The sequence below is a fragment of the Motacilla alba genome, chromosome 9, assembly GCF_015832195.1.
Source record: "Motacilla alba alba isolate MOTALB_02 chromosome 9, Motacilla_alba_V1.0_pri, whole genome shotgun sequence".
NCBI lineage: Eukaryota > Metazoa > Chordata > Aves > Passeriformes > Motacillidae > Motacilla > Motacilla alba.
The window spans coordinates 5,515,721-5,637,616 of record NC_052024.1 but is presented as its reverse complement, the minus strand read 5'-3'; the positions used below and the strand labels follow the sequence as shown (position 1 = coordinate 5,637,616).

Sequence of the window (121,896 nt, the reverse complement as noted above, 5' to 3'; positions counted from 1 at the left end):
TAATGAGAAATCACTTTGACAATGTGAAAAATCTGAGCATTATTGAGAAGTTAAATCAGTCTCCAGCTGGATTAATTCACTGCTGGTAGCTGTAAAAATTAATAAAGTGAAGATCTGTATCAACCTCAGTGACTTTCTGTAAAGCTGTAAAGTATGAACATTATCCATGGCAAACTGCTAGAACAGCAGCTCAGGCTCGGACCAGTGAGAGGTTTTGTGTGCTGGGTTGCTGCAGCCCTGCAGCCTGCTGAGAAGGAGCTGGGAGGGATGTTCTGGCTTCCAGCCCCTCTGCCAAGGCTGGCAGGATGTTCAGCTGGGTCCCCCATAGCCAGCCAGGGTGTCCCTGCACTTGTGCCAGTAAAGTGGAGAGGCACCATGGGTGTGCCTTGCTCCTGTCGTTCCTTATATCTTGTCCTGAGCATGAAGCTGGACATTTAAATCCCCAACATCCTAAATACCAGCTTCAGGATGAGGCTTTCAGAAAATAAAGCCCGATGATTGAGCTCTGACTTCAGGACTGCAGTGAACACAATGGAAATCTCTTAGACACCCTGCAAGGGAATAATTTCCCAGCTTGTACTGGAAAGAGTTGAAGAGATGAAGTCTGAATTTGGGCTAGAGGTATAAAAAATGCACAGGTTAAGCTGGCTTTTTGTGCGTGGCAAGAGATGAGTATCTGAAAGTTAAACTGGCCTTGGCTAGTGTTGAGTGGGGTTATCTGTGCTGGCCATAAATTGAAGCGGGATGGCTTAATTGCTACTTCGCAGTAAATAAAGCTCTAACTGAGATGTCTGCTCCATAACACAGAGGGGCTCTCCCGGGCTATGGAGGATGATAGATGGCCAGAGAAATCCATTTGGAAGCTCTTTGGGATCAATAAGCAGTTAAGGGAGCGGCGGGAGGATGACATTGCCTGTCTTTGTGTGCGGGCACCGCAGACAGGCCGGGCTGTAAAACACGCCGAGGGCAGGGCTCGGGCTCAGAGCCATTGGTGGTTCCAGGTGTGATTTTGGACACCTGATGTTTGAATACAGAGAGATAAGAGCAGCCCATACACCGGTGCAAAATACTCCTGGTGCCAGGGTGGCGGGCTGAGCCACAGGTTTATTAATACTGTGAGGGCTCCGTGGCTCAGAGGGCTCCCAGGGCCAGCCCAGCTTGCAGGTAACCAGCCCTGGGGCTGCCCTGTTTGGGCTGGAGCAAATCCACTGCCACAGTGGAGGGAGCTCAGAGGCTCAGAGCTGGTCACAGCTGAAGGCTCTGAAGAGGTGCTTTGGTGGGGTAGAGTTCAATCCAGCTCTGTTGGAGAATTCCTTCCACTCACTCACTGCTGGTGGAATGGTGTGTGTTCTTGGAGTTTTCCTGTGCTGTTTCTCCCATTCCTGGGGCAGTCAGAATGTGCCGCTGACCACGGGAAATGTAAATGGCAATGACCAGTTCATCCCTAATTATTTACTTTGGAATGCTGTTGTGCAGAAGGGAGATGAATTGGCACCTAGCTTCCAAGACCTGCCCTCCTGCCTTTTAAAATGGAAATATTGCAGCTGCCTTCAAGACCCAATACTCCTCTCTTGGCCTGTGTTTAATTATTAATTCTCCTGTGCTGAGGGAATGTAACAGGAGCTGGCATAAGCTGCTGCCCCTCCAGCCCAAATCTGACTGGCATTCAGAACAGACCAGGAAAACTCAAATCCTTTCTGCAGTGGTTCTGTTTAGTGACCCACAGGTGTTTCGCCCAGCATTGTTTTCCCTTGGGCACATGCACCTTTCTCACTCCAGGAATGCAAAATGCTGGAATCTGTGGGTGATACCAAACTCCCACTGGCCCCAGGAGGAGTCAGAAACCCGTCCATCCTCTGAACTGTCATTTTGGAAACAGGAAAGTTCCCCCTGATGGTGTCGGAGCAGATGCACCCAGTGCCATGGTTTGTCAGCAATGGCTTGGGAAGGGTTGGGGGCAGGTCATGGTGTGCAAAATGATATATTACATTTTCTTTCATGAGCACATGAGAAAATGGCCTGGCTCACAATAATTTTGGAAGGACATGAGGATGTGAGGCTCCTCAGAGCTGATTTGCTTGGCCTTGTTTAATTTGCTGTCCTTGAGCCAATTTGCTTAAGTGGCACTGAGTGTACCCCCATGCAAAGTCCAGACTCATAAAGACTGAGCTGCATAAGGTGTCCAGTGCACCAAGGCACTGTCATCTTCTGCCTTGATTTTTCCAGCAGATAGCTGTGTGATCCAGTCACAGGAATGCTAATTATAATGATTTTTTGTGGGGGGAAGGTGGGGTATACCCCTGCTAAAAGCTTGCAGATCCATGATGTTCGAGCTGGACAAGCCTAATGGGACAGTTTGAAATACGAGTCCAGACTTGGCTGGGTATTTTTGCTGAAAGGATATTGTCCAGACTTGGCTGGGTATTTTTGCTGAAAGGATATTATATACATTTGAGCAAGTAGTGCCATAATTCTCAAAAAAATTTGGAAGTGTGGAGAAACCCACAAAGTGTAGGAGCAGAATTTCCCTCAGACATCCCCCCTACTCTGACATGGCTAAAATGAACCAATAGGTTATAAAATTGTAGGTAGGGAGTGGGGCTGGGTGCAAACGTGCCTTATTTCCCCAGGGAGGCTGGCTGCAAAAACTTCCTTGCAAAAATAAGGCACCTGTTTTGCTCTTTACCATCGGGAATGTTTTCCCCCTTGTGGCATCTATTAAAATGAAACTTTAACAGTTTAGAGTGATCCTGCCCTTACCTCTGTGGCCTTATTTAGATGTGCCTGCTGCCTTGCATCCCGTCCTTGCTCCCTCCCTGTGCCAGCCCTGTCACACTGGCATGGAGTGTTGGGATGTTGCACATGTACAGGTGGTGCTTCCAAAGGCATCTGTGGGGACAGACACTTGGATCCAGGCTGTCAACATGGACAGCACTGTCCATCCCATGGGAGCATCGGGCTGCCTGCCCTGGAACAGAACCCTTTCACAGCATCATCCTCCAGCACTCTCCTGCCAAAATCCCTTCTTTGCCCTCATTCCTTCTCTGCTCTGGCTTCAGGATTATGGTTTTTTGCCCCAGAAATAACAAATCCCTGAGCTTGGAAGCATTGCATGGACACATGTGAGCTGGGGGAGGGATGGCAGCTTTGCCCCTCCCTTTGGCCACACCATCAGATGTGCTGTGGGCACTGAAGAGCCTGGGCAGGGGCATTGCTGAGCCTTGCGGCCATGCGGGAACTGCTGTCCAAATTCAAGATGTTCTCTGTATTTATTTTTCTGTCTGGCTCCATTTGCTGACAGCAAATGACCCGTGGCTTTGGGCAGCCAGGGTCTGTGCTACATATTTTTGTTCATCCGTCCCTCCCTGCCAAGTGCTGAAGTCAGACAAGTGGCCCCGGCTGGTGCCAGCTCTGGTTGCTCACACTGGGATTAGCACGTAAACTGGTTCGCTCCCCCTGTGGAGGCTGAGCAGGGCCTTCTCTCTTACCCTCCTGCTGCAGTGAAAGATGTCTGTGACTTTGCTTTTGACTTTCTGCAAGAGGTGGTTGTAAGAAAAGGCTTCTTCCTGGTTTTTACAGGTGTCTCTGCATCCTGGGTGGATGTGGGAGAGCGTGAATGCCTTGTGGTACTCCCTGTCTCAGCTTGGTATTGTGCTCGGCCCTTAAGCTGGACACCAAGAGGGATTAAGGGGAAATGTCAGACAGGGGGATCTCCAGGAAATCAAGGAGTAATCTCCAAGTGTTGGGAGACCAAAGAAAGCAAATCCTCCCTGAGATTGTGCACACAACTGGACTACTCACTTACAAGTGAAGCTCTTGTGTTTGGTTGCTCTTTGCTTGCAGCCTTTGCCCAGGACTCCACAAGTAAAATTGAAATCAGCTGAAAAAATACAAAAATACAGGAGAGGGGAACTGGGCAGATGATGAAGGGAGACAGTAAAACCAATACAGAGATTCTGGGCCACCTCATCAAATAGCAGGAGCTGGCGTAGGGGTATTGATTTCAGCAGAGCTGTGCCAGTTTATGCAAGTTAGGGCTTTGACCTAACTCACAGTAATAAAGATATCCAAATGCTGGAAAACTTCCAGGGAAACTGTCTCCTTGGAACACATTGGTTATTGATGTATATACATATTGATACACACACACTAACACTGTGTGGGGCTCTAAAATCCCACACTTAAGGCAAGTTACAGCTCAATTTCACCATGCCAGGTGGTTACCTGTACAACCTGCCAGAACGAGGTGTTGTCCTTGGCAGGACCAAACGTCATTCCAGTTCTCTGGTGCTCAGAGAAACTTGATCTTTGCTCTTCCCGTCACTCAGAGCGTGACTGGGAGGTGGCTGGGGGGGTGAGATGTGGGATTTCTGCGAACCCGCTGGGGAACAGGCGTGAAGGGGTAGCCAGGGTGGGAGCGTGGCCACGGGGGGAATGTGCAGACTCAGTCCTTCCTTGGAAAAGCTGGGGCAGTGCTGCTGCCGGGGGGGCTCCTTTTGGGGTCCCTGGGCTGTAACCCTGCCCACCTGCTGCTCAGCAGTGCTGGATCTCATTGCAGGGACAGGGCTGAGCAGGGCCTGCCTGTGGCTCGCTGGGGGATCCCAGAGTGGAGGTACTGGTTGTCTTGGTCCTGCCTGGGGTGCCTGTGGGTGCTGCGCCCTTCATCCATGCCACAACTGCCTCCTCAGGGCATCCCAGGAGGTGCTCTCCTGCACATTCCAGGATTGTCCTCTGAACTACTCAGATTTGGCTGCCAGAAAAATAAAGTCAGGTCTAAAGCTCTAGGTTTCTCATGCTTCTGGAAGGTCCTTGTGAGTGCTGAGCAGGATGCTTGGAAGCCACTCGAGTGGGAATGGCTGGCTTCCATACGCTGATACACCTGCTTTGAACAGGCTTCTTGTGACTTTTTACACAAAGCCCCCTCACCTTGGAGCAAAGTGTCTGCTTAGGTCTAATTTCTTTCAATGGGACTTCAGCATGTGCTCGAGTACTTTGCTGATTTGGTGCCCCAGTCATTAGCTTTACAGTTGATTACTCGAGTGGATTTTAGGTGAGGAAATGGGAATGCTAACATCCAGTGGGAAGAGTTGAGCCAGCACTCAGGCTGAAATTGAAACCAGCCTCAAGGTTGCCTGTCAGGAGTGTTGGTCAGCACCGAGTTCCAGTGTTGTTCCCATGTTTCCCTGCATTGCCCAGGTGTCCTCTGGCCCAAGGGAGCACCTGGCCGGTGCCTGGTCCTGGCAGTATCCTCCCCCCACTCCATTGAACAGTTTAATGGTGTTTGGCAGCTCTAAAATCCCAGTCTGAGCGGCTTCCCCCACACCAGAGAGGAGAACGCCGCGGAGCTGATTGCGTGCACTGGAGGAGCTGATTAACTTCTGGTGTCGCAGATCATCAGAAATGCAAACAACCTGCACTGTAAATATACATTTAGGGCAGATCAGCAGTGTGTGCATGCTCTCAGGCCCTCACCAATTACCCAAATTGGTACGTTCTGCTCATCGCACCGGCGGATTTGGATGTAATATATCATAGAAAAATCAGCCGCTCACAGCTAAGGTTGTCTGTTGTGCCTTGCCTCTCAACTTTTGGTTATTTTTTTACAAAAAAAGGTAAATAGATTATTTAATACGTACATTTATAAAGTTTGTAAAATTGCAGGTACAGGTAGGGGTGGAGTGTGTCAGCCTCGAGGTGCTGCCTGGCCTTGAAATAGTGGCATTATCCTCATTCCCAGGCTCTGGCATGTGTTGTCCTGGCTCACTGGTGCTGAGGGAGAGCAAAGGATCTTTTCTTTCTTTGATGGATGATTTGCAACCAAGTGCAGGGGCTTGGATTCTGGCAAAATGACAACATTCAGTGCAAATGGGGGAAAAGTGTATTTTTGTCCCAGCACCCCCAGTTCAGTCTGGCCTGTGTGCTGCAGCCTCTGGCCGCCAGCCAATGGCCTGGAGCAGCAAAACTGAAGCAAACCCTGCATTTTATCCCTCTGAAGGGGCTTGAGCACACTCTGCAAGATTTTTCCCAATTATTTTGAGAGAAATGAAGAGAATGAGCTAAATGTAACACTGAATAGCCTCAAAAGGAGTCAGTATTCTGCTTCAAACATACACATGCAAACTTGTATGGCTGTATTAACCTTTGAAAAAACCAAACTCACATGAAAATCAGCTAATCTGAAATGAAGGCTTGTTTTTGTTGTTGCCAAAGAGGCTGAAAAGTGCTGCTTTGCTCAGGTTTATCTCATCTCCCTCTCCCAGGTCTTGCTCTGGTTTGGTACTGTCTCCACACCCTGCTGGTGGGAGCATTGCACCTGCAATCTGGAGATAACCTTTGTGCCTCCAGCTGTGTCTGCCCATCCAGCCCAGGGGATCTTCTTCCCTGTTTCTTCCTTTAGCGCTCAGGATCACTGCTGTCTGTGCTGGCATGACCCAAGCACGCCTGAGGGCGTGGAGACTCCCGCAGATTAAACATCATGTTTTGTGTTAAACACACTTCATTGTAAGTCTCCATTTTCTGGGGATGTGCTTGTCTGATAGACAAAGACGTGCACCTCATCCCACGGAGCTCTGGTGTAACTCTGTGGGTTTTGTAGGGAGCTTGTGAGGCTCAGGGGGGCTTTGACGCCGTGTTTGCACCCCCTGGGAGGGCTCCCACCTCCACACTGGGTGCAGAGCCCTTCCCAGCACAGTGGCTCAGCTCTGCAGGCAGCAAGAGGTGAACAAAACACCCCAGAGCATGGAGGTGGGAGATGAAAAGAAACTTTGATGAAAGAAATGAAAGGGCAGGGAAGGGAAGGGGGTGTAGCATGATGTCACCAGGATATGCTTGAAGCTCCTGGAGGGAAAGTGGGAGCAATGCTGTGAGAGAGTTGCTGCTTTGAAGGAGAGGCTGATGGATGGGGACAGTGAAGGTGCTGGTGGCAGCCCTGTGGCTGCCTGGCCACAGCCACAGTGCGGAGCATGAGTTAGGAGTATGTCATGATCCATCAACCTAATCCAGTCAGAGACTCACAGGATGGTTTGGATTGGGAAGGACCTTGAAAATCATCTCAGACCTCCTTACCATGGGCAGGAACACCTTCCACTAGATCAGGTTGCTCCAAGCCCTGCCCAACCTGGCCTTCAACACTTCCAGGGATAACACAGCCACCGCCTCCCCTCCTCTTGACTTTGAAGGATCTTCCTCAGCTCAGAAAGCCCAGGAGCCCCTCCTGATGCAGCAGGAGGAGAGCTTTCATCTGGTATCTGAGAGCTGTCCCCTGGTGAGGAAGAGCTGGACGTGGGACAATAGGGAGAGGTGGTGCCCACTGCCTCTGGGTGCTCCCCAGCAGGGCTCTCCAGCTGCAGAAGAGCCCTGCTAGGAAGAAATGAGTCTCAGTTGCCATGTGGCTGTGGGATAAAGAGGGGCCCAGGTGTGCTGCAGGAGGTTCTGAGTAGCTGAAATGATGCTTCTCGTCCCCTCTGGCAAAGTAGGGGCCTTTTTTTCCTTCCACCAGAGTAGTGGCTGGAGTTGGCCATCTGCTCCACTGCCCTGAGCCTGAGTGATGTGGCTGAGCTGTTAGCGAGCTCTTGGGATGTCACAGCCTACCTTTTATGGGAGATGTTCTCTGCCAGGTGAGCATTTGTCCTCTTTGACCACCACAATTCTGGACTTGTTACCTGCCCTCTTCTTCCATCCATTTTGGGGAGTGATCTTGTATTGGTGGACAATGGACCCATCCACTTTTCTCTGCTTGTGCTGTGAGCCTGGAGCTCTGAGAGCACACCTCAAAATGTCATCTAAAAATAATGAGATTAATGATCCTCACTGAAAGTCAGACTTTAGCTTTCCTAGAGAGCAGGATGGAAGTAGCAATGGGAACTTTTTTCCAGTGGGCAGGAATTCTTGTTTCTAGCTAACCAAGAGTGAGCTGTAACCCAGCCAGAAGACAGCTTGCCACAGCCTCATTTGTGGGGAAAATCCACCTTTTTGGTCAATATTCAGCTTCTGGCACACAGCAAAGCAGTGGCTGTGAGGGATGCTGGCCCATGATATCATGGTGATGCTCAAGGAAGTATGTCCCTGGGAGAAGGTGTCTACCTTGTCCTGACAGACCTGCTGCCTTTCCTCGCCTGGCTGGGAAAAGCAGAAGGATTTCTGCTGCTTTCCTCTTTTGGTTTTTACATTTTTGGACCAGGTGAAGGTAAGGACTCCCTTTCCTGCTCTGCACAAGGGGGTCTGGATGTGCTTCCTTCCATACCTCCAGCTGACTTGCCTTAGTTCTTGTTGGTGTCTCACGTTGTCTAGGAACCTCTGTTATTTACCAGGAACATGGAGATTTATGCAGGACAATGTCAGATTGTGTGTAATAAATTTACCAAGGCCCTTTTTTTTTTTTTTTTTTTTTTTTTTTTTACATTACCAGCAACTTGTAACCTCTGTAAAATCAGTAATGATTCAGCTGTAAAGGGTTTGCTGTAGGGTCCTTCAAACATGAAATGAGCAAATGACATTGGAGGCTGGCAAAGTGAAATGGGGATTCATTCCTTTTCCCAGAACGGGGCTCACTTGTGGACAAATTGGCACGAGACCTGAAGATATTAAATGGGCAAAGCAGACTTTGGAAATTAATCATTTCCTGTTAATGAGGAAGGTCCTGCATTCCTGCATGCCTGCAGGGAAGGAGAGCAGTGAAGGGAGAATGTATGCCAGCCCCTGCAAATGTTTGGGGTCACCTGTGGTGTGTGGAGAGCATCTTGTGTCCAAGCCACCGGGTCTTTCCCCGAGTTCCACTGCTTTCCTGGGTCGGGCTTTATTTCTCTCCAGCGGCAGCCGCCAGTGCGGAGCCCCAGTGCTGCCGGCTGCTGACCTCCAGAGGTTGGTGGGGGAAAACCTCAGCCACCTGCGTGGCCCGAGGGCACACGGGGCGCTGGTCCCCAGCCCGGGCAGCAGCAAAAGGGCTTGTCTTGCCCCAGCCCTGGTTGAGGAGTGAGTGGGGAGAGGAGATGGCTGGTCTGGGAGAAGCCTTGAGCAGCTCTCTTCACTCGGGTGCTCCCCAAATTTGTGCCAGCCAGGATCCTGTTCCCCAGTCTGAAGGATCCATGCAGATCCATGGCCAAATCTGGCTGCTGTTGCTCAGGCTTGGGGATCTCGGGGTGTGCTGAGACTGTAGGAGTGGGGACAGACCGTCCCAGTAACCTGTGCTCGTGTGTGGAGTTGGAGACTCACCTCCAATGCTGCTCTGTGAGATGGCCCTGCTGAGCTGCTTCCTCCTCTGTCCATGCCCTGGAGTCAGGGATGTGCAGCCTGGAAAGGGCTTGGGATGAACTGAGGCATACACGGGAGAAATGCCTGCAGAGAGGCATATGTGTTCAGGCTTCATTAGGACAATTTCCTCTGTAATTGAAGAGCTGCCTCGCTGCTGTATTGCCCGTTCCTGGTGAGGACTGTCACTGTCCCCAGCTGGCTGCAGCCACCCCAAGTGCAAAGCTGGCAGAGAGATGGAGAGCACAGGATGCTGCTCAGGTGGAGATTGTCCTTGTGACCACAATGAAACAATCTGGTCACAAATGATGGTCTTACATAAACTTTATAACACATGACAGCTAATTTTCAGAATTACCTCTGAATAAGTTTCAAGTTTTAGCTGAAAGACCTCTTTTAGCTTCTTCTTTTTTTTTTTCTTTTTTTTTTCTTTTAACCCAAATCCATATTTTCGTGTTGGTCTTCTGTAAACTGGTATTTCTAAATGGAAATAATTTGATGTCCCCATTTGCTTTAGAAAAATAGAAATACAGGTAACAATTAAAAACTTTTTTTGCAGACCCTGATCAAAAGTCTTTGCAGGCTTTGATCAAAAAGGTCTGATTTTGGTAAAAAATGCTGTTGCTGTGTTTCTTCTTCCCCCACCTGTATTGCCTCCTCTGTTCTCCTCCTGCTTCCACTTAGATAAAAAAAAAAACCAAAAAACAACATTTCCACAGGCTCAGTCAGCATCAAAGAGTCACTTACTTAAAGGGAGGAAGAATATTGTGATGTTTCACTGCCTGTTTTGGATTCTGTGAAGGAATTTCATCCTCTCCCAGTTGCCACATCTCTGGCATCCCTCCCAGATCTGAACTCTCTGGAGGATGGAGGCAGAATTATCTCTGAGCTTTGCAGCTGCCAGATGTTAACCGATGAAACAGCAGCCTGGCTGCTTCTCTCTTCACTCTGGGTAAACCTCTGCCTGCCTGCCCTGCTTGAAATGCAAAACTCCCTCAAATCTCCTCTTGAAGGGTTCTTGATGTCTCCTGCCAATCAAGCTGGGCGAGGACTCCCTTTATCCCTCTTCCAGCAGCCTGCTTTAAGAATTGCACTTGTGTGTGGCTCTGCGGAGTGCCTGGACATCCTGAGCTGTGGTGTGGAGGGCCGGGATCTGAGGCTAGGGCACTCATCCTGTTCCTGGAAGTTATCTGTCCTCTTTCCTGTAAGAAAACAGTCTTCCTCCCCTCCCTGGATGGAGAGTCATGGAACAGAGCTAGGAATGTGCAGGTCACCGGCAGGCTTAGCACAGAATCACTGAGGTTGGAAAACACCTATAGGATCATCAAGACCAAGCTGTGATGGATCCCCACCTGGCCCAGCTCTGAGTGCCACGTCCAGGAGTTCCTTGGACATGTCCAGGGATGGGGACTCCACCACCTCCCTGCATAGCCCTTTCAGTGAGGGTGCCTGACCACACTTACAGTGAAGAAATTCCTCCTGATGTCCAGCCTGAGCCTTCCCTGGCACAGCTTGAGGCCGTTTCCTCTTGCCCTGTCCCTTGTTCCCTGGGAGCAGAGCCTGGCTCCACCCTGCTGAGTTGTAGAGAGTGAGAAGGTCCCCCCTGAGCCTCCTTTTCTCCAGGCTGAGCCTCCCTAGCTCCCTCAGCTGCTCCTCCTATGACTGTGAGCCTTTGCCTGAGCAGGAGGATGTCTACAATGGGAGTGAGGATGTGGCATCGTGTGGTCTTGGTGGCTGATCCCTTGGAAGTGACTGTGGGAAGGGCTGCCTGGATATTGCCAGCTGCCCTGTGGTACCTGTGATCCATGTTCAGAGGGGCCCAGGGGCACTGCTGAGGCACTTCAAATGTGTCCCTGGGCTACCAAAGCAGTGGCTTGGTAAAGACCTGGCTGGGAGGCAGATTTCTCTTGCAAGCAGTGAAATGATCATGGCAGAATTCACTGCGTGAGGTTTGGGGTGTGCAGGGAGGCCAGGGGGGTGCAGCAGGTCCTTCTGGCCTTCACCTCCTGTGTCTGTGAGACTCAATACAGTAGGGAGGCTGCAATGCCTGCAGAGACATTCACTGCCTTGTATGTGTGACTAGTGGGTCCTGAGCCTTGAATATTCTTGGTTTTGTTCCTTTTAGCTGGGAAAAACTGCTGTTAGTGCCCTGGTGATGCCAGCAGTACCAGGCACTTGTGTGCTCTGTGCAAAGGTGCAGGACACATGCTCTTGCCCTTGAGTGCAATCATCCATGTAATTACCCTGTGAGTGATAGGATCGGGGGAAAAATCACATTATCCTTATGATAGTGTTCACGGGACCATTGATCAAGGTGACAATTGGAAATTCATCACGATAAAGCAGGAAAAAATGGCAAGTTTCCTGTGCATGAGGTAAGCACCTGATCCAAGCCAGCTTTTCACACTCTGATGTGTGGTTTCAGTAGGAAAATATCTGAATGGGACCCTGAAGCAGCAGATATGGAGTGGGCTGGACCATTCTCCCTCTTCCCTCCTTCTTTGGATGGACTCGAACCTTAGAAACTTCCCACCCTTTGTGTGCTTCCAGATATGGGAACATGGCTCAGACTGCAACAAACCAAACCAAAGCTGAGATAAAGTGAAACTCTTGTGGCAGGTTCCCCTCCCTGCTCTTTTTTTTTTTTTTAGGCTTCCAAAGATAAATTGCATTTTGCTTCAAGATAATGAAATTTCCTTGGAGGAGCGACATATTTTTCTGTAGCTTTTGCATTTGGAACATGAGGAGAGTTTTTATTTTAAATCTCCATTGAAAGTGTTTGTCTGTCTATATTTTGCTTTCTTCCTTGTGAATGTTCTGACTTCACAGAGCTAGCAGGGACCCGGAGATGGAGTGTTTCTGTCACTTATTATAGCTTGCCTTGGCATAAAATTTAATCTTTGGATTTTTTTTCCCTCCTAAAGAAATGGAAGTTGAAGCTAGATTAGAAACAGATAAAAAGATGTCATCCATCCTCAGACAAAGGAGTTTTTGTTTTTCTCTTCTGCATTTGCCTTTGTTAATCCTCTGCCTTCAGAGGGAACAAAGAGATCCTTCCACCTGGAGATCCTAGGAAGACAGGGAAAACGAGGAGGAAGTGGCATGGCTGATCTGTGCTTGTGTTGTCCCACAGCTGGCAGGTCTGCTGGGACTCGCAACTGCCCTGTAAAACCCGGTTAAGAGGAAAAGCCGGGTAGCAGAAATTGCAGAATCTATGACTCAAAGTGAATTATTTCGCTCCTAAATGAACTTGTTGATCTTTATCCATCTTTGCTGTCCATTGCTAGAGGAGCAGGCACCTTCCCTGCCTCCTTCCCCATCTCTGCAGCAGTGGTGCGTGGCCTGTCCACCCTGTTACATGGTGCCTGGTGTCACACTGAGCTGCCTGAACACTGCTCCCACCAGTGATTAATATGTTCTCAGGCACTGAGAGGCTCGAGGCACTTGGCACTTGACTGTCTCCTATTTTGGAACTTAATAAACAGAATATTCCACCAGCAGAACCTGCAATTTATCTTTCCGTACTGCGCGAGGAGTTACTCCGTGGCCCGGCTCAGGCTGCGTCTCTTGCCCAGGGAATTAATAGACTCTTCCATACCCCAGCTCCCTCTGTTCTCACTCTGGTTTCCAAATTAACCTTCATCTCACCTACTTTTTCTTCACGTCTCACTTCAATTTAGTCCTCAAATTGTTCACATGACAAAGGAGTTGTCCTTCCTACAGCTTCTTCTGCTCTGATAAGACACCTGAATTTTCTGTGAATGCCTGGAGAGGACAATAACTTCTCTCCCTCCCTCTCTCCCTTCAGCTTCCCGATGGTATTCAAGCCCAGAAGTCTCCCTGAGGTTATTTCCCCTGGGAGAACAGTAAGCAGTTTGGGTTGCACTGTGCCAAGTGGCTGAGTTGTGCCTGGAATACGCTGAACTTTAATGCTGCTAATTAATGTTATTACATCATATTACATTTATTTAGACTCACAGGAAGGGGTTCGACTGCGCAGAAGGTGCTGCAGGGGCTGGATGCTGCTTGCCAGCATTGCCCTTGTTACCTGTCTCACCTGGCTCCTGTTACGTGGTGCACAACAGACAAGTCTGGAATGCTGGAATATTGAAGGGACCTGCCTCTCTTATCAGGGAGAGGATTTATCAGCTCCTCAGGCTTTGACTCTTGAGAGGATGCTGTAGGCGCAGGCTTTTCCTCTGCAATTAATGCACAGGCAAGCTGCTGGGAGCAGCCTGTGCTGCCTTGGCAGGATTAGGGATGCAGGAGCAGTGCTCCTGTGCTGTGTGAAAAGCTTCCTGCCCTCCCTGCAGGCCTGGCCTCAGCTTGGAAAATAAACCGGGAGTGTCACGGCTGCTTTAGCTCTGTGCTTGTCTTGGATGGGGAGGCTCCTGTGTCCTGTGCCAGCTCTGCTGCTCTGTAAGGCTGATGCAGGGGAGGTTTGTTTGACCTTTATCCTGCTCTGAGCTGTTCCTACATTAGCATGTGGCTCACAGGATTCTCCTGCCACCAAGGGCACCATCCCAGTGAGCTCCTGGTCTGAGCTGGGTGGTAGCTCTGGTGCAGAGCAGGAGCCTTGGTCACCTCCCACCTACTGTCACAGGAGATGTCCGGCTCCCAGAGTGTGGCCTTGCTGCTTTCCAGCTCGAACAACTTGGGGTGACTCCTCCAGAGCCTCCTGGTTGCTGCCACCAGATGCATAAGGATGGCCTGGTGGGATTCATGTTTGTGCTTCAGCTGCTCCTGTCACAGCCAGCGTGGTGGGGATGAACGGGGACTGGCACAGGCTGTGACCCCTCTGCTCTCGAAGGTGGTTACGAGGGTTTTTTGCAAAGGACATCTGTGCCGTGCCATATGATAAATCTTGATGCTTCCTTTCACTGGGATCCCAGATCTTCATCCTCCACAAAGGCTTTGGCATCTCCTGAAGCAGCATCTGAGAACAAAGGCAAAGCTGTTAATTAAGACAGAGCTAATTCTGGCAGTCGACTGCCGCCATCTCAGTGCGCTGCGGGCTGTGAGCACTGAGGGACCGGCCGTGCACCCCGGGCACTGCACCACCCAAAGCCCTCCCTCTGCGGGGCTGCTCGTGCTCTGAGCAGGCCTGTGCCCCATGTCCTTCCCTCACAGGGGCCTGGTGGGCAGAACTGGAGGTTGCTGGTAGCCCAGAGGGTGGTTTTGCCTTCTATGGGGTGTTTGCCTCCCACACGCGGCTGGCTCAGAGAGGAAAATAGAGCTAAACGTGCCCAAAAACCCATCAGGCTTTAACGCCCTTGATGTGTCCTCCAAGGGGATGCTGGTGGGCATTGTCTCTGGGGCAGGTGGTGACAATCCACTGGGTGTGCAAGGAAGAGTGGCCCTGTGACAGGATGCTGCCACCTTCCTGCTCCCACCCCCAGACGGCACACAGCTTTTTTTGGAGACGTGTCCTCCAAGAGAAGCAAAGCCTTGCTGTTGGGAGGCTCGGAGCAGGGCTGACAGAACAGAAAACATTTTGAACAAACACAGCTGGCTTTCACCCAGCGCAGCCAACTCTTTGGCCAGCTGAAAAGAAATCAGAAGAATATTGATGTATTATTCTTTTTTTTTTTTTTTTACCCTACAGAAATTGTCAGGCTTTTTTTGGTCAAATGTTAGTTTCTGAATGCAAGGTTTTCAGTTGATAACTATTATCTAGGAGGAAACCCCCCCTCCCCAAAATGAGGCACTTCTCTGGATAACTCACAGGCTCAGCTCTTCGCCTCTTGTATTCTCAAACGATTAACATTTTTTTTGCTTTGCACATCATGAATATTCTATACTTGAGCTGTTACTGAGTTGTGCTAGATCAGATAAATAACATGGTGTTGCTTTTATGGCAGACTGGATAAAGATGCAAATAATACTGACATTTACTTCACAGTTTTCTTTCTGTGATCCTCTGAGTGAGTAAACTGGATTGCTGAGATATTCATGGGAAGGAAATGAAGAAGGGTTGTCAAGATGAAAGCAAATTTCCTTAAAACTTAGCCAGAAGGTTCTTGGCAATTTTTTCTGTTATTTGCTCAGCTGAATAGGAGCTGCTTGCAAATATATTTTGCACAACCGCAAAAGGAAAACTCTTGTTCCCGTGGCACCTCTGACTGTTTTTTGCACGCTCTTTCCCTGAAAAGCTGACGATTTCCTAGCGTTCGGTGTCTCTGCAGGGTTTCTGGTCCCACCGTGGCGTGCGGCCGTGACCGGAATGAGCGCTTGGTGCCTGCGCTGCCCGCGCTGCTCTCCCTGGCCCGCGTGCGCTGGGATGCACGGATCCCTGACGAGGCGGGCCAGGCTCAGCTGTGCCGTCAGGTGGGCAGCGGGGGATGCTGAGCCCTGCCAAGGCTGACCGCGGCGGTGCGTGCGGTGAGCGGGACCGGGCGAGCATCCTTCTGGATGGTTCCTTTCGGAGGCTGCGGATGTAGATCGCTCCATGCTGGGCTTGTGTGTGCCAGGGCACGGCCCTGGGCTGGCAGCGGCAGGGCTGCTGCTGAGGGGCGCTGAGCATCCCGGTGTCCCCCGAGCCGGGCCGCTGCTCCCGGGTGCCCGGAGCGATGCCCAGCGAAGGGGGAGCGCGGTGGAGGAGAAGGCAGGAGGCTGAGGGGGCCCCGCGTCGTGCCCGACCCCTGCGGCCGCGGTGTCTGAGCCTGAGGGGAGCGGCCACGCTGGGGGTGGCTGGGCAGAGGGGCCCCGTCTCTGTGGGGCTGACGGTTCGCTCCAGATTCCTTCTGGGGGTGAGAGAGGGGGGCGGGATCGCGGCGCTGTGATCCCGCCGGCCCGTCCCCGCTGCTGTCGCCGCCCGTCCCCTGCGGCGTCCCGGCTCTGCGGGGGCCGGGCCCGCCCCGTCGCGGGTCCCGCTGAGGGGAGGCCCGGCGTGAGGGGCGTCCTTCGGCCGCCAGGGGGAGCCGTCCCCCTTCGCACGGGCGCTCGCGGAGGGCGGGGGCGTGGCCGAGGCGGGGAGCGGCTCGGGGATTGGCGGGGCGGCGGCGGGGGCGGGGCCGGAGGGGCGCGGGGATTGGCGGGGCGGCGGCGGGGGCGGGGCCGGGCGGCGGCGGGGGCCGGCGGCGGCGTGGCCGCGCGCGCCACTCGCGGCGGCGATGTGACCCGGGCGGGCGGGCAGCGGCACCGGCACTGCCACCGGCCCGTCCCGTCCGCGGCCCCGGCCCGCCCTGCCCCGGAGCCACCCGGCCCGCGGACGCACCCCCCATGCCCGCTCACGGCCGCCCGCCGGTAGCGGCTGACGCCTGCGGGGCCCGAGGAGGCGATGGCTGCGGATCTGGTGGTGCTGCTCTGCCTGGCCGCCGCCGCGGCCGCCGTGGAAGGTGAGCGGCGATCGGGACTACCGGGAGCGGGTGGGATGCTGAGCCGAGGGTTTCTGCGCCGCCCGCGGCGTCTGCGGCTGGGGAGCAGGCAGGGAGCGACTCCCCCGCCGTAAGGCACCGGCACCGGGCTAGATCCTGGCCCCGTAGCCCCGGCCTCTTGTGCCAGCCCGGGTTACCCGGCCCGCGGGCGGCACTGGCAGCCCGTGCCCTCGGGCAGGGGACCGGCGATGGAGGAGGAAACCCGCCCGCATCCGCGTGGGGGGAGCCCCGCGGCTCTCCTTCCCTGCGGAGCCCTGCCCGGCGCCGCGGTGGGGTCACCTCCGAGGTCCCTTCTGGTCCCCGGGGCCGCGGTGGGGCCGTCTCCGGAGTCCCGTCTGGGTCTCTTCTGGTCCGCGGGGCCGCCTCGGGGGGCCGTGGCGGTGCGCGGAGCCGCCTCTGCCAACCCTCCTCCTCGCAGCCCCGGCGGAGGATGGATGCGCCAGGAGCCGTGGGCAGGTGGTCTCCGTTTCTGCGGATGAACTGAGCCGGGGGACGCTTTGCCCGGCCACGGAGCCACGGAGCAGGTGCGTGCTGGTCCTCTCAGCACGGGCCGTGCCGGTGGACTGGGATCTTTTCCCATCTCCCCCTTGGTCGTGGGGTTTGCTGGGCAGCAGGAAGGTGCCTGCAGCCAAGAGCCAGGCTCCGGGCGGTTGGCCTGGTGGGACAGCCATCCCGCCCCAGCCTTGGTGCTGTGTCGCTTCTCCGTGCCCGGCATGGCTCCTGAAATATTGCTTCGATTATTTTTTCGTCTTTATTTTGCCACTGCCACCTTTTTTGCTGGTACAGCAGCAGCTCGTGGCAGGGGCTGCCCAGCGCCGGAGCGGTGGCAGCGGGCAGGGGACGTGGTGCAGCCCCCGGGCTGTGCGCTGCGAGAGGCGGGGTGCGGGAGATGATGCTCGGGATCCCCAGCCGCTGCCGGCCGGCCTGGGCTGGGCCCTCCTCGGGGGGTTTTAATGTCAGTATGGCTGTGGCTGAACTGGAAGCTGATGGCAGGAGACTCCGGCTCAGCTCCGGCAGCGAGGAGCTGGCTCAGGAGCTGGAATGCTGCTCCGCTGGGGCTCGGCCGCAGCTCCTCTCCGCTCGCCAGCGCGGCTGCTGGATCGGCTGCTGGATCGTGGCGGGCAGGCCCGCTCGATGCAGCATCCCCTTCCCGCTGGCTTTTGGCTGGCACACGTGCTTGCCTTTCGTGTTTCTTGGGCTGCCTCATGCCATCTCCGTAGGAATACCTGGAGGTGGGAGCGCTGGTGCCGTGCCGGAGCGTGATGCAACGAGCGCGCCTTTGCTCGGCGGCGAAGCCGCACGTGAGGAGGCAAGACCTGTTAGCAGCGCTTCCCTCGCAGCCTCAGCGGCTTGAGGCACTGCTGGAATTGCGGCTGGATGGGAGACTTCGGCTCCCTCCTGCTCTGAGGGCGCTCCTTGGTGTTCCCCAGCTTGCCCGGGCTCTCCCCGGGAGCGCTGGCAGTCAGTGTCCCTGCCCAGGACCGAACCTCTCGAGAAGTGGTGATATTTCTACAGTGCTCAGGAAGTTGCTTGGATAGTAAAGTAGTATCCTATAAGAAAGCTCAGATTTCAGGGAAAATTTTGGATGGGGAATTTCTGAGGTAGAGCAATGGAATCTGGTTTGGAGTTAAGGTGAGAGTCAAATGATGTGGTTGTATAAAGAAAATGCCTTTTTATGGGGTTTATTCATATCTTACTGGATCTCTTGATACAGAGGTTGAATTTGCTAGATTGAAACATAGTTTTCTCTAATGGATCTGGAGCATTTCCTAGGACCTGCCCTGCCCTAGGTCTGGCTTTCCCCGTGGAGCATCGGCGAGGCTGGATTAGCCAGCAGCCCTCTCTGACAGCACGGCAAAGCCGCGGCTGCTGCCCTGCTCTGCCCTGGGCTGCAGAGGCAGCCGAGCCAGGGATGGCTCCCTGCATCCCAAATCAGCCAACGAGACAAAAAGTCTTTTCCCCGTGATGGTGGGAGAGGCGTCTGGTGGTCTGGACCCGGCTGGAGGAGGAGGAGGAGGAGGATGCAGCTGGAGTCAGGGCATGGGCTGCCTCCAAACCACCCTCATTATTCTCCATAAAACCTTGCTAACTCATTGCCTGTGGCACGCGAACCTGGATGTAATAGAGTCACTTATCTGACTTTTTTTATGGTTCCTTGATTTTTTACTAAATCCTGTGGCTTAGCTGACCCTTTTCTGCTGGACACCTGGATGTTTGTAGTAATTGATACATTTTTTTGGTGGCTTGCAAAGAGGAAGAAGGATGTGAGAAGATGACAGCACCAAATACTCCGTTTCTCCCACACCCTGCAATCACTCAGGAGCCGCTCGCGTGCTCTCTGTCATGTTAACTGAACCAAATATAATCCATTTAGCATATAGAGAGGGTGGTAATGGACTGACATTATGTGTTTTAACTCAGGGTTGGAGCTGTTGGTAGGTCTCATGGGGCTGATGACCATTTCGGTGCAGCTCCTCCACCTACTCTGTTTCACCTGCCTGGCCTGCTCCCCTCTCCAGCATCTCCCTGCCTCGCGCCTGCTCTTTTAAAACCCAGGTTTTTCTCTCTGTGCTTGCAGCAGCACGATAAGCAGAGCACAGGAGGGAGGTGGAAAGCTCTGCTTGGGGCTGGTGAATCCGGCTTAGTTTTCTTCCCCTGCTTATCCACCGCTTTCAGAGCTGCTGCCTGGGAGAGGAGCAGGGATGGGGTTTGACTGGAGAGCGACATCCCTGGCTCGTGCTCCGTGCCTGCCCTCTCTCCTCCCTGTTGGCTCGGGATGCACACATCTGTTGCAGGCATCCTTTGGGCTTCCTGTGCTTCTGCCAGGCGCCGGAGCGGAGCCTGTGCCGAGCAGGCTGGGAGCTTCCCTGAGCACCAGCACCCTGTGGGCTCCACCTCTGGCCCAGCTGCTCCACCCCGAGCTGAGCCCTTCTCAAGGAGAAGCTAGAAATAAGTCTTCAGGAGGCAATTTGCAAATGCAAGTGGTAACCTTCATGGGAATTTGCAAGTGCTACTATTCAGCTGTCCGTTTACTCTTGCTTTCTTTGCTCAAACTAACTGAGGGAAAAAAGAAAGCCCTAAGGGGAAAACCCTTATTCTTGGTATGATGAGTGAGCCCAGATCATGTCAGCCTGAAGGGAAGGTGTTTTGGTCATGGAAAACGGGCTTGACACTGCAGGTGCTTATGTTGCCTTTTTTTTTTTTTTTTTTGACTTATTCTTGGTATCTCTGCTCATGGAGAAGGTGAGGACTGTGTTTTCCTGTTCTTTTGGATATTGGAGTGCTGCATGTTCTCCTGTGTGTTACGTAGCCCTGACTGCTGTGGCACGAGCTGCCGGAGGATTTGCCAGGTGTCCTCTCACCCATCTTGGGTGCAGCTCCTGACACAACAGTATGGAATAAAACCCTTCCATTGGCCTTAGAAATCAGAAGAAAACACGGATGTTGGGTGATGAAAGAGGTCAAATATGTTTGTCGGGATCTGGATCCAGGCTATAGTGCTGAGTAATAGATGTTTCTAGCAGAGATAGGTTCTGTAAGCTAAAGAAATGCTCAGATTTGATGAAAAGGGGGAAGTGGTACCTTGGGCAGTGGGTAACTCGATGCTGATCAGGTCAGCAAAGTTTCGGAGACCCTGATCCTGGTGCAGTGGGGTGAGGCTGATGGAGGTGATGCTCAGAGCAAGGCTGAGGCTCTTGTGGTGTGTGTGCTCTGCTCTGGCTGAGTCCAGCCAGCTCCAGGGGGCTTTTTTACCTCTCCCAGCTGGGGGTACCCTGAGCTCAACACACATGGAAAGGGCTTTCTGCAGGAACCCCAAAACTGTGTGATGCTGCCCACAGGGCACTGTGGTGCTTTGTTCCTTCTAAACAGACAGTGTTGGTGTGAGGAGCCATTTACCAGCACAGCAAGGCCAGGTAAATACTTGGGGTTGCGGGAGGGAACGTGTTCCCCAAATATTCCATAAGGTTTGAAAGCACATTTCAATTTGACCTTGTTCTGCTGCAAACAGAGCTCTCAAGGGTTGATGCCCGCATCAATACCTGGGCAAGGCAAATGTTAAGGTTGGATGTTGGCTGGGTGGCAATTTGGGAAGGAATCTCCATCTGGGATGGTAGAAGGTTGGAGTGAATGTTGCTTTACAGAGGTCCCAGGTTGGTATGAGAGCAGAAGGATGTGGGAAAGGATGGAGTGATGGCAGAGTAATGTCAGGAAAGAGCTGGGACCTTGGGTGGCCCCTGGACCCTGAGCTGGTTGTTGCATTGTTCAGCTTTTAGGAGTGAGCCCACAGATATTCCAAAAAAGCATTTTGAGGGGCTGCCTGGAGTGTTCAGGGAAGGGAACGGACACAGAGTGCATGCAGACAGCAGGCAGAGGCAGCACAGCCTTTTCCTTAGGGACAATGGGAGCAAACTCTTGCCCAAATCAGCTCCATGGCTTTCCAGATAAATGGCAAGCCTGGATGGGCTCCCTCCGTCCCTGTAAATGTTGCTCACAGCCACAGCTGAGTTTTTGGAGCTCTTTTATTTTGGTCACCATCCATTTTCCCACCAAGTCACATCATGAGAAATAGTGAGAAAAACAGGACACGTGTTTTGTAGGCACGAAAGGATCGGTGCTCTATTTATTTATTTCTCACAACTTTTGAATTATTGAAGTGCATTCAAGGGAGATTAACTCTCCCTGCTCAATATTTATTATTGTTTCATTTCCCTGAAAGTTGGAGCTACAAGAGCTTTGATGAATGGGCTGGAAGGTTCTGTAGTTTCTCTGTGGCTAATCTAAATACGTCCGTATCCTTTGCTGAAAAGCTAATTTGTAATTTCCTATAGTAATGCTGCTTAGTGAATTATAATGATACACCAGGGCCTGCTTTTCATCCCAGCCCTCTGTCAGGGGAATAACGCTACCACTGGAAAACGGTGTGAAACCTGGAAACTGGCCATTAGTCCCCTAAATTTCTGGTCTAATAACAGGAATCCAGAAAGCCTGTGCACCATCTGGTCTGTTTTCTCACGTGGGGGCTGGAGAGCATCCGTCTGCCCCCAGGTTGGTTCCAGGCACGGGAGGGGTGCCCCGTGCTGATGCCACGACCCGTGGGTTTGCGTCAGCGACCGGAGCTGGGTGGTGCACGCAATCCCTGCTTCTGGAAACCTCTCCCACCACCCCAATTATAACCAAGTGTTATCAGTCTTTTGAATAATTGAAGAGGCTTTCTGTTGAATATTTAATTACAATAATATTTGGTTAGCAGGGGTTGTTGGGCTCAGTTTGTGCAATTGAGAATTGCTGCAAGAAAGGCTGTTAAAGGAAAATGTTGTTGTCTATGATCATTGATTTATCTTTTTTTTCTTTTTAAGCTAATCAGTTACTTAGTTGAAATTGGTTAATTAGCTCAGCTCCATTAAGATTCTTTGGCATTTAAACTTGATGTTTCTAAATAATTATAGTTTTGCCTGCTAAGCCCACAACCCAGGGTGACCTAATTACTATTAAAGCAAGACGTGCTTTGGTGTGGCTTTAATAAGTTCCTGCTGGGAGCCCCACAGTGAAAAATCACAGAGGCAACAGTTCAAAGGGGAAGGGGCTTGTGCTGAGCCTTGGACAAGGAAGATGAGTGTCCTTCAGCCTCACTTCTTCCAACTTAAACCAGGGGTGCTCTTAGTTTGGGAGGAAGGGAGTCTCAGAGCATCCCATGGTTGACATCTCCATATTGTGCACGTATGTTACAATGGATGGTCATGGCAAGCAGTCGTTTGGAGGAGGTGAGGGTTAAGATTGGTTTTAGTTAGTTGATGAGTGTTAATTTGCTTTTTTTCTCTTCTCCGTCATTCCCCTTAATAAGCAGGATGAGTCCTTTCAAGGTCTTTCTGGGTGGGGGGAGAAACAAAATGGTATGAAGTCAATCTTGGTGATTTTTAACAGTATTAAGCTTATTTAGGTTTATTACTAAGATCTAGTGGAAGTTGGCCCTGTCCATAGCAAGGGGTTGAAACGAGATGATCTGAAAGGTCTCTCCCCACATAAACCATTCTGGGATTCTAGGATTTTATTTATTTACTTATTTATTTAAAATTTTGAAATATCCAGGCCAAGTAATTAGGCATCAGTAGAGCCTCAGGTATGTGCTCATTAGTTAGTGAAGAAACTGTTTGTTATCTGGGGAGGCATCCAGTCAGGGTTGCTGGTGGTTGGAGGTGATGAGGCTTTAATTTGTTATGCAATGAGTAAAAGTGGAGGGTGGGATTAGGTAAGGGGCTGTGGAAATCCTCACTTGCAGGCTGTTTCCTGCCATCCTTGATGGGGGTTTCATCAGGACTTCAAAGGATTATTTTATGGTACTCTCTCCTCAAAAGCCCTTCTCTCATCCCACCTGCCTCTCCAATGCACTGGTACCCAACGTGCCACATCCCAGCAGCAGCTGGGAACCAAGCTTTGGATTATTCAAACCCAACCAGCATTTTCCTTGGATTGCTTTGAGCACAGCTGGGTTTTGGTGTCTTTGCCTGACTGTATATTATTTTTATGAGAGGATGGGCAGCTTAGCCCACTGGGTGGCCCCTGCTCCTTGTTCTGCTGTCTCCCAGGAAGCCTCTGAAGTCCTGCAAAGCCCAAGACCTGTTGCACGTCCACATCTTTCCCTCCCCTTCTCCATTTCCTTCCTGTTTGCAGGGCGGAGAAGAGGGATTCCTTTATTTGTGCGCCCTGGGCAAGTCACCCTCAGCTCAGGGTGGGGGCTGCTTCTCCTTGAGCCCCAAAACCTGGGCAAACAGAGCTGCTGTGTGTGCCTTGAAGCCGATGCCACCGTGCTCTCTCTCTGCCATGGGTGACCCGGCAGGTGACACCCAAGATGCAGCCGGCTGTGGCAAAGCTGGGGGTACCCGGAGCTGCTGTTGTCGCCTGCTGCTAAAACCACACCACGGGTGGAGGGATGGAGCAGGGATCGGCCGTGTTTGAAGTTTTATGGAGGTTTTTCATTTCTTTTTCAGCAATCAGAGGCCAGGGACGGGCCTTTGATTACTCGAGGCCTCCGCTGGCTTCAGCCACTTCCGTAGCCGCGGGGCTGGAGCCGCCTCATTATCATCCTCACTAGGGCCCTGTTGATATGAGGATAATTGCATTTTGCTCAAAAGACATTAAATCACCGCGGAACGGGCAGAGGGATGTGAATTACATCTTCCCCGGGAAAACTGGGATCTCAGAGAAGAGTTAAAAGGGAAACACCGTCCTCAGGGGGCAGGAGGAGGATGGGGCTAGCTGCGGGGGGCTGCTCTGGGCATTCCCTGCCCTCTGAATGGGGGAAACTGAGAGGGAGACAGCCTGATGTACTGGAGGCAGTCTGGGGCTGACCTTGGTGTTTTCACCAAAAATCTGTAGCTTCTTATTTCCAAGTGCCCAAGAAACAGGATGAGCATGTAGAGAGAGAGCACAAGTGGGGTGCTCTGGGAGTGCTCCGTCTGGTGCAGGCTTTGCTTTTCATTTGAAACAAATGTGTTTGGAAGTAACAAAATTGTCACAATTGTACTGTCAGAAGTGCTTCTTGTAATGGTTTTGACTAGCCCAGGACCTTTCTCTCCCATGATGTACCCATGGAGCTGGAGAGGCTGATAGGTGTGCTTGCCCTCACCACCTGGCCACTCCATCCCTGCTCTTCTGCTGGGATTAATATTAAAGCAGTTTTTATTTAGTCCTGGAAATTATGGGCATGACCTGGCTGCAAATGAACCTGGAGCACAGAGCTCTTTCCCAGCCTGTGGTGTTTGGCTGAAGCTCTCCAGAAGCTCCACACAAGTGGGTGAATCTCCTGGCCTTTGCTGCCTGTGCTTTGCTCCTTGAGCTGAAATTGCTGGTGGGGGGGGTCTAAGATGTTTGAGCCCATCAGGCTCTCAACAGAGGCACTGTGAGTCACATACAATGAGGTTATTGTGACCAGAGATGGACTGTAAAGTGGTAATTTCTGGTGTAATGAAATAAAGGAGGATCAGTTCTGTACTGTGTTTCCTGGGGAGGGACGTGTGGCTCCTTGAGCCGCGTGCGTTGTGCCAGGTAACCTCCCGCTTGCTCAGTCAGGCAGAGAAAAGCAGCAGCTGGGCAGGAATTAAAGGCATCAATGCCTTTTTCTTTGGACCCAGCTCAGGTCAAGCCCTCCCGAGCTCTGTCGATGGGCTGGCAGTGCCCCCTGACCCCTGAATGCTGCAGCCAGCTTGGTGGAGGAGAGGAGGTGGCTGCTGGCTGATGGGAGCTGTAAGGGCACAAGCTCATTGTGTTCAGTATCCCTCTAAAACTCAGCTTTTCTTCTCATGCCGTGCGTGGGTTATTGCCGCGCTGGCGGCACTGCTGCGTGCCCACGGGAGGGAGGCTGCTCAGAGCCTGCCTCCAGAGCCTGCTCAAAGCCATGGAAAGATGCTCCTTAACTTCAGTGGGCTGTGGCTGAGGCAGGAGAAAAGGGGCTGCTTTGAGAAGGACGCTCCTCCCAGCCCTGCTTTGTGTGCCAGCGCAGGGCTCTGCTTGCCAGGGCTGATCAGGGATGAGGAAATCCCTGCTTGTGCATGGTCAGATCCTTAACTTGTGGGAAGATGGTCTGGCTACCTCCCACCAGTGGGAACCACTTGGCAGCATCCCTGAAAACAGTCCAGCAGCCTCCCACCAGTGGGAACCACTCAGCAGCATCCCCCAAAAGTGGTCTGGCTGCCTCCTACCAGTGGGATGCACACTCACATCATCCCCAAGAGAATGTTTTGTTAATAAGTCCCTCCAGCTTTCTGGCGAGGGGGCTTGGGGAGTGATGGGTCGGTGCCCACCTTACCCTGTGCCCTGATGTATTTTATCGTGTTTTATTTATCGTGTATTATCGTGTGTTATTTATCGTGTATTATTTATCGTGTGTTTTCCCACTCTGGACCCCTCCTGGCTGGCCTGTGTGGCCACTCCCATCTCCTGAGTCACCAGCCCAGTAGATTTTTGGAGGTGGTTTGCAGCAAGGCACGTTTTTATTTTGTTCTTTAAAGCTTTGCAGCATTTGGGGGAAACTGGGATGTCTTTGAACCATTTAAAGTATTCCTAATAGGTTACCTTGAAAGCTTTCTGCAGTCGTGAATGAATCAAAGTGCAAATGTTTATAATGCAACACCCACACAGGCTGGGAGAGGAATTTTATTAAGGCAGGAGAGTCAGAAAACAATAATAATAAAACATGTTTTATGAAGTTGGTGAGAAACTTATAAACTAGGTGGAGTTTTACAGCAGATGAATTTGATACAAGTTGTAAATTTGAATTCCCAGGCTGGTCCTCAGGTCCTGCTCTTTATTACCTGAAATAACATTCTCCACTTTTAATAGCTGGCTGCGGCAGAGCGAGCGCGGTTTTATCTTTCTAAATGATCCGCCGTGCGTGTCTTATAATCAAACTTCTGCCCATCCTCAGGGTTCCAGCCCTTTCCTCGAGCAGCCAATTAGCAAATTGCTGCTCTTTGCTTTGCTGTTACCGGGGGACTTTGGGAATCCTTCAATACTTCCCTGTGTCTGGATTACTGACATTTTTTTCCAGCAGAAACCACTTTATTCTCTGATAAGAGAATGTTTTGTTAATACATCAGCAAAAAGGGACTGAAAGATGCTCTTGATAAATCAGTGTTTTGCAGTATCCACCTGCTGTGTTTCCCTGCTCCTGGCACTGCTGGGAGGGATGGGCATTTGCCAGAGCATCGTTGTGAGGGGACTGATGGCCTTTTGAAGTGTTTGGTGTCTGTTCCCATTTTTTTCCCCATGTTGCCTTGAGAATCCCCCCTTTTCCCAAGAGTTTCCTTGTGGTGCAATGCAGGGACTGGAAAGGTGTCAGGGCATGAGGTGGCTCTGTCCCTGTTCCAGGGGTGGCCTCCCAAGGGTGGTATGTGTTGAGTTCCTGACTCCCTTCGGCTCCATCAGCCCCTCCATGCCGCTTGGCTGTTAGCAGCTGTACCTGAGGAAAGGGTATAAAAATGGTTTCTCAGACCCCTGTCCTGTCTGTGCACACACCAGCAGTTTATTCCTCTTGAAAAATAAGTGATTACCTAAGTAAAGCATTCGAGCTAATGGCCAGATTATTCCCTTTAAAATGGGAAAGTAATTAGGGATGTTTTTTAAATAGGCTACCCACCCTTGGATCTGCTGGGATTAGCTTATGTGGGTGTGTAAATATTTAGTTTCCAAGGACTGGGTTTTTTTTTTTCCTTTCTTTTTTCCCCCCTCCCCTTCCTTGAAGTAACAGCGGTGATAAGCAATAGAAATGAGGCAGCAACTGTTCTTGGATGCTTTCCCCAGCATCCAAAATATAATTGGAATTAAAGATGACCCTAAAAGGAAAACAAAATTGAGGTTCTGCTGGTGTGATGCACCAGAGGTTTCCTGTGTGTGTGTGTGTGTGTGTGTGTGGAATTGAAGAGAAGTCATTGGGTGCTGGGATGTTTGGGATGATGGAGAGCAAGTCCAGCCCCGAGTAAGAGCTGTGGTTGAGCATGGTGGGCTTGATTGGATCTTCTTCCCGTGGCTGCCTGCTAGCTGGAGGGAATTTTGGAGCTTGTTTCCCTGTGTGGAGGTCTCTCTTTAACATCCAAACAATTTAGACTTTGCGCACCAAGGCACTTTGATGTTTGGCTTCAAAACCACTTCTTGTTTTGAAACTTCTTGCAGTGCTTGCAATGTGTTGGTGAAGCTGGGAAGGCGAGCAAAAAAAAGCTGAAAGCAGAAGCAAAATATGCAATTAGATGCAAAAGTGGTTTTAAGTGAGTGATGTTATGGAGTTGCAGATTAAAGGAACGCTTGGAACCAGTCATTCACACATCTCTCTTCAAGGTCTGCATCCCTGGAGACTCCTGCAGCTGAGGAGCACCTTGCCAAGCCAGAGGAGGCCAGATCTTGCATTCCCCCCATTAATGCAATGGATAAATCCCAAGCCCTAGTGAGGTGCCAGAAGAAAACCTGGCTCAGAAGAAAAGCTGCACAGCCCCAAAGGTGGAGCTGTCATTTATATACCACGGGGCTTTGGTCCAGTTCTGCTGCTGGGAGGTGCTTAGGAGATACTTCTGGGCCATCGTGCTTCAAATCTTCATGCACCCATCATTTTTCTTTCTGGCAGGGATTATTTATTGCAAGCATTAACCTGGAGCTGCTTTCAGGTGCCTCAGTCATTTTTTAAAGGCTGCATTTGTACTGTTCAGCTGTTTTTGGCAATTTGGGACTTTTTGTTTGCTTGCCTGCCTGCTGGAAAGTCTTCAGAGGTTGTTTAGGAGGCGAGGGGAGCCTGTAGATCCAGATTTTTTTGTTGTTGTTATTATTATTATTATATATTATTATAATTAAAACATATTTTTAGCAGCTGAAATTCAAACCCGTCTGGGTATTTATACAGCAAGATGTTTTGGATGAGGAATAGGCCAAGAGAGTCACGTGGTTGGGGCCAATGTTGAAACAAAAGAATCCATTTATTATCCAGGCAGGAAATTTGTTCCTCGGGATGTTGTAGCTGCAGACATAATGATTTCATTTCCTCTGGTTCACCCAGATTAATGGCTTGTGCTCTTTTGTTTGTGTGCCTGTGTTATTCCTGCAGCCCGGCTTCCCCTCCCGCTCCGTGCCGGCGTGTGCGAACATGTGTGCGAGTGGCCTGGGCGAGGAGGGGGCACGGGGGTCTCCAGGCTGCAGCAGGATGCCTGGGATGGCGGGGTGGGATGCTGGGAGAGCTGAGCAGAGCCCCAGGGACCACCTGGGGAATCCTTTGTGGCAGTGATGGATGACGTGTCTGGGGGTCTTCTCCTGCTGCATCTGCGGGGTTTTTCTCCTACTTACGTTTCTGGGGATCTCCTGTCCTGGTCACCAGAGCAGTGAGAGGTGTTTTCCTGTGAAGGTGTGATGAGATGAGTGAGATGAAGAGTTTTAGACAAGTGCGAATGTTGAACTTGAGGAAGGTGTGAGAGCAGTGTGTCTTCTCCACAGCCGCACTCCAGGATTTTTGTAGGTGTTGAGTACTTGGTGGGAAACCCAAACCTTTGCAGCCTCCCAGACATCAGGCTGAGAAACAAGCCTCCTTCCCCAGGGAGCTGTGCTGATGCACAGGGATGCAGGAGTTGGCCACGTGGCTATGGGTGAGCAGCTCCTTCCTGGCTGTGTGAGTTGGCCTTTCATTCCAGGCTGGTCCCAGCCCTCACAGGACCACTGGCCATCTGGGGCTGGTGGTACTTACACTCTGTCCTTGATAAAAACCCAGCAAACCCATCTTTGTGGACACTCCAAGATTAGCAGCACCCTTAATCACTCCCTTTCTCTCCTTCTGAGTGTTTGCCTTTCAAAAGTGATGTGACAGGCAAATGGTGCCTTTGTGTTGCTGTTGCCTGGTGGGTCCTTGTGGGGTTTTGGCAAAGAACTTTTAATTTACTATGTGGAGCATGACCCAGTCTTCTGTTCTGGATTGATCTGGAGCAACCTCATGGAGTTGGAAGCACCCATTTTTTATGAGGCAGCTCATTGCAGGTGAGCGTGGTGCTGCCTAGAATCCACCTGGAGAAGGATTGGTGACCATCTTGCTGCCCCCATGCCTGGCTCTTCCTCCTTCCTTTCTTTGGATGTTTCTCCTCCAAACTGGGGGAGGAGGGTTTCTTCCACTTCTTTTGGAGGAGGTTTTCTAGCAGAGACATAACTTGCTGAAGGAAGGTCTTCTTGGCCATCAAGGTGCATGTGCCACTCCTGCTACCATCCATCTGGGGCCTTGGTGCACTGATCCCATCTTGGACATGTGTTGCTCCTTCTTGCTTTTGTTCTCCTGAGCTTTTGTGCCATGAGGGGTGTGAGCCCACTATTCAAACGCTGCAGACGAGGGGAATGGGAAGCTGGTACACTGTCAAGCCCTGGGTGCTTTCTTCCCACCTGCCTGCCCTCCCAAATGGCTCCTGTGTCGCCCAGGTGACAGGGTTTGCGAGGATGTGACAGCTCTGTTGCGCAGAAGATGATGAACAGTAATGAGACCCTGAGCACAATGTGCACTTAAAGTGATTTATTTCAGCAAGGAAACCACAATCAGGGAGGATGGGTCACCGTCATCAGGAGAAGAGGTGGGTATGGAGATGAGCTTCAGGGGAACTTTATCATCAACCAGCAATGCTTTAAAAATGAGCAGAGCTGGTGTTGCATGAAATGGAGCTGTTCTGGTTGTGCCGGGACCATCCCTCACCTGCAGCAGGTTGCAGGCACTTCCTGGGCTTTGGTCAGTGACTGGGCTGGCTAACTGGGGGTTTTCTCCTTGGTTACCTCCTGCAACTGTGCTGAAGTTTTTTGGTGAGGTGTCACCTATGTGTAAAGTCAGCATTTGGGAAGGAGACTGTCCTGAGGAGGAGGGGAGAAATAATCCCTGAACCTGCTTTGGCGCGGCTCCCGGCACGCAGATGGCCGTCCTCATGCTGGAGCCTTTTCCCAGCTTGTGCAGGCGCTGGGGCTGGAGGCAGGGGTGTGCCAGGCAGGCTGGCTGCCAAGTGGCACCTCCTGCCAGCATCCTCCTCTTCCTCCTCCCCTTCCTCACCCCCAGGGCCTGTGGGAGCTGTGGCTGTGCAGCAGCTCAGCTGGGTACTGCAGCTTGCGGGATAAGCTCGGCCTAAGAATGGCGCTGAGCAAAATCTTGTGATTTAAGCTTGACTTAGAGTAGTGCTTGTGTTTCTTCTCTTCTCACAGAAGAGGCTTCTGGCGTGGGGGGATCCCTGGTGCTGTCTTTGTGCTGGCACGAGTTTGGGGCCAGGCAGCTGTTTGCCTGCTGCTTCTGGCACCATTTGGATGATGCACCATGAGCTTACAGCAAAGGGTCCTGAACCCCTGTTGATGAAGAGCATCTTCCAAGGTGATTACAGTTGCTCATCCTTGGTGAATTTGGGCAAGGATTTAACCCAGCCCCACTGGCCTGTGGAGCTGCACCTTGTGTGAATGGGTGTTGGAAATCTCGGCAAACTCTCACCAGATCAGCTGTGTGTGTACATACCTAAAGGCGGCTCAGACTGATAGGAGAGCTTTTTGGATAGGCTGCGGGATGGTTATAGATCCTGGCTGCTGCTTGTTTTGTCTAAATCTAAAAGTGAAGAAGAAGAAGAAAAAAAAAAAAAAAGGCAAAGCTGGGAGAGCTCAGGATGAGTTTCCAGCACATTTTGAGAATTCCAGGGCATTTGTATGTGGAGCCAGAGCAAAGAACCCAGCAGAGTCTGCTGATGGGATGCTCTGCCCTTTCCAATGGACTGGCTTTGGCTTTGCCACATCCCTTTCTGATGGTAGAGGGGATTCAATGGGTGATGGGCTTCTCTACCAGGACATTCTCAGGGATGCAGGCAGAGCCTTCCCCCATCCCATCCGTGTCCTGACGGAGGCTTCCCTGTGCTGCCGGCAGCCGTGTGCTGCTGTGGTGGCACAGATTTATTGCTCTTTGCCTCGTTTGCACTGCGAGCTGACTCCATATGGTGCAGAAGCCGGAGAAACGGTGCTCAGCACGGCCGGCGCCGGGCTGGGGGGCGGCGCGGGAGCCGGCGCTTTTGCAGCTTGCTCCGTTTGAGGTTCAATATTTCCACCTCCTCCCCTTGGCGGCTCCGCTCCCGCAGCTGCGGATCGCTCGTCATCTCCAGCGCAGCCGGAGCATCCCGGTGCGATTCCACTCTCGCCCTGCTGCTTTCCCTCTTCTCCCCCCGAGATCCCCTGTGCATAGGTGGACCAGAAGTGCTATTTTTTAGTTCTTACTTACTCGTGAAATTTTTGGCTGGCCCCCAGAAGGCTTCAGTATGTGTCAGAAGCTGCATTAAAAAATAGAGGATCAATGTGGCTGCAGCTGGTCTGTGCTGGGGTGAGAAGTGTTGGTGACTGGGGGAACACCAAGCCCTTGCCTGCACTGAGAACAGTTGTGCCCAGGCTGAGCTTGAGTCCCCTGGCAGTGCTTGCTCTGAGCAGTCTGTCATCTATCTTTGTGGCTCACACAGAATCCCTGTGACATTTTAAAATAAGATCTAGTAAATAGGAGCCGGACGGTGCCAGGTGCAGCTCTGGGTGCAAGGGCTCTCTGACAGCAGGGCTGGCATTTCAGATTTAGGGCTCCATGAGACGCCTGGTTTTGTAGCGAACGTGAAGCTTTTCTGGAGAACATGGTCCAAGACAGTGACTCATCCTGAATCTCTAAAGATGTGATAAAGGCGTGTAGGGAAACGCAGGATAAATGTTTTGATTTTTAGAGTTTTCCTCACAGGCGGTGCTACCCTGGAGTAAGGCAAAATAAATCCAGCGGGGAAGGAGAGCTGTGGGGAAAGGCGGGGACAGGTCTGGCACCTGAATTCACCAAAGCTCAGTGCACCCACTGTACCCCAGCACTGGAAGTTGGCTTTGGAGTCAATCACATGCCCGTGTAAGACATATGTGAGCCCGCTGCATGGGAAATCCCCTGCAATCCCATGGGTCCCGTGGATCCAGGCGTGAAGACTGTGTATCCTTGTAATTCATCCTTGCACGTGTAATTGCAGATGCTATTGATGTTTATGGCAGCTCTATCTTCTCAGATGACTAATTCTGTATTTAGAGGCTCTCATTTCCAAGGGAATCCCAGCTGATAAGGAGCCCACTTCCACAGAACTCATTAGGCTTCAAATGGCCCTTGTCTCCAAAATCTCACATGCTGCTTGTATTTATTATTTTTTATCTCTTTTTGGAGTTCCTTGCTCTCTGAAGTTTCCTTTTCCCAAGAGGGGAGCTCCTGGCAGAATGTCCTTATGGGTGAGCTCACTTGCTTCCGTTGAGCCTGGCTGGAGCTCACCACATGCAGCCCATGTGGGTAATTGGATGTTGACCAAGATGTGAGCTACAGAAAAGTAGTGGAAAACAGGAAGTTGTTGGCATTATTACCCAACAATGTTTGGATTATTCTCAAGACTCGGTGCTCCCCCAGGATCTATGATGGGTTGGGATTCGGGATCCTCCTTGTTCTCTCGGCTGGTGAGATGGGTGTCCAGGCCAGCTGGTCTCCACCCAGAGAGTCCAGTGATGTGAGGCTGCTGTGCCCAGCCTGTGCTGGAACCACTGACTACAGGGACAAGGGACAGAGTATCCTCAGCCACCTTTCTGCCTTCATCTGCTTGGCCCTGTGCTCCTGGGGGCTGACCTCATGGATACTGAAGAGCAGATGAGTGCTCTGCCCAACCTAAGTGATGTTTCCTTCAAACCAGACCTTCTCCACCACTTAGCCGGACCTCCTCTGAGGTAGTCTCACAAAGATTTTTGGAGGTTAAGGTTTCTGGGAAAGTCTCTGCCCATCCCTGGTTGGCTGAGTTCCTCTTCCACATCTTGTGGAGGATGAAGTGAGCTGCATGCCAAGGCTGACATATGGTGATTTCTGGGTCAGGCTGCGGCGTTCTGAGAGGTTTGCTGGCAACCCAGCCTCGAGAAAGCAGGGATGGAGATTTAGATGCATAGTGACATTGTTCTGGAAAATGTTCTCCTGAAAGACAACTGCATCATCTGCCTGCCCTGAGTGGGCCCTTGGCATGGCTGGGTCTGTCTTGGAGGGGGGCAGGGTGTTCATTAGAGTGCTCTGTCAGCCCTTGTTGCTGCTTGACTTTGAGTTGCCAAACTGTAAATGATGATGTATGGATGGTGACCCGTGCGTATGGTGTGTGTGGATTTTGGGTATCCAGGGCCTGTGTGCAATTATAAAAAGTATGATATCAGCAACTGATTCTGTCATGACAGGAGCAAATGAGTTCCTGATAGTTGAAAACTTGTTTCCAAATTTTCTAAAATAGGTTTGCAATTTAGAAAACAAAAGGTATTGAAAGCCCTATCTTTTTTCTCTTATCTTTCCATTTGATTTGGTCCCCTTTGTTTGTTTTTTTCCTGTGATGTGTGCATTTTTGGGTAATTCTCTGTCATTTCCTTCCCTTTCCCTTATCTCTCCCTCTGCAGTTCTCTCTCTCTTCCTCTCTATCCCTCTCCCCCTCTCCCTCCCTTCAGTAATTTATTTGCAGGCGGGTTGTCTCTTTGATTTACTGTCTCTCTCCTCAGTAGGATTATGATAAATGGATTGTATGGCTTCGTCTGAGCTTGTCCAACATCACGTACCCTCGCTGGGTCAAGTCCCTTTGGAGCCTGGAAAAGGAGGGGAGATGCTGGGCTTGGAGGTGGAGTGAGAGTTGTAAACTTGGTCCACATGGTCCTGACTTAGCATCACCTCCTGAACTTATTTTGGCTGGGGCTTTGGTTTGGGTTTTTCTCTTGCCGTGCATGTGGATGAATGCATGGACGCTTGCAGAAATGGAAGCAGGTATTTGATTGGGTGCTTTCAGGCACATCAACCAGCATATTTCAATTTAGCGTATCCTGATGTGGGGAGTGTTTGCCACTTGCAATTAGAGTGTTTCATCCCGCGGCGCAGCAGGCAGCGCTTTATTGATAAAGTTGTTCTGTAGTTGCTGAGCAAACACCCCCAAATCTGAGCTTCATTAAGTTATTGCCTGCCCTGCTGCGATGCATCTTCATTGCTCGCTGAAATCCATGGCATTGACGGGGGATCCCGGAGGAGGCCGGGACTGTGCTGTGCAGCCACAGCTTAATGCATCCCATCACAAATTGACACAGCACACTCGTTCTCGCCTGATAGATAGAAATTCCTTCCCTTTCCAGCTGGAAGTGAGGGGTTTTTTGGCCACCACAGATCTCCTCATGCTGGCAGTGGCTGGGATGTCTTTGCAGAGCAGGCTCAGCTGCTCCTCTCTCCTGAGAGGTTCGCACAGACCTTTAAAACACAGGAAGGCAATATTTTGTGTTGGGCTTGTTGTTGTTTAGCGCATCCTCCCCCTCCGTGTCTGGGTTTGTTACTCGGTGGGTAATCCTTCATAACGAACCCGCGGGAGATTGATGGGGAGAGCTCGTTATGCACTTCCAGAGCCGTTCCACCGTCGTTCTGTAGCAGCAAAATGCACCATTAAAGGCAGAGAGCCCTGGGAATGATGGGACGTAATTAGTTGTTGCTGTAATATTTTTGATTGAAAGCTCAGAGATGCTGGAAGCAGCTTGGGGAAGTCAGTGCTCTCAGGAAGCTGTGAAGAGCAGCAGCTCTTGTTGGAAGGGAGAGGCTGATCCTGCTCGTACCTTTGCTGCCGCTCCAGTGCTGTAATTAAACCGTCTGGGAGATGCCACGGTGTTCCTGCTGTGCAGGAATTGTGCTGGCTCTGGCACAGCAGCGCTCCCCTCACAGTTCCAAGCCGGAACCAAATGGGGAGTCCCCCAGCAGGAGAGACATTTTGGGTGGGATGTGCCTCCAGCAGCTCACTGCCTTAATCCCTGTGGTAGAGCTGTTTGGATTTTGTGTTCCTGCTTTTTCCCGGCTTAGTCTAAATTTCAGGATATATTGAAAACTTCCACAGGCAACCCTGGACTTGTGGTTAGAAGTGTGGTCATAGAGAGGAACCTGGAATTACTCAGGCGACTTCCTGGTGTGTGCTTGAATGCTTTCATGGAATCATAGAATTCCAGAATGGTTTGGGTTGGAAGGACCTTAAAGCTCCTATTGTTCGACCCGCTGCCATGGGCAGGGACACCTCCCACTAGACCAGGTTGCTCCAAGCCCCATCCGACTGGCCTTGGACACTTCCAGGAATCCAGGGGCAGCCACAGCTGCTCTGGGCAACGTGTGCCAGGGCCTCATCTCCCTCACAGGGAAGAATTTCTTCCCAATATCCAACTTAAATGTACTCTGAGTCAGTGGGAAGCCATTCCTCCTTGTCCTGTAACTGCATGTCCTTTTCCACAGATCCTCTTTGGCTCTCTTGGAACCCCTTTATGTACTGAAACACCAATATATGAGAGCCTTCTCTTCTCCAGGCTGAACAATCCCAATTCTCTCAGCCTTAACTCATAGCAGAGCTGCTCCATCCCTCTGGGTATGGAGGGATGGAGCAGCTCCTCCATCTTCTTGGCCTCCTCTGGATTCCCTCCAGCAGCCCCGTGTCCTTCCAGAGCTGAACACAGTGCTACAGGTGAGATCTCACCGGAGTGGAGTGGAGGATAAATTAATTTATGGGAACAGTGAGAATTAAATTCTGATTATTCTGATGGACTTTCCTTCCATTGGCATTGAGGGGTGATGCACACCATGACTGTATGGAGTGGTGATGATGGAAGCTGCGGTGCCACCTGCACGTGGACATGGCTTGAAGTCACGGTGGCCCCGGGAAGGCAGAGCTTGTGATACCATAGCAGTTAATGTTATTTAGCACCAGGCTTGAGAATAAAGCGTCTTGGCGCTGTTTCCCTGTCATTCCCTTTCCCTGGTAATGTCACCAAACTTGGACAGAAGCTTCCCAAGCTGTGCGTTCGCCTTGGGCTGATTTTGCTGAAGCTCTCGGAAGGGTAGGAAGAGGTAGGAAGCAAGCTTGGCATTTATGAGCGTGAAAGAGAGGGGAAAATATAGTGCTTTCCTTATGGAAAAGAAGTCTTGCTATTGTTCCCCTTCAGAAAACCACGCTTTGGGGCTGGGGGTGCCCGGGGATGTGCTCTGAGGCTGGATTTTGTGCTGATCTAATCGACACTTACTGAGGCACCTCAGGATGAGTCTCTGAGGATCCCACAGTGGAGCATCCTTTACCCCCCCCTCAGACCCGAGCCCTGTGTGCCCTGCCCTCCCATCTCCCCTCCCTCCAAAGGCTCAGCTATCAGCACCCACCTCCCTGCTCCCCACGTATCTTGGGGGGCTTATTTCCAGCAGCTGGCATACTTTCCAAATCTCCCTCTCCCCATCTGTTGTTATCAAGCCTCCTCTCTCCTTATTTTGCTTAATTTCTATCTTTTTCCTCTTGGTTGTCTTAGACAAGCCTGTGTCTCTCTACATATGCCCAAGCATTTGCTTTCGAGTGCCTTAGGCTGGTTCCTGCCGTTATCTTCTTGCAGGAGGGAGAGAGCTGCTGTTCCTTGCTTTGGGAGAGGGACCCGAGGCAATTATTGAGGAGTGATGCACTTGTAGAAGTGTCTTTGTGGCCTCCCTGAGCAGAAAATTTGTTGTTGTATCTCTTTTTGTCCAGATAACAGCGTCGAAACACGATCAGGTTGGGTTAGTTTGGGTTGGCCCTCTCCCTTTGTGTGTCCCTGTCTGTGGCCAGACCCTGCCTCCTTTTAGGGAACAGTGACACCTTCTCCTGGCCTGATTGGCAAGAACCTGCCCTTGGGAGGTCTGAAATGCGGGCTTCAGGCTGGGAGTTTTGGGAAATAAGTTCTGCTTCATTTTGGACAGTTCAGAAAGGCTTTTCTGGAAGAGGCTTCAATCCTGCGGGAAGAGTGGTTGGCAAGACGGCATCAGCTGGTGCGAGATGAAGGCTATTCTCGCCCAAATAACTTATTTTTTCCTTGCTGTTGGAAGGATGCCAGCCCATCCTTCACTCCTCTGAGGCGCAGCTTATCCTGCCGCAGGCATCATCTCTGACCAGGTTTGCCCAGGAGGGTGGGGGGAGCCTGGGACAGCAGCGAGCCCTGCCTGCCTAGATCACAGAGTGCCATCCCAGATGGATGCGCTGCTCGGTACAGGGAAGCTGGTGCATTCTAATTGCTGGCATCTTTACTTGTTACGAGTGTAATTGTGAGTAGACGTTTGTTTTTGTATTGATAATTAGGGACTGGAACAGATGGCGAAGGCTTAGTTTAAAGTAATGTGTCCATTAAAGAAAATCTACTGTATACAGCTGAAGATTCTTCACTCCAAGAGAGCTCAGCTCTCGGTAGCAGAGCTCCTCTCTCCCTAATGAGGGCTTGGGCTGTCACAGCCAGGCCAGCGGAGCCTCCGATCCCGGAGACTTCTCCCAGCGAACTTATTGAGCTCCCTCCTGATGACAGAGCACCCCCAGGTACCCTCTGTGCCCCCGTGCAGGTGGGCAGGTGTGGAGGAAATGCTGGAGGAGTGAGTCTGGGGCAGGGAAGGGGGTGGCAGTGTCTTGGGCACGGAGCTTGTCTTGGCATGGTGGGACTGCTTGATCCAGGTGACATGGTTCACTCGACGTGGCCAACGATGCTGTGCTGGATGTCAGAGGTGCAGGGAAAGGATGTTCCCCTGGGCGTTTAATTAATACCCCATGCCAATTAACGAGGACTGGTCCTCACGGAAGGGCAAGGCAGGTGGGATGGGAGGTGCAAGGTGTCCATGTGGCTTCTCTACTCATTAGGGCTGCTCAGGCACTGATCTACACTAATCCCCTCATTAGCAGCATTCCCTGCCTGTCCTCCTTGCCCAGTCCCAAGTGATGGATAGGTGGGGGGTGGATCCTGTGTCCCCCCGCCTGTAGGGATATTTTGACAGATGTGTGTGCTGGGATCTCTGTCTTGTTCCCCGTTTCTCTACGAGGATTTGGGATCTGTGAACCCTCTCCTGTTGAAGGAGGGTGCTCAGCAGCCATAGCCCTGAGCAGCCTGGCCATAAGTGCCCCACCAAGGTCACAGTGTCACTTTTTCATCCCAGAAAATGTAGTAAAAGCCAAGGTTTCCTCCAAGAGGAAATAGGAGAGGTCAATAGGAAGTTGCTGAGCCATGTCCTTCTGATGCCAGTGCCTCTGCAGTCACGGGGTTGGGTGAACTCAGCAGGAATTTGAACTCAAAGGGAGATTTAACCATCTTATTGTATTTAACAAAAAACTCCCAAATTAACCATTTTTCCAGTTTATGGATCTTCTTGTCTATTGCAGTGCCCATGGGAGATGGGACAGGATCTGTGCAGGAGATGGTTATAGGGGGTCAGGCTTTCTTTTTTCTTTGCTTTGCAAATTGCTTTGGAAACATGGAGCCATGGAAGTGCAAATGTTGTTCACAAAAATGGGATCCAGTATGCAGCAAGCCAATAATTATACACTTGAGAGAGACATTGATTATTTATTTCGGAGTTGCCCAAGCCTGGGTGCTTGGTGGTGTTCAAGCACTCCAACTATCAAAGCTTTTTACTATTTATACATCTTAGCAATCAAAAGAATTAGTATTTATTGGCTACAATATTTTCTTATTAATTAATATTCTATCTTCTGTTGGTTAAAGACTATCTTGTTTCTCATGCTTATGAGTCCGTATGATCAGTATTTCTCTTCTTTTGGGTCAGTGGTTTCTTGGGTCAGTGGTCTGTGAGTCATTGGTCATGATCTGCCCTGCCGCAATTGCCTTTTACCTGTCAGAGCTGATTTCAGCACAGGGCTGGGTTGGCTTTATCAGTTTCTTCCTTATTTTGGGGGTTCTGCCAAATGTCCTTGTGGCCTCTAAGTTCTGCATTGTGTGTGCCCACTCTCAGTGGCACCTCACACACATCCTTCCCAAGCGCTGTCAATGTTCCCCCTAGGACTGAGATCACTGAAACATGTGGAGCCCCAGACCTTAAGCCGGCAATTCTACCCTAAAAGGAATTGCTCTTTCCAACAGCTGGACATCACCTAGCGCTTGTGAGCTGCTGTTTCACAGATTAAATCTCCTTTCCTGTTGATTAGGCTTGAAACTTACGAAGATCAAACGTTAATGAGCAGCTTTTCTTAAGAAAATTTTATATATTCCACATTTTGCATCACAAGGTCTGCATCTGTGGTGGAAACTTCGTGAATGTGACCTCCCTGGTCACAGGCCCCAGAATCACCCAGGGACTCCAGAAACATCCAAAGTGAAAGCTTCTCTGTGGTTTCTTCCCATTTATTCATTTCTTGTTAAATAATTTCTCTATTTACTTAGTTATTTTGAGGTCTGCCTCAGCATTGCTGCTGTGCTTTCCCGCTCTCCTTCCAGAATGTGGAGCCTTTGGTGAGGAACTCAGGAGGAGGGAAGGGGTGAGGCTTTGGGAGGGGTCCTGGTGAGTATCATCTCGGAGCAGAGCTGGTCCTCGCGTGCTGCCGTCCCGCGGGGCGGCTGTGCTTTATCAACAGTACATTCCTCTGTCAGGGCTGGGGAAGGAAGCTGTAAGTGTGTGGGACAGGAAGGGAGATGATGGAGTGAAAAGCCTTTCTGAATAAACCTTTGGAAGAAGTGCCCCTCCTGTAATGGAGCCTGTCCTTACTTATCACAGAGGGTGGATAAGCCAGCTTGGGTCCCAGCCTGGCCATGGTCCCCATGTCTCCCTGTTCTGCACTGCCTCAGTTTCCCCTGCGTGGCACAAGGACACCCTATTTGCTTTGGAGGAGAACACCAAGTGTTTTAGGGGCTCTCAGATCAACCCTTGCCATGCAGCCCAGTGGCAAGGGGCATTGGGAGATGTTTGCATGGCCTGTGGCTTCCACCTCCGCACTCATTTATGCCTGTACACATCTTCCTGCTCATTTGAAGGGCTAATCCTTGCAGATTAATGGCTGTTTAATTAGGGGCTGGGCTGTTTGGAAGGGAAGGAAGGTGTGGAGGTGGTGGGAAGGTGAAGGGTGGTGAGAGTAGAAACTTGCTGGAGATCTGGAGCACAAACCCCTGGCCCCATTTTGACAAGGGCCTGGAGTGCCAGAACAAGGGGGAATGGCTTCCCACTGCCAGAGGGCAGGGTTAGGTGGGATATTGGGAAGAAATCCTTCCCTGTGAGGGTGGTGAGGCCCTGGCACAGGGTGCCCAGAGAAGCTGTGGCTGCTGCCCCTGGATCCCTGCAAATATCCAAAGCCAGGTTGGATGGGGCTTGGAGCAGCCTGGGCTAGTGTAAGGTGTCCCTGCCCATGGCAAGGAGTGGAACTGGGTGAGCTTTAAGGTCCTTTCCAACCCAAATCATTCCTGGATTCCATAATTCAAGGCTGGAGAGGAATTGCAGATGGGATACTTCATTTTTAGCTGCCTTCTGCCAAATGGAAAATGACCAAAACTATAAAGTGACGTGTGACAGTGTGAAGGTCGCCACGCTTTTCTGTTTCCCAAGTGGAGCAGGAGTGAAACGAGTCCTCTCTGAGGGCACTGTGAGCAGGAGCAGCCTGGCACCGTGCAAAGCAGGGGGCTCTGGGCTTTGAACACCCCTGGCAGTGCCACTGCAGCATCCTGGGACCTGTCTAAGGTGCAGTGGCACTGCCAGCTCCCAGCCCCTTTTCACTCCCTACTTGGGGACTGCCTTGCTCTCCCTGCCCCGGGGCCTTGCTCACCCCTGGGAGGGGTTTTGGGAGCGTTTATCACTCGTGTCAGGGTGGGGAGTTCCTGGTCACGCTTCTCCAGCTTCGCATCCTGGAGCGGCCGGCGAAGGGCGGGGTTGGGAGATTAATCGGAGCCTTGTTTCCCGCTGGTGATTGCTGGAGCAGCCCTGGAGAGATTAAAAGCAGCAGCCCGGCGGCAGCACAGATTCCTGGGCTGATTTTTATTTCCTGACCTTTATTTCTCTGGTTGCACCTCTTTTCCTGGCACTGCTGTGAGTACCTGGGACCACACAGGAAAGGGGAGGGATTGGGGATGCTCAGCTCTGCCAGTTGCCAGCGGCACATCTCCTCCTGTTTGGTTGGGATGCAGGAATTGAGGCAATTAATCTGCATGTCTGCTTGCTGCAAACAAATAAATAAAACCTGGAGGGTTTTCCCCATCTGTTTCTTTATGGTGTTGCTCTCGCTATTATTCTTGTTGTGTTTTGTTGTTTTGGTTTTTTGGTTTTTTTATGTCTAAAAGATGTGACTCTGTGAAATACAGCATCTTTTGATTTTTAGGGTTGTTTTTTTTTTTTGTGTTGGTGATAGTATTTTCCTTTCCTGGGCAGGGAAGGGCCAGAGTTGGCAGTGTGAGCTGGGTTCAGGCCATGACTCCTTGCAAAGAGTCTTGTCCTGCACTGTTTGCCCCAGAGCAAAACTGCCTTGAGTCCATTAGGGCACCTGCTGTGGATTCCTGAGGTCTCCAAGGATCAGGTGCATGCTCTAGGGAAGCAACTGAGTGTTTTCCCATATCTCTGTGCTCATAAAATAATGGAAAACATCGGGAATAACTACTTTCCTTTTTTTCTGTTTCCTCAGAAACTTTGATGGATACGCGGACGGCAACGGCCGAGCTGGGCTGGACCGCCAACCCACCTTCAGGGGTAAGTTCCACTTGTCCAGCTGATCCTTATGTGATCTAGGGGAGGTTCATGCTTTTAACCCTGCTAATTAGAGGGGTAAAATGCTGGTGGGAAGCCAGAGGAGTCACAGTGGGAACAGCAGTGCCCCACAGGGCTGGTGTGGAGTGCCAGGGCATTGCTGAGCCAGGCTGAGCATCCTTCCCCGAGCCAGTCCTGGGGTTTGGTGAAGATGGAGCTTGTCTCCATCTCTGTGCTTTCTCTTTCCCTTCCTGTCCTCCTTCCTCGTGAGGGGTTTAGCCCCACCACTGCTCTCCATACCCCTGCTCGTGCCTTCCCTCTCCCTGTGCCAAAAGGCTTATAATTAGGAAACATTAGCAGGCTCCAAACAGCTTTCATACCTGGAACATCATCCATAATTGCACTCGGCAGTGCTCTTCCTTGGCTATTAATGTCACTTTTATGAAGTAATGAGGAACCAAACACCCTGAGGCACTTAAAACATCTTTTTTATATAATACGAGCCTTTGAGGAATGGAAGCATAAAATAACCTGACTCACATTCTCCTGGCAGAAAAAGTGAGAGATGGAGCTGCGGGTGGGAGGGGATGTGAGCTGATGGATGGGCACCACGGTGGGACAGGCAGGCTGGGAGCAGCAGCAGGGCCCATCCCTGGGGACTCCAGGATATGGCACCAGAGGGCAGAGGATGCCAGGCTGCATCTTTGATTGGGTGTCTCTAGCTTAACCAAGTCTGCAAAAGAAATTTTGGACACCATCACCAAAGCTGGGCCACACCTGCAGCAGGAGTGAAATCCACTCCAGACATGTCAGAGCCCCTTGAATTGGGGTATTTTGCTACTGAATTGCTTTGGAAAAATTCTGGGCCCAGATAAATTGCTGGAAAAATGCAGGAGGGGCACGTGCAGGTGATGGAGACAGGATATAAATAGCTGCCTGCAGCTGCTGTCACTGAAAGCCTGTGCGAGGCAGGCGGGGAGCTTGTGTTGTAAGGCATGGTGGTCTCACCCTCTGCAGAGCAGCTCTGTAAAGCCCCTCCCCAGCCCCATCTCTGCATCCCACTGTGTGCATCCCTCCATCCCTCTGTGCCTCCCTCTCGCTCCCCCAAGAGTTCCTGGGGAGGCTTCTGCTTTACAGGAGTGTGTATTAAATCTTCCACAAAGTATTTAAAATTTCAAGTCTTTTATCTAAAATCATAGAATCACACAATCCTTTAGGTTGGAAAAACCCTCTCACACCATCAAGTCCAACCATTAACCCAGCACTGGGTTAATGGCAAGGCCATTGACCAAGGCCACCACTGACCTATGTTCCCAAGTGCCACAAAAGCTATATGGACAGCTTTTACATCCCTCTAGAGATGGAGACTCCACCACTGCTCTGGGCAGCTGTGACAGAGCTGGACAACCCTTTTCTGTGAAGGAATTTTCCCTAATATCAAATCTAAACATCACCTGGCACAGCTTGAGGCCATCTCCTCTTGTTCTGTCTCTTGGTCCCTGGGAGCAGAGCCCGACCTCCCCCTGGCTGTCCCCTCCTGTCAGGGAGTTGTGCAGAGCCAGAATGTTCCCCCTGAGCCTCTTTTCTCCAGGCTGAGCCCCTTTCCAGCTCCCTCAGCTGCTCCTGGTGCTCCAGCCCCTTCCCCAGCTCTGTTCCCTTCCCTGGACACACTCCAGCCCCTCCATGTCCTTCTTGTCATGAGGGGCCCAGAACTGGCCACAGGATTGGAAGTGCCCAGCAGAGCGCAGCACAGGGGGTGTCACTGCCCTTGTCCTGCTGGTCACGCTGTTCCTGACAGGATGAGAGGCTCCTGGCAGCTGCTGGATGTCAGCTCCTTCTCTGAAGCTGCTCTCATCTCTCTTGGGGCTGGAGGAACAGGGGTTTGATGAGCCACCTCTCCTGACCCTGGGTCGCCACTGGCATGGGCTCTGTGCAGGATTTGGGTCCTTTTTGGGTCCCTTTGGTGGTGGCATCTCCCCATAGCACGCTGAGCTCCCAGAGGGGCTGTTTACCCCAGCTCACAGACCTGGCCCAGGCTCAGGATGGGGGCTGTTGGTGTTCATGCTGGGGTCTGATGCCAGCCAGGCTGCAGGGGCTGTGGTGTCCCAGGATGGGCTGTGGCAGGATGTGGGCTCTCCTTGTGCTCTTCCGGATGGACATGCTTTAAATCGTAGTGGAGACAGAGAACAACCCTGACTTAACGTCCAGCTCCTAATGCCCAGCTCCTAATGCCCAGCTGTGAGTTATTTAGTAGTATCTCATCAAAATGATGCATTTGTTGCTGTTAGAGCATTGGTGGCAGCAGCTGCTGGCACTGTGGGTCCTTCCAGCCACAGAGACCTGCTGCTCCCAGTGCCTGGTACCTGGAGTGCTCAACCCAAGGGATGCACAAGGCAGTGCCAAGATCTGGCCCTGGACTCTGCTAAAGGTTTTCCAAGGGCATGTCATGTTATTCCTAAATGCAGGAAACCTTTGTTGGCAGGTTTAGGCTCTGAGTTTAGAGGCTCTGAGGTTTTTGAGGATGAAGAGGAGGATTTCTGCAGTGGAGACAGTGGAGCCATGGGGCTGGTGCTAATGCTGGAGGAGAGCTCGTTGTCTGGCCTTAATTGGAGGCAGAGCTGTAATGCAAAGCCCAGGTGGGAACAGCAAACAATGGCAACCCCCTTGGTTGGGGATGATTGTGCAGCTCCTGCTCTGAAAAGGTGTCTGGTAATGAAGGGGCTCTGAATCCCCATGCCTTGTGCACAGGGGAGAGAGGGGGTTTTGCAGTATTTTCCTGGCATGGGATGAGAAGGAAGAACACTGGGCTGGATGAGGGAGGCTTTATTGCTGGTTTGGTAACCATGGATTAACAACAATGCACAACCTTGAGTTCTGATCTTGGCTTAAGTGTAGCAGAGCTGAGTAGGTGGGCCTGGGAGTGAATGTTCTGCTGCACTTGTTGGCAGCGTGAGGAGGGCCCTGCTTTGAAAACAAAACAAAAACCTGTGTTTTGTTACATCAAGGCTGTGGTTACAGGAGGGAAGCTTGGGGATGAGTTGAGAAATGTGGTTGTTCAATGGAAAAGCGAAGAAGGGAAAAATCTGTGAGGTTTCAGGGTTGGTTGTGGTGCATCAGCTTGTCAGGACTCAGTGTGACAGGGCAGGGTGGCATCACCCGTTGTGCCCTGTGTAAACACAGGCGTGAACGCTGCTGCAGCATTGCTCCTGGAAATTATCCCTGATACTGAGGGAGCTGCTTAAAGATTGCCATATGAATAATGCTGTTATGAGGAGACTGTAAACATGGATTAGTTAAAATGAATGGATTATGAGGTTATAAATCTGTCTGTAGGACTCTAATGCCATCATACACTGTTCACAGTTTGCCGCTGTCCCTTAATTGAAATTGTAGCCTGGATTATATTAATGCCCTTCTATAAATCGAATTGCGAATCTATATTCCCTCTCTCCACAGCAGTAATGTTTTATTTAGTTGGTTTTCTTTGCTGGGGGAAATGATCCCGTTGTGCCGGGAGCTTGGGGTCAGGCTCACTCTCCAGCCCACGTGCTGGCTCGGCCTTTAATGAAGCTGTAGCCTCATGTGCTGCCTTCCCTCCTGCCTCCAGATGCCTGGGCCATCCTTCTTCCCATTTTTACATCCTTTCAGGCAGATAAGGCAGTTGCCCATGTGGAAAAGACATTTTAACATCAACTGGGAGCAATGGGGAGAGGCATAGAGGGGTAAGAGGGTGGGGATTTCTTCTGGCCTTGGCCTGGTTGGTGTTTCACATTGGGTGATGTTGGTGTTTCATATGGGCATCACCTGGTTGGTGTTTCATATGGGCATCACATTGTGTGCCCATAACCACATTCCTCATCCCCTTTGGAGCTTTGGGATTGTCCTCCCAGCCCTGCCCTGTGCAGGGTGAGTGGCCATTGCCAGTCCCTCTTCCTCCTTCTCACCACTTCTCCCTGCTCCTTTCTGCAGTGGGAAGAAGTCAGTGGCTACGACGAGAACCTCAACACCATCCGTACGTACCAGGTGTGCAACGTCTTCGAGCCCAACCAGAACAACTGGCTCCTCACCACCTTCATCAACCGGCGCGGGGCTCACCGCATCTACACCGAGATGCGCTTCACTGTGCGGGACTGCAGCAGCCTCCCCAACGTCCCCGGCTCCTGCAAGGAGACCTTCAACCTCTACTACTACGAGACAGACTCTGTCATTGCCACCAAGAAGTCCGCCTTCTGGACGGAGGCACCCTACCTCAAAGTGGACACCATCGCTGCTGACGAGAGCTTCTCCCAGGTGGACTTTGGGGGCCGGCTGATGAAGGTGAACACGGAAGTGAGAAGTTTCGGGCCCCTGACCCGCAATGGCTTTTACCTGGCTTTCCAGGACTATGGGGCTTGCATGTCTCTGCTGTCTGTCAGGGTCTTCTTCAAGAAGTGCCCCAGCGTGGTGCAGAACTTCGCCATCTTCCCGGAGACGATGACGGGTGCGGAGAGCACCTCTCTGGTGACGGCGCGCGGCACCTGCATCCCCAACGCCGAGGAGGTGGACGTGCCCATCAAGCTGTACTGCAACGGCGACGGCGAGTGGATGGTGCCCATCGGCCGCTGCACCTGCAAGGCTGGCTATGAGCCCGAGAACAACGTGGCTTGCAAAGGTAAGGTTGGCTTTGGACAACAAGCCCTTTGTGTTTGTTTAGGGCAAAACCTTCACCCCCAAACTAATCGTTTTGTGGGGTAGGCAGTACTTCCCCGATGTGGTTTTGCTCCGGGAGCAGGCAGGAATTTGGGAGCAGTGGTCAGCCTGTGATTTCTCGATGTGTTCTGGTCAGTGGCCAGAGCTGGTGAGCAGTGTGGCAGTGCTGGTGCTGCTGCCACCCTGCTGGAAGTCACCTCTGTGATGTGGTGCCTTCAAAGTGCTGCACTCGCCGGACAGGCTCTGTCATCTGCCTCGTTATTTCCCTGGCAGAGCCGGGCAGCTGCCATCAGGCCCGGCTGCCATGGGGCTGCTCTGATTCTTGACGTTTATTGGAATTGTTGTGCTGGTTTTTGGGTTCCCCAGCCACGTGTGCTGCTGCCTGCTAGAGTCCTGCGGTGTGAGGTTATAAATATGGAAACAGCACTCACTGCTTTTAGTCTCCTTTTGCCCTTTGTGGTGAATATTTCCCAAATACCATTGGAGTGTTGGCTTTTTATTTCTATAGGCTGCTCTTTCCTTCTTCTCTCCCTGATTAAGGTGTTGGTTTTGCATGCTGCTTGGAAGGAGGGGAGAGGAGAGGGCACTTTGCTCACCCTGTTTTATCAGTTCTGAATAGCTTCTAGAAGGTCAAGGAAGGGCTGGGTTCCAAGGAAGCGTTCCTGACAAGGAAGGGTTGGGAAGAAGGAGAAGGTTGAAGTGCTTAAGGGCTGGTTTGGCGGGTTGTGATGGGAAGAGGTCCAACTTGGATCTCTTTTGATGCTGGTAGGGGAATGTGTATACCACCAGGCTTGGCTGTGATGCTCCTTGGGGAGTCCCCTCAAGGTGTTTCTTCTCCACCTGTAACTCTGGATATGTGGAAATAGCAAAGCTGGGATTCATGCTGTGGAGAAGCTTGTTTGAGGGTTTGCTCTAAACCTGGGAACTTGTGTAGGTTTTCACCACGCAAAGCCTCATTCCTGCCTGGCCAAGGTGGGGGTGGTGACACCTTCCTGTGCCAGGGCTCTGACAACCAGGAAACCCCCAGAGTCCTTTCTCAAACAGCATGGCTGGGGGATTCCTATGAGTTTTGTGGTTGAGCCTTAGGGTGGTTTTGTTCCCACCAGGAGATTCCTGTGAGGAGCTGAAGCTCTCAGTCGGAGGGAGGGCTCTCTGCAAACTGAGTGTTTCTGGCGAGATGTTCCTCTGCTATTGAACCAACACACAGAAAACACACATGGTTGTATGGCAAAATGACATTTCTCATCATGGGAAAACAAATACTAATTTTAGCTGAACACTGGAATTGGGAAGTAATGTCACTTTGCCAGAAATGGAGGAAAACAGTTACAATGTAAAAACTGTGGGTTTTGGTGGTGTTGACCTTCCTGCCAGGTTGAGGAAGGTGGGGTCTTGAGTGCTCCTGACCCCTGGGAGGACTGTGATGCACCTTCTCAGTGCTTGGGGAAGGGCAGAGGGTTGACAACACTAGGATGAGAGGCATGGGAGCAAACCTGCCAAGGGTGGGTGTTAGACCCATCTCCATGGCTTTTCTTATTTCCTTTCCTTGTGCAAACTCCACCAGGGTTGTGAAGTGTTCATGCCATGAAAGCTACACCAAGCAGACCCCAGGAAATTGGGAATTTGTTGGGTTTTCTGTGCCCTGGTGCCTGTCTCCAGCTGTGCTCCCACTTCTCAGCACTGATCCCCAAAGAGAAACTGCTGAGCTCCTGGTGAGCATTTTGCCTTTGCATGGGGAGTGTGCTTTGTATTCAGACTCCTTGAGACAAAGATTAAGGGATCCTGGCAGCTCCAAGGAGTAGGAATATCATTTATAGACTGACTGGCAGCATGTAGGATCCTGAAAGGCACCAGAGTACGCTGTGGGAGCAGGACAAGCAGGTGTTAAATGGCACCAAGCACGTCTGTGATGACAGGAATGTGCTGTTTGATGATTCCATGGGTGCTGCTAAGATGCTGTCTGTGGAGGAGAGCTCCAAGTGTTTTCCAGTTCCCATGTCAGGAGGACAGAGAAGAGACTGGGATTGAATGAGACCTGTGTGTCTGAAAGCCCTGCTCAATGCTGCTGAGGAATCCAAGTCCTATATATCCCCCATCCCCTGGAAGTTCACTAAAACCCCTCCTAAATCTGACCTTGGCTTGGACTCTGGCTCCATGGTATTTCATTGGCCATTAAGCTCCTCCTTGTATCCCCATGGGCTTTGGGGCTGGCGAGGGAAGACCTCAGCCCACTGCTGCCCTTCATGATGGTTGGTGGGCAAGAGGTGGCACATTGCAAAGTTAAGAAATAAAAATTCCTTGGTTTTCTGTTTGACTCTGTTGTCTCAGAAGGGCTTGTATTCCTCTGCCTGGTGTGCCTGGCAGGGAAGCTGCTGGGATTGCACCCTGGCTCCAGGGAAGCACATACTCCTGACATCTGCTCCAAGCCTTCCTCAGCCTGAGATGAGACACTTAGCAAGCCTGTGGGAATTGTCACCAAGAAAAAAAAAAAAAAACAAAAAAAAGAAAATTCCTCAGTATTTGAAGGCTGAAGAAATAGGCTTAATTTCTGCATGGTGGGGAAAAAGATGGGGTTGGGTTGTTTGGCTCCCCCAGCTCTGTCTCATCCTCGCTCCCCTGGGAAGGAGGCTGTGCCTATCATGGGGCCATTAGACCGGAGCGGGTTCGTGCTGACAGTAGAGCTTGGGCCACTCAGGGATTCATTAATCCCGGCTTTTAGCAGCACTTACGGCTCGAGGGAGACACGTCATCTTTGTTGGGGGTACTCAGAGCCCTGAGGAGATGATGCTTGTGTTTTGGGGTCAGAGGGATGGGGGGCTGCTACCACCACTGCGCCAGGGTGTGTGTGGGAGACAGGGGAATTCTCTTTGTGGATCAGCCCCGTTTTTGTTCCCATCGCAGGCTGGTTTGGCACAGACTCCCTGGCACAGCTCCCAGCTGTGTGCCAAAACCCAGTGGCCTGCCCAGCCCATCCTGTTGGACACCCTGTGCCCGTGGGGGCGGTGGGTCAGTGTGAGATGCAGGCTCTGCCTGAATCCCAAATGAATAATTCATTTGGTGCTCAAGAGAGCCCACGCTCTCCTCGGGCTGATATTAAATCCATTTGTCTTGCTCTGCCCCGTCCCTCAGCCCTGCTTTATGGCTTCCTTGTGTGGTCAAGGGGCAATGCATCATGGTGCTGGGGAGGAGGTGGGAGGGAAGGCTGCAGCAGGAGTCACTGGGAGGCGGGGGAAACCTTGGATGAGCAGGCTGGGTGGATTTTGCTTTTTCTCCCCAAGGAAGATTGTTAAACCCTTTCTCTCCCGGTGTTTGAAACCTGATGATGGCAAAGGAGCCCCTCAGCAGAATCCTGGCAGTTGTGTCTCTTGGCTTTCATACCTTTTGAGTTTGAGGACCAGGCACTGTGTTTCTGTCTGCTGGAATCACGCTGGCTTTCTCTCTGACCTTCCCAGTGCCGGGCACTAACTCGGGTGCATGGAGAAGAAAAAAGTCTGGCACTGAGCTACCTTTGTGCTGAATTTCTATGTTGTATTTATAAACTCAGGAAGAAGGGGTGAGAGAGCAGTCCTGCTGCTTCCCGGCCTTGTCTCACTTTCAGTTTTCCCCTCCTGGCAAATTCCTGTGCTGGAGGGTTTGGGAGCCTCCAGTCTGCCGCTGCTGGCCCGTCTGCTACAACAGCTGGAAATCTGACCTGGCGTGGGGGAAAAATCAAAATAAACCCCACAAAACAGGAGCAAAGCTGGCTGTGCTCATCAAGCAGCCTTGCTTCCAGGCTTTCCACACAGCAGCCACTCCACTACCCCATCTCCAGCCAGGCCCCCCATCCTTCCTCACCCGCTGACCGATGTGCTGGGCTCTGCCCAGCCTTTGCCAAAGCTCTGTGTGGGTTTATCCTGATCTCCTTCATCCCTTTGATTGCTCTGTCTCCTTGCCGTGTTTGTCCTTCCCTTCTGCCTTTTGTGTGGAGGAATGGATCGGGGAAAGGAGCAGCGGGAGGGGCAGGTCCGACCTTGAATGTTGAGGAGTGAGCAGCTCCATGCTGGTTCCCCTGTTATCCTCCCCTCCTGCCGAGCAGCCCTGGTGATAATTATTGATTCCCTCTGCTTATCCATCACAGAAGACTGGAAACAATGTGATTTATGAAGTGATTTTTAAATAACTGCAAACATTTTGCAATTAGTAGTAGAACAATTTGCTATCGCTCAAAACAAGGGAATTGTCACATTTTTCCAATGAAATTGTTGCTTGTATTGAGAACTGGGAATTTTTGGGCACTGGCTGTGCCCTTGCCTGCCTTGTCCCTGCTCCATGGTCCAGCCTGGTGTCCCTGCACCATTTTGAGGAACCCAGGAGAGGTTTTCTTTGGTGATGAAGGTGATGTTGGTTTTGTCCCATGGGTAAATGGCAGCAAGGGAGGTCATGGAGACACAGGACCCTGCTCCCTCTGCCTTTAGCTGTATCTATCCCATCCTAGTGTGTTGCAGCTCCATCTCCAGCTGCCTGGATGTTTGGGGCAGGGTGAGCACACCAGGCATTGGCAGGGGCTGCAGAAAAGGCTTTTTTTTGCTTTTAAGGATGGCTTAATTTTTTATTTCTTCTCCAGTCTGCTGGTCTGTGCACTTGCCCATGGCAGAAAATCATCTTCTTTCCAGCCTCTGTGCTGACCTCTCTCCTCCCCATCACTCCAACTCATTCCAGCTTACCTGGCTTACAAGTGATCTTTTTTTTTTTGAGATTTTATCCTCTAAAACAGGAGGGGAAAAACAAAGAGGTAAAAAGAAAGTGCTTCTCCTGCCCTTCTCTCCTCCCACCTGCCCTTGGATTTGGTTTAGCAGGGCACGGGATGGGGCCAGCAGCATCCCAAAGTGGGCCAGGTAGAACAAGAGCTGGGGACAAAAAATAAATATTTGGGCTTAAAAACCATCAGCACTTCCTGAAGCTCTTTGCTGGGGACCAGGCTTAGGTCAGCCAGTTTGCTCCCAAACCTTTCCAAACCTGTGGACAACAGCTGATGCACCCTGGGGTCTCTGCCTGGGAGCTAGGTGGAAAGGAGTGATGCTCAGGATGATTTAAGTGTTTTTCCAGGGAAATGTTTCCCTGAGGGCTGGAATTGGGATTTCAAGCTTTCCTCCTGCCCGGTGTCCCACGGCTGGGCACAGTCAGCACGCTGGGGCTGTGGATCTCCTCCTGCCCGTGCACTGCTGTGCCTCTGCTCCCTGGGGCCTGGGCACCTGTGACACACTACCCCACTAACCATCCCGAAAGCTGCTTTTAGAACGGCAGCAAAGATGTCCAGGGGGTGTTTTATTTCAGCCTTAGCTGAGCTACAAACCTCTGACTGCTCAAGATGGGCCATTTTCTCCTCTCTTCTTTTTTTTTTTTTTTTTCCTCTTTTGTTTTTGTTTTTTTTTTTGGCACAATATCAAATTTCCTGCCCCTCTCCCATCCTGCATCAGCCCAAGGCTGTCTCCCTGCTCGGGCTGTGCTGGGAAGTGGCAGCTCTGCCAGCTCCTGCTGAATCCTGCTGGCTGGACAGAGGGAGGGAGGGAGGGAGGGAGGGATGCTCCCCTTTGTTGGAGGGGCTTTGCCTTTGCCTGGAAGCGATCTCCCGGCTTCCACCACTGGGTGGAACAGGCAGCCCAGTTTTACCACGGCCACACTGCGGAGGAGAAACTGTGGAATCAGAAAAAAGAAAAAAAAAAGGAGAGAGAAAGAGAAAAAAAAAAGTGTGATTTTTCCTAAATTATGCCTTAGTGAAGGTATCCATTAACCTCCGTAATAGTTTTGCAAGGAAAATGTCCGGAAAACCTTGTTAACTTTTTTTTCTAATGAGTGTGATGGGTTTTAATGAAACTCTTAATTAGACATTATTAGCCCAAATGTGCCTCTGATGGATTCAGGCCCTTTTCCTTCCCCCAGCACAGGGATGGGGAGGGTCCATGAGGCCTGGCTGCTGTCGGGGAGGAGGCTTGGGCACCACAGCCACCACTCCCTGTCCCTGTCCCCAAATCATCCCTGTGATCCAGACCCGTCTGAAGGAGGAAAAAGGGAGAAACACAGAAAATCCCCCAGGCAAGGTGTGAGTGGGGGCCAAATGAGCATCGCAGGGTTGGGATTCCCAAGCTGGACTGTTGCAGCAGTGACCTCGGAGGGATTAGCTTCCATGTATGGCATTATTTTCCTGTTTATCAATTTTTTTTCCTCCTTAAATTGTTTCATGAGCCATTTATGTATTTCGTTTCCCTACCATGAGAATGTCTGAATGTTAATAACATTGAGTACAGGAAGAAAAATCCTCCTTTGATTTTTCCCGCTCACCCAAGGGTCTTTCCTTGCGACTGTTTGCAAATGGAGGCATAAAACTGCTTCCAAGCCCTTGTTCTGTTAATGATCCAGTTAGGAAACTTCCTGTGGGAGCTGAAGAGCCTGGGGAAATAAACTTTTTGGGGAATTTTGGGGTGCAGAGCTCCACGTGTGCGTATTCATGAACATCCCTGCGGCAGTGGGCTGTGAAACCCACCCGTCTTTCCCAGCCTTCCCCAGTGACCCAGCTCAGGAGAGCAGGCTCTCACCCTGCTGCCTTTGCTGTCCAGCAGGAGCAGGGATTGTTCTCCTGGACAATGGGAGAGCTGCAAGGAAGCGCCGAATCCGGCCCACGTCCGGCACCCGCATTGTTTCACCCTTGTTTGCAAATAGCCAGCACCTGGCAAACCCAGTGACTCAGCCAGGGACTTTTAAAGCCTTTCTATAACTTTTTCCTTTTTGTTTTTTTGTTGGGGTTTTTTTGGTTTTTTTTTTTACAGTCACGAGATAACTCCTTTGGGAATGGCTCTTCTTGCTGCGGTTCGCTTGCCAAGGGGTGGGAATCTCACCCATGTTTGGGGCTGTGCTGCACCCTACAGCCCATGGCACCAGCGGTTCTCCCAGTAGGATAACAGTAATAATTTAAAACATTACAAAAAAATGAGTTTTTTTCCCTGGCTGAGGAAGGGGCTGGAGCACCAGGAGCAGCTGAGGGAGCTGCAGGGGCTCAGCCTGGAGAAAAAGAGGCTCAGGGGGAACCTTCTGGCTCTGCACAACTCCCTGACGGGAGAGGACATCCAGGGGGGTCAGGCTCTGCTCCCAGGGAACAGGGACAGGACAAGAGGAAACGGCCTCAAGAGGTTTAGATTGAGAATTAGGGAAAATTTCTTCACCAAAAGGGCTGCCATGCTCTGAAACAGGCTGCCCAGGGAAGTGATGGAATAACTATCCCTGGAAGTGTTTGAAAGCTGTGTAGATGTGGCACTTGAGGACATGGTTTAGTGGCGGCCTTGGCGGTGCTGGGTTAATGTTTGGAGTCAATGACCTTGGAGAGCTTTTCCAACCCAATGATTCTGTGATTCTATAATAATAATAATAATAAAGTGGATTTTTCCCCTCAAGCCATGAGATAACTCATCACCACTCCCCTGGGCAAGACATCATTTGGAGGCTGATTTGGGCTGCAGTTGGGCTTTGTGGGTCTCCTGCAACCCCTTTGTGGAGAAACAGCCCTTCACTGATGATGTTTTAGTAAGTGAGAGACCCAGAGTGGTGAAAAATCCCTGGACCAGGTGGAATGAGTTGCCCTGCTTTCCCCTGGCTGTCTAAGGAGGTTTGTGTGGGTTGGATGTGCCAGCTGGGACACTGCTGAGGAGGGATGGAGCCCGCTAGGATGAGGGAAAAGTAATCAGTGCAGATAGGGAGGTTTTAATCTGCTCCCCTCTCGGAGCCCCGCCGTGCGCTCGGGTGGTGACAAATGGAGCGGTGCCGTGGGGGCCGGCTCCGAGCGTGGTACAAGAGGCCATTTGTCACGCCTGGTGCCTCAGATGGCAGAGGATGCGTGGAGAGAGGAGCGGGGCGATTAAATCAAAGCGTGGCTCGCGCTCTCAAGCAGGCCCTTGGAGGAGCCATGGGAAAACCCATCCGTCTTCAGCCAGCGCCGCACTCACGGCCAAGGAAGCGCCGTGCCTTCGCTGTGGGAGCATCACACCAGAGTGTGGGCACCCCAAATTGAGTTCTGCACCCATCCCTGGGGGGGATTGCTCTTCTCCCACCCTAGACTCCAGCCACAAAAATTTCATTAATGGCATTGGAGGGAGCTTCGTTTCTCTGTTTTTGTGTTCAGCCCAGGACTCACCTGCTTGTGTCATGTTTATTGTATGGAATGGATTTGAGGCAGGAGAGCTGCGGGCTGGGGTAGGAGCTTGGTGCTCTCAGTGTGGCTGCATCCTGCCTGGGCATGGCTGGGCTCCCAGCAGCATCACCCCTGTGAGCAGGGAGCAATTCCTGGGATAACGCTGTCCTTGTCCTGTCTCATCCCTTCCCTCCCTGGGGCCTCTCTGGGATGATGCTCTGGTAGGTGCAGGCAGAGCTCTGCTGTAGGCACACAGTTTGTGGTGGTTGGGATGGGGCTGAGCCTCATCCCCAGTGGGCAGAGCTGTGAGCAGCAGGTGAGTAGCACTGACAGCAGTGAGCCATGGAGTGCCCAGGGGCACTGAGCAACCACCAAAGGAGCAGAGGGCACACAGGGGCACTGCATCAACATGAGGGGATAAAAGGCTGGGCTAAAGCACAAGAAGGGCAGATGCTTGCAGCCTGCTGAAGCGGTGTGGTGTTACTCTGTATGGGTTGAAGCCTTCTGAAATGGTGTGGCGATACTCTGTGTGTTGTGGCCATCTCCTGGCTGTCCTGGGGGAGAGTTGTGGAGCACAGAACTGTGTGCCAAGCTGAAGGTGGAGGGCTCCAGCCTTAGGTCTGGTCTCTGGACTTTGCTGCCTAAAACTTGTCTGTGAAAGCAGGGGTGTCCTGGAAAATTATATACAGGGGGAATTATGAATTGAATTTCTCTCCTGGCTCAAGCAGCTTTGCTGGGTCTGCAGCCCGGAGAGGAAATTGCCCTTGAGGAGAGACACAATATTGACTTACACTTTTATTTTTTATTTTGTACTTTATTATAGTACATATTGCATCCAGGCTTAGATCTGCCCTGGCCCTGGACGTAGCCTTGGTAGAGGTCAGTGCACGCTGGCATGTGTCCTGTCCGTGGGGCAGGGGGACCTGGTCATCCTCCTCACGAGCAGGGATTACTTTGATGTTTATGGTTTTTGCACTGATACAGAACAGGGAATTTGAAATGGTTCTGGGCATGGCAGAAAGGTTCTCTGGGTGTTTCCAGGGACTGTCATTCTCTGGCTAAACCCAAATCTCCTGGTTCTGCCATGGACTTTTGTTTCAGCACACCAGGCAAGCAAGGGTGGCAGTGCTGCAGGGGGGTGACAGGAGAGACCTGGGATTATCACAGATCTCCTGCTTCACATCGGATCTGCTCCTGAGCTCTTAATCGTGTGTTATTATTGAAGACAACTTATTCTTAGAGAGCCCAAGGTGCAAATTATGTTTCACAGCTAAGAAAAGCTTCCAGAGCTGCCTATGTACAGTAAATCCCTGCAATCTCAGGTGGCTTTGACTTATGTGTAGCAGATGTTGAGGATGGAGGAGACCACTCCTTTGTGCCTGCTTGTTGCTATCACCAGCATAGACACAGGTGGAAATTTAGGCAGGGAGAAGCTGTCTGGGCTCAGAGGTGAGGTCGGTGAGTGTTCTTCTACCCTGCAGCTCTCAACATCTGTCCTGTCCCCAGTGGTGGCACCAAAACGGACAGTGCCAGAGTGCTCACACTGCTTGCAGGAGGTCCTTCCTGTCCAGGAGCTCTAGAGCAGGTTGCCTGCCCTCCCCACTGTGGCATAGGGGGTGACCCAGTGTGGGAAGCATGGAATGGTTTGGCTGGAAGGGCTTTTCAAAGGTGCCACCCTTGTTGGTGCTGTGTGTCCTCTCTCCTTTCTGCAGCTGGGTAGGAGGGTGCCTTTCCTCCCAGGAATAGTAATTATGGCTTGCTCTGCTATAAATATTCATTGGGAAGCTCTCTTAATTGTTTTTCTAATTAATTCCTTGTATGGCACTCTTGGGGTGGATGAGGAATGTGCCTTTGTTGGGATGTCCTCCCATGGCAAATCTATTCCTGGGCATAATCCTTGAGCAATCAGCCAATCCATGGCCCCCCAGGGCTCACCTCCACCAGGATGGCCATGTTCTGCTCCATGTTGGGACATCTCAGCACCCCAGTGTGACCCAAGGCACGATGTCTTGCAGTGCTGTGGCAGGGACTTTGGGAAGCTGTGTGTCCCCATGTCCCTCCTTGCCTGTGCCAGCCTGGCCTTGTGGCTGAAACTCTGCCCAGCCCCATCCTGGGGTGACTCTTCCTTCACAGTGTCAGCACTAACGAGGAACCACTTCAGATGTAATTAATGAGCACTTGATGCTCTCTAGATTGAGGGGACACTGCGTGGCATGAGCTGGAGAAGGAGGAAGAGGTGCTTAATTAGTTTCTGTTAGGGTTGGGAGATGTTTGCTTCCCAGCCAGGAGGGGACTGTGCTTTGGGGAGCAATGCCATCCCAATTTCCCAATCAGAAGAGGGGCTGGAATTATGGAGAGAGATTAGTGGTTCCCAAAATCCCTAGTTGCAAAGGAAAGCTGCATCTTTTTTCAGGGGGCTTCTAACCACAGCCCCTGCCAGCAGCTCTGGAGCTGGGGTAAGAGCTTCTCCTGGAGATCCTCCAGGAAATTTTGTGCCCTCTCACTTCTCTGTTGATGAGGTGGCTTGACAGCTCATGCAGGCATTGAAGGGTGAACACGATGTCCTGGGTTAGGTGGCACATGGAAGTACTGGCTCTTCCAGTCTGTGTCTGGCAGCTCTGGAGTTTCACATTGCAGCAGTTTGTGAAGGAAAAAAATATTTCTCCATGGAGCCTGATGCCTGGAGTGGGGGTAGAGCATCTCTAGGGGTTGTGATTTTGGGACATAAGTCCTGGCCTGAATCTCAGTCCCCCGTTTTTTTACTCGAAACTTGTTGTGAGGTTCATTGGGGGTGGCAGATGATGGTGGGGCACTGGCCTTGGACACTTCCAGGGATGGGGCAGCCACAGCTTCTCTGGGCAACCTGTGCCAGGGCCTCACCACCCAAGAATTTCTTTCCAACATCCAATCTAACCTTGCCCTCTCTCCACAGAAAGCCCTTCCCCTTGTCCTGTCACTCCAGGCCCTTGGAGCCCCTTTAGGCACTGGAAGCTCCTGCTTGCAGGGATGGCAGAGGGAAGAGCTTGTGTCAGGCTGCAGCTGCTAAATCTGTTTTTAAAGAAGAATATGAGGAGGTTAAATAGCATCAAATCCTTGATGACAACTTCATCCCCCTTTCATTTGTTGACTCAGAATAATTAGCTGGGGCGGCGAGGATGGTGAGGAGCTGCCTGTGCCTGGTACTACCATGGCCACGTGTCTGCTGCTCGCTCTGCTGTGACCCTCCCTGAGTATGTGTGTGAATTGTCTGGAGTTTGATTAATTTATTCAGTTTGATCACTCAGAGTGGCTGGTTTATGGCAAGGAAGCAGAGCTGTGGTCAGGGAGCTGTGGCATGGGACTGGGCAGTGAGCCTGGAGACAAGCAGAAACTAAGACAGAACAAAACCTGAGTGGGAGAACAGTGATTTGGGAAAGTGGCCATGACAAGTGTTGGGTTTTTCCCCCCTCTGGCTGTTCTGGAGAGCGAAGTGAGTTCCCTGCTCTGTGGCAAGCTGGCAGCCCCGTGGCACCGTCTGCCCAGGGCGTGCCTGCTCTTCCCTCTGCATCCATCTGGGACAGATTTTCTCTTCAGACCTTCAAAATCCTCCCAACCGTGAAAAACAGAGAGAGTGGAGCCCAGAGTGGTGATTAAATGGGTGAGCATGGACCTGTTGGGACGCTGCAGGCAGTGAGCAGCCAGGCACGTGGGAGCCTGAACCAGCTGCTTCCCTGCCCTGCACGAGGCTCAAACTCCTTGTTTAGGGCCATGATGTCACCTAAACAGTTGGTGTTGAAGCTCCTTTGCATCCAGAGACCCTTAATTTTTCCGAGTAAGCCTTTCTGGAGGAAAATTGCTTCTGGGTGAGCATGGACTGCATTTTGCTCCCAGTGAAGCACGTGGGGCTTACTCTGATGAGCATTTCGGTCTGTGAGCACCTTGCTCCATCAACCAGGTATTTGCTCCTCTGGGGCAAGGGGTGGGTTTTTGGGAGAGGTGAGCAGGGATGCATTCAGTCCTGTTGCCTCTAATATGCCTTGCACAGCTCCCTACCCTGTGAGCACCTTTGAAATCCTGCCCTGCTCCAATTCATTTCTCATCCATGAGAAGAAAAGCAGAAAAAAACCCTGGGAAAGGTAAAACCACATTGAATTTTACTCCACTCCATGAATAAACCATGGCAGGCTGGCTCCGACTTTAATTTACATGTGTCCCAAGGCAGATCTAAGCCTATTCCTCCCGAGGTGGAGGGCTGCTTTAATTAAGCAGCTGCATCATGTGGAGCAGGGAGAGATGGAGCCCGTGCCTGCAGGATGCCAGCCCCGGTGCTGGGAAGCTCATGTTTATCTCATGAGTTTATCTCATGACTTTCTGCCTAGACAGTGCTGAAGGAAGGGAACACAATGGGGCGAGTGCTGTTTGTGATTTGGATGGCCCCGAGGCAGGAGCATCTCTGGGTGATCCAAAATTTGGTGTGTTCGGCTACAAAATGGTGAAGTTTGCACCAAATGAGGGTTTGGGACAAGGATGTGGGGACAAGGCTCTGCTGGGCGGTCCTGTCCCCATGTGCTATGGTTTCTGGCATGGCTTGGGGTCCTGTGCTGAGCTCCCTCCTTGGGAGCAGGAGGATACTTCAGGGCTGGAATGCTTGGACTTCCCTGTTCTCCGCCTGGGTCACGCTCTGCTCCCTACACTGAGGCCTGGCTGCTGGGATTTGGTGGCTGATGGGGTGTGTAAGGGCTGAGTCTCCTTTCTTGGCATGGTCAGGAAGGTGGGATGCAGGTACCCTCCCAGCTCTCCTGGCTTGGCATTGCTCCCAGGATGGAAAGCGAAACCTCTCAGGATTCATTTGTGGATGCCTGGTGGAGGCTGGCATGGCACAGCACCCCCTGGCACTGCTGGCTGCCTTCTGGGTTCCCCGTGGCTGTGCCAGGCTGAGATGTTCCTGGAGAAACACTTGGCTTAGTACAAAAGGCAGTCAGATCATTAAGAAGTAGGTATGGGGGCACAATCCTCACAAAAACAACCTGCCAGCCCCCTCCCCAACAGAGAGGCAGGAGGGAAGGGATGACAGAGAGCACCATGTAGGGATGCAATTAAACCTCTGGCACCACGTGCCTGCTCCCTGCTTGGATGTGTGCAGGGAGGATAACGAGGGAGATGAAAGCAGGGTGGGAAAGCAGCGCCCTTGTCACCCTTTGAAGGTGGGAGATGACAGCCCCTGCCTGTGGGTGACAACCTGCCCAATTCTGCTGCTTTTCCCCCCCAGCCTGCTGCCTGTGTCATCATCATATCAAAGCACTGAAGCCCAAATGCATGGGCTGGGTGGCAGCTCGGGATCTGTGTGTCCCCCCAGGGAACGGGGTGTCAGCAGTGCCCCTGGCACTGCCCCAGGGGGCAAGCAGGGGCCCTGGGAAGCTGTGCCGAGTGCCTGTGCCTGTAGTCACAGCATCCTCTCAGTGACACTTTGCTGTAGCACACAATTTCGTGTGGGTGTTTATTTGCCTGGCTGGTGTCTCTCAGCTGACAGGGTCTGGGAGGGTGTCCTAGCTGGCATCTCGGCCACTCGTGGTGACAGCAGGATGGCAAGGAGAGCATTTTAAAGCACCCATCTCTGGGGCTAACCACTTTGAAGGCTGAAAAACTGGATTTTTTTCTTCTTATTTTAATTTTTAATGTGTTTAAAGATAGATTCTGTGTCGATGGTGTCTACAAAATGCACAAGGGGTTTCTAGCAAGCATCTCCTCCCTTTTTTGGGGGGAGCTTCATAAAAAAATGATGAGCCTTGTGCACAAGATGTTGGGTTGAGATGCCAGTATTTTTTCTTAAAGGTAAATTATTGTTTGCAGAAAGTGGGGCCTTGAATTTCTTTCTGGCCGTCTGCAAATGCCATGAGCCACAGTTTCTCCTTTTTTTCCCGACCTGTCCTGTCCTCAAACCCTGCTGCCCATCTCCCAGGGGTGCTGGTAGGTGCTTCCACAGGTCTTTTTGGAGCAAGGCTGGATCATCCAGGCTCTTTAGTGCCTTTGCACCTGACAGTGCTCTCCACACCTCCAGCTTGCCTGAGGGCATCATCTCGTGCAGCACTGCTGCTTCTGACACAGCTTTTCATCACCTGCTGTGCCGGAGTGCCACAGATGTGCTTAAAGACACTGGGATTGCCCTGGAAAAGCACTGGACCCAAAAGGGAGCCCAGAACAAGTGTGAATTTGGGGGATACCTGGAAAATGGGGTTAGCTCTGCCACAGCAGGGACAGAGGGGCATGGGATGGATGAGGCACTGCTGACTTGGTTTGCTGGGTGCTGGTGAGGGTTGGGGCAGGTCAGGGCTCTCTGAATTGCTGCTGAATCTGTAATTCCTTGGAGAAGCTCCTATTTTAAAATCTGAGAAGGAAAAATGCCACTCTGCATCCCCAGGGAGCTTTAGAGCAAGTTAATGTAGAAGCAATGTCTCCTTTCTTTCTTCCTTTCTTCTTTTTTTTTTTCTCCTTTGACTTAAGCTTCCCTGAGAGAGTAATTAAAAAGTGCAAGTTCCAGGTGCTAACTGAGAGGATTTAGTTTGAGAGTGAAATGCTTGGATACCCCCATGCTTGAATATCCCCACACTTGCACCCTTTCCACACAGGCTGTGATGGTGGCTTGCCTCAGGCAGGAGCAGGGATGGGTGAGCAGAGAGATCCTGCTTATCTCTGGCTCTTTCTAGGACTCCTGGCACCTGGAATACAATGATGCAGGATACAGGAGTGTGTTAAGCAGTGAAAAGCCTCAGAGTGCTGCTGTGTGCCACGAGTGCTTCCATAATCCATCCTGCTGCTGGGCACTGCCCAGGCTCCCCAGGGAATGGGCACAGCCCCAAGGCTGCCAGAGCTCCAGGAGCCTTTGGACAATGCTGTCAGGGATGCAGAGGGTGGGATAGTTCTGGTGTCCGTGCAGGGCCAGGAGCTGGATTGGTGATCCTTGGGGATCCCTTCCAACTCAGCATATTTGTGGTTCTGTGATTCTGTGGCTTTGGCATTCCCAGACTCTGTGGTTCTGTGATTCTGTTAGTCTCAGAGTCTGAGGTTCTGTGATTCCATAATTCTGTGATTCTGTCATTCTCAGATTCTGAGGTTCTGTGATTCCATAATTCTGTGGTTCTGTTAGTCTCAGATTCTGAGGTTCTGTGATACCCAGATTCTGTGATTCTGGGAGGTGGCATTGGGGACACAGCTTTGTGGTGCCTTCACTGGGTGTTTGCTTGTGTGACGGATGTGACACATCCCTCCTCTGAGCCTTTGAGGGGGGATAGGGGAGGTTCAGCTCTGGCAGGGAGTCCCCAGTTGTATCCAGCCCTGTGGCCCTGTCCTTACAATCACCCCTTGGATGTGACAGTGACTTGCAGCTATTTTTCCTCCAAACTTCCACTGATGACATCTCACTGCAAGAAGCCTGAGTTTCACCAGCCCCTCAATGATGTTCTCTCCCACCCCCAGACATGTCAGCCCTGGAAAAGGAGTCCTGCTGGCAAACTGACACCTGGGATGTGCAGCATTCCTGGTGTGCAGGCAGGATGATGGATCCGTGGGCAGCTTTGGGTTGTGGGGGGTTAAGTGCTGAGCATCCTCCCTGCCGAGCAGCACGGAGGAGTTCTGTGTTTCAGCATTTACAAACACACCCCTGGTGCCTAAATGTGAGGAAATGGATAGTTAAGCACATCATTAATCTTATCCGGCCCCCATAATCAACAATCAATTAATTCTCCTCCGGGCTGAAGAGATGCAGGTTGTGCCATAGCCTGGGCACTGGCCTGTTCCCACAGGGAAAGCTGAGGCAGAGCCTCATCCTGCACTTGTCTGGCACACTGTCATGGAGGCAAACCTTACCAGCTCTGGGAAGCTCTTGGAGCAGCTCTTCAATTAGGGCAAATGTTGCACTGGCCGTTAGTGGGGTGATTTATTGCTCCCTCCTGGGCTTGAGTCCTCCATCTGAGCCTTGCACTTGGACTGTAAGTTTGCCATGTGAAGGATTATGGATCCCACCATGGCATCGCGGGCCCTGGGGGTTTGTGCTGTGTTTTTGGTATGAGGTTCATGGTTCAGCTCCCCCAGAAAGAGGGGACGCACGGGCAGCAGCCAGAGGGGAGTGCTACACCCACAGCATATTTGGGAGAGAGGAGAAGGCATCCACCTCCCAGAAACTGTGGGAGGCTTTAGGCAAGCACAGTGTAATTACAGGAGAGAAAAGCTAATTGGTAATAATAGCAATTAAGAGCCACGTGCCTGCAGATTACAGGAATTTGTGGGTAAGCGAAGTGATAACGGAAACATGTGGACACTGGGGTGCAGGGTGCCATGTTCAGGTGTTTTGACAAAGCATCACTTGGATTAATTGTAATTAAACATTAACAACCCTCTCCAACCAACCCATCAACATGCCCTCAAGATTTAAACTGAGGCTTGTTCATAGCACTGCAATCCTCTCATCATCCTCCTTCCCTCCTCCATCCTCTTCCATTAAAACACACGTGGCTGTTCCCTGGTTCCACTGCCCTCCCCTTCCTGCTCCTCCAAAGAATCTGGCACGTTTCAGGTGTGTTCTGACACATCCTCCAGCTCCAGAGCCCACAGGTCCCCCTTTGCGTGTCTCGTGGGTGCTCCCCCTTCCTGTGGGAGCACAAGGCTGCTGGGACATGGTGAGGAGGGAGAGGTGAGGAGCTGGAGATACACTCAAAACCTTGGTGTCCATTTGTGGTTTTGTCTCCTGCACTGTGTGTCTAACTCTGTGCCTCCTTGTGCTGTTTTGGGAATAGGGGTGTGTGTGTGTATTGGGGAAGGGTCTGAATCCCTCTGCCTTCTGCTGCGGAGCATCCTGAAGGTCCCCTCAGACCCTCGGGACTGCATGGTGACCCTGTGTGTCTCACTGCACACTGCGTGAGGTGCTGGGTTATGGCCCTGAGTGCTTCCTTAAGATGCCACAAGCATGGGATGGCTGTGCTGGGATGTGGAGGACTCGTCAGTCCTCCTGTGATGGGGAAGAGGAAGGGCAGTGGGAGATGGTGGCTTGCTCCTCTGGAATGTCACATCCCCACCCAGCTGTCAGGGCCACTGGAGAGAGTTCATTGCAGCCAGTTGTGTGCCTCAGGCAGGGGGATGGGGGATCGTCTGAATAATAAAATTGTAAAATATTGTTTTGATTTATTCTTTTCTATCATCTGTTAATATCTGGGAAAGCTGTGTGAGCAGGAGGCCTTCATGAGTTTTGAATGACAGGTTAAAGGGCTCCAATAAAGATTAGATGGTCCACTATCTCCCAAGGAAATTGCATCAAAGTGGTTACTCCTGCTTGCTCCTATTAATTTCCTCTTCATGGCTGCTAGGAGATGCCTCATATCCTGATGCAGCAGACAGGGGCTAAGAGGCACTTTCCATTATCTCAATCATCGCCGTGTTTATGAGACTCATCGGGTGTTTCTCTGCAGAGCTGTGCTTTGTGGGGGTGGCATCACGGGGACAGGGCTGGCACCACCCTGGTGTGAGGCCAGGAACAGTCTCTCCTGGGCTGGATGGACGTCTGATCCCTTGGGTACATGTACCAAAATACAGATATTCCCTTCTGCAGCCTTTGGTTCCGTCAGATTTTGTTGGATGTCAGGGATGGATGAGCATCATTCATCAGTGCTCATTGCTGAGGATGGGTGGGGTGGGGCGGAGATGAGGGACCCTATCCCTGTCACTCCATCCTCACCCTCTCTCCACAGAGCAGCAAGATGGTTGATTAATGAAACCTCCCCTGTGGCTGATTAAACCCTCACTGTAACTAGAACATCTTCTCTGTTATGAATTAGATGCCATTTCCTGCTTGAATGAACTCGGAGGCTGGGAAGCTCCAGCCCCAGGCTGCGAGGGATGAACAGGATGGACCCATAACACGCCGTCATGGGTGTCACACCGACTTTTAATTAAATATTTAAATTTTGCGTGGAAAAAGAGCTGTGGGACCTGAGTCAGGCTCTTGGGAGTGGTGGAAAGGGACTGATCAGGAGAAAAGGAGCGCTGTCCTGCCCCTGCTTGTCCGTGTCCCCATGGGTGCTGTTGGGGGTGGGGGTCCCACAGCCCCCTGCCATCCCCCTGCCTGGGTACAAGCAGTTGGGAGCAAAGCAGCTACTGCAGCCCCCTTGCTCTGCCTGGCTAAAGATTGTTGCCATGTGGTTGCAGTGTTTGTCTAGTGGCTTCAGGAATAATCTGTAGCCAACATGGAAAATTCTGGCCATCCTAGATCCATGGGAACGTGCTACCCCATTTACAAGTGTGAAGCTTTTCCATGTCTCCTCTCCTTCCTTCCCGCGCCATTCCAAGGACAGGACCTGCTTTCCCCTGCGTCCTGGAACGGCTCAGGACCCAGCAGCTGTGCTCTCTCTTGCAGCCTGCCCTGCAGGGACGTTCAAGGCCAGCCAGGGCGCGGGGCTGTGCGTGCCGTGCCCCCCAAACAGCCGCTCCACCGCCGAGGCCTCGCCGCTCTGCGCCTGCCGCAACGGCTACTACCGGGCAGACTTCGACCCGCCGGCCGCCGCCTGCACCAGTGAGTACGGGGCTGGGGCTGGGGCTGCAGGGCCTCCCCTCCCTCCTGGGGCAGCAGCAGGGACAAAGTCTCGATCCGTGTAGAGTTTGCTTTATTTTCTCCCCCCGTCCCGCTGTGGATGGGAGGAAGACCGCGGCCGGGTGGGCAAGGCGGAGGGATGGGGTGGCTCCACATCCCACCTTACTGGCAGCCTCTGGAATTTATACATCACCCAGGCAGCAGCAGTGATGGCAGGGAGATAGTCCCCAGGATAAATGAGGATTTAAAGTTATCTGCTCTGGCTGTCTTGTTCATAGTCTTGCAGATGGAGTATTTTTTAATAGGGGGAAGGCTGCATTAAGCATTGGTATTCAGCGATGCGTCGCTGCTCGGCTGCCTGCCCGAGCTGCCTGGCACGGCAGCAGTGTCCTCAAGCCTGTCTTTTGGTGGGAAAAGAGCCCAGGAAAGAGGAAAGAGCTGCTGTGCTCTTCAGCCTGCTGGAAACTCAGGCCTCAACTCCTCCCCAGATACACTCCAGGCCCTTGAACCAGCCTGTCATGGAGCTTTAGCACACGGATGCTCCAGAACCTCCATGCTGGGAAGTGCCCAAAGCACACACCAAGGAAACAAGGAAAGGATTTGTGTGTTTTGCTGGATCACCTGAGCTCTCATACAGGTATTCAGCAGGTTGCACAACTACAGATAGTCTACAGATCTTTATTATGCCTCATTACATAAGTGATTTACAACAGTGCTTTGCTATAGGAATACAGGAAAAAAAGTCTCTTTGCTGATTTTTATTTCTTCTCATCGGTGCTTGATTTTGTAGTGCTCCAATCTGAGGTGCCATCTGTTCACCCACAAAGTTTCTCTGTGTCAGAGGAGTACATAACATTGTGGAGCTGCTGACTGTGCCCTGGACTGGAACCCTTCCAAGGGTGATCCCTGCAGTTCCTGGGCCCCTGCCGAGGAGGAAAGGGGCTGCAATTAAAGCAGGAGGAATTTGGGGAGGCAGCAGTTTGCTGCTGGGAAAGGGAAGAAATAAGGGTTTTTTTCCTTTTTCTTGAAAAGATATTAACTGCTTGAGGTACGGAGGGAGGATTTGGATTAAGGCTCGTGAGACAGGTTGCAGATTTTTGAGGGTGACTCACTCGTATTGATCCCATTGAGCCTTTGTGAGTCCTGCAGTCTTGTTCCCCTGGGGAATCAAGGTCCTTCTCTCTGCTGCTGCCCCTGCTGTACCCCCTGCAACCCTCCTGTAACTCTCTTTGACATCTCCACCATGGGGGAGCCTGGCAATGCTGTGGTGCCTCAGGTACAGGAAAGCCCTTTCCAGCCAGATGCTGCACTGGTGGCTGCTCCTCGAAAGACATTTTTACTCCTAAAGAGAAAAAGAGTTAAAGGGAATGAAATATTATTATCTTAAATTTTTTTTTTTAAGGCTGTTATTTCTCTGGGCATTTGAACAGAATCTTTCATCTGCATTATCCATGGCAGCAGCTTAGCGAGGCTCCCAGAGTGTCTCCGTGCAGAACGGCCTCTCCATCCCACCAGCCACGTCACCACGGTGCTGATGAATCTCTCCCTGTCCAGCCCATCCCTGGCCACTTAACAGGGCTGATTTATCCACAGCCCTAATGATGTTCCCTGGTGCACACACACACACACACACACACACACACACACACACACACGAGGAGGGCTCCCATGGGATGGGTTTCCCCAAGCTAGAGTATGCTTCTCTCTCTTAACCCTTCCTTGCAGGTCAAGTCCTCCATCATTTTTATTGCTCCCTGTATCATGGCAAAGTCCTTTTTCTTTCTTAGAACTGCAGCCCCCAGCCCAGCCAGCATCAGGAATTCCTTGCTTCCCTTATTTAATATGACCAAGCAGCTGAATTTTGTGGTTTTGGCTGCAGAGCCATCCTGGCTGACCCTAGATCTTTCCCTGGGTCTGTGCAGTTGTGTGTTTGTACCTCAGTGCTGCTCTCCTGGGTTCCTCCTGAAGGGACCGCAGCCCGGATCCGGCAGCGCTTGCAATCGGAGCCGCATTCAATTCCCATCCTCTGAAGCATTTGCAGTGGCTCCTGGCGGCTTTGATCAATGCAGTTTTCATCTCTTGTCCAACATGGGAGCTGCTTGCAAACCATGGAGTGGTGCTGGCTTTCCTCCATGCTGGGAAATTCCCGGGTTTCCAACTTGAGATATTGAACCCTTAATAACCACTTTCCATTTTAGACTCTCTTTTCTCCTGTTGCTTCTCTGGTTCTCTATGGTGCTGGCTAAGTGATTTTTCTCTTGCTGGGATAATGTGCTCGAGGTGCTTCTCCATGTGGAGCACTGCAGTTATCTCAGTGTCTCCTGGTGGGATTAAAATGGGTCCAACTTCATGGATGGATCTGCGTGCATTATACATGGAGTTTTTTTGGAGGCTTAAGTGGGTTTATGGCATGGGAGTTGTCATCTCCATCTGGGAAACTTGTTTGCAGTGCAGGTGGTTGGTGTTGCCGACGTGGGAAGTCTGACCCTGAGCTAAGCAAAGCTGTGGACACCAAACCCCTCCTGAGGGAGGAGGTGTAGATACTGCAGAGCCTTGGGGTGTCCTTCCTGTGCTGGAGCCTCCGTGGGAGGCCAAGGACCTGTGTCAGTGCCTCTCCTTTCCCACAGGTGTCCCATCCGGCCCCCGCAACGTCATCTCCATCGTCAACGAGACGTCCATCATCCTGGAGTGGCACCCGCCGCGGGAGACGGGCGGCCGGGACGACGTCACCTACAACATCGTGTGCAAGAAGTGCCGCTCGGACCGGCGCGCCTGCTCCCGCTGCGACGACAACGTGGACTTCGTGCCCCGCCAGCTGGGGCTCACCGACACCCGCGTCTTCATCAGCAACCTCTGGGCTCACACCCCCTACACCTTCGAGATCCAGGCGGTCAACGGCGTGTCCAGCAAGAGCCCCTTCCCACAGCAGCACGTCTCCGTCAACATCACCACCAACCAGGCTGGTGAGTCCCGGGTGCTGCCGGGGAGCTCAGCTGTCCCCGTGCTGGCTGCAAGCTCTGCGTCCAAAGGGAAAAGCTGACAGCATGTGAGGGTGTGTCATGGTCGTGGTGCCCCCAGCCCTGAGTGGGGAGAAAGGCCAGGAGAAGAGGGACGAAGAGGGAAGGGTTCCTGTGCCCTGGGCAGGGTGAGAGTTGGCTTGTGGGAGGGTTATCTGATACCTGCTTTTATCCCCCTCTAGATAGCTTGGGGATGAAGTGGTATCACCATTTTTCCAGTTAGGGGAAGGGAGATGGGGTGAATCCGGCCTTGAAACACAGTCTGTGTTACAGCACAGAGGGAGCAGCATCCTGGGGCTGAGTCCAGGCTTTGTCTCCTCTGGCACGTCCCTCTCCCATAATTTTCCTCTTGTCTCCTTTTCCAGGCTCCCCTGCTCTCTTTCCTCTCCCCAGTCAGGCATCAGGAGCTGAATGAGTAGCTCTGGCTCAAACAGGGATGCTGAGGGAGTGGGTGTGCAGATGGCCAGGGGCAACTGGTCCTGGGCTCCCCTGAGGATCAGAGGGGTTGGAAACCCATGGGCTCTGGGTTTAAAAAGGGAATGGGAATTCCTGCTTTGTGCCAGGGCAGGCAACCTTCTCCGTCCTGCTCCTTCTGGGTAGCACAATGGAGAAACCTGGTGTAAATATTTCAGTGTAAATATTTCAGTGTAAACCAGTGTAAATATTTCAGTCTCCTGGCTCCAGAGAATATAAATCTACACTTGTGCCTGGCTGGCATTGCTGTCTGCTGAACCACGTGCATCCAAACCTGCCTCTTGTTTCCAGGCCTTTTTTTTTTTCATGGGGTGGATTTTTGGGATGCTTCTTAGCTCTTCTCCCACCATGGGGAGCTGGGAACAGCCAGGTCAAGCTCATCTGTCTGTCTGTACCCCAGTGGTCCCTTTTTGGTCTTGCAAAGGCTGATTACAAATATGGAAATGCTGGGCTGGAAATTCACCAGGGATATCCAGGGTGTTGGTGCTCTCCCTCTAAAATCTCTTTGGCTTTGCAGAGGGTTTTTCCACCCATTTTCCCAGACCCATCCAAACTAATGGGAGTTAGTAAAACAGCAATCAATGTGAGTGCTTAATTTCAGCCCACGAGCATCTTCCTGGAGCAGATATGGAGAGATTAAAAAAAATAGGATTAAGTATTCTGGGTAAACAAAGGCAGTGCTGAACTATCCACATCTTCCATTGGAACTGTGAGAAGCAGGGCTCCTGCCACCCCCAGATTCCCTTCATGGCATGATCCTGTGGCCCAGGCTGGTTGTGCTGGGTTCAGGTACTCCCTGGATTCACACAGGGGAGGTATTTTCCCTGCCCAGCACTGTAGGCATGGTGAGGAGGAGGAGGAGGAGGGCAGAGATGGCTGGACTGGGAGCTGACTCTGTGGACAGGACATGCCAGTGCCCCTTTGGTTGTGGACAGACTTGGATACCTTTCTTTTAATAGGAATAAGTGCGGGATTAGGGCTGTATTGGCTAGCTCTGCCCCGTATAAGTATAGCTTGGAGGGCACAAAGCATTTGGAAAAGGATCTCCTGACTGATTTAGTGGCTCAGTGTCCCTAATGGTGGAAGGACAGTGTTGCTGTTTTCCTGGGAGAAGCATATTTGGTTGCTGAGGATGAGCATCCCCTGAGAGCACCTAAGAGCAGCCCCAGCAGCTTCTCTGGAGCCAAAGTTGGGCTGGAGTGTCCCTGCCCTGGTTCCCTGTCACTGTCCTCAGGGTGGGCAGATTTTTTGCTCCCACATCCCATTTCTGAGAGCATGTGGGGTGGCAGTTGTGGCACAGCTCCCTGGGTGCTGAGTGCTGGCTCCCCAGAGAAGCTGTTACAGCAAAAGATGTCACACAGATCAGGACCCTGTCACCAAACCTTCGTTTGCCTCACTGGGAAGAGCTTTGCTGTGTCTCTCCCACCATGGGAGGCATCCTTGGGAGTAAGCAGTCCCAGGGAGAAGGAACACCAAGGACTTCCAAGCCTCTAATTAAAAGGAGTAGTTGGTTTAAATAGCAGAATTCCCTCAGTGACTTGCTGCTCTGCTTCCATGTAAAGCTGCTGAGATGCCAAGTCTTCCCACTGCTAATGAGTGAGCTGGTCCCACGGGGAAGCCAACCACAGGCATGGGAGATTTGGGATGCCATGGGGATTTCTCCCCTCTCAAGGCCATTTTCCTACCCCTCTCCATTAATTTTCCCTCTCTCCCCTCTTCCCTGGCAGCCCCCTCCACCGTGCCCATCATGCACCAGGTGAGTGCCACCATGAGGAGCATCACGCTGTCCTGGCCCCAGCCTGAGCAGCCCAACGGGATCATCCTGGACTACGAGATCCGCTACTATGAGAAGCTGAGCCGCATCTGCACGCCCGACGTGGGCAGCACCGTGGGCTCCAGGCCGGCCCCGGTGAGCCCAGGGGGAGCCCTGCCGTGGGGGCTGGGCTGGGGCGTGGGGGCAGGGCCAACATTGATGGGCTCTGAGCCAGGCTCTGCTGGGAATGGTCAGGTAGGACAGGCACCAGGTCGCCCGAGCTGCCCCCAGAAGGTGGGAGTGAGTTGTGACTGCAGATGCTAAATCACAGAATCAGAGTGACAGAGTAGCATGTGACTGTGATCACAAGGTCCTTTTCCAAGGAATGGACCTTAAAGCTCATCTGATTCCACCCCCCTGCCATAGGACACCTCTCACTAGATCGGGTTGCTCAGAGCCCTGTCCGACCTGAGCCATTCCTTCCCTGTGGCAGCATTTGTCCAGCACATCAGTGCCTGTGGCTGCCTTGGCTCTGGTATTTGCTAGGATGAGCAGGGGCCTGAATCATGAGGATGGCATCAGGAGGAGGGGAGGGGGTTGGAGAGGACCAGGGAAGGTTATGGAGGTTGTCCCTGCCCTGGGTCAGTGCCTACCACTGGTCCTGTCCCTGGCAGCTGTCCTGTCCTGCAGGGGACACGCTTCCAACCCCTGCGATGAACCGTGCTCAGCCCAAGCTGTTCCATCTCTCCTGTGTCTCGCCAGCTCTAATGAATTCCTCTAAGTATGAATAATTAGATGATCTCACCAGCGGCCTCTTACCAGCAGAGCACCGGGGAATGTGGTAAAAAATGACAGTGGAGACGCATGAGGTTTCCAGCAAGGTCTAGGCCAAGGACCTGTGCCAGCAGAGCGGGACTGCAGGGGCTGGGGATCTCAGCAGAGATTTGCCCTTGAACCTGCTTGAGCAGGGTTTCATAGGGCACATGATGGTGTTCAGTGAAATCACAGAATGGTTTGGGTTGGAAGAGACCTTAAAGATCATTCAGTTCCAACCCCCGTGCTGTGGGCAGGGACATGAGGTTTCCATAACTGTGGGATGTTTCTGAAATGCGCAAGGACGTCAATCATTTGAAGAGGAGGAATCTGTTGTTCATAAATTATTTTTGCTCTGGATGATCTTATTGTTTCCCTCTCCTACTCCATGTTCTCTGCTCTAGTGGGACCAGGGGGCTGCCTGGGAGGCACATGCTGCAGGGGCCTCCCCAGTTCCTCATGGGTCCTGTTTCATTAAATCATAGAATGTCCTGGGTTGAAGGAACCTTGAAGCTCCTCTTGTTCTACCCCCTGCCATGGGCAGGGACACCTTCCATGTGGTTCCTCCAAGCCCCATCCAACCTGGCTTTGGACACTTCCAGGGATGGGGCAGCCACAGCTTCTCTGGGCAACCTGGGCCAGAGCCTTCCTACCCTCACAGGGGAGAATCTCTTCTGAATATCCAACCTAAATGTACTCTCTGTCAGTGGGAAGCCATTCCCCCTTGTCCTGTCACTCCAGGTCCTTATAAATAGTCCATCCCTATCCTTCTTGCAGCTCCCTTCAGGTACTGGAAGGCCACAATTAGATCACCCCAAAGCCTTCTCCAGGCTGAACAATCCCAATTCTCCCAGCCTTTCCTGGGGGATCCTGTGGGATCCTGTGGCTCAGGGATGCTTCTGAAGCAGAACCAGAGCCTCTCCCTTATCCCCCTGCAGCCAAACCCCATCCCCGCCCTCAGCAGGGACAGCTGGGCTGCATTCCCGCTGTCCTCCCGCTGTCTCCTGTCCCTGTCCCGCTGACGGTGGCTCTCTCGGGGTGCCCACAGGACCACAACGAGTACAACTCATCCATGGCGCGCAGCCAGACGAACACGGCGCGGCTGGAGGGGCTGCGGCCCGGCATGGTCTACGTGGTGCAGGTGCGCGCCCGCACCGTGGCCGGCTACGGCAAGTACAGCGGCAAGATGTGCTTCCAGACCCTCACCGACGGTGAGTGCGGCGTGCCGGTGCCCCAGCCTCCTGCTCCGATGGGGTTGAAGAGCTGGTGTTCACATAGCTCTGTCCCAGCGGCGTGGCAGTGCCCCAGCCTCCTGCTCCGATGGGATTGAAGGAGTTTGTGTGCACAAAGCTCTGTCCCAGCGGTGTGGCAGTGCCCCAGCTTCATGCTCCGATGGGATTGAAGGAGCTGGTGTGCACAAAGCTCTGTCCCAGCGGCGTGGCAGTGCCCCAGCCTCGTGCTCCGATGGGATTGAAGGAGTTTGTGTGCACAAAGCTCTGTCCCAGCGGCGTGGCAGTGCCCCAGCCTCGTGCTCCGATGGGATTGAAGGAGCTGGTGTGCACAAAGCTCTGTCCCAGCGGCATGGCGGTGCCCCAGCCTCGTGCTCCGATGGGATTGAAGGAGTTTGTGTGCACAAAGCTCTGTCCCAGCGTGGCAGGAGCTGGGGGATTTACAGTGGCGTCTCATTAACTGCCGGCGGGAGGAGGGATCCGCTCTCGATATCCCGGCTCCGGGTTTTCCCCCGCTATTTATTTCCATCTCTGCTGCCTGAGCTAAGGGGACAGAAGCCCCTGGCAGCAGCTGTGAGTCTGGCACGGTGTGATGGGGCGGGAGGAGGGTTGTAGGCCCTTGGAGGAAGAACTCTGGGATACTTGGAGTCCATCTGAGCCATCAGGGCAAAGCTGGGATGGTCAGACCCATCTGAAAGCTGATTTCCCATGCCAAAGGGGTGTGTTGGGCCAGCTCATGACCTTCATGGCTTCTTCTGGTCCCAGCCCTTCCCTGCACCCACAAACACTGGCTTCCTTTGGAAACTCCTAATTCATGGGAGTGTTTTCCTTCAATCCCAGCTTCAGGACTTATCCAGAAGTTGGTGAGTGAAGCAGGTCCTGTGTCATGGTTTGGAATGGGAGGAAATTTAGGGAAGTGCAATTAGTGAATTTAGGGAAATTTTAGAATTGGGGAAATCCAAAACCACTGCATCCTCCTACGCCTGGGGCAGCTGAGAGCCCGCTCCCTGTTGCTGCTGGCGTGGTTCCTCCTCTGCTTAGGTGTTATCTATGGCTCCCAGCCTCACTGCCTGTCTTTCCTAAATCTTTTCTTCTTTCCTAAATCTTCTTTCCTTAAAGCTTTTCTTCTTCCCTAAAACGGGTCACCCCAAGCATGCATTCATGTCGAGTGCCAGCTGGGGTGGGAAGAGGAAAACCATGCTGGGTGACCAAAGGGAAGGAAATGGTAATAAACCCCCCTCCAATGCCTCAAATATTCAGGATTAGAGAAGCGAGAAGAAAAATCCTGCCTCAAATAAGCAATTAATTGAAATTTAATAAGAATGGATTGTGTAGCTTATTAAATAATAATTGATTGTTAGATGAGAATTTCTCAGGATTTAAGCAGCATGCAAGAGATAAATCTAGTTGCCAGTAATTAACTGCAGAGTAGAAAATACAGATAAAAAGGTGCTAAATGCTTTCTTTTGGATGAGTTTTATTTTAACCCTTGCATGTGGCTGCTGGCACAGCCTGGCAGACCTTGATGGGGCATTGGAGAGAGGGGTATTTCTGGAATGCTACAGAAGCTCCAGGAATGTGGGATCTGCTGGATACTGCCTGTTGAGAGTACCCACACCTGGAGATTGGCCAGGGAAAAATGGGGGAGACACATGGAGGGTGCGTGTAGCTTTTTGGGGGTTCTCCCAGGCATATCCAGTCCTCCTGGTGCCACCTTGGCTTTCACCCCAGCCTGCTGCTGAAGGATGCAGGAGTGGCTGAGCAGACAAAGGAGATTCCAAGGGATGCTTGGTGGGGAAGGGATGCTGTGGGTGCCATGGCTCTGCAGAAGGACTTGTCTCATGTTGAGATATTAAAACCTACAAACAGACCTGCAGCAAGGGTTCCCAAGTTCTCCTGAGCCTTGCTCCTAAAGTTGACCATTGTATGAACTTTGATATCATTTGTGTGAACTCTCTAATGTGTCTGATCTGGGTGAAGTCTTGGCACAGCATTCTCTGGCTGGCGGGTTATTAATGGTGTTCTCCTCCTTTCCTACAACTTGTAGGAGTTTTGTGTCTGTGAGACCCCATGTTAAAATTGGTCGAAGTGGCCAACAGGTTTAAAACATAGTCTCAAAAAGGTTTGGGTTGGAAGGGACCCTAAAGCTCATCTCATTCCAGCCCCCTGCCATGTGCAGAGACACCTTCTGGTCGATCAGGTTGCTCAATAAATGAATTTATTGAGGAAAGGGAAATGCCAAAGCAATTTACAAAGCCACCTTGTGAACTTCATCTCTTTGGGAAACTGGGCCCGTGCACATTGGTCTGGTGTTATTTCCAGAATATTTTCTCTCCTGTCTTTAAGCCAAAGGTGTGTGAGCCAAGCCTGACAATTCTACTCAGTGCAACATGGCACTGGCTCAGCTGACCCCTCTGCCTGGATCCCCTTGTCCCACTGCCTTGGGAGCAGCACCCTTGGGATCAAAGGGGATCCCTTCCCAAAGGCTCGTGCTCCCTGAGGCGCCAGGGAGGATTGACCCGGTGCCTGTTCTCTCGCAGACGATTACAAGTCAGAGCTGAGAGAGCAGCTGCCTTTGATCGCGGGCTCCGCGGCGGCCGGGGTGGTCTTCATCGTCTCCCTGGTGGCCATTTCCATCGTCTGCAGCAGGTGGGTCCCTGTGGGATCAGTGTCCCTGGAAGGTGGAGGTGGTAAGGCTCAGATTAGAGGTGGGAGGGGTGGGATGGGGGACCCATGTGGCCCGGGGGAGCAGCACGATGCCACTGCTCATGGGGTGTTGGTGGCATGGGAGGGGTCTGGGGCCACCAGCAGCTGCTGCTGCCTGAAGCCTGGCTGTTGTGTCCCCTGTTCTCCCAGGAAGCGTGCCTACAGCAAGGAGGCCGTGTACAGTGACAAACTGCAGCACTACAGCACCGGCAGAGGTGAGCAGGGAAAGAGGGAAAAGCAGAGGAGAGACCCTCCCAAACCTGCACCCAGCATTGCCCCACTCCTCCCCTTCCAAGGGGGATTGAGGGGTGGTGGGAGCCCCCATGGCAGATGGACAGGACACAGGGTGGGAGTGGAGATGTCCACATGTGTGGGGGAGGGCAGGCTGCAGTGGTGCAGCACTGTGGGTGGAAAAGAAGAGTAGCAGGAGGGATTTGGGGAATGATGATGGATTTGGGGGTATGTCAGGGGCAGGGGGAATGTAGGAGACAAGGGATGGAGAGATGATGCTGTGAAGACTCCCAAAGGAGGAAAGAAGGGAGAAATGTGGTGTTCAGAGGGAAGGGGAGCCTCTAATCTCCTGCCACAGGCTCTGCCTGGGTCTGGATCGATGCTGAGCTGTTAGAGGGATTCTGGATTTTGGGAGCATGGCTGGGTTTGCTGCTGTCCTGGCTGTGTGGCTGATGCTTGCTCTGTACCTTGCTCTGGGAAGGATGTGCAGCCAGCGACTAGGAATGTTTAACTGGCTTTGGGCTGCTGATTCCCTTGGCAAACAATTAGGAGAGCCTGAGCTTTTCCTAGGAGACCTCTGTGGCTGGTGGAGCTGTGTGCCAGAATTAATTCCTGATGTATTTGTGTGTAATGTCTGCTCTGGTGCCCCTCCAGCAGCCAGCACTGCAAATGAAAATAAAGCAGCAGCTTTGGGGGCCAGGATTTTCCTGATGTCTGCTGGTTCCATGCCCCATCCCTGTGGGATGTAAATCCCGTTTACACTCTCCTAGAGTTGCTTCCCAGGTGCAATTTGCTTGTGGGAAGAACCATCTTGGTCCTGGGTGCCTCCATGGGCGAACAAGGTGTGGGATGCAGGGATGGAGGAAGGATGGGTGGGGAAGGCAGGGAGCAGTATGGGTGAGCAGAGGGGAGGAATGGGGATGGAGCAATCGGCCTGGCTGAGAACAGGATGGCTGGAGAGAGCTAAAGAGGGAGTGGAGATAAGCAGGAGAGCCCAGCCAAGAGAGCAAAGCACATGGGATCTCTTTAGACCCTCTTGGCATCACTTTGAACCCTCCCAATGTGGTGGCAGCACTTTGGGGGACCCTGAACCTCCTGCAGAACAATAAACTGTTTTCCAAACATCACTGGGTGATGACAGACCTGTGCTTTTCCTCCCTCTTTTCTCCACATTGCTGCACTGTGGGGAGCAGGACAAGGTTAATTTGATGCCTGATGGATAAACTCACATTAGGCTGCAGGCAGACTGACTTTTCACATTTTCCCTCTGTTTTGAAGCATTCCCTACTACATATGCATCCCTAGCTGGCCCCAAGCACCCCAAAATCCAGGATGCTCAACCTAGGTAGGGAAGCAGTTGAAGCATGTACCTGTCCTGTGTTTCTAAACCTGGGGGCTGTGATGACTGGTGTCAGAAATCCAGGGTGCCAGCAATGCCCTGTCAAGGTTAGTGAGCCTCTGGGCACTCCGTCAGCACAGAGGCTGGAGCAAAACAGGTGGGAAATTTGTGGTGAGCAACTAATGGAGTAATGAGAGCATCCTCTGGAACAAATCACCATGTGTTCAGTGGCACAGCAATTACAGCCTCCCAGTGCAGCTCTGCCATCCCTCCAGCAGCCCCCTGGGATCACCTGCTGCTGGCAGAGTGCTCCAAGTGGATTTTGGGGTGAGATGGGGTCTCTCGGGGTGTAATATTTTGTGGTTTATCCCTTCCCTTGCTTCACTGGGAGCTTTGAGATTGGGGCAAGAGTCAAAAACGCCCTGTTGAAGCACCAGCAATTCAGCAGGAAGGGTTTTTCTCTGTCCCCATGATATTTATTGCCAGGGAAGTGTGATGCCAGAAGGAATTGGCCGCTGGAGTCAGGGTCGTGGTGCAGAGCGCTTCAACTTTTGAAGAGTGATAAAAAATTGCCCTTGTCTGCAGTAGTGAAAAATGGCCTAATCCACTTTTCAGGATTGTTGGGATGATTTTAAGAGCACAAAGCTCTTTGCAAGCAGGCTCACCATGGGTGCCTTTGGTGGTGCACTCCAGTACCCGGAATTTCACCCAGCTTTTGCTGGTGTGGGAATGATGAGCTGGGGGCTGATGTTGGTAGAGATGAGGAGTGGGTTTAGGTGCCCAATCCTCATTTGGATGGGATGAGGATGGGGGGAGCACATGCTGGTGATTACTGAGCCTATGGACACATCAGAGGGTGTTTGAAAACCAGCCTGTGTTGACAGGGAACAGGAATCTTGGGCATTGTTTTCTCCTCTATTCTTTCAATATTTTGATCAGTGAGCTAGTCTCTGTTACGATCCTCTAAATCCCTTTGTAATCCTGGCTGGAGCATCAGCTGCTCTTGTAAAAGAATTTATGGGGCAGTTAAAGTGTATGAGACAGAGCCATAAAGGGATTTATGAACTGGGAGATGCACAGATGGCTTCATTGCAGCCTCCCCTGCCTCCGAGGTGCAGAACTTCTGCCCCAAAGGCCCCTTTTGGGGGTGAGGATGCTCCTTCCTGAGTCCTCGATGCCCCACAGCTCTCCCCTGGTGGCTGTTTGGCCCCAGCAGTGCCCACTGTGAGGATTTCATGCATCCTTCTGAATTATTTCACAGCTGGGAGCTGATTTAGATTCCTGGTGCAGAGGTGATGCTGTGGTCCATGCATCCATCTGTATGCCAGCTCTGGAGGGACTCTGGGAAGAACTGGTGTGATGGGATCATGGCCTTGGAAAGGTCCTGAGCAGTGTAACTGAGGGCTGTTAATCCCTGTAAGGGTGAAGTACCTTGGGGAGGGGACCGGGCAGCAATGTCCCTCCTGCTCTCCTCCAGAGATGACCTTGAGGGGCTGCTATGCCATCCACAGTCCGCTGTTTGGGTGAGAAATAGCACAGGAAGCTGACCTCCCCAGGGGGACACCACAGCCTGTTGCAGGTCCCTTTTGGGTGGCACCACGACACTTGTGTCCTGCTGAGCCCTGTGTCCTCACTGTGCCCTTGGCAGCTCCCTAAGCCCCTGCCATCCAAACGTGACATCTGCAAACCCATTTGGGAAATCTGGGGACCTGGTTTGGGTTTTTTTTTCCCCTTGGAAAAGGGCAAGAGCCCACTTTCTGATGTCTCTGCAGCGTGGCCAGATCCTGTGAGCACACGTTGCCCCAGGCAAGGGACGGCACGCGTGTCCCGGCGTCCGGCCAAGCCGTATTTCACAGATCCACACCGGTTGTTGGTTATAATTGCTGCACTCTGTCAATTTAGTAGCAGCCACAAAGCCATCAGAGGCCTTTTTGGGTAAATAAATATTTCTTCACTAACACGTGGAGCCTCATAAAGCCTTCACTGTAAAGCCAGCGCGCTGTAGTTCAGGTCTGTAACTGCTCCCTTTGCCGTGGAGAAGGAGGAGGAAGGATAGTGGTAGAGGAGTGGAGGGCAGAGAGGGAGGAGGAGGAGGAGCAGGGGAGAGTTGGGTGAATAATTGGTGGCCCAACGGGAATGTGGAGGGTGGTGTAGGTGAGTACAGTGGTAGCAGCCACTTAGTGGAGAGTGTGAGGACAGGAGGGTCTCCAGTTCTTGGCCATGGTACAACTGCTCTTGGTTTTCCAGGCTGCCCAGAGACTGTGGGGATCCACTGTACCTGGCATTGTTCAGGGCCGGGTTGCATGGGGCTTGGAGCAAAGTGGTTTAGTGGAAGGTATCCCTGCTCATGAGGGAGGGAATGGAGTAAACTTTGAGCTCCTTCCAACCCAAACAATTCTATGAACTCTGTTTCTGTAATTCTCTCCCTTTTGCTGTTGCTCCTCTCTTCCCTGTGACAAGGGTCCCCAGGGATGAAGATCTACATCGACCCCTTCACCTACGAGGACCCCAACGAAGCCGTCCGAGAGTTCGCCAAGGAGATCGATGTGTCCTTTGTGAAGATTGAAGAAGTCATTGGGGCAGGTGGGTGTCTCTGTGTCCTGCTGCCCATCCTTCCCAGCCCTCTCTGCTGCTCCTGTGTGGCTGTGCACCCACCTGGAGCAACTTTGTTGGGGAGCGCACAGGGTCCTTCACCTGGAAGGCCCCAATGAAGCCTTGAAACATCAGGCTTTCCTGGGTTTGTGTGGTCACTTAGGGTGGACATGAGCTTGTTTCATGCTTTCAAAGTTCCTCTGAAGTGGGAGAGGCTCCAGGAATGTATTCACTGGCTGACCATGGGGCCTCTTGGGATTTTCCATGTGGCTTTTCCATGAGATAATAAGAAAAGCTCGACCTCACTGTAGTCTGTGCCATACTCCCCTGCATATGTATATATACACACACATGCGTGTGTGTGTGTGATCTGTGCTGTTTTATTGCCGTTTTTAAATAACTGTGTCATACTCTTAGAGGAGAAAGTGAGAAGCCCAGGAGGGGAAGCTGTGAGGAAGCAATGAGTCAGTTTGTTTGGGATCAAGTTCAGCAATGTATCACCTGCCCTTTGCTGCTCATCAAGGCAAAGTGGCTGCAAACATAGCTTAAATGTAATCCCTCCACAGGCAAATTTTGCTTTGGTGAAGTGAAAGCCCTCCTGTGTTCTCTGTATTTTAAATCAGAGAGCAGCAATGTAAACAGTCCAATTATTTCCCACCCCAAGATAAGTGATGTGCAGAGAGGCAGCTGAGATTACCAACAGTGACACCTGATATTTAAGGTAGTCCTTAAATGTGGATGCATTTTCCCTGCAAATCCTCCTTGTGGGGGTTTGCCTGTGTCGATGTTGGGCTCTGTCACCTTGAAGAAGGTTGCAAACCTAAAGATGTCCCCAGTAGCAGACATTGTCCCTTTTAAAGAGGACGGGTGGGCAGATTTGTAGAGGAGAGCGTTGTTGAAGTGTGAATTGGCTGCCATTTCTCAGCTGGGCAAAGACTCCTTGCTCTTTGCAATGTTTAGGGGGGAGGAGGAGGAGGTAGCTCTGGTGTTGATTGATCAAAGGTTGGACTCAGTGATCTTGGAGGTCCTTTCCAACCTAAAGGCTTGTGCTCGCAGGGGAGTTTGGAGAGGTGTACAAAGGGCGCCTGAAGTTGCCAGGCAAGCGGGAGATCTACGTGGCGATCAAGACGCTCAAGGCCGGCTACTCGGAGAAGCAGCGCCGCGATTTCCTGAGCGAGGCCAGCATCATGGGCCAGTTCGACCACCCCAACATCATTCGCCTGGAAGGGGTGGTCACCAAGAGCCGGCCGGTCATGATCATCACGGAGTTCATGGAGAACGGTGCCTTGGACTCCTTCCTGCGGGTAATTTAGGCCGTAATAGATCTCCCTGGCAGCTGGGAAGGGATGCTGGGATGGCCCGCGAGGCGGGGCCACGTGGGCTGTGGGATTTGGGAGTGAGATGTTGGTGTCCCGTTTGTAAATCCCAGCCTGTTTGCTTAGTTTGGGAGCTGGCTGGAGTGTGCTATACATCTACAAAATGTGTCTTTTGGGGTGCTTACCTCTGCTGTAATCAGGCAGAGCAGCTGGAGTCCTCTGGGGAGGTGCAGCATCCTCCTGAGGTCAGGGTGAGTGGCGCTGGTGCCATTGTGGGGTGTGCATGCTTACCCCAGTGCCTGCTCTTTCTGCTCGCAGCAAAACGATGGGCAGTTCACAGTGATCCAGCTGGTGGGAATGCTCAGAGGGATTGCTGCTGGGATGAAGTACCTGGCAGAGATGAATTATGTGCATCGAGATCTGGCTGCCAGGAACATCCTGGTCAACAGCAACCTGGTGTGCAAAGTGTCCGACTTCGGCCTCTCGCGCTACCTGCAGGACGATACGTCTGACCCCACCTACACCAGCTCCTTGGTAGGTACCTCCTGCAGGATGTTCTCCTGCCCAGCATTCCCTGTGTCCAGTACCTGCTGAACCTGGGAGAAGGGTGCTTGGTGTACAGTCTGCCATGGGTGGGAGTAGCTCATGAGTGTTTCCCACCACAGAGGCTCATGGTCCAGAGGTCCTGGCTGTAGTTTCCACAAATTATCCTCTTTTCCCTCCTTTCTCTTCCTCCTTTTTAGAAGTTTTCCACCTCCCTCCTCCCTAAGCACTGTTCTGCCTTCTGCAGTTTCCAGATAAGCCTCTTCCCTCTCCTCTGTGGAGGAAAGGTGCACAGAGGAGTCCCTGGAGAGAGAGGAAGGGGAGGCAGGGAGATCCCTGCAACACAGCGGTGGTGTTTTAACCCCCCTTCCCCCAGTGCTCCAGGTCTGGTCTGCTTTTTCCTGCTGGAAACTTGTTCCAAGCATAAATTAAAGGGCCAAGCCTAACGGGAGCTCTGCCATTCCCCAGCCATCCTTCTCCTCCTTAATTAATTCATTTGTAGACAATGGTATCTCTCTTCTCCCCCTTCTCCTGGCTACCCCAGGGGACCCCCAGCTCCCCACCGTGGCCATTGTCCTGCTTGCGAGCCCCTGAGAGGTGTTAAGGATGATCAGAGAGGAAAGGGATGAGCAGCTCGCTGACCTGATGGATGGATTAATAGAAGTGTGAGGTGGTGCCGGCACGAGGCTGCACCAGCTCCTGCCAAAGCAGTTCCTTGGGCTGCTGAGCTGTGCCCAAGTGCCAGGGCTGGCTCCAGTTGCCAAAATGTGAAAGCCAGGGACATGCCTTTAAGGCTGACTCAGTGTTTTGGCCCAGTTGCAGCCCCTCACTGTCCCTCCCCTGCTCAATGGGATGTTCCCGTTCCCCCCAGACCTGCCCCGCTCCCTGCCCAGACCCTTCCTGCAGGCAGCAGCCTTTGAGCAGACACCCAGCTTTTATTTTTCCTTCAAAGACCCCAGCAGTAGCTGCTGAGATGAGGCATGAATTAGTCTTTTCCCCACCTTCAGAGATAAAAAGAGATTATCTCATCTGTGTTTTTATTTAATTTAGGCCATAATAGATCTCCCCGGCAGCTGGGAAGTGATGCTGTGCCTGCGATTGCATCACTCTGCCTCCCACAGCAGGCTTTTTGCTCTGGGGAAAAGGCAGGAAAAACAACCTAGCAGTTAATTTCTCCATTTGTAGTTATTCAAATCAAATTTTTTGCCATTCATCCTTCAAGAGCGGCTGACGCGTCCTCGGAAAGGCTGTGGAAAATGATTGTGTTAAACGATTCATGGTGCAGTCCTGCCCCCAGAAAATTCCTGTGCCTGCCTGTCTGTGGTTTTCCTTATCCCTTGGCTTTTTTTTGTGGTTATTTTATGGAGCTTTCCCAGGGAGCAATCCCTCTGTGCATTCTGCTCCTCCTTACATCCCTGCACCCTTGGCAGGGCCCTGGCTTGGCGGGGTGGCTTGAGATGCTGAGCCTGATTTTGAGCCTTTGGGAGAAATGAGGAGCTCTCTGCCAAGGGCACTTTCCTACACCAGTGCTTTCCATTGGGTTTTAAAGGTGCTTTGCTTTTTGCCTTCCTCTCCAAAAGTAGGGCTGGAAGGACCTTCTGGCAGCTGTGTCTGTGGAAGGCACTTTCAGTTCAACCTTGTTTTCATCTTGAAGGCCAAGGGATGGGGATGCCTGTGGCTCCTCACCTGTGACAAGCACTAGCCCAGTCATGCTTAGCTTTGTCACCTGGTGACTCCCTGGAAAGGGACCTGGGGACAGGCCACTGATGTGTTGGGTCCTGCAGGGCAGCTGGAGTGGGGTGGTGTCAGTCAGTGGGGTAAATCCTTGGATAAACCCATTTGTTTTGTTCAGCCAAGCCATTTTAGGCAGGTACAAGATACATTCATGCAGTTGTTTTTGGCTCCTGCCTCCTCATCCCATCAGGTGCCACCTGTGCACTCCTTGGTGGGGTCCCCAGGAACCCATGCTTTGGGGTGTGTGCGATGGCCCCAACCCTGGCTCGTGGGCATCCAGCCTCCTCTGCCTAGAGAGACGTTTCTCAGCTGAAGTCCCTTTTTCTGTAGGGGGGCAAGATCCCTGTCAGGTGGACAGCACCGGAGGCCATCGCCTACCGCAAGTTCACCTCAGCCAGCGACGTCTGGAGCTACGGCATCGTCATGTGGGAGGTGATGTCGTTCGGGGAGAGGCCCTACTGGGACATGTCCAACCAAGATGTAAGCACTGGGGGTCATCCACACTGCTCTGGGGGCCAGGGGGTGCTCATTCCCAAAAGAAATCCCTGCCTGAAGGGCTGGCTGTCTGCTCCTTCCTGGAGCCTCAGGAGCACTCGGTTTGGAGATGAAACAGGCTGGTGAGTGAGAGGATGCAAGGAGGGAAATTGGAAAGAAAAGCCAGTGGGCTGGTAATTGGACTTCAGCAAGCTGCAGGGCCTTTGAAAATGTTCAGAGGGTTTACGAGCAGGGAAGGAGCTTTGGAAGTGTGACTGCTGTACTCCGGCGAGATCCGCCGAGATAATGAGTGGCAGCTCTCTGCTGGGAGGAACTGCAGCCGCAGAGCATCAGAGCGGAGATTAACCTCGGAGAGCACCCGGCTCCTCCCGCTCCCTCGGCTGCTGATCAGCCGGGCTGGCCATCCCTTCCTGGCTGCCTGCAGCCCCTCTGCCTGCACCAGCAGCCCAGGGAGCCCCCCGAGTCCTTCATCCGCTTTCCCCCTCACTCATCCGTCCTCATCCATCCTCAGGTCATCAACGCCATCGAGCAGGACTACCGGCTCCCACCGCCCATGGACTGCCCGGCCGCCCTGCACCAGCTGATGCTGGACTGCTGGCAGAAGGACCGCAACACCCGCCCGCGCTTCACCGAGATCGTCAACACCCTCGACAAAATGATCCGCAACCCGGCAAGCCTCAAAACTGTGGCGACCATCACCGCCGTGTGAGTGCCGGGTGTGGGGATGCTCCCTGTCACCGTCCCATGCCGTGGGGAAAGGCTCCCCGAGCGGCTCGAGAATTCATAAATCCTTAGATGAGGGCAGGGGGGTTCTGTCTTCACTCTGCCTGACAGTCAGACAAAGAACATGCAGTTTTCAGCCAAGCAACAGCAATAATTCTTTGCTATTGATTCTTTATGGTCTGTGACCGTTTGGGTGTGGTGGCTGCTCTGCCGACGCCTCATCCCTGTGGCTCCCACAGCTGGAATACAGTGTGTGAGCTTGCAAAGCACTGCTTGGCACGGCAGTGTTCCCATGGGACAGGCCTTCCTCATGGCCTTCCATGGGTGTGTTCTGAGGGGGGAGCACAGGGATACCGGGGGTGGATTGGGGAGTGTGTCCCTGTGCTGGCTGGGCTCAGGCAGGGCAGCCCCTTGGTGCCAGCCAGGCCTGTTCCCAGCGGTGTGTCCTGTTTCAGGCCTTCTCAGCCCCTCCTCGACCGCTCCATCCCCGACTTCACTGCCTTTACCTCAGTAGATGACTGGCTGAGCGCTGTGAAGATGAGCCAGTACCGGGACAGCTTCCTGACCGCTGGCTTCACCTCCCTGCAGCTGGTGGCCCAGATGACATCCGAGTGAGTTGGCCATGCCAGGGCTGCCCGAAAGCGGGGTGCTGCCCAGCTGGGGAGGTGGGGAGGTCAATTCAGGGCAAAAGACAGGTGTGAGCATCCCTTAAATTGATCCCCCAGAGTCTGGAGGTGGCCACATTCACTATTTGGGAGTCAGTGTGTGGGTGTCTCCCTGCTCTCAGACCCAGTGATGCTCATGGGGCAATGCGTGGGCTCTGTGGTTGTTCCAGCTGAGTTTACCTCCACAGAATTCACAGAATGGCTGGATTGGAAGAGACCTTACAGATCATTGAGTCCAACCCATGCCCTAACTCCTCAACTAAACCATGGCACTGAGTGCCACATCCAGTCTTTTCTTAAAACCCATCCAGGGATGGTGACTCCACCACCTCCCTGGGCAGACCATTCCAGAACTTCATCACCCTTTCTGTAAAAAACTTCTTCCTAATATCCAACCTATATTTCCCTTGATGTAGCTTGAGACTGTGTTACCTGGTTCTGTCAGTGCTGCCTGGTGAAAGAGACCAAGCCCCCTCCCACCAACTACAACCACCCTTCAGGAAGTTGTAGAGAGTGATAAGGTCCCTTAGAACAGCAAAACTGGTTCACCACCCTCAGCTTGATTTTTCATCACCCATTGATTTTTCCTCTGTCTGCCTGTCTTCCAGAGACCTCCTGAGAATAGGGGTGACTTTGGCTGGGCACCAGAAGAAGATCCTGAACAGCGTCCAGTCCATGCGAGTACAGATGAGCCAGTCTCCGACCTCGATGGCATGACGTCCCTTGTCCCGCGGGGAGGGGCCGGGGAGGGCACAGTGGAGGGCACAGGTGGGAGGGGAGGAACTGAGGCGGGGCAGCGCTGCGAGAGGAGCCGCCGCTGCCTGGGGACTGCCACTGCAGCCGGAGGATGTTCCTGGGACTCACCTCTGACTGGTGACTTCCGTTCCTCACCAACAGAAGCACACTTACCAATGTCATGGGGGACAGCGTATAAATACGTATAAATATGTACAAATCATATATTTAAAAAGCAAAGCAAAACAAAAAAAATCATAAAAAACAATGAAGACAAACCAATGTGCGTTGGGGAAGCAAACCCAAACCCTAGAGACCAGACTCCAATCCCACCACCAGTGAGCAGTGGTCGAAACTGAGAAGGAGGAAGGGGCTGTTGGGGAAGGGAGAGGCATGAGATGGAGCATCCTGTCCAGAGGAACCACCTTCCTTTTTCTTCTTTTGCCCTTCCTCCCTGCCCCGGCCCTCCCAGTTTACCCCGCTCCCCTCTCTGCTCACGGACTGGGTGGAAGTGTCCTCAGATGTCTCTGCAGCTCCCTGCCATCCCACCCGGGTGCCGCTCCGGCAACTACCAAAGGACTTCACTGACCACTGCATGGGGGATCCTACTCAATCCAGTTAATGTCTTCATATTGAAGAAGAGATGTACCTTCAATAGAAAACCTTGGGTTTTGGTTTTTTTTTTTCTCTTTTGCTTGCATTTTTTTTGCAAAAAGGAAAAAAAGGATTAAAAAAAACACAAACAAACTCTCCATCCTGGAAAATGGAAAGAGGTGTTCCCGTGTGTGTGTGCGCGCTCGTGCGCCTGTGTATGTTGTCAACCTTCCGTGGACTCACTGCTTGTCCATGACCGAAGACCAGCGCTGACCCTGCAGCCAGCGGCCGGCCCGTCCCTGACTCGGGCCAGGGGTTGTGCCCACAGCCCCCAGGGGCAGGAGGCAGCCTGGAAGCACCTGGTGATGAAGGAAGTGCTCAGCATCCTGCACATGGGGAGGAGGATGCCAAGGGCCGGCTGGCACGGTGGGGATGGGACGGGACTGGAGGAGCCACCGCGTGGCTGTGACTGGGTTGGTGGCTGCTGGAGGAGGAGAGATGCTCTGGGAAATGGACTGCTCAGGCCTCCAGGGCCTCAGTGATGTCTGGAAGATGGCTATGGAGGACTTTTTCCCCCATCTTGTGGACCTAAGGATTTTGATATTGATTTACGGACTTAGGTTTCATGGCTTCAGAGGTAGGTCTGAGTGTCTTGTGTGTCTCTGTCCATCCATTCGTCCTGCTCTGTATTTTTCTGCTCTTCCCTTATAGCCTCTCCCAGTGGATGTTTCCCCATATTTAATTTGATCTTTATTATTCTTTTTTTTGGCTTCTCCATTGTTCTCCTAGGCAAATTGATCTGGTTAAAATTGCCCAACACGTGTCAGTGTTTACCCAGAATATTGTAAGGCTGGGCCATCTGACTTCCCCTGCGGATCGCGCCAGGAGTTTATGAAACGAATGAACTCTTAATAAGGCTTTTACTTGGAGGGCTGTGTGTGACTTGCAGTGATCCATCGCTGCACTGTGCCGCGTGGTGCAGAGCAGTGGCATGGGCTGGCTGTGGCTGTGCCTCAGGGGCTGCAAGTCCCAGCTGGGATTTGGTGGTGTGGTGGCTCATACGTACATGGAGATCCTCTGTCCTCCTCACTCACCCTCCATCCCCACCGTGGCAATACTCCACATCTGCTGGTGTCACGAGGATGTCCTGCATCCATCCATGTCCTGGGGGTGTTCTTGAGCCACAGGGATGCCCCATGTCCAGCTGGTTTTGCTTTACTTCTCACCCCATGTCGGTCTGTGCCGAGGTGATGTCCTGTGTCCATCGGTGCTGTGAGGATGGCTCACGCCCACCTGGGCTGTGTTTTTTCCCCGTGTCTCTCTTTGCCATGGGGCTGCCCATATCCAACTACACCATGGGATTGCTCTATGTCCATCTGCCCCATCGTATTCCTATCTATGCCAGGAGATGCCTCACCAGATTTGCTTGCTGCCACTGAACACAAGGAGAGAAGCCTGTGCTTTGCTTGCTGCCAGCACCTGTCCACATCTCCTGAGTGGGAACACTGTCCCTCCTGTGTTGGGGCTGTCACGGTCCTCTGTGGCTGGGTGGACCCCCGTGTATCCTGTGAGGAGCACATGCTCAGTTCATGGTGGTTCATGAGGAACACGTTTGTGCTCATGGTTCATCACCATCAGCAGGTGAAGGACCCTTTGAGGTGCTCTCTACACCTCCAGTTTTTTCCTTCCATTGCCCAAGGCAGATGACCTGTGCTCTGCTGAAGAAAGGGAACTAACAAGATGCAGGAATGAGCTTGTTTCAATTCACTGAACTCCCCCCAGAGAAAGAGGCAGAGAAAACCCCCCTTGTTTACAACAGCAGGGACTGCTCCTCTTCCTGTCTGATAGACGACTGCTAATACCTCTTGGGATGTTGGCGGCCCAAATCTGTATTCTGGGATGTTGTCACACGGAACACAACATGCAGATGGAGCGGGCGCCGCGCATGCTAATGCGCCGCCCCGCCACATTGGTATTCGCTGCCACTGAAGGGTCCTTTGTGGGTTTTTTTATGATTTCTCTTTTATTAGAAGGAAGCTAAAGGCGTTTAAAGGAACGAGTGACAGCCACACAGGCTAAATATCAATACCGCACCTTTATGGCTCCCCTGCCGCCGTTGCCAGCCCTGCGAGCACCTGCGAGGCAGCTGCTGCTGCTTGCTCGGCGCTGTCCCTGCCCCAGCGCCCCACGGCAACCCTGGTTTGGTGTAAACCCTTTAATACAGAACTGCAGTGTCATAGGGTGAGAATGGATCTCTGAGACCATAGAGTCCAGCCTGTGACTGATCCCCACCCTGTCAGCCAGGCCTGAGAAGTGAGTGCCATGTCCACTGTTCCTTCAGCACCTCAAAGGATGGTCATTACGTCACCTCCTATGCCAATGTTTAATCACTCCTTCAGTGAAGAAATGCTTCCTGGTGTCCAACTTGAACCTTCCCTGGCATAGCTTGAGGCCATTTTGTGGTGAATATGAAATGGGAATCGTTCAGTCCTGCCCATCCCACTCAGCAGATCAAGTACCCCCGAGGTTTAAACAGTCTCTCTGGGTGCTCAGGTGCTATCGGAGATGCCAAGACCCTCTTGGTTCCATTTCCCAGGGCTGATGCTCCTTGCTCTGGGCCACCAGCAGTGCCCCTGGGGATTGCCAGGGCTGGTGGCCTTTCCATTCTGTTGCCCTTTCCCAGCTGTCCAGCATCTGATGTCTCCTCAGCTGTGTCAGAGCAGATGATTCCCATCTGCCACCACTCCTAACCAGCTGTCCCCACATCTTGGCCTTGTGCTGGACCTGCATGTGTCCCCTCCAGGGTCATGCAAGAGCCCAGCAGCAGACTGGTAGTGCTCCAGGCTGAGCAAAGAGCGTGCAGGTGGGCTCCAACAAATCCCTGCAGCAAAGAGCCATCATGGGCCAGGGGAGCTGCTGTCTAGGTGATACTTGGGAAGGTCACCACGGGCTAGCTGTTCTCTTGCCTTTCAATGGAAGTAGTTTCATCCTAACCAGAAGGTTTCATGAAAGGCCATCAGTCTGTTAGTGGAAAACAAAGGGGAAAGTCCAAAATAGCCATGTTTGGTTTTTGCTTTTTATTGAAAAAAACCAACCAGCATACAAATTTCAGATGATTTCTGACAGACCATTCTGTTACTTTAGAAGCCTTTCTTCCACGTAAAATCAGTTTTCCAAACTGTGAAGCCTTTCTGTCTGGAAGTGACAGTGCTATCCCTGCCTGGCCATGGCAGCAGCATTGTGTGTGACCTGCTCCTCCTTTTCCTTTGTCAGATGCCAAGGAAAAGACTCTCACCTTGACTTGGGTGGCACCTCTTTGATGCTGCTCTGTTGCTCGTACTCTGGCAAGAGCCTCTTCCTTGGTCGAAAGATGAACACTCCAGTTTCACATCTTCTGATCCACCCTGGTTGGTGTTGGACTTCCTTTCTTTGATCACAGAGGAGAAGGGATGGCTCAGAAGCTGTTTTCTTCCTGCAGAGTTATGGTTTAAAGGAAAGAAAAAGGAGTTTTGGATCAGAGAGGACCAACTGTGCAGGCCTTTTCTCTGGGCTGGGCTCTATTCATCACACAGGGTCCTGATGGGTTCCTGTGCCATGTGGAAGTGCTGTGGTGGGGGGGTGCACTGCTGGTGAACCCCTCTGGCTTGGATCCTGACCCCTGCCACTGCTCATGAGTGAAGCTCAGTCTCAGTGCCTCGTTCCTTTGGCTGCGTACCACGTGAATATCCATGCAGGGATGTGGCTGTGTGCCCGGGTGAGCCCACCTCGCCCTCACCCCTGATCCTGGCCTTTCACTTAGTGCTCTGCAGTCATCAGCTCCTTCTCTCCATTTCTATGGCAACTGTAAAAACCTCAAACCTTTTGTGTCTTTTTAGGGGATTTTTTGTGTGTGTGTCTGGATTGGCTTTGTCCTTTTTGCATAGAGTGTTAAATCAAAACAGGGGCTTTTGGCTACCAAACCCCTGCTCTGAGCTTGGCCCAAGGTCTTGTGTGAGAAGCAGTGGGCAAGATCCTCCTCACAACTGGACTGGGTGTTGCCAAGTGGCTCCACATTTCCAGCCCTGCTGTTACTTCCCTCATCCCCCAAAAATCCCCATTTGCAATTCAGCTGCATTGTTCTCCCCTGGGGCTTTTCTGTGCTTTTTCCACCGCCCTTCCCTGGCTGTGATGGAGGAGCAGCAGGCTTCTCAACGGCAGTAATTAAAAGGAGATGTGGTGCCTCTGCCAGGGAAGGTGAACCCAAGCCCCTTGCATCTCTGAGGCTTGAGTGTGGAAGAAGAGCGTGTATTAATGGCATAATTACGTGCCTCTTTCCAGAAAAAAAAAAAAAAAAGAATGTATTTTATGCCATTTAATGACCTTCAAATTAACAGTTCTTTGAAAGCACTTATGTATATTTAATTTTAAATATTTCTGCAAGTCAAAGCAGGGCTTGCGATGAAAACAGCAGGCAGCCGGTTTTTAAATAAGAGTGATCTCAAACCATTGTTTCTGAGCCTGTCAGCTCTTGGTGCCTCTAATGCTCCTTTGCTGAGGAGAAAACAGGGCCATCCTTCCCCCTTGCCTGAGTCCCATGGGATCTCTTCTGCTTTCTGCTTTTCCAGGTGTTTGATTCAGAGAGACAGAAGGGCTGGGTTGGGGTTGGGTTGCAGGATCTCGCCAATAAGTTTGCCTGGAACCCAAAGGACATCTCTGTGGGAGCATCCTAGTTGGCCCATGGTCTGGGATAAATCGTTGGGCATCACCTATGAAAGGTTTTTTGCACTGCCATCAGCCCCTGCTGTTGTTCTGAGATGGGGACAGACACGTTTCCCTTCGTTAAGGTCTGAATTAAGGCTTTTGCCTCTGATCCATAAAAACTGCCGATATATCTGAGCCACTCTGTGTTCAATTGGAAATCATTACTCTTAAACATTGAATTTGAGTTTAAAAAAAAAAGGGATCAATCAGCTTCTGAGACGAGGAATGGATTTACAGACCCAGAAATGTTCTGTAGCTCCAAGGCCACCTGTCCTCCTTGAGCTGCTGGTGGAAAGGGCGGGGCCCAGGGAGTCACATCCAGCTCCAACACCCATCGAGGTGCTGCTCGTCCCTGCTGCCCCAGTGTCCCCGCTGCGTGAGGAGTGCAGGAGGATTTAGTGTTCAGGTCGTTGTCTGCTGTGGTGCCTCTTCTGTGAAGGATCCTGCCAGGGTGGATAGTGATCCAATACTTGGATCATTCCCAGTGAGTCTCCTCAGAATTTTGGAAGTGCCAGAAACTTCTTGAGTGATGATGGGGGAGAAGCCAGCTCCACACTGACAGGACTCCTGTGGCGAGTCGTTTCATGCCATCAGTGATTTCTTTGCTGCTCCTGTTTTATATTTTTCCTATTTTTGGGGTGTTGGAGGGGTTCTTTGGGATCATCTTGGATCATCAACCCTCCTGCCATGGGGGAATGGCTCTGCCTCTCCCAGCTGAGCTCAATCTCCTCCAAAGTCAGTCTGGGAGGTGTGAGAGCCGCTGTTGGGTTGTGCTCTCCCATTTTTGATGTCCTCAGGATCTGTGTCTCAGGGGAGATCTGCTGGCTCATCTCCACCACTGGACCCTAATGGGCTGTGTTGCCTTCCTAGAGTTTGACATGGAAAGGGGAGGTGCTCCAATTAGGAGAGGACCTCCTCTGCTTTGCCTGGCAGGAAGAGATGGGAGGTGGGAACCATGAGCATCCATGGCAATCAGCGTGGTGTCTTGGTTCTTGTCAGAGCAGCAGATCAGTGCCAGGGAGGGAAGTGCACCTGTCTTGGTGACCACGGTGCCCTTCACCTGTGCCTTTTGGGGTTGTCAGAGCTACTGGCACTTGGGTGGTGTCCCAGGGCTGTCACTTTTGGCTGGCTATCCTCCACGGACCAGCATTGTGAGCACCCCTCCAGCCTGGGCAGAGCTGCCCCCCTTCTCCCCATCTGTGTCCGAGCATCGCTGCTGCTCCTGCTCTCCTTCCTCTGGCCATTGGAATTCAAACAGCCCCAAAGCCCCTGGCTGTCCCACCCTGCTGCATTGCTCTGCGGGGCTGTTTTGGGGACACCTCCATGTCCTTGCTGACCCCAACACGTGGCACATTGCAGGTGGCACAGCCATGGAGGGGGTGGCCCCATCAGTGGCAGAGGCAGGATGGTGTTGAGGTTTCCTGGCCTGTCTCTGGAGGATTAATGCTGGAGGAGGTTAATCTGAACAAACCAGCCCTGTGAATTTTAAGTGGATTAGCTGAACTCTGCTCCTTCCCAAAGCAGACAGTGCCCTTTTGGGGCGCATGTGGAAGTGGATTAGGCAAAAATCTCCTTAAGGCTGCGTTAATTCTAGATAAGTGTAGGTGGATTAACGCCCGTCCACTTCAAAAAATTAATTGGAGTGAACTTTTCTCTGTGTCCCCAAGTAAACAAGACTCGGCAGCTTTCCCCATCCAGCAGCTGGGCTGTGCCTTTCTCTGCACTCCCATCCCCTCACATTATGCAGGAGCTGCCATCATGGTGGGGAAACTTGCTCCTCTCCGATTATCCTCAGGGGGCTCATTAGGCCATTGAACCCTTGTGGGAAGGTAGGGAGAGAGGGCAGGAAAATTATGGTCACCATCAGTGCAATTATCAATGCTAATTAGTACCAAGCAGGACTGACAGCAGGCGGTGCAGCCCATGGCAAATGTTGTCTGAGGAGCCAGGTGAGCCTCACATCACATCCCTGTGGGGCTTCCATGGACAGGCAGATGTGGGATGTGCACATATTGCTTGGTTTACTTATTTTTCCCCACCGTGCTTTGGCCGAACTCTTCAGATTCCACAGCCTAAATATTTGGGAGCCAGCCAGAGGCTGCTGTGGTCGGGGACTCAGGCTGGGGTTAGTGCCTGGGTGGCAGTGCCATGTCATGTCCCTGATGGTGCCTGGGTGGAGATGGGGGAAAAGGGAGTGAGATGTCACTCCTTTTGCAGAGGGTCTGGAAATGGGCTGGTGCCTGGGGGGGCTTGCAGGATACAGGGACGGCTCTGTCACTCCCAGAGTTGCCTCCATCCTTCCCCATTCCCACCAGCTGCTCCCTTTTTCCATGGCATCACACGGGCACGGAAGCTGCGTTTGCAGAGCCGCCCATCCTTGACTATTTCGGGTATTTGCAATTCTGCCCGTTCCCAGGAGCGTGGAAAGGGCGAGTGCCCGGGGGGTGACACGGTGCCTGCATCCCAGCCACGCTGCTCCACAGCTCCTTCCCTCGTGGCGCGCCTCTCACCGCACAGACGTGGCCTTGTCATTGCTGTTCTTGTCACGCCAGCGCTCGGAGGCTGAGATCAAAGCCCTGCCCGCCTCGCAGGGGTTCCCACGCCGGTGCTCCAGGAGGAGGAGGAGGAGGAGGTGGGATGAGGGATGAGAGGTGACTCAGTGGCTGCGTACCTGGGGATGAGCTGCGCTGCCCCCAGCCCCCCCAGTCCTCATCCAGCTGTTCATGACCTGTCCCTCGGGTCTCTTGAGATCCATCCTTTGGGGTCGGCCCAAATCATCCTTAGCTGTCCCTGGGTCCTTTTTGCCCCGACCAGGAGAAGGGCTGCAGCTGCCCTGGGAGAGCTGAGCTTGCAGCCACCACTCCCGGCAGGGCGCGGCTTCCCCAGGGAAAATAAACCCCAAACCCTTGGGCAGCTCTGCTGCTGCCGGGCGGGCTGGGAAAGGACGGCTGGGAGCCGGGAATGCCGCGGGGGAAGGCGGTGGCGGGGCCGGGAGCAGCGCCCGGGGCCGGAGCCGTGCTCGAGTCCGGCTTTAATGTGGCAGAATCCGGAGCCGATAAAAATCACCGCCACCCCACCGCGACTCGCAGCCAGCCCCCGGACCCGCCCGGCCCGGGCAGCGAGTTCAGCATCCTTGCATCAGTCGTGTTTCTGTTACAGCTTTTTTTTCCAGGTGTTTCGCTGTTCTGATCCCACTAACGCTAACGAGAGCTGTGCGACCAAACCTCCAAGCATGGCACCAAAAGTGGCCCCCTGCACCCAAGAAATAGCCAGCAATATCTTTTCCCCCAGCTCAAGTTCCCTTTCTAAAAAGATAATCTCAATTTCTCTTCCCTTTTCTCTGCCCCTTTTTCCACCAAACACTACATTACTAAATAAAACTTTCATTACTACCTGGGTTTGCTAAAGAAAAAAATTATTTCCATTCAAGAGAATGATGAATTTTAATAGGAGTGAAATGTCAGGCACAGCTGGGGTGGGTTTCTGAAAGCACTGGTATGTTTGGAGAGGCACAGAGATGCCCGGCAATAATTAGCCAGTGAGCCCCATTTTTTTGTGACCCAGCAAAGGGACCCAGCAGTCAATTGCTTTGTTATTTAATGTGCTGCCTTTATGTTTCCAAGGTGCAATTGTATATTAAAAGCATCTTTGCCTCTCCAAAGTGGCTAAATAATGGGGTTTTGCTGCTGTGTGGTACTTGTTGGTTATGGGGTGTGGAGAAGGTTCTCCTGGGGCTGCTCCTCTGGTTCCCAGACCTTTTGGTTTCCCCCTGGCAGCAGAGAAAATGGGGATTTTTTTTTTTTTTTGTTACATTGGAAAAAGCGATTTGATGGTGCCTGGTGGTTTGCTCCTGCTTTACACCTGAGGGGGGCTCATTTTGCAGTGGGAGGGGGTGGGAAGGCATCTTGGCTGCGGGGGGACACAGATACCCTCCCACCCCTAAAATCGCGTCCCAGCCTCCACTCCCTAAAGCGACTCAGCTTCACAAAGAATTCCATCTCTTTTCCCCCTGAAGAGAAATGGAGCGCTTTCAGTGAAATCATCACTTTTCTGACAGCATATTAATTAATTCCTGCTCTTTTTTTTTTCTTTTTTCTTTTTCTTTTTTTTTTTCTTTTTTTTTTTTTTTTTTTTGAGAGGCTGGATGTGCTGTAAGAAGCCTTTGGGTGGGGGGGTGGCTCGGCGGGGAAGGGCCCGTGGCTCTCCGAGCTCTGGGCGTGCCTATTCTCACCCTCTCCCCTTGCCTTGCAGGGGCGTCGAGTGCAGCATTGCAGCGGGGCAGCAGCGTCGGAGAGGGGGCCCCAGGGCCGCTTCCCACCGCAGGATGCTCCGGGAGGTCCCGCAGCGCCCCGGTCCCCGTCCCCCCGAGCCGCGGCGTGTCCCGGGCCAGCCCTACCCTGTCCTGTACATAACCAGTGAGATGTCTGTAAAAGATTTCAACCCTCGGAATTTTTTTTGCAGCCCCCTCTCCCCCTCCCCTTCTTCCCCAATTTGTTGATTGTGTTGAAATTGTCGGAGTTTGTAACAGTATCTTTCAGAGAATATTGTACTAAAGAGAAAATTGCACTCAATAAAAAGGATGAAATAAGCCTGGTCCCTCGCCTTCCCCTTCCCAGGGGCAGCCTTCCTGCTGCCGGCTTCTCCTCAGCTCGGAGCTGGGGGAGCGTTTGCCATGAATATTCATTTGGGGAGCTGGCAGCGCTCCACCGCTCCTTGACTTTACCTCGAATGTTGATGTCTATCAGATTTGGCTCCCCGGTTTGTAAATGAAGTGACTTTATTCTCGGCGATCCCTATCGGAGCTTGCTCGCAGCAAAAAAGCCGGGAGAAGGAGTTTTCCTGGCGCGGCTGTTGGCGCGGAGCGCCTTTCAAAGCCCTGCCGAGCGATGGCTCGGGGAAGCCGCGCTGGAAGCGCTGCCTGGGATCAAAGCGCCGTCCCTGCTGCCTCCCTGCTTCCCGAGTCCTGCTGGAGCCTGCCCATGCGCCTCGTCTTCAACCTGCTTTCCTTAAGGATTACTGTAAATGATGGCTGGAGAATGGATTCTTCCTCGTGCATTGGCTGCACTTGGGCATTTTATCCTGCTGGGAACAATGACACAACTCATCCAGCTCTGTCACACTCTTGGGGTGGTCCTGTGCAGGCTCAGGAGCTGGAGTCCATGATCCTAGTGGGCCCCTTCCACCTCGGGATATTCTGACTCTCTGATCCAGGTGATGCTGAGAGCAGCCGGTCCTGCTGGCACTGGGAACATCCTCCAGCCGACAACAGGGGCTGAAACGGGGGCTAAAGGTTTTGTAAATTAAAATATGCAGCCATCAAGGAGTTATTTGGGGTTCAGAAGGGAGAGCTGCTACTGGGAGAGCTCTGGAGGTGGGGTTAGGGGTGAGCTGTGGGGAGGGAGGCAAGCAGTGCTTCAGCTGTAGGTGGGGCTGGCGGAGCCCTGTGGTCCCAGCATGCTGTGATTGCCCCACCAGTGGTGGTGTTGATATGAGGTGTTCTCCTGGCTCCTGTCAGGAGATTTCCAAGTCCTTTCTGCTTCTCCAGGGCCATCATAGCTGGGATGTCTTTATTACAGGGGTTTTTGAGTGAGTGAGTTCCGTGTGCCGGTGGGGATTGCTCCAGGTCCCTGCGGGCAGGACTCCACTGCCCAGACTCGCATACCACAGTGAGTTTAGCCTCACACTTTACACAGGGATAGAACTGTAGTTTTGGGTGTTTTGCATGCTTTTTTGCCAAGCCCATCCCGACAAATGAAAGCAGAGAGTCTCTGCCATCTTTGGATATGCAAGATGCAAACAGGCAGCAGCTGATGGAGGGCAGAGTGAAGTTGTTTGTGTCCTTAATTGAGTAGACACTTGATTTAATGGGCTTCTGGTGTGGTTTAAATGAGTGTTCATGATTGTTGAATCCTCTGGGATTTGGGGTGCTGGGAGGGTGTATCCTTTACACAGATCAGTCTGAGGTTTTCCCCTTAAGTGACCAATAGACATTTACAGCCAGTGCTTGATGTTCCCAAAGCAGTTTGCCTTGGGAGAGCCTTTTAGCAGGGTCTGGGGGAGCCCTGCTGCCAGTGTGGTGGTTAATGGGGCTCTGAAGGACCCTGGGGAGCTGAAAGCCCCTTGGCAGAGCCAGGATATGGCCAGCCAGTCCCTGACAGCCCCTCAGTCCCTGATACAGGTTTATACAGCTGCAGGCTCTGGAAGCTGTGTTTGATTTTCCTCTCGGGATAACCAGTCACCATCTCCGCCTGCGTCCCAGCTGGAGCGAGATGTCATTTATGAGGCCACACAGCATCCAAAGAAACTTTCCCTGAGCTTTCAATACAGACACAGGTGACTGTCACAGCCAGAACAGAGCCTAACCCTCAGAATGAAAAATCTTTCCTTCATGGCTCTCAGTTTTGAAAAATGGAAGCAGCGCGTCGGCTCCGATTACCCCGCGGCAGCTCCCAGAAATTCGAACGCACCCAGTGCTCTGGCAGAGCAGAGTGATGCCAGCCTAACTCCAGCATTGGCTCTGGAATAAATCCTTACCTACCCCCCTGCAAGGAGAAAACTGAGCCAGGGCTGTGCTCAGCTCCACGGGGTGCAATGAGGGGCTTCCCTGGGCGGTCTGGTGAGAGACTCTTGCTCTTATTCCAGATGCACAGCTCTGGCCCGAGGACAGCCCTTCCCATGGGAAGAGAGTGGCTGGGAATGTATTGGCTGCACAGAGATGTGGCAGGGAAGGAGGGAGAGGTCAGACGCACATCCCCTGGCCTCTCCCACCTCTCCTCCCTCCCACACTTGGCGGTGAAAGGCAAATAAAAGATGAGCCCAAGAGGGCCGTAGGCTAAATTGTAATTGGAGCAATATGGGCCGATGATAAAGTTCTGTGCCAACCCACATTAACTGGCAGCATCTGCTGGAATTATTGGAGATGCCTCGTGGCCTATTAAAAGTGCTGGGATTTTCCTGGAGGACAAGCCAGGGAGGCTCAGCAGTGCTGGAGAGCCAGGAGGGCTCGGATGGAGCCGGTCTGAGGCTGCTGCAGTGTTGAAATCTCCTCCAGGACCTCTGGAGAGGTTTGGGGGGATGCTCTCAAGAAAGTCACCTCCTGTGACCTTTTTGTGACAGGGCTTGTTCCTGTTTACACTTTAGGGTGGGGTGACCACCCCTCCTAAGTGACACCACATCCTCCCTCTGCTCCAGGGTGATGGGGACAGGGCAGGATTTACTCCGGGCAGTTCTCTTAGCTGGATTTCAGGTACTACCCTCATTAAACCTGCAGAGCAGCCCTTTTGCTGCCCCAAAGCCACCAGCAGCACTCAGGGAGGGGATTCTGCCCCTCTGCTCTGCTCAGGGGAGACCCCACCTGCAGTGCTGCATCCAGCTCTGGGGGCTCCAGCATAAGAAGGATGTGGAGCTGTTGGAATGAGTCCAGAGGACACCATGGAGATGCTCCAAGGGAGCCCCCTCTGCTCTGGAGCCAGGCTGGGAGAGCTGGGGGTGTTCACCTGGAGAAGGGGAGGTTTCAGGGACACCTTAGAGCCCCTTCCAGTGCCTAAAGGGGCTCCAGGAGAGCTGGAGAGGGACTTGGGACAAGGGATGGAGTGACAGGACAAGGGGGAATGGCTTCCCACTGCCAGAGGGCAGGGTTAGATGGGATATGGGGAGGGAATCCTTCCCTGTGAGGGTGCTGAGGCACAGGTTGCCCAGGGAAGCTGTGACTGCCCCATCCCTGGGAGCGTCCAGGCTAGGTTGGATGGGGCTTGGAGCAACCTGGGATAGTGGGAGCTTGGACTGGATGAGCTTCAAGGTCCCTTCCAAACCAAACCATCCTAGGATTCCAGAAAGCTCCCAGATACACGCTCTGACCCAGCTGACTGAGCAAATTCCACCTGGGATTTGGGCAGGATGGAGGACATGTTTGAGCTGCTCCTGTGCTCTGAGCTGGGCTCCTCTGCCCCTGCCCTCACCAATGGGGAGGATTCAGGAATCTTTCCTGCAGGAGCAGCCCCTCAGAAACACCTCTCACACCCACCTGGCCCTGGAGGAGTGGGAATGCTTTGCTGTAAGGTGCCCTGGGGTGCTGGCATCAACCTGGGTGGGAAAATGTCTCTGCTCTCCCCCCAGCTTTGGGGACAGTCTCTGCTGCCTGTGGACCCAACTGGAGAGGCTGGTGTCCCTCTGAAGGAACATGGGAAGTGAAAAGCTCCCCAAAACCTGGCTCAAGACCTAGGCAGGCTCAGCAGTCGTGCCCACCTGCCCACATCCCCTCGTTCAAGTGCCAGGCAGGGCTGGGAGGTGCATTCCCCACCCCTGCCGAGGGGATGTGTTCCCTGCCTGGCCCTGTGCCACACCCAGAGCTGCTCCCCAGCCCTTCCTCCCCCGGTGCCACGGCAGCCCGTGCGTTATTTACCACCCTCTTCCTGCACGCCAAATTATTCATCTCCCTCGTGGGCCCTTTCCCGGGCTCTCTAATCAGAGTTTCTTAGCTCCTTATAAACACTAATGAATTTATTTCTCCATGCCCTTATGAGGGAGATGGGGTATTTTATCTTTATACACAGCGAGCTCAGGTGTGGATCAAAGCACGTTGGCACCCCGGGAGGCCTGCAGAGCTGGGGTTCCACAGCCAGGGGTGTTTGGCACCCAGCAGTGGCCACGGGCATCAGCTGGCTCTGGGTGTCCCAGCACGGAGAGCGGGGGGATGTCCCGCCTGGTGCTGGCCCCATGCTGCTGGTCCCTGCTCAGCCTTCATCCCAGCAGCTCCATCCTCCCAGGGAACCCACCTGCCCTTCTCTGTTCAGTGCCTGTTTGGTCACTTGGCTCTGAGAACACGGGGTGGGTCCAATGCCATGGGTGGCAGTGGGTGACCCTCCAGGGGACTGTGGTGTGTGTGCTCTGGGACGCTGACCAGGCCCCAAGTTGGGGTCCAGCTGGAGATTGTGCAGGGCTGGTTCTTGACATGGCTCCTGTTTTGATCAGTGAAAGTCACCAGGCTGCACACACAGGTAGTGCCTTAAAACAAGAGTAACCAGGGGCAGCACAAAATCACCTTGGCAGCTTCATCCAACACTGGGGTTTTCCCCCAGGACAACTCAGGGGATGTCCAGGCTGGAGATCAGGGAAAGGTTCTTCCCCCAGAGGGTGCTGGGCACTGCCCAGGCTCCCCAGGGAATGGGCACGGCCCCAAGGCTGCCAGAGCTCCAGGGGCATTTGGACAACACTCTCAGGGGTGCACAGGGTGGGATTGTTGGGGTGTCTGTGCATGGCCAGGTGTTGCACTCTGATCCCTGTGGCTCCTTTCCAACTCAGCCTATTCCATGATTCTGTGATTGCAAGTCAGGGAGAAACTGGTGGATTGTCTGGAGCCTGCTGTCCCCAGTGTGAAGCTCAGGTGTGTCCGTAACCCCTGGGATTCCCTGTGGGCCCAGCAGGAGCTGCCCAGGGTGCAGGAGCACCCTGTCCTCGCCTGATCCCCTTTCCCATTTGCTGCTGCAGACACTCCTTGGCAAGCTTTGCTCCCCTCAAGTTGCACCAGGGGCCCCAGGCGTTTCCTTGCTGCTCTCTTGGACCTCTCTGCCCTGCGGTGCTCCCGGGACCTCCAGGCTCCTCATCCTGCCCACTGCCACGGTCCCTCGCTCTTCAGGTGGCCTCGCTATGCTGAGTCAGCACCTTTTTTTCCATGCTCTGTCCTCGTTTTCCTCCTTTGAGTGTCCCTACAGCCTCTTCTGGAGCCCTTTCCTGTAGGTTTCATCCCTTGCTCAGCCTGGGCGGCCTTGTCGGGGGTGTGAGAGCAGCTGAGGGGAGGTGAATTGGTTCGGTGCCTGCGGTGGGATGCGAGGCACAGCCTCGGGACGGGCTGGGCTGGCAGTGCCAGGCGCTGCCCCGCTCATTGAGCTCTGCTAATTACCCCTCAGCCTCAATTACTGAGCCCGGCCGGGCTGAGCCGTGCGGTGCCACCCCTGCGGTGGCCGGAGGGACCTGCGCCCTCCCCGGACTGCAGGATTCAACGCGACCCCCGTGGCAGGGAGGAACGACGAGGAGGACTCAATTGATATCAGAAGGCGAATTAATTACTTTGTGATACTATATTATGCTATACTACATTACACGACATCTAAACTGAGTCTGCACAAGCACCCGACTCAGCTGCACAGAATCTCGTGATCTTCAGGTGACAGTCCCACTATGCACACACACACCTGGCCCTGACAGGGCAAGGAAACAAAACACCGTCACTCTGGGTAAACAATCTCCACACTGCATTCTACTGTGGCACAACACAGGAGCGGCGAACGAGATAAGAATTGTTTCGATCATTCTTTTCTCTGCTTCTCTCTCACTGCTCCTCTCAGGTTCAGAGAATGTGGATCCCACACCGGACTGGCTACCGGCGCCCAGGGCTCCTGTCTGCTGGCAGAGGTGGCCACTGCTGCATCCCCGGGGCAGAGGGAGCCCCTCGCGGAGCAGAAACAGCCATTCCCAGCCTGTCCCTGTCAGGAGGATGGACACACCTCTGCTCCTGCACGTGGGTGCTGCCACTGCACACAGGCGCAGCTCCTCCACAGGAGCCCCAGATGCAGGGAGGAAATAAATAGGGTTGGGAGATCTGGGCAACAGAGCTGGAGAGGGACTTTGGGGTGGTGGGACAAGAGAGAATGGCTTAGATGAGATATTGGGAGAAGGTTCTTGGCTGTGAGGGTGGTGAGGCCCTGGCACAGGCTGCCCAGAGAAGCTGTGGCTGCCTCATCCCTGGAAGTGTTCCAGTCTGGTTGGATAGGGCTTGGAACAACCTGGGCGAGTGGAAGGTATCCCTGCCCATGGCATGGGGTGGGAATGGATGAGCTTTAAGCTCACTTCCAACCCAAACCATCCTGGAATTCTGATTCTATTCTGAGCTTTCAGTGTGCCAAACCAATCCAGATGCATCTAGCAGTGCGTGGAGATTTGTCCCTGTGGGTCTCCACAACCCGATGGTCTGGGAACAAACCTTGCACTGCTCAGGCCAGGAGCCTGAGCATCCTCCCTCCAGCCTCCTGGCTCCCCACAAAACTCAAACAGACATCTTTCTCCTCTCCAGGAGCTGTTCCCTGGGTGAGCTCAGTGCTGGCTCCATGGCAGGGTGTGCACAGCTGTTCTGCCAGCAGATCTCCTGGGATGCTTTGCAGCTCCACACTCCTCCCTCTCCCAGCAAGGCTGCCTGTGAGATGCTGCTCCTGTTTGAGCAGACGCTGGCACCGATAGCCCTGACAAGCAGCAATTATTGCACTGACAAAATAAAAGTTTTGAGTTGTTTTGCAAATATTTTTGAAGCCCTGATACAGCAGCAGAAGTAGGCGTAATTACACATAAAAGTGTATCTCCTTTAATTATCTACTCAGGTGAACCATAATTTGAGGGGAAATGCTTTAAATCTGCTCATTTCTAATAATAAAAAATGAGGTGGGAGAGTGTTATTTTAATTTAATTAAGAGCAGACATGGCTGGATGGATGGATGGATGGCTGAGAGAGCAGGATCTGTGCTGTGCTCCGGGGACCTTGGGCTCTGTCCCCTCCCCTGCCACCACACAAGCCCTGTCTCTGTGCTGGACATTAACACCAGAGTGGAATTAGGTGTTCACACGTGGGGACAACACCATTTTGTGTCAATACTGAGTAGTCTTGTCATTAGCCTTCCTGAGCTCAGCTTTGCCAGGCTCTGCCCAGTAAAACCTGGGACTATTGGGGGGACAGCCTGGGACTGATCTGCTCTTGCAGGCCACTCTCCAGCCATGCCACGAGAACCTCTGGAGGCCAATGTGGGATAAGAGTTGTCCTGGGGAAGGAAACCGTGGGATGGTTTGGGCTGGAAGGCACCTCAGAGCTCATCCAGTCCCACTCCCACCACGGGCAGGGGCACCTTCCACTATCCCCAGCTTGCTCCAAAGCCCTGTCCAGACAATCTGGGCACCTCCCAGGACTTGGGCAACTCTTGCTGAGCACCCAGCTGCCCACACCACTGGGGGCACCTCTAGGCTGAGCCCTGCATTAAAACTGGTTCCAAGCCTCCAGCTCCTGCCAAGCATTAGCTGTAACTCTGATTTCCCCTCTTCCCTCCCTGAACTGCTGTCAGGAGAGGCACCTTAAAGTAAGTTATTTCCATCCAGTCTGCAGCTTTCCAAGAGAAGACTGAGCGTTGAACTTTATTTCTCTTCTAATGGCTCCTCGGAGCCTCAGATAAGATCAAAGCCTGGCTGCTTTGGGTGTGTGCTCTGCACATGTGGCACATCTCCCGTGGATCGGGTGAGAGGGATGGATGATCCATCTGCTGGGGAGGAAAGCTCAGGCACCAGGGGATGAGGTGACTTTTCCAGGAGTCTGCAGGCAGCCAATCCCAGGGGGGCTCCAGGTGTTTGCGTGAGGCATACAAAGGCACTCCCTGCCTTTGTGTCTCCCAGGGATGTTCCCAGCCAGTGGAGAGGGAAAACCAGGCTGTTTTTCACTGGCTTTCCCAGGAATCCAGAGCCCTCCCTGCCTGCCTATGCTGCTCCTGTTATCGTGAATGTCAAGCACTTTGCAAACAGAGGCATTAAATGTCAGATCCTGTCCCTTACAAGCCCTGCTTGTAATTTGAATGCTCAGACACGCTCCGTGCTCACCTCAATCCCCTTCCCTTCCCCTGATAAGTGGCATGCCTGGTGCCACTGCCTGGGGAGGTGAGGCCACCAAGCAGCGCTCTTTACGCCACTCTGGACCCTCATCCCAACGTCTTCATCCTCCCTACCTCATATTTAAAAGTCCTTTGGATCAGATTTCCACCTGGCCCTCTCTTTGGGGATGGTAATGGGCGTTTTGGGGGATTTTAGATCCCATGACACTCCATCTCCCCGTGCTGAACCCTTTAACAGAGCCCATCTTCCCTTCCAGCTGTGCCCAGGTGCCCCTCTCCTCAAAAGCTCCTGGTTCCAGCTGAGGCAGACCTGCCCCAGGGTTTCTCACCTGGATTTGCCGTTGCTCTCCTCTTGGTTAAGTGAGATGAGGCATCCTGCATTCCTCTGGTGAAGTTCAACAAGGCCAAGTGCAAGGTCCTGCACCTGGATTGGGGCACCCCCAGGCACAAACACAGGCTGGGTGGGGACAGAATGGAGAGCAGCCCCGAGGAAAAGGGCTCGGGGGTGTTGCTGGACAAGAGGGAAAGGCTTTAAACTGCCAGAGGAAGATTTAGATGGGACATTAGGAAGAAATTCTCCCCTATGAGGGTGGTGAGGCCCTGGCACAGGCTGCCCAGAGAGGTCGTGGCTGCCCCATCCCTGGAAGTGTCCAAGGCCAGGCTGGACAGGGCTTGGAGCAACCTGGGCTAGTGGAATGTGTCCCTGCCCATGGCAGGAGGTGGAACTGGATGAGCTTTAAGGTCCTTTCTGACCCGAACCATTTTGTAATCTTTCACATCTCATGCTGCAAGCTCTCTTAAGTCTTCTCTCCCTGTTTTTCTGTCACTTCTGTGTACTTGCTGTTATTCTGGATAGCAGCCTGGCCCAGCAGCACAGTGCTGTGGGTCCTTGGGGTGATACCAAGTCTTTCCCTTCCCTGCATTACTGCCTTTCCCCTGGTGTGCACCCAGGCACTGAGCTGGTCCCTTTCCCACCCGTGGCAGTGGGAACAGCCACGGTGGCTGGCAGCTCTCTGGCTGTTTGTCCTTGATGGAAAAGCTTTCCCCAGGAACAAAGGACGTGCCAGCTCCAAGTCACCAGTAACAGGGAGTGCTCATCTCTCTTCCCTTTGGAGCCTTTGAGATGGAGTTTCTCATTTGCACTGTGGCACTGACACAGTAAAATAATGCAGAAATTGCACAGAATAAATTAAAGCACACACTGCATGTGCCGCTGCCCAGAAATTTGGGACTTGCTGCATGGCTAACAAGGTGCATTTTAATAATTACAAATGAACCTGTGGCCAAGAGAGCCTTCACTGAGCACACCTGGAATGAATGCTGATGCTGCTGCTCCCCGCAGAATGCTGATAATCACATTTGCCAGTGCATTAGAGCTGATTTAGGGGTAAGCAACAGCTTCCATCTGAATTTGTTTTACAACCTATTGACTGTAGCAGGTACCTTTTTTTTCCATTTAAATAATTGTGAATATTTTACCGGGCCTTCACACTGCATTTGTTCTCGGTGTTTGTTTGTTTGTTTTCTATTTTGGTGGCTTAAAAAAATATTTATTGTGAATTGACAACAATTGTGTTCACCCTCCATCTAATCCAAGGAGCTCATGGTTGTTTCCTCCCCTCTCCATCCTTTGTTGGAATAATTGTTCTTCCCACAGTGCTACTGCATGGTTTGTAAGCTTATTTCAGGCTCAACTGTGGGGATTAGTGATAACACTGCCTATTGTAGGAAGGTTCATATTATTTAAAATTGGAACTAGAACAAAGGCAACTCAATCCCAGTTCCTTGCTGCCATTTACTGACTGAAACTGCATTTACTGACTCTGTCCAGGAAGTGCCAGGTAGGAGCTGAGCCTCTGCCTGTCTGCAGGCTGGGCAAGGGAGGTGAATCTGGCTGGGCAGCCTGAGTTCAGCCCCAGAGCCTGGCCAGGAGCAGGGAATGGCTCATCCTTGGGTGCCCCTTCCCTGCGGGTTGGTGTTAGTGCCTCCTTAAGCACTGCCCTTGGCCTGGAGATCTCCAAGTCGCTGCTGCAGCAGGGATGGGATGTGGTGTTGGAGTGGAAATGTTCAGGTTTTAATTTTTTCCCAGTACAGCAGAGTCTTGGGGACATTCCAGTGGGTCCACACCGGCAGCAGGGACTGGGGCAGGGGCTGCTGCCAGCTCTGGTGGTCAGGCGGCTTCACACACACAGCACTGGCCTGTGGCTGGGCTTTGGTCAAGTGACAGCAACGAGCTCGAGCTGGCAGCTCCTTCCCTCTCTGCATGGCCATCAGTGCGAGACCAGATCTCCAGCAGACAGCCCAGATCATCCATCCATCCATCCATCCATCCATCCATCCATCCATCCATCCACCCATCCATCCATCCATCATCCATCCATCCACCCATCCATCCACCCATCCATCCATCATCCATCCATCCATCTATCTATCATCCATCCATCCATCCATCCATCCATCCATCCATCCATCCATCCATCCATCCATCCATCCATCCATCCATCCCTATCTCAGTGTAATCTGCTTTAAGCCAGGTCAGTGCCTGGAATGTTGTCTCAGCTGGAGTTTGTGTCCCCGTTTTGGCAGACACAGAGTTGGTGTCCTCGAGCACCACGTCCCTATTGAGAAGATTCTCCTGGGCTGGTGAGAGCAGAGGAGCTTGGGCCAGGGTGGAGAAAGCTGAGAGGGCAAGGAGGTCCCAGTGCTGGCACCATTGGACCTCTCCCTTGGGATTCTGCAGGCCTCTGTCACTGGCAATTCATGCCTTGGCTCTTGGGGATTCCACGGATGAAGGAAAGGCATTGCTGCCTCTCCTTCCATGGATCTTTTGCAGCCATTGAGGTTCACTGAGTCAGCAGAACATTCTGAGCTGGAAGGGAGCCACAGGGATCATCCAGTCCAAACCCTGGCCCTGCACAGACACCCCAACAATCTCACCCTGTGCATCCCTGACAGCATTATCCAAATGCTCCTGGAGCTCTGGCAGCCTTGGGGCTGTGCCCATTCCCCGGGGAGCCTGGGCAGTGCCCCAGCACCCTGTGGAAGAAGAACATTTTCCTGATATCCAAGCTGAACCTCCCTCCTCCCCCAGTGACAGGACCCAAGGGAATGGCTGGAGGGATTTACTGTAATATTTTTGTCAGCATCACTGAACTCCCTGCTCAACTCTACCCCATCCCTGACCCCAAACCCCTGCACTGGGTACCCCCTGAAGGGAATGCTGACTGTCCTTCAGGCTGGGAGTGCTGGTGTGACCTGCCCTGGCCACTGCTGGTCCTTGAGCTTCCCATCCATCCCCCTCCCCTGCTTCCCCAGAGGAGGGGAGCGCGTGGGGTGTGCGAGTGCGCGGGGGGCGGTGAGAAACCCCAGACACACAAAAGCTGGAGGAACCACCAGCAGCTGTAACCCTGGCAACTGTGTCTCAGCATTTGAATGTAATTATACCTCGAACGTGATAAACACTCCCAAGGACTCCTTATGTGGAGATCATACTAAACAAGTCTTTGAAATTACCCTCATCAAATATTGATAGAGGGAGAGTTTTTAAAAAAATAAAAAAGGGAAGAGGGAAAGAAAGAGAAAAGGCAAATTCTTGCTCTTGCCCACGGGTTAATGAGGATCTGTTGGTTTATCACCGCGGTGCAAACCCCGCCGAGAGCTCCAGAGCACTGCAAAGTTAAAAGTGGGGGCGGGAGGAGAAGAGAAATAAAACCATCAGGTGAGGCAGCTCTATTGATTGGCATTTTGTTTTATGTTTGGCACACAGGAAAGCCATCCCAATAAACACCATTTATCTTGCCCAGCCCTGGCAGACAGGGTTTAATTGCTCAGGAGCAGGAGGGGGTGGAGAAGGGGCGTTTCTGAGGTCCCTCAGCATGGAGGGTTGTGCTGGCCAGCAGAGCTCTGAGCGTGGGCATCTCCTCCCACCTGCAGGGCTGGACACAGCAGGCAGAGTGTTTTCCATCAGGAGAGCAGGTGGGAGTCCCAGGTGGTTTCCAGCAGCTGTGGATCGGTTGTGTAGGAACATCCCTGGAAGTGTTGGCCCAGTGTGGGATGCTCCTTGCTGGTGCTCGTGTCCTACCCTCACTGTCCTTGGAAAAAATCCACCAGGGGCCTTCCCTGGCTCTGGTGCTCTGGGAGGGAGCTGGGCTGCACTTGTCCCCTCTCCTCAAGCCAGGTAGGGGCACGAGATGCACTAAAAAATGGGCATGAGTGGAGCTGGGACAGGCTGCTGTGCTCAGCAGACGCCCTGTGCAATGCTTGGAGGAGGTCTGTGAGCAGAGCAGCTTCTTGTCTCTTGAGTGATCTCCCAGCAACGCGTGGGGCTGGGGAGAACATGGGTGAAGAAGCACCAGTACTGCCCAGAAAAAGGGAGCAGCTCAAAATTTGTTGGAGGAGAGGCTGTGGAGGTGTGGAGAAGGAGGAGGAGGAGGAGAGATAAACAGCTCTTCATCTGGGCTCTGCAGGCAATGAATGTCAAGGGGAAGGAAGCTGCAGGGGGCCAATTTTGTGAATTGCTGGTTGTGATGTGCTTGGTGACTTTTTGACTTTGCTATTAGCAGGGAGAAGAGGCAAACAGGGGGCCCTGGCTGCAGTTTCGTTGTAGTGAGTGCTGGTTGATTTGCCATAACCAAACCTCACCTGGAGTCAGCGAGACCTGGAAACAAAGGTGTGTTTTCCCTGCGTGCTGGGAGCGGGGATGGTGGTGGTACTGATGTGCTTTCACGTGACTGAAGGTTTTATCACTTGGGAGAGGTTTGAGGAGCAAACCTGAGCTCCAGAAATAGAGGCAGCTGCTGACATCTCCATGGGATCCCTGTGGGAACAGTGGCCAGTGCTGTGGCCAGGGGGCACTGGCCAGAGGGCAAACAGCATTTCAATAGGAATGAGGGAGGCATGATGGGATCTCCAGCTTGGTGGAGAGGCATACACCCCTGCTGGAAAACCTCCCTTCCCCACTGAGCATCTCTGTTCCTGGCAGACCTGCACCTAAAACAGCCTCAGCGCTCTCTGAAAGGACCTGGAAACATCTCCTGAGCAAGAAAACTCCAACTTTCCTCTCCCGCCACCCAGATCTGCAAAGTCAGCCTGATGCCGAGAGATGTGCCAGGATAGGTGCCAGCCTGTGACCGAGCAGGATTGGCACGTTGTTGAGATCCACCCGATGTGTCCCCAGCCCTGTGCCAGGGGCAGCCTGCTCCTTGTGCTGGGAACAGTGGGCATGGCTGTGACACACAGGCACCAGAGCTCTCTCAAGCACTGCCAGCTGTTTTATGGGCTGCTTGGAAGCAGTTGGAAAGCCCTGTAATGCCAGTGCTCAGTATTAGTTACTGCTGATGCAGCTGAGAGAGGAAATAAGGGGGAATTGCAGCTCTGAAAGATGTTTTGGGCATCTCTGGTCCAACATCAGGGGTGGGATTGTGGAGCACGAGGCAGCTGTGGCTCAGGAGTGGGAAGCAGGTCTGCTGGACTCCATCATGCTGGGAGATGATTGTGAACAGCGTGGAGCATGTTGGAGGGAAAGAAGAGCTAGGATTCTAGGTTGTGATCTGAAATGTATTTCACAAATGATTCAAAGAAAGCTGCATTAACCCCATGGCTGCTCTGCCTCCTGCTGAGCTGCTGGCTGAACTGTTTCCCACCCAAGGACGGATTGGGGTGGATCCTATCCAGTGTGTGCTGGTGATCACTTGCTGTTAGCTGGAACAGGGAACAGGGGTCTGGACAACATGTTGGATCTGAAGCCTTTGAGGGGGGATCCAGATGGTGTCTGCGTCCCTTGTTTATCAGGCTAAAAATAAAAACTTTGGAAAAATCTCAGTCTTCCTTTCCCACTGCAAATTCCCTGTTCTGGAGTCTTTGGGAGGGATGAAGGTGGTTTGTTCCTGCACAGCCCCCCGGGAGATGCTCCTGCCATCAGCAGAGGGTGCCAAGGGCGGTGCAGGGGCTTTGAGGGGGAGCGGCTGTGCGAGGGAGCTGCGAGAAGAGGTGCGATAGGAGGGCAGATGTGGTCACACATCACCCGCGGCGTGCGCACGGAGGAAATATCAGCTGAGGGCAAACAAGACGCTCTGACCTTTTGGAAGAGCTGTCTGTGTGAGGCGGCTGGGGTGCAGCGAGCCATTTAACAGAACAGCTGAATCCCTGGGCTGAGCCACGCAAGGACTGCCCCAGCAGAGGGGCTGCTGCTCCCCAGAAGGCTCCCAGGGCTCATGCTCAGATGGTTCCTTTAAAGGTTAATTCTCACCGGCAGCATCTGGAAGAAAACTGCGAGTACTCAGAGGGAACTCAACCCACTCCAAAGGGTCTTCACGTTTGTGCTTCTTTTTGCCTTTGTTTTTTAAATGTTAGAATTTGCTCTTATTCATGTCTGAAGTTAAAAATAGAGAGAAAGCGAACAGAGAGGAAGCCGGCCCTCCCAGCTGGGCTCCCGGCGCGGAGGCACAAAGACGCAGCCGTGCCGATGCCGGAGTCGGCAGCGCGGTGGGCTGCGCTTCCCCCTGCTCCGAGGTGGCAGAATAAAGAGCTCCTGCAGTCACCTTTCTTTCCAAGAGTTGCATTGTTAAACCCTTCCGTGGGGAAATCCGGGGAGCGTAATTGCTCCGCTCTGACTCTGCCCGCTGAGCCGCCTGAATTAAGTGGGTGTTCTGGCATCCCGAGCCGAGCCTTGTGGGAAGTGACCTTCGCCTTCCGCCGCTGCTCCCTGCAACCTGCCGCTAATTAGGATGGAGAGAGCCCTCCTTTGTTTCCAAATAGTGGTTTACCTCTGTCTCGGCGTTCTGCCGGGAGCTGCCCGGTGTGACTCGGCGCATAATGAGCGCGGCTCCGAGCGCGCCGAGCGAGCGAGGGCCAGCCCCGAGCCCGGGCACGGCACAGCCTCTCACTGAACGGCGTCCCAATTAACACCGCAAACGACGCTTTGTTTAAAAAAAAAACCCCAAAACAACAAAACCCCCACCATTTCCATGGCGCCTTTCATCCAGTATTTGCAAACTTGGGAGCGGCATCAATGCCCGCGGTGTCACGCACGGGTCATCGCGGGAGCCCGCGGAGATGTGCGGGGTTTGGAGAGGTGTCAGGGGTCCACACAAAGAATCACGGGATGATTTGGGTTGGAAGGACCTGAGGGATCATCCAGTTCCAGCCCCCGAGCCGTGGGCAGGGACACCTCCCCCTCGGGATGGGCTTTACCTGCTCTTGGGACAATTCTCCCAGGTCTGTAATGGTCTGAGAACTGCCTCGGCTCCAGGCACTGCTAAAAGGGGAACGAGGAATTTCTGCCTTTTGGAAAGACACTCGTTTCCAACCTAAAAAAACAAGGACAAAGATGATGAAGTTTTCAATGGTAAAACTCAGCAACTCCCCTGCAGGAAAAACTGTAATATGGGGCACTTAGAGAGTTTAAGGCAAATTTACTCAGAAAGAGGATTAGCTAAAATATGTTGAAGTTCTGTGTGAACACCCCCACTGGAATGTAATCCGGTTTATCGGCATTTGTGTTGGAAATGAGCTTGGTAAACCCAATTAATGTCATTTCAGTTCTGAGCGAGAACAGTCTGCAGGGACTTCCTAACTTTAAAGCAATGTGCTTTAAATTCACACCTTTAACTTTACCCGGTGCTCCCCTTGAGCAGTTTGCCACATCTGCTGACAAGGGGACAAGGATCCGAACAGATTTACGGGCATGTGTGAAAAACCTCTGCCCAAGCTCTAGAAATACTCAGACCACAATTCTCCTGAGCTGTCTTGGATCAAGGGGACCCAACCCAAAGAGCATTGGCTTGGGTGAGCAGTGGGATGGAGATGTGTGTGCAGACAGCTCGGCTCCCAGGAGGCCGCTGATGCTGTCAAAAAGCCATCTTCAAGCAGGGTCTGCTGCTGCTGCAGATCCCACAGATCCCGTGGCAGGCTCCTGGCACGAGCAGCTCACCCTCAGACACCTGTGGAACCTGCTGGGCAGAGGGAATTGAGGGCAGAGCGGGGCAGGTGTTGCCCTGGGATTGGCCAGGGGCTGAGACCATCCTTTGGTGGCAGGACCTGACCCCTCTGGGACAGTTGTGTGGCAGGAACAGGAGGAATGTCCCTACAGCAGAAGCGACAAGCGACGGGAAGAGCTGGGATGCTCCAGGCAGTGAGCAGGTGCTCAGAGGAGAGGTGTGTGCAGAGACAGAGTGATCCACCCTGCAGGGCCTTGGGGTGAAAAATCCATGTCAGCTGAGCCTCACACCATCCTGCCCAGGCTGAGGGGTGGGGTCCTGCAGGCCTGCCTGGCTGCCTGGCTGTGCACGGAACAGGATCTGCACAGAACAGGATCCAGATCCCACCTGGCTCTGGCTGGGAGCTGGCTGTGCAGGACCAGGGCTCAGCCACCCCTTGGGCAGCCCCAGCTGAGTCCCCTCCTGGCTGTTCCAGGTTCCCTCAGTCTTACCAGGGAGCCAGGGCGATGCCTTGTCCTCCGAGGGCGCTCCCTGAGGATTACCTGGCACGAGCTTTCTAGGAATTGCCACCCAGCATGGGAAGTGCTCGGCAGGGCAGGGCTCAGACTGCCCACCTGCCGTGTCCTCCTCTCCTCACCAGCTCTCCCTGTGTCCTTAATGCTGCTCAGAGATGTCGGAGCTTGGATGGCAGCGCTGAGTTGGCAACTTTTAATATTGCTGAAACATAATCAGCTTTTGCTTCTACAGCAATTAGCATGTTATTACCCATAATGTTTTGCATGGCAATTTTGTTGTAAACATTTGTACTAATTCACCATAACCTAATTATTTTTATGACACATAATTATGAAATATTTTTGGAGGAGGAATGGCTTAATTTTCTATTTATACCATTATTTCCTGGAAGTGTCAGTTATTTTTACATCAGGAAACAGCATCTCCCCCCTTCCCCAATTAGCCCTTTCTATTTACTGCCTCAGCTTGCCTGTAGAGGCAGTTGCTGGGACCACGTTCTCCTGGAGCCGTGTGATGGATTCTAGGAGAGCCTAATTGAGCTGTAATTTGTGGGAACGTGATACGTAAGTGCAGGAAGGTAACAGGTGGTTTTCTTTGCTGCTCGGTGGGTGGATGTGATGATTCCCAGTCACAGCATCTGCCAGAATGACCCTTTCCAAAGTGTTTAAGGAAAGAGTGACGTGAAGGTGAAGCTGTTGCCTTAGGACCATGTTTTTCAGGAATGCCAGCAGAGGCAGGACTTCTCGAGGGAGATGCTCTTGAGTTTCAAAGAACCATGGAATAGGCTGAGCTGGAGGGGACCCACAAGGATCAAAGCTCAACTCCTGGCCCTGCACAGACACCCCAGCAATCCCACCCTGTGCGCTCCTGAGAGCATTGTCCAAACGGCCCTGGAGCTCTGGCAGCCTTGGGGCTGTGCCCATTCCCTGGGAGCTTGTCCAAACCCTCTGGGGAAAGAACCTGTTCCTGATATCCAAGCTAACCCTTCCCTGACACAGGCCCTGGTACATCAGTAATCTACTGCTCAGATCTTGGAATCCCTGGACACAACTGAGAGACCCCCCAGCCTACTCTGTGTTCTGCCCACTGTGGTGAGCAAGGGCCTGGGAGTACCAGACATGGTGGGGATGCCTGGGGGGCCAGGAGGAACATCTGGGCTGTGCTTCAGGCTCCAGAGAAACATCCCAGGCCTGAGCTAGAGAGGGAAATGCAACATGAACGTGATGAGCCCAGCCTTTAGGGAACGCTGCAGGATGATGGGAGAGGGGGAGCTGGATCCTTGCAGCCAGCATTTAGTGGCAAGAGGCTTTTCTTAATCACATTCACGGAGGCACTGTGTAGAAAATTCCGAATTCAAGCTTCTCCTAACAAGTATGAAACTTGGCAGGCTGAAAGGCTTGTATATCTTGTCTGATCTCCAGTCTGGAGAGGTCTCAAAACGGAGCCATGTGTAGTGCATTGACATCTTAAAAGAATTTCTTAAAAAAAAAAAAAAAGGCATTTCTATATGACTGTATGTCATATAAATGAGATTTATTTCAATGCCTGTCATGATAGTTGAGGCAGTAACAAATCCAGTAATTGCTGGTGCTCTGGTCGTGTATGCTCTGAATGTTTAACTCAGAGATACATTTTTGCAGCAAGTCTCAGGTTATTGAGTCAATCCCCTTCCCATTTTTCCTGTCTCCTGGCTGGTGAAGGTGGAGCTGCACGGTGTGTTAGGCACGTTGGGCAAGGGGAGTGTTGCAGGCAGGCTGCTGTCTCAGAACCTGCCTGTAATTACCTGTTAATTGTGTGTAACTGATGGGGACCGTGGAAATCGGGTTAAGAAAAACTCACTGGCATTTTAAAATCCTTCTCAGTGCTGGGTATTAGTGCACAGTCACACTTCAGGAAAACCTTCAAGTAATCAGAGGCGCAGAGCTGAAATGATACAGTGGATTTGGGGACTGCGAGAGCTGGGAACTGAAGGGGGTGGTTATGTGAGGAATTTTAGCAGCTCTTTGCCCTCCCTAAGTACCAACAGACCCCCTCAAAAGTGACTTGTCCAACAGCCCTCCTTCAACGAGGTGGCTTTGTTCTTTGGTTATTCACTGCCTGTGAGAAAAGAGAAGGTGACTTGCCAAGTCCTTTCGTCTCCAAACCCCAGTGTTATCCTTGATCTTTCCACAGAAGTAATGAACTGAGATAGTGTAAAGACTGTCTCATGAAATGTCTTGAAAATGAAGTGAACTCTGCCCTGGGTTATGATCCAGCTGATATTGCCAGATCCTTAGCAGAACTTGAATATTTTGTGCCCGGCTGTCACTGTGACTTTTTTTTTTTTCCTTCCCAGGGATTATGCATCAACAAGGTTATTCTGGGCATCAACAAGGTTATTCTGGGCATCAACAACAGTTAAAAAATGTGTCATAACTTGATATGGTGTTTGATTTCTATCAGCTGAACTCCCTTAAAGGCACCACCTTTAAGTACCCTGGGCAGGGATTCTGGGGTTGAGTCAAGGATATCTAGAAGGTCCCAAGGGACTGGCAATCACACTGATAATGCAGGAAGGTCACTTTTGCATGGGATGACATTTTTGCAGGGGACCTGTAAGAGGGGAGCAGGACAAACGCAGCTGCAGTGGATGAAAATGGGTAATTTAAATTTTATTTTAATACTCTGGGGAGTTGTGTCCAGGGTGGGAGCAAGCAGAGGACATTTCTGTATTTTCAAGGTATCTGGTAAAGATCAGACTGGTCTAATCTAATGCTATGGAGGTCAGGAAATTGGAAGCAGGGGCTCATTGCAGTGGAGAAGTTTCCCAGCTCGTGATTGGAAATAACACAGTCAAGAGTCTCTGATATACTCCAGGAAATATCTGTTGGGTCATGGCACTGCCTTGTTTTTTGCAGGAACAGGTGAAATAAAAGCAATAAAAGGAGGCAAAGACAAAGGACACCTCTTCTATGTCAGGAATGTTATGAGAAATCCATCCCTTATCGCTGCCTGAGGTGTTATGAAGCCTGAGTTAAATGTGTGTATGACCACATGAGCCAGATCACATTTGTGAGAGTAGACAGACCGATATCATCTAATCATAAAAAACACCCCAAAATATTCCACCTGCTTCGCTGGAGAGTGCGCTCACCTCTGCCGCTGTGACCTGCTAGGCCACGTGCTTTGAACATCTGTGAAATGAATCCTTTATTAACATACATTGGTGAGTGCCTTGGCCGGGGTCAGACGGGCAGCCTGCACCAGGAGATGTTCTGGAAGCATCAGGGAGTGCTCATCAAAACAGATTTTAAAACGGCTTTTAGTGGTCGTGCAAGTGTCAGAGGGTTTGTCCATGGTGCATCCAGCTGTGCCAGCCCAGCAGTGAGGGAAACCACGTGCAGAGCCGACAGGTACCTGCTCACCCCAAAGCCAAATCTGTGTGATCTCACAGCAGCCCTGAGCTGCTTTGGTTTTCCCTGAAATGGGATTTGTAGTGCTGGGATCTGGAGGGAGCCTTGCAGGAACTGACAGATGGGCTCAGAGAGACACGGAGAGGTGGCTGAGGCCTAAGTGTTCCAAATTTATGGTGGCCATAAAAACCTGTGGAAATGATGGATTCTGCTCATTGCTCACGCACACAGTGACAGGTTTTCGAATAAAGCAGTAACTGATAGCCCCTGGGCTGGGAATTGAATTTCTCCTTTCATGATGTCATCATGATGTCATACTTTATTGCCTGTAATTCTAAACCCCAGGGCTGTTGTCAGCATGCTGGGCTCACGTGTGTGACATCACATGGGGTTTCAGCTCTGGTCTCTGATGACGGCGCTCTTCTAACCGTGATTTAAAGTGCTTTCCTGTCCTGATGGAAAAGTTATGGCTTTCCTGGGGCATATCGTGTTCCAGGCCAAATGCTGTCCTGGCTGAGGAGGGAATGTCATTTGGAAAGGTCTTGGGAGGGCAGCGAGTGCAATTCTCCGTGCTGTGTATTCGGAGAAATATGAGTTTTGTGGCCTGGAGAACACTGTCACAGTGAGAATGATTGTTGGGGAATGAAAGGGTGACTGACACATGTAATCCTTGTGTCCTTTGCCTCTTCTCTCCCAAAGGAATATTGAACAGCTTTCCTCTAAGGACAAATAGAAAGGAGAGGAAATGTGGACTCATGCATGGCCAGGCTGGTTAATGGATCCTCATGCTCTCCTTCAAACACACCGAGTGCTCAAAAGAGGAATTTGTGAGCAACCCTCCCCAGGTGATAAGTGGCAGACCCCTTAGTTCTGATGAGATGCATTTTCCTCCTGTCCTGGGAAAGTGTGTCTTGCATCTTCCAGCCCCTGACTCTGGGACCCCTTGGGATGCTCCCAAGGGCAGGAAGAGCACGAGCAGCAGGGCCAGGCCTGGGTGTTGGCTGCTTGGATTTAGTGAATGGTTCAGGTACGGTTACCATGGTGACACACGTGGGTTTTTGGAGGTGCACAGCTTGTGGTGGTTGGGATGGGGCTGAGCCTCATCCCCAGTGGGCAGAGCTGTGAGCAGCAGGTGAGCAGCACTGGCAGCAGTGAGCCATGGAGTGCCCAGGGGCACTGAGCAACCACCAAAGGAACAGAGGGCACACAGGGGCACTGCATCAACATGAGGGGAAAAAAGGCTGGGCTAAAGAACAAGAAGGGCAGATGCTTGCAGCCTTCTGAGGTGATGTTACTCTGTATGGGCAGATGCCTGAAGCCTTCTGATGAGGTATGGAGTTACTCTGGGGGAAGGCTTAAGGCTTTCTGAAATTGTGTGGCGATACTCTTGTGTATCGTGATAATCTCAACTATGACATGTACTGCAACAGGTTTTAACCACGGTGGAGGGAGGGGGTATGGCAACCTCAGCTCCCAAGGCCTGTACTTCACAGGAGAGCTCACCAGACCCTGTTGCGGTCTGCCACCAGTGGAGAGCCCAGAGCATGTGTTTTACCCATATTCCTTCCATGCAATACCTATTTTCTCTTTTTGTTTCGGAGAGGACAGGCTCCAGGAGCAGGTCCCTTGTTTGAGCACACCCTTGTCCCCTCCAGCCCTTTGAATTTGTATCCGTAACCCCACTGTGCTTGTTGTTTTGTAGTGAAAGGTTTATTTTGATGCTTCTGTTATGTCCCATCCTCCCTTCAGCCTCCTCCCCAGCTGGCTGAACTGAGCCTGGATTCCCTGGAACAGAAGGGTAGGCACAGGAGCAAAGTCTGTCTTTCTTTTGCAAAGCTTGTGGCAGCAGATTGCAGCATTTGCTGTCAGTTCATTAATTACAAGGGCATTAACTTCCGAGGCTAGAAAACACTGGAAACACCAAGGTTGCTGCTTGGATGTTATAAATAACATGTTGGATAGTTTTGAATTGGTAGAGAGCTCAAAAGCTGCCAGGTTTTCCTGGGAATACCTGGAGCTCCTCTATGATGGGGCTCAGAGTTACTGGAAGAGCCTCTGCTTAGCTGGCCAACACAACTTGTCCAGTATGGAATTATAAAGAGTCAGTGTGGGGTCCATGGTGTGGGGATGACAGGCTAAGCTCGGTGTAATTCCTGCTGCCAGCTTATAGGAACAACCCTCCAGGAGTAAAGTGATATTATTGTTGGATTGTGTTGGATATGCTGCCCCAAAACTGCACCAGGAAACCTTAGGAAGTTGACATCAAAGATCTCATTGATATTCAGAGTCTCTGGTGAGTGCCACCTATTGTGGAAGAAGAAAACCAAAGCAAAGACATAGCAGCAACAGCAGTGATACTGATTTTTTTTGTTTTAGTATTTTAATTTTTTTTTTTATTAAAAGTGCACCCCTGTGGTGCAGCTGGCTACTTGCTCAGCGCAACAGCACCAGAGAGGAAATTCCTTCCCAGCGCTCACAGGTGATCAACTTACACATTGAAGCATGAAGTTTGATTACCCTTGTAACATTTTATTAGCTTGCATAGCTGCAAATGTTATTAATGCTCATAAAATTATCCAGTCCTTTAAAATGTCTGTTCCACTGGTGTGCGTCTCCATGACTTCCTGGGGTAGTGGATTCCAAGAGTGACTGTGCTGGGTCAAGTCGTATTTTTCTTTTATTTCTCTTCAATCTACAGTCCTTTTGTTTCATCAGGTGCCCTCAGTTTGCTTTTAAATTATGGGGAAGGCTAATGTGAGGCAGCAAACTGGTGTTTTCATGGCAAACTTGGCTCTTTTATGGACTTCATATTTTTTTTAGGGTACTGATATTTTCACGTACAAATGTATTAATAAGTAATATGTTTGTGTATATCTGTAGGTGCATGAATATACCTGAAAGTGTATGCAGCTATTTATGTATAGACACCTAAACCTGTGTTTTTGTTATATCACTTTAACATTTTTTGGGTGTCTTAGGTGCCAGTGGTTTGCTGCAGGGATCCCACCCCACTCTCTGTGTCTCTGAGGGATGTTCTGGGAGGCAGAGTAATAACAGGGAAGAAAAATGTGGCTCTGAGCCGTGTGTCAGCAGACTTCAGACACAATGGGGCCCGTGTTTCCAGACAAGCCTTTTTAGCTAATTAGCTGAGTAAAAAATCTATTTCTCTTCTTAAATTCCCTGCCATCCATCCACCTAATAGAGTCAAGCAGCTCCATATTGTGGGGTTATGCGATAAATCATCTATCTCCAGAATGTATCTCATCGCTCCCAGCCTGGGCTCTCCATCTCTCTGTCCACAGGAGCTGCCTGGTTGCCCATTCTGGCTGCTCCCTTCTGGCAGTGACTGTAATGGAAAAGTGCTGGAGTTCTGCTCTGGTTCTGGGTGTCCCTTGGCTGTCCCCCAGCAGCTCAGCCATGGCCATGTCCCTGCTTGTCCATGGGTTATCCTACAACTGGGTAGGATAACTCCTGGACAGCAGAGGCTCCTGTGCCTGTGTGGTCTGGGTGACCTCCTCACCCTGGGCTTTGCAGCCCATGGAGGGTCTCAGCTGGTCTCCAGCACAACCTCTGGAGCCAGGATGGATGAGGGGTGAGGCTTTGGGGAAATCAGGAAGAGCTGTCTTGGCTTCGGCATCACACAGGCAGGAGGATACAACCCCAGATTTTGGTTGTGTGGTCGACTGAGTAGGAACCTCTCCTCTGGAAAGACATCTGAGTCTCATGGACCCATATGGCAGCAATTTTCACCTCAGGTCTGGATTTGGACATTGCAGCTCCAGCCTGCGGCTGTTGGATTGCAAAGAGCAAAGAGCCACTAGCATTGTTTTGGGTAGCAATGACTGGACTGGAGTCAAGTTGCTTTTTAACCTTCTTCTTAGCAAACTGAATTGACTGAACTCTTTCAGGTTCTCACCTCAAGGCTGGTTTTTCACACCCAAAATTTATTATTGTAGCTATTGTCTGAGCTCAGTGTTTCTGGTAAGACTTTTGTTTGGTAGGTGTGAATACAAGAGCTGGACAGAATGTTCCTGCCAGCACCAGGCAGGGATGTGAAACATGATTCCCTTTGTACTCCACTGGGCAGGGGGTGTGGGTGGCTCAGCTTGGTGCTGGAAGCTCGTGTTCAGCCAGATGTCCACCCTGACCTTCCCTCGCTGAGCCCCCTCACGTCCCTCTGAAGTGAGCTGTGCCGGCAGGGACATTGCATGTGGGTGGGCTGCTGGGTCCTTAGGGATGACAGACTTTGGGGTGGATAAGGGGTGAGCTGGTCGCTGGTTTGCTGGGCTCTGCTTTTGTTTGCAAGCTCTTGAGATGTTTGAGGAATGTGGCGTTGGCTCCTCTGGCTGGAGGAGCAGTGCTCCGTGTTTTGCTCCATCTGTTTACAACCTCATGTCGTATGAAGTGGTTGAACCCTCATTAGTTTACCAAGAAAACACATTTCCTACAGCCTGGTGACCTGTCCTTGGCTGGAGTTACTGTGCTGTTATCCTTTGCATTTCCTACAGATGCTCTCGGCCGTTTTTCAACACATCACTGAAAACCCTTGAATGTGAGCCGAGAGTTGCCACGATCCTTCCCCTGGTTTGTGCATCTTTACTGTCTTGCTTGTTTTAGTGAGAGAAATTAAATTGTTGGGCAATGATTTCTGAAACTGTTAAAAAACAGAACAAAACCCCAAGAAAATTCTGGAACAGAATGCTTTTGTTGGCGGGAGTGAAGGTTTGTAAATATTTATTCTTCACGAGGAAAAAAATATCAGGCTGTTGTGATAGCAAATACCCAGACAATTCAAATTTAAAGTGACAGCCCCCATGCAGGAATCGGGAGCCTGCAGAAATGTCAATAGGTCAGGCCCAGTTGTGTTGGCATCAAGCTCCTCCACCATCCAAATCCAGGAGAGTGCTTTCCACCCTGTGTTGTTGTCTGGAAAACAGTCACAAGTGTGTGTGTATCTCTGTGCCCCTCTCAGAGGATTATCCTGCCAGCACCCAACCTGTGCTGCAGATAGCTGCCATCCCAAAACCTGCCTTGGGATCGTATTTACGCTGGATATTCTGGAAAATTTCTTCACTGAAAGGGTTGTCAGGCATTAGAAAAGGCTGCCCAGGGCAGTGGTGGAATTCCCATTTCTGGAGGGATTTAACAGACATGTGGATGTGGCACTTGGGGACATGGGCCAGTGCTGGCCTTGGCAGTGCTGGGGGAATAGTCAGACTCAATGGTCTTAAAGGGCTTTTCCAGCCTAAACCATGCTGTGATTCTGTGCTGTTTGGATGCAAGGAGAAGATCTTGAGAACCTGCTTCTGACAGGAACACCTCTACAGCAAATGCATTCAGAGTGTTCTGTGAGTAGAGTAAGGCACGGAAGAGGTTGTCCTGAGGATAAAATAAGCATGGATGGGGGACATGGGTCATTGGTGGGCCTGGCAGTGTTGGGGTAATGATGATCTTAGAGGGCTTTTCCAACCTTACTGATTCAGTGATTCTGACTATCTCCTTCTGCTAAGGTGTGATGTGAAGCCCCATACTCAGCTGTGCTCTCCCTCTTGCTCTTGGCTCTGCTTTGCCATGCTTTGAAGCCAGGTGGAAGAGTGATCCCAAAATACCTTCCGTGGCTCCTGCCAAGGGTCCAAGAATTTAATGGGTTTTGCTGAATGACCAGGTGCTCTCTAGACCTCCTTGGTGTAGATGACTGGCATTAAGGGGTAGATTTCCTGAGTGGCTCTGCCTGGACAGACCCCCTGGAAGCAGCATGAGGCTTCCAGAACGTGTTGACTGTGTGAAAATTCTGCTGGGGACTTGGCTTTCCAGGAGATTTGCTTCCTGCAAAGGAGGGAGGCTCCTCTGGCACACTGGAGTTATGCAAAGCTAGGGCAGTAAACTGGAAGGAAGTTTTGTGCACAGGAAGTTTTTCCAAAGTAAATGAAATAAATAAATGAAACCGTGGGGAAGAAACTGAAGGCATGACAAGGCCTTTGTTCTGCTTTGTATTCTTGCCTAGGAATGCTCTGCTCAGCTGTGCATTAATCTCTGGTTTACTGTGCAGCCTTGCTGCTCACACACCAAATCCTCAAAGGGGGTGTGTGCACAGGTATTCATGGAGGTCACTGCACCCTGGAGCTGCAGGGCGCCAGGCCCTTTTTGTGAGCAATAATTCATTGCTGCTGCGGCGCCTTGATTTCCCTGGCAGAGCACGATGTGCCGTGCCTGGACAGTGGGAAGGAAAACTGGGAGCTGAACCCAGCAACAGCCCCTGCAACCAGAGCAGCTGGGATGAAACAGCTTCAGCGAGGAGTAGTGACAGCCGCGAGCAGCCCAGCACCTCCTTAACTGTGACCTTGTGATCCTGAGCCAAAGGTCAGGCAGGGGCAGATCCTTTCAAACGTCAGATCCTCTCCAGCAGCTGAGAATTGGGTGTGGGGCTGCTGGAGAGCTCTGCCGCAGCTTTGGGCTGGGGATGTGATGAGCATTAGCAAGCTGCCTTCTTTCCTCTCTGCCTTGCTTCAGAGCTGCAGGGTCTGGCAGGAATTAATGGATCTGGAAAGGGATGCTGTGGTTGCAGGCTCGGGTCAGGTAGCAGCAGGCCTGGAGGTGACAGGGTGGCTGTGCCAGCTGTTTGACAGTCCTGCCCAACATCCTGCAATTAGAGTTTCACAGAGCACATCCCTGTGCCCTGAGCTGTGATGT

The 121,896-nt window shown here is 52.2% G+C and overlaps 1 protein-coding gene across 1 annotated transcript; it reads left to right on the top strand.

The window, feature by feature from the left end:
- The first annotated feature begins 16,336 nt into the window (after positions 1–16,336).
- EPHB1 (EPH receptor B1) lies at positions 16,337–95,311 on the top strand. The gene is made up of 17 exons (XM_038145733.1): positions 16,337–16,583; positions 41,561–41,625; positions 45,592–46,273; positions 64,851–65,006; positions 67,652–67,987; positions 70,243–70,424; positions 72,130–72,292; positions 74,851–74,959; positions 75,167–75,231; positions 79,047–79,169; positions 80,235–80,482; positions 80,813–81,028; positions 83,102–83,251; positions 83,778–83,971; positions 84,445–84,600; positions 85,263–86,620; positions 94,975–95,311. The coding sequence occupies exons 1-16, from the start codon at positions 16,526–16,528 to the stop codon at positions 85,369–85,371; spliced, it is 3,012 nt and encodes a 1,003-aa protein (XP_038001661.1). The 5' UTR covers positions 16,337–16,525; the 3' UTR covers positions 85,372–86,620; positions 94,975–95,311.
- The last annotated feature ends 26,585 nt before the right edge of the window (positions 95,312–121,896 follow it).

Coding starts and splice junctions, on each gene's coding strand:
- EPHB1 (XM_038145733.1), top strand. CDS start 16,526: ATGGCTGCGGATCTGGTGGTGCTGCTCTGCCTGGCCGCCGCCGCGGCC. Junction 16,584..41,560: donor CGCCGCGGCCGCCGTGGAAG/GTGAGCGGCGAT, acceptor CTGTTTCCTCAG/AAACTTTGATGGATACGCGG. Junction 67,988..70,242: donor CATCACCACCAACCAGGCTG/GTGAGTCCCGGG, acceptor CTTCCCTGGCAG/CCCCCTCCACCGTGCCCATC.